Here is a 144,179-nt window from a genome sequence, read left to right as displayed (position 1 = left end):
TCTCTGTCTCAGACCATCCCAGTAGAGAGGCTAGTGAAGGGTTAAATGATCTGTCTCTCTGTCTCAGATCATCCCAGTAGAGAGACTAGTGAAGGGTTAAAGTATCTCTCTGTCTCAGATCATCCCAGTAGAGAGGCTAGTGAAGGGTTAAATGATCTGTCTCTCTGTCTCAGATCATCCCAGTAGAGAGGCTAGTGAAGGGTTAAATGATCTGTCTCTCTCTGTCTCAGATCATCCCAGTAGAGAGGCTGGTGAAGGGTTAAAGTCCCTGTCTGTCTCAGATCATCCCAGTAGAGAGACTAGTGAAGGGTTAAAGTCTGTCTCAGATCATCCCAGTAGAGAGGCTAGTGAAGGGTTAAAGTATCTGTCTCTCTGTCTCAGATCATCCCAGTAGAGGCTAGTGAAGGGTTAAAGTATCTCTCTGTCTCAGATCATCCCAGTAGAGGCTAGTGAAGGGTTAAAGTATCTGTCTCTCTGTCTGTCTCAGATCATCCCAGTAGAGAGACTAGTGAAGGGTTAAAGTCCCTGTCTGTCTCAGATCATCCCAGTAGAGAGACTAGTGAAGGGTTAAAGTCTGTCTCAGATCATCCCAGTAGAGAGGCTAGTGAAGGGTTAAAGTATCTGTCTCTCTGTCTCAGATCATCCCAGTAGAGGCTAGTGAAGGGTTAAAGTATCTCTGTCTCAGATCATCCCAGTAGAGGCTGGTGAAGGGTTAATAAAGTATCTCTCTGTCTCAGACCATCCCAGTAGAGAGGCTAGTGAAGGGTTAAATGATCTGTCTCTCTGTCTCAGATCATCCCAGTAGAGAGACTAGTGAAGGGTTAAAGTATCTCTCTGTCTCAGATCATCCCAGTAGAGAGGCTAGTGAAGGGTTAAATGATCTGTCTCTCTCTGTCTCAGATCATCCCAGTAGAGAGGCTGGTGAAGGGTTAAAGTATCTCTCTGTCTCAGATCATCCCAGTAGAGGCTGGTGAAGGGTTAATAAAGTATCTCTCTGTCTCAGATCATCCCAGTAGAGAGGCTAGTGAAGGGTTAAAGTATCTGTCTCTCTGTCTCAGATCATCCCAGTAGAGGCTGGTGAAGGGTTAATAAAGTATCTCTCTGTCTCAGATCATCCCAGTAGAGGCTGGTGAAGGGTTAATAAAGTATCTCTGTCTCAGATCATCCCAGTAGAGGCTGGTGAAGGGTTAAAGTATCTGTCTCTCTGTCTCAGATCATCCCAGTAGAGGCTGGTGAAGGGTTAAAGTATCTGTCTCTCTGTCTCAGATCATCCCAGTAGAGGCTGGTGAAGGGTTAAAGTATCTGTCTCTCTGTCTCAGATCATCCCAGTAGAGGCTGGTGAAGGGTTAAAGTATCTGTCTCTCTGTCTCAGATCATCCCAGTAGAGAGGCTGGTGAAGGGGAGGTTTCAGGATAACTTTGAGTTCATCCAATGGTTTAAGAAGTTTTTTGATGCCAACTACGATGGGAAGGAGTATGACCCTGTGGCCACACGCCAGGGGCAGGAGGGCGCCCCCTCACCCAACCCAGGTACAAGCACACCCTCTTATCATATCACCTCCCCTGCTACATCATCATGTCCTCACCCAACCCAGGTACACACCTCCTCTGCTACATCATCATCCCCTCACCCAACCCAGGTACACACCTCCCCTGCTACATCATCATGTCCTCACCCAACCCAGGTACACACCTCCTCTGCTACATCATCATGTCCTCACCCAACCCAGGTACACACCTCCTCTGCTACATCATCATGTCCTCACCCAACCCAGGTACACACCTCCTCTGCTACATCATCAACCCCTCACCCAACCCAGGTATACACCTCCCCTGCTACATCATCATGTCCTCACCCAACCCAGGTACACACCTCCTCTGCTACATCATCATGTCCTCACCCAACCCAGGTATACACCTCCTCTGCTACATCATCATCCCCTCACCCAACCCAGGTACACACCTCCCCTGCTACATCATCATCCCCTCACCCAACCCAGGTACACACCTCCTCTGCTACATCATCATGTCCTCACCCAACCCAGGTACACACCTCCCCTGCTACATCATCATCATGTCCTCACCCAACCCAGGTACACACCTCCTCTGCTACATCATCATGTCCTCACCCAACCCAGGTACACACCTCCTCTGCTACATCATCATGTCCTCACCCAACCCAGGTACATACCTCCTCTGCTACATCATCATGTCCTCACCCAACCCAGGTACACACCTCCCCTGCTACATCATCATGTCCTCACCCAACCCAGGTACACACCTCCTCTGCTACATCATCATCATGTCCTCACCCAACCCAGGTACACACCTCCCCTGCTACATCATCATGTCCTCACCCAACCCAGGTACACACCTCCTCTGCTACATCATCATGTCCTCACCCAACCCAGGTACACACCTCCCCTGCTACATCATCATGTCCTCACCCAACCCAGGTACACACCTCCTCTGCTACATCATCATGTCCTCACCCAACCCAGGTACACACCTCCTCTGCTACATCATCATGTCCTCACCCAACCCAGGTACACACCTCCTCTGCTACATCATCATCATGTCCTCACCCAACCCAGGTACACACCTCCCCTGCTACATCATCATGTCCTCACCCAACCCAGGTACACACCTCCTCTGCTACATCATCATGTCCTCACCCAACCCAGGTACACACCTCCTCTACTACATCATAATGTCCTCACCCAACCCAGGTACACACCTCCTCTACTACATCATCATCATGTCCTCACCCAACCCAGGTACACACCTCCTCTACTACATCATCATCATCGTCTTCACCCAACCCAGGTACACACCTCCTCTGCTACATCATCATGTCCTCACCCAACCCAGGTACACACCTCCTCTGCTACATCATCATGTCCTCACCCAACCCAGGTACACACCTCCTCTGCTACATCATCATGTCCTCGCCCAACCCAGGTACACAACCTCCCCTGCTACATCATCATCCCCTCACCCAACCCAGGTACACACCTCCTCTACTACATCATCATCATGTCCTCACCCAACCCAGGTACACACCTCCTCTACTACATCATCATCATGTCCTCACCCAACCCAGGTACACACCTCCCCTGCTACATCATCATGTCCTCACCCAACCCAGGTACACACCTCCTCTGCTACATCATCATGTCCTCACCCAACCCAGGTACACACCTCCTCTACTACATCATTATCATCATGTCCTCACCCAACCCAGGTACACACCTCCTCTGCTACATCATCATGTCCTCACCCAACCCAGGTACACACCTCCTCTGCTACATCATCATGTCCTCACCCAACCCAGGTACACACCTCCTCTGCTACATCATCATGTCCTCACCCAACCCAGGTACACACCTCCCCTGCTACATCATCATCCCCTCACCCAACCCAGGTACACACCTCCTCTACTACATCATGTCCTCACCGCTCCTCACCAGGTCATCTCATTTCCACAAACCCAAATGACCCTCCTCTACCCCATGTAAAAGTGATCCATCCTGCCTGTGTTCATGTACTTTGTTTTCTCCCTCTACGGTATAAATCAGGTGCTTTGTTTTCTCCCTCTACGGTATAAATCAGGTGCTTTGTTTTCTCCCTCTACGGTATAAATCAGGTGCTTTGTTTTCTCCCTCTACGGTATAAATCAGGTGCTTTGTTTTCTCCCTCTACGGTATAAATCAGGTGCTTTGTTTTCTCCCTCTACGGTATAAATCAGGTGCTTTGTTTTCTCCCTCTACGGTATAAATCAGGTGCTTTGTTTTCTCCCTCTACGGTATAAATCAGGTGCTTTGTTTTCTCCCTCTACGGTATAAATCAGGTGCTTTGTTTTCTCCCTCTACGGTATAAATCAGGTGCTTTGTTTTCTCCCTCTACGGTATAAATCAGGTGCTTTGTTTTCTCCCTCTACGGTATAAATCAGGTGCTTTGTTTTCTCCCTCTACGGTATAAATCAGGTGCTTTGTTTTCTCCCTCTACGGTATAAATCAGGTGCTTTGTTTTCTCCCTCTACGGTATAAATCAGGTGCTTTGTTTTCTCCCTCTACGGTATAAATCAGGTGCTTTGTTTTCTCCCTCTACGGTATAAATCAGGTGCTTTGTTTTCTCCCTCTACGGTATAAATCAGGTGCTTTGTTTTCCTGTGTTTGTTTGAACTTTTGGCAAGTCTTTTTTCAGGTTATTATAGTAGAACTGATGTAGGTAGCTGTTGATTGGGTGCTAGTGAGAGTGGTTAAGATTGGTTGTGTGTCCAGGCCCCCAGAGGACGTCTCCCACGGCGACCAAGACATTCCACGCCCCCCTGAGGCAGATACAGTCCGCCCCCATCCGCAGGGCGACGCCCACCAGAGCGTCAGACGCTGAGATACTAGAACTGAACCAGCAGGTACACACACACACAGAGAAATACAAACATGAAAATAAGAATTCTTATCAAAGAAGTACCTAATTTATTCTCTATATATTTTTATTTCTAAATGTTTGATATACAGTGCCTTCGGGAAAGTGTTATGTTACATCCTTATTCTAAAATTTAAAACATTTAAAAATTCCTCAATCTACACACAATACTCCATAATGACAAAGCGAAAACTGTTTTTTAGAAAATGTATTAAAAATACAAAACAGAAATACCTTATTTACATATATATTCAGACCCTTTACTATGAGACTTGAAATTGATCTCAGGTGCATCCTGTTTCCCATTGATCCTTGAGATGTTTCTACAACTTGGTTGGAGTCCACCTCAGGTAAATTTAAATTGATTGGACATGATTTGGAAAGGCACACACCTGTCTTAAATGTGCCTTTTCCTCAGGAAAAGGCACATGACAGCCCGCTTGGAGTTTTCCAAAAGGCACCTAAACGACTCTCAGAAACTAGATTCTCTGGTCTGATGAAACCAAGATTGAACTCTGTGCTGAATGCCAAGTGTCACATCTGGAGGAAACCAGGAACCATCTCTATCTCTGTTGTGGGGATGTTTTTCAGCGGCAGGGACTGGGAGACTAGTCAGGATCGAGGGAAAGATGAACAGAGCGATCCTTGATGACAACCTACTCCAGAGGTCCTCAGACTGGGGCGACGGTTCACCTTCCAACAGGACAACGACCCTATGCACACAGCAAAGACAACACAGGAGTGGCTTCGGGACAAGTCTCTGAATATCCTTGAGTGACCCAGCCATAGCCCGGAGTTGAACCCAATCGAACCTCTCTGGAGAGACCTGAAAATAGCTGTGCAGCAAAGTTCCCCATCCAACCTGACAGTTTGAGAGGATCTGCAGAGAAGAATGGGAGAAACTCCCCAAATACTGAATGAGCGACACCGGTTGAGCGTTCCTACAGCATTTCCTTCCAGAAACCGTGAGAAAGTTGTCCGGCTGCGGGGACTGTGCCAGGGGATTTATACTACTATCTGTACTTACTGGTGGCACAGACGCTGTTTCATCCTTTCCTACACTGAAATTACCCTTGCCTAACGATTGCGTCTGAAGCTGGGCTTGCAGCACAGCTATCCTCGCCGTAAGGCGAGTACAGCGACTGCAATTAGAAGGCATAATGTTAATGTTACTACTTAGCTTCGGCTGTTGGAGGTCCTGACGAACCGTGTCCACATAAAGCGTCCGGAGTGAAAAAGTTGAGGGGAAAAAAACAAAAATATAAACGGTAATTAAAAAGTAAAAACCGTAAAGTTGTCAGGTAGCAAAATAGGTTGGCAACAAAACGCACAGCAACTCGAAAACAAGTCTGCAAGTTGTGACCGGAAATGACGTCGTTGTGACCGGAAACCTACCTCTCTCTCTCTCCACCTACCCCTCTCTCCACCTACCTACCTCTCCCTCCACCTACCTGCTTCTCCCCTCACCTACCTGCCTCTCCCTCCACCTACCTGCCTCTCCCTTTTCCTCATCATATGTGTGTGTGTGTATAGATGTTGGACCTGAAACTGACAGTGGATGGTCTTGAGAAGGAAAGAGATTTCTACTTCAGTAAGCTGAGAGATATCGAGCTGATCTGTCAGGAGAATGAGACCAACACCAGCCCAACACTCTCCAAGATCATGGATATACTGTACGCTACTGAGGTAGGACAGACGCATACAGACTATATGCTGGTGGTAGTGGCATTGGAGGGCCAGTAGAGGGCAGTGTACCTGTGATTGCAGTCTGTCCTGTTCCATCACACAACTATTATTAATCTTCTAATCAATAGAAGTAGAATTAATCATAATTTATTAACTTTAATAGCGATTGTTTGTTATTAAAGGGGAAGATCAGTATATTAGGAACCATCGAACATCAAGTTGCAAAATAGTGAACTTCCCCTTTAAGTGTATGATGCTTGCTAGGTTACCAGCTCGGTACCAGCTGTCCTTCAGCTGAGACTTCCCGTGGTCACCAGACATCGACTAGGTCTTAAGCCTGGGGCTATGGCTAAACTCCCACCCCAAAGCATTACAACCATGGTTGTGGTGGTCAGGACATTTAACCCTGGGGCTATGGCTAAACTCCCACCCCAAAGCATTACAACCATGGCTAGGGCTGTGGTGGTCAGGACATTTAACCCTGGGGCTATGGCTAAACTCCCACCCCAAAGCATTACAACCATGGCTAGGGCTGTGGTGGTCAGGACATTTAACCCTGGGGCTATGGCTAAACTCCCACCCCAAAGCATTACAACCATGGCTAGGGCTGAGGTGGTCAGGCAATTTAACCCTGGGGCTATGGCTAAACTCCCACCCCAAACCATTACAACCATGGCTAGGGCTGTGGTGGTCAGGACATTTAACCCTGGGGCTATGGCTAAACTCCCACCCCAAAGCATTACAACCATGGCTGTGGTGGTCAGGACATTTAACCTTGGGGCTATGGCTAAACTCCCACCCCAAAGCATTACAACCATGGCTGTGGTGGTCAGGACATTTAACCCTGGGGCTATGGCTAAACTCCCACCCCAAAGCATTACAACCATGGCTAGGGCTGTGGTGGTCAGGACATTTAACCCTGGGGCTATGGCTAAACTCCCACCCCAAAGCATTACAACCATGGCTAGGACTGTGGTGGTCAGGACATTTAACCCTGGGGCTATGGCTAAACTCCCACCCCAAAGCATTACAACCATGGCTAGGGCTGTGGTGGTCAGGACATTTAACCCTGGGGCTATGGCTAAACTCCCACCCCAAAGCATTACAACCATGGCTAGGGCTGTGGTGGTCAGGACATTTAACCCTGGGGCTATGGCTAAACTCCCACCCCAAAGCATTACAACCATGGCTAGGGCTGTGGTGGTCAGGACATTTAACCCTGGGGCTATGGCTAAACTCCCACCCCAAAGCATTACAACCATGGCTAGGGCTGTGGTGGTCAGGACATTTAACCCTGGGGCTATGGCTAAACTCCCACCCCAAACCATTACAACCATGGCTAGGGCTGTGGTGGTCAGGACATTTAACCCTGGGGCTATGGCTAAACTCCCACCCCAAACCATTACAACCATGGCTAGGGCTGTGGTGGTCAGGACATTTAACCCTGGGGCTATGGCTAAACTCCCACCCCAAACCATTACAACCATGGCTGTGGTGGTCAGGACATTTAACCCTGGGGCTATGGCTAAACTCCCACCCCAAAGCATTACAACCATGGCTAGGGCTGTGGTGGTCAGGACATTTAACCCTGGGGCTATGGCTAAACTCCCACCCCAAAGCATTACAACCATGGCTGTGGTGGTCAGGACATTTAACCCTGGGGCTATGGCTAAACTCCCACCCCAAAGCATTACAACCATGGCTAGGACTGTGGTGGTCAGGACATTTAACCCTGGGGCTATGGCTAAACTCCCACCCCAAAGCATTACAACCATGGCTAGGGCTGTGGTGGTCAGGACATTTAACCCTGGGGCTATGGCTAAACTCCCACCCCAAAGCATTACAACCATGGCTAGGACTGTGGTGGTCAGGACATTTAACCCTGGGGCTATGGCTAAACTCCCACCCCAAAGCATTACAACCATGGCTAGGGCTGTGGTGGTCAGGACATTTAACCCTGGGGCTATGGCTAAACTCCCACCCCAAAGCATTACAACCATGGCTAGGGCTGTGGTGGTCAGGACATTTAACCCTGGGGCTATGGCTAAACTCCCACCCCAAAGCATTACAACCATGGCTAGGGCTGTGGTGGTCAGGACATTTAACCCTGGGGCTATGGCTAAACTCCCACCCCAAAGCATTACAACCATGGCTAGGGCTGTGGTGGTCAGGACATTTAACCCTGGGGCTATGGCTAAACTCCCACCCCAAACCATTACAACCATGGCTAGGGCTGTGGTGGTCAGGACATTTAACCCTGGGGCTATGGCTAAACTCCCACCCCAAACCATTACAACCATGGCTAGGGCTGTGGTGGTCAGGACATTTAACCCTGGGGCTATGGCTAAACTCCCACCCCAAACCATTACAACCATGGCTGTGGTGGTCAGGACATTTAACCCTGGGGCTATGGCTAAACTCCCACCCCAAAGCATTACAACCATGGCTAGGGCTGTGGTGGTCAGGACATTTAACCCTGGGGCTATGGCTAAACTCCCACCCCAAAGCATTACAACCATGGCTGTGGTGGTCAGGACATTTAACCCTGGGGCTATGGCTAAACTCCCACCCCAAAGCATTACAACCATGGCTAGGACTGTGGTGGTCAGGACATTTAACCCTGGGGCTATGGCTAAACTCCCACCCCAAAGCATTACAACCATGGCTAGGGCTGTGGTGGTCAGGACATTTAACCCTGGGGCTATGGCTAAACTCCCACCCCAAAGCATTACAACCATGGCTGTGGTGGTCAGGACATTTAACCCTGGGGCTATGGCTAAACTCCCACCCCAAAGCATTACAACCATGGCTAGGGCTGTGGTGGTCAGGACATTTAACCCTGGGGCTATGGCTAAACTCCCACCCCAAAGCATTACAACCATGGCTAGGGCTGTGGTGGTCAGGACATTTAACCCTGGGGCTATGGCTGAACTCCCACCCCAAAGCATTACAACCATGGCTGTGGTGGTCAGGACATTTAACCCTGGGGCTATGGCTAAACTCCCACCCCAAAGCATTACAACCATGGCTAGGGCTGTGGTGGTCAGGACATTTAACCCTGGGGCTATGGCTGAACTCCCACCCCAAAGCATTACAACCATGGCTGTGGTGGTCAGGACATTTAACCCTGGGGCTATGGCTAAACTCCCACCCCAAAGCATTACAACCATGGCTGTGGTGGTCAGGACATTTAACCCTGGGGCTATGGCTAAACTCCCACCCCAAAGCATTACAACCATGGCTAGGGCTGTGGTGGTCAGGACATTTAACCCTGGGGCTATGGCTAAACTCCCACCCCAAACCATTACAACCATGGCTAGGGCTGTGGTGGTCAGGACATTTAACCCTGGGGCTATGGCTAAACTCCCACCCCAAACCATTACAACCATGGCTAGGGCTGTGGTTGTCAGGACATTTAACCCTGGGGCTATGGCTAAACTCCCACCCCAAACCATTACAACCATGGCTGTGGTGGTCAGGACATTTAACCCTGGGGCTATGGCTAAACTCCCACCCCAAAGCATTACAACCATGGCTAGGGCTGTGGTGGTCAGGACATTTAACCCTGGGGCTATGGCTAAACTCCCACCCCAAAGCATTACAACCATGGCTAGGGCTGTGGTGGTCAGGACATTTAACCCTGGGGCTATGGCTAAACTCCCACCCCAAACCATTACAACCATGGCTAGGGCTGTGGTGGTCAGGACATTTAACCCTGGGGCTATGGCTAAACTCCCACCCCAAACCATTACAACCATGGCTAGGGCTGTGGTGGTCAGGACATTTAACCCTGGGGCTATGGCTAAACTCCCACCCCAAACCATTACAACCATGGCTGTGGTGGTCAGGACATTTAACCCTGGGGCTATGGCTAAACTCCCACCCCAAAGCATTACAACCATGGCTAGGACTGTGGTGGTCAGGACATTTAACCCTGGGGCTATGGCTAAACTCCCACCCCAAAGCATTACAACCATGGCTAGGGCTGTGGTGGTCAGGACATTTAACCCTGGGGCTATGGCTAAACTCCCACCCCAAAGCATTACAACCATGGCTGTGGTGGTCAGGACATTTAACCCTGGGGCTATGGCTAAACTCCCACCCCAAAGCATTACAACCATGGCTAGGGCTGTGGTGGTCAGGACATTTAACCCTGGGGCTATGGCTAAACTCTCACCCCAAAGCATTACAACCATGGCTAGGGCTGTGGTGGTCAGGACATTTAACCCTGGGGCTATGGCTAAACTCCCACCCCAAAGCATTACAACCATGGCTGTGGTGGTCAGGACATTTAACCCTGGGGCTATGGCTAAACTCCCACCCCAAAGCATTACAACCATGGCTAGGATTGTGGTGGTCAGGACATTTAACCCTGGGGCTATGGCTAAACTCCCACCCCAAAGCATTACAACCATGGCTGTGGTGGTCAGGACATTTAACCCTGGGGCTATGGCTAAACTCCCACCCCAAAGCATTACAACCATGGCTGTGGTGGTCAGGACATTTAACCCTGGGGCTATGGCTAAACTCCCACCCCAAAGCATTACAACCATGGCTAGGGCTGTGGTGGTCAGGACATTTAACCCTGGGGCTATGGCTAAACTCCCACCCCAAAGCATTACAACCATGGCTAGGGCTGTGGTGGTCAGGACATTTAACCCTGGGGCTATGGCTAAACTCCCACCCCAAAGCATTACAACCATGGCTGTGGTGGTCAGGACATTTAACCCTGGGGCTATGGCTAAACTCCCACCCCAAAGCATTACAACCATGGCTAGGGCTGTGGTGGTCAGGACATTTAACCCTGGGGCTATGGCTAAACTCCCAACCCAAAGCATTACAACCATGGCTGTGGTGGTCAGGACATTTGACCCTGGGGCTATGGCTAAACTCCCACCCCAAACCATTACAACCATGGCTAGGGCTGTGGTGGTCAGGACATTTAACCCTGGGGCTATGGCTAAACTCCCACCCCAAAGCATTACAACCATGGCTAGGGCTGTGGTGGTCAGGACATTTAACCCTGGGGCTATGGCTAAACTCCCACCCCAAACCATAACAACCATGGCTAGGGCTGTGGTGGTCAGGACATTTAACCCTGGGGCTATGGCTAAACTCCCACCCCAAACCATTACAACCATGGCTAGGGCTGTGGTGGTCAGGACATTTAACCCTGGGGCTATGGCTAAACTCCCACCCCAAACCATTACAACCATGGCTGTGGTGGTCAGGACATTTAACCCTGGGGCTATGGCTAAACTCCCACCCCAAAGCATTACAACCATGGCTAGGGCTGTGGTGGTCAGGACATTTAACCCTGGGGCTATGGCTAAACTCCCACCCCAAAGCATTACAACCATGGCTGTGGTGGTCAGGACATTTAACCCTGGGGCTATGGCTAAACTCCCACCCCAAAGCATTACAACCATGGCTAGGACTGTGGTGGTCAGGACATTTAACCCTGGGGCTATGGCTAAACTCCCACCCCAAAGCATTACAACCATGGCTAGGGCTGTGGTGGTCAGGACATTTAACCCTGGGGCTATGGCTAAACTCCCACCCCAAAGCATTACAACCAAGGCTGTGGTGGTCAGGACATTTAACCCTGGGGCTATGGCTAAACTCCCACCCCAAAGCATTACAACCATGGCTAGGGCTGTGGTGGTCAGGACATTTAACCCTGGGGCTATGGCTAAACTCCCACCCCAAAGCATTACAACCATGGCTAGGGCTGTGGTGGTCAGGACATTTAACCCTGGGGCTATGGCTAAACTCCCACCCCAAAGCATTACAACCATGGCTGTGGTGGTCAGGACATTTAACCCTGGGGCTATGGCTAAACTCTCACCCCAAAGCATTACAACCATGGCTAGGGCTGTGGTGGTCAGGACATTTAACCCTGGGGCTATGGCTAAACTCCCACCCCAAAGCATTACAACCATGGCTAGGGCTGTGGTGGTCAGGACATTTAACCCTGGGGCTATGGCTAAACTCCCACCCCAAACCATTACAACCATGGCTGTGGTGGTCAGGAAATTTAACCCTGGGGCTATGGCTAAACTCCCACCCCAAAGCATTACAACCATGGCTAGGGCTGTGGTGGTCAGGACATTTAACCCTGGGGCTATGGCTAAACTCCCACCCCAAAGCATTACAACCATGGCTAGGGCTGTGGTGGTCAGGACATTTAACCCTGGGGCTATGGCTAAACTCCCACCCCAAACCATTACAACCATGGCTAGGGCTGTGGTGGTCAGGACATTTAACCCTGGGGCTATGGCTAAACTCCCACCCCAAACCATTACAACCATGGCTAGGGCTGTGGTGGTCAGGACATTTAACCCTGGGGCTATGGCTAAACTCCCACCCCAAACCATTACAACCATGGCTGTGGTGGTCAGGACATTTAACCCTGGGGCTATGGCTAAACTCCCACCCCAAAGCATTACAACCATGGCTAGGACTGTGGTGGTCAGGACATTTAACCCTGGGGCTATGGCTAAACTCCCACCCCAAAGCATTACAACCATGGCTAGGGCTGTGGTGGTCAGGACATTTAACCCTGGGGCTATGGCTAAACTCCCACCCCAAAGCATTACAACCATGGCTGTGGTGGTCAGGACATTTAACCCTGGGGCTATGGCTAAACTCCCACCCCAAAGCATTACAACCATGGCTAGGGCTGTGGTGGTCAGGACATTTAACCCTGGGGCTATGGCTAAACTCTCACCCCAAAGCATTACAACCATGGCTAGGGCTGTGGTGGTCAGGACATTTAACCCTGGGGCTATGGCTAAACTCCCACCCCAAAGCATTACAACCATGGCTGTGGTGGTCAGGACATTTAACCCTGGGGCTATGGCTGAAATCCCACCCCAAAGCATTACAACCATGGCTGTGGTGGTCAGGACATTTAACCCTGGGGCTATGGCTAAACTCCCACCCCAAAGCATTACAACCATGGCTAGGGCTGTGGTGGTCAGGACATTTAACCCTGGGGCTATGGCTAAACTCCCACCCCAAAGCATTACAACCATGGCTAGGGCTGTGGTGGTCAGGACATTTAACCCTGGGGCTATGGCTAAACTCCCACCCCAAAGCATTACAACCATGGCTGTGGTGGTCAGGACATTTAACCCTGGGGCTATGGCTAAACTCCCACCCCAAAGCATTACAACCATGGCTAGGGCTGTGGTGGTCAGGACATTTAACCCTGGGGCTATGGCTAAACTCCCAACCCAAAGCATTACAACCATGGCTGTGGTGGTCAGGACATTTGACCCTGGGGCTATGGCTAAACTCCCACCCCAAACCATTACAACCATGGCTAGGGCTGTGGTGGTCAGGACATTTAACCCTGGGGCTATGGCTAAACTCCCACCCCAAAGCATTACAACCATGGCTAGGGCTGTGGTGGTCAGGACATTTAACCCTGGGGCTATGGCTAAACTCCCACCCCAAACCATAACAACCATGGCTAGGGCTGTGGTGGTCAGGACATTTAACCCTGGGGCTATGGCTAAACTCCCACCCCAAACCATTACAACCATGGCTAGGGCTGTGGTGGTCAGGACATTTAACCCTGGGGCTATGGCTAAACTCCCACCCCAAACCATTACAACCATGGCTGTGGTGGTCAGGACATTTAACCCTGGGGCTATGGCTAAACTCCCACCCCAAAGCATTACAACCATGGCTAGGGCTGTGGTGGTCAGGACATTTAACCCTGGGGCTATGGCTAAACTCCCACCCCAAAGCATTACAACCATGGCTGTGGTGGTCAGGACATTTAACCCTGGGGCTATGGCTAAACTCCCACCCCAAAGCATTACAACCATGGCTAGGACTGTGGTGGTCAGGACATTTAACCCTGGGGCTATGGCTAAACTCCCACCCCAAAGCATTACAACCATGGCTAGGGCTGTGGTGGTCAGGACATTTAACCCTGGGGCTATGGCTAAACTCCCACCCCAAAGCATTACAACCAAGGCTGTGGTGGTCAGGACATTTAACCCTGGGGCTATGGCTAAACTCCCACCCCAAAGCATTACAACCATGGCTAGGGCTGTGGTGGTCAGGACATTTAACCCTGGGGCTATGGCTAAACTCCCACCCCAAAGCATTACAACCATGGCTAGGGCTGTGGTGGTCAGGACATTTAACCCTGGGGCTATGGCTAAACTCCCACCCCAAAGCATTACAACCATGGCTGTGGTGGTCAGGACATTTAACCCTGGGGCTATGGCTAAACTCTCACCCCAAAGCATTACAACCATGGCTAGGGCTGTGGTGGTCAGGACATTTAACCCTGGGGCTATGGCTAAACTCCCACCCCAAAGCATTACAACCATGGCTAGGGCTGTGGTGGTCAGGACATTTAACCCTGGGGCTATGGCTAAACTCCCACCCCAAAGCATTACAACCATGGCTGTGGTGGTCAGGACATTTAACCCTGGGGCTATGGCTAAACTCCCACCCCAAACCATTACAACCATGGCTAGGGCTGTGGTGGTCAGGACATTTAACCCTGGGGCTATGGCTAAACTCCCACCCCAAACCATTACAACCATGGCTAGGGCTGTGGTGGTCAGGACATTTAACCCTGGGGCTATGGCTAAACTCCCACCCCAAACCATTACAACCATGGCTAGGGCTGTGGTGGTCAGGACATTTAACCCTGGGGCTATGGCTAAACTCCCACCCCAAACCATTACAACCATGGCTGTGGTGGTCAGGACATTTAACCCTGGGGCTATGGCTAAACTCCCACCCCAAAGCATTACAACCATGGCTAGGGCTGTGGTGGTCAGGACATTTAACCCTGGGGCTATGGCTAAACTCCCACCCCAAAGCATTACAACCATGGCTGTGGTGGTCAGGACATTTAACCCTGGGGCTATGGCTAAACTCCCACCCCAAAGCATTACAACCATGGCTAGGGCTGTGGTGGTCAGGACATTTAACCCTGGGGCTATGGCTAAACTCCCACCCCAAAGCATTACAACCATGGCTAGGGCTGTGGTGGTCAGGACATTTAACCCTGGGGCTATGGCTAAACTCCCACCCCAAACCATTACAACCATGGCTGTGGTGGTCAGGACATTTAACCCTGGGGCTATGGCTAAACTCCCACCCCAAACCATTACAACCATGGCTAGGGCTGTGGTTGTCAGGACATTTAACCCTGGGGCTATGGCTAAACTCCCACCCCAAACCATTACAACCATGGCTGTGGTGGTCAGGACATTTAACCCTGGGGCTATGGCTAAACTCCCACCCCAAAGCATTACAACCATGGCTAGGGCTGTGGTGGTCAGGACATTTAACCCTGGGGCTATGGCTAAACTCCCACCCCAAAGCATTACAACCATGGCTAGGGCTGTGGTGGTCAGGACATTTAACCCTGGGGCTATGGCTAAACTCCCACCCCAAACCATTACAACCATGGCTAGGGCTGTGGTGGTCAGGACATTTAACCCTGGGGCTATGGCTAAACTCCCACCCCAAACCATTACAACCATAGCTAGGGCTGTGGTGGTCAGGACATTTAACCCTGGGGCTATGGCTAAACTCCCACCCCAAACCATTACAACCATGGCTGTGGTGGTCAGGACATTTAACCCTGGGGCTATGGCTAAACTCCCACCCCAAAGCATTACAACCATGGCTAGGACTGTGGTGGTCAGGACATTTAACCCTGGGGCTATGGCTAAACTCCCACCCCAAAGCATTACAACCATGGCTAGGGCTGTGGTGGTCAGGACATTTAACCCTGGGGCTATGGCTAAACTCCCACCCCAAAGCATTACAACCATGGCTGTGGTGGTCAGGACATTTAACCCTGGGGCTATGGCTAAACTCCCACCCCAAAGCATTACAACCATGGCTAGGGCTGTGGTGGTCAGGACATTTAACCCTGGGGCTATGGCTAAACTCCCACCCCAAACCATTACAACCATGGCTAGGGCTGTGGTGGTCAGGACATTTAACCCTGGGGCTATGGCTAAACTCCCACCCCAAACCATTACAACCATGGCTGTGGTGGTCAGGACATTTAACCCTGGGGCTATGGCTAAACTCCCACCCCAAAGCATTACAACCATGGCTGTGGTGGTCAGGACATTTAACCCTGGGGCTATGGCTAAACTCCCACCCCAAAGCATTACAACCATGGCTAGGGCTGTGGTGGTCAGGACATTTAACCCTGGGGCTATGGCTAAACTCTCACCCCAAAGCATTACAACCATGGCTAGGGCTGTGGTGGTCAGGACATTTAACCCTGGGGCTATGGCTAAACTCCCACCCCAAAGCATTACAACCATGGCTGTGGTGGTCAGGACATTTAACCCTGGGGCTATGGCTGAACTCCCACCCCAAAGCATTACAACCATGGCTGTGGTGGTCAGGACATTTGACCCTGGGGCTATGGCTAAACTCCCACCCCAAACCATTACAACCATGGCTAGGGCTGTGGTGGTCAGGACATTTAACCCTGGGGCTATGGCTAAACTCCCACCCCAAAGCATTACAACCATGGCTAGGGCTGTGGTGGTCAGGACATTTAACCCTGGGGCTATGGCTAAACTCCCACCCCAAACCATTACAACCATGGCTAGGGCTGTGGTGGTCAGGACATTTAACCCTGGGGCTATGGCTAAACTCCCACCCCAAACCATTACAACCATGGCTGTGGTGGTCAGGACATTTAACCCTGGGGCTATGGCTAAACTCCCACCCCAAAGCATTACAACCATGGCTAGGGCTGTGGTGGTCAGGACATTTAACCCTGGGGCTATGGCTAAACTCCCAACCCAAAGCATTACAACCATGGCTGTGGTGGTCAGGACATTTGACCCTGGGGCTATGGCTAAACTCCCACCCCAAACCATTACAACCATGGCTAGGGCTGTGGTGGTCAGGACATTTAACCCTGGGGCTATGGCTAAACTCCCACCCCAAAGCATTACAACCATGGCTAGGGCTGTGGTGGTCAGGACATTTAAACCTGGGGCTATGGCTAAACTCCCACCCCAAACCATTACAACCATGGCTAGGGCTGTGGTGGTCAGGACATTTAACCCTGGGGCTATGGCTATACTCCCACCCCAAACCATTACAACCATGGCTAGGGCTGTGGTGGTCAGGACATTTAACCCTGGGGCTATGACTAAACTCCCACCCCAAACCATTACAACCATGGCTGTGGTGGTCAGGACATTTAACCCTGGGGCTATGGCTAAACTCCCACCCCAAAGCATTACAACCATGGCTAGGGCTGTGGTGGTCAGGACATTTAACCCTGGGGCTATGGCTAAACTCCCACCCCAAAGCATTACAACCATGGCTGTGGTGGTCAGGACATTTAACCCTGGGGCTATGGCTAAACTCCCACCCCAAAGCATTACAACCATGGCTAGGGCTGTGGTGGTCAGGACATTTAACCCTGGGGCTATGGCTAAACTCCCACCCCAAACCATTACAACCATGGCTAGGGCTGTGGTGGTCAGGACATTTAACCCTGGGGCTATGGCTAAACTCCCACCCCAAAGCATTACAACCATGGCTAGGGCTGTGGTGGTCAGGACATTTAACCCTGGGGCTATGGCTAAACTCCCAACCCAAAGCATTACAACCATGGCTGTGGTGGTCAGGACATTTGACCCTGGGGCTATGGCTAAACTCCCACCCCAAACCATTACAACCATGGCTAGGGCTGTGGTGGTCAGGACATTTAACCCTGGGGCTATGGCTAAACTCCCACCCCAAAGCATTACAACCATGGCTAGGGCTGTGGTGGTCAGGACATTTAACCCTGGGGCTATGGCTAAACTCCCACCCCAAACCATTACAACCATGGCTAGGGCTGTGGTGGTCAGGACATTTAACCCTGGGGCTATGGCTAAACTCCCACCCCAAACCATTACAACCATGGCTAGGGCTGTGGTGGTCAGGACATTTAACCCTGGGGCTATGGCTAAACTCCCACCCCAAACCATTACAACCATGGCTGTGGTGGTCAGGACATTTAACCCTGGGGCTATGGCTAAACTCCCACCCCAAAGCATTACAACCATGGCTAGGGCTGTGGTGGTCAGGACATTTAACCCTGGGGCTATGGCTAAACTCCCACCCCAAAGCATTACAACCATGGCTGTGGTGGTCAGGACATTTAACCCTGGGGCTATGGCTAAACTCCCACCCCAAAGCATTACAACCATGGCTAGGACTGTGGTGGTCAGGACATTTAACCCTGGGGCTATGGCTAAACTCCCACCCCAAAGCATTACAACCATGGCTAGGGCTGTGGTGGTCAGGACATTTAACCCTGGGGCTATGGCTAAACTCCCACCCCAAAGCATTACAACCATGGCTGTGGTGGTCAGGACATTTAACCCTGGGGCTATGGCTAAACTCCCACCCCAAAGCATTACAACCATGGCTAGGGCGGTCAGGACATTTAACCCTGGGGCTATGGCTAAACTCCCACCCCAAACCATTACAACCATGGCTAGGGCTGTGGTGGCCAGGACATTTAACCCTGGGGCTATGGCTAAACTCCCACCCCAAACCATTACAACCATGGCTGTGGTGGTCAGGACATTTAACCCTGGGGCTATGGCTAAACTCCCACCCCAAAGCATTACAACCATGGCTAGGGCTGTGGTGGTCAGGACATTTAACCCTGGGGCTATGGCTAAACTCCCACCCCAAAGCATTACAACCATGGCTGTGGTGGTCAGGACATTTAACCCTGGGGCTATGGCTAAACTCACATCCCAAAGCATTACAACCATGGCTAGGACTGTGGTGGTCAGGACATTTAATCCTGGGGCTATGGCTAAACTCCCACCCCAAAGCATTACAACCATGGCTAGGGCTGTGGTGGTCAGGACATTTAACCCTGGGGCTATGGCTAAACTCCCACCCCAAAGCATTACAACCATGGCTAGGGCTGTGGTGGTCAGGACATTTAACCCTGGGGCTATGGCTAAACTCCCACCCCAAAGCATTACAACCATGGCTGTGGTGGTCATGACATTTGGTAAACCGGTGATTGACAAGCAAGTAACTGGCAGTCTTCATGGTAATTGACCGTTAATTAACCAACACATTCAGCTTCTACACATCCTACAAGACACTGATGCAGACTCCTGGCTTCCACATATCCTACAAGACACTGATGCAGACTCCTGGCTTCCACATATCCTACAAGACACTGATGCAGACTCCTGGCTTCCACATATCCTACAAGACACTGATGCAGACTCCTGGCTTCCACATATCCTACAAGACACTGATGCAGACTCCTGGCTTCCACATATCCTACAAGACACTGATGCAGACCTTACCTACACCTCCACAATAAATCCATGTAATATAGTCTACCTACACCACCACAATAAATCCATGTAATATAGTCTACCTACACCATCACAATAAATCCATGTAATATAGTCTACACCATCACAATAAATCCATGTAATATAGTCTACCTACACCTCCACAATAAATCCATGTAATATAGTCTACCTACACCTCCACAATAAATCAATGTAATATAGTCTACCTACACCATCACAATAAATCCATGTAATATAGTCTACACCATCACAATAAATCCATGTAATATAGTCTACCTACACCTCCACAATAAATCCATGTAATATAGTCTACCTACACCATCACAATAAATCCATGTAATATAGTCTACACCACCACAATAAATCCATGTAATATAGTCTACACCATCACAATAAATCCATGTAATATAGTCTACACCACCACAATAAATCCATGTAATATAGTCTACACCATCACAATAAATCCATGTAATATAGTCTACCTACACCATCACAATAAATCCATGTAATATAGTCTACCTACACCTCCACAATAAATCCATGTAATATAGTCTACCTACACCATCACAATAAATCCATGTAATAGTCTACCTACACCATCACAATAAATCCATGTAATATAGTCTACCTACACCATCACAATAAATCCATGTAATATAGTCTACCTACACCATCACAATAAATCCATGTAATATAGTCTACCTACACCATCACAATAAATCCATGTAATATAGTCTACCTACACCACCACAATAAATCCATGTAATATAGTCTACACCATCACAATAAATCCATGTAATATAGTCTACCTACACCATCACAATAAATCCATGTAATATAGTCTACCTACACCTCCACAATAAATCCATGTAATATAGTCTACCTACACCATCACAATAAATCCATGTAATAGTCTACACCATCACAATAAATCCATGTAATATAGTCTACCTACACCATCACAATAAATCCATGTAATATAGTCTACCTACACCATCACAATAAATCCGTGTAATATAGTCTACCTACACCATCACAATAAATCCATGTAATATAGTCTACACACACCATCACAATAAATCCATGTAATATAGTCTACCTACACCATCACAATAAATCCATGTAATATAGTCTACACCATCACAATAAATCCATGTAATATAGTCTACACCATCACAATAAATCCATGTAATATAGTCTACCTACACCATCACAATAAATCCAGGTAATATAGTCTACCTACACCATCACAATAAATCCATGTAATATAGTCTACACCATCACAATAAATCCATGTAATATAGTCTACCTACACCATCACAATAAATCCATGTAATATAGTCTACCTACACCATCACAATAAATCCATGTAATATAGTCTACCTACACCTCCACAATAAATCCATGTAAGATAGTCTACCTACACCATCACAATAAATCCATGTAATAGTCTACCTACACCATCACAATAAATCCATGTAATATAGTCTACCTACACCATCACAATAAATCCATGTAATATAGTCTACCTACACCATCACAATAAATCCATGTAATATAGTCTACCTAGACCATCACAATAAATCCATGTAATATAGTCTACCTACACCACCACAATAAATCCATGTAATATAGTCTACACCATCACAATAAATCCATGTAATATAGTCTACCTACACCATCACAATAAATCCATGTAATATAGTCTACCTACACCTCCACAATAAATCCATGTAATATAGTCTACCTACACCATCACAATAAATCCATGTAATATAGTCTACCTACACCATCACAATAAATCCATGTAATATAGTCTACCTACACCATCACAATAAATCCGTGTAATATAGTCTACCTACACCATCACAATAAATCCATGTAATATAGTCTACCTACACCATCACAATAAATCCATGTAATATAGTCTACCTACACCATCACAATAAATCCATGTAATATAGTCTACCTACACCATCACAATAAATCCATGTAATATAGTCTACACCATCACAATAAATCCATGTAATAGTCTACACCATCACAATAAATCCATGTAATATAGTCTACCTACACCATCACAATAAATCCATGTAATATAGTCTACCTACACCATCACAATAAATCCATGTAATATAGTCTACCTACACCATCACAATAAATCCATGTAATATAGTCTACCTACACCTCCACAATAAATCCATGTATATAGTCTACCTACACATCACAATAATCCATGTAATAGTCTACCTACACCATCACAATAAATCCGTGTAATATAGTCTACCTACACCATCACAATAATCCATGTAATATAGTCTACCTACACCATCACAATAAATCCATGTAATATAGTCTACCTACACCATCACAATAAATCCATGTAATATAGTCTACCTACACCATCACAATAAATCCATGTAATATAGTCTACACCATCACAATAAATCCATGTAATATAGTCTACACCATCACAATAAATCCATGTAATATAGTCTACCTACACCATCACAATAAATCCATGTAATATAGTCTACCTACACCATCACAATAAATCCATGTAATATAGTCTACACCATCACAATAAATCCATGTAATATAGTCTACCTACACCATTACAATAAATCCATGTAATATAGTCTACCTACACCATCACAATAAATCCATGTAATATAGTCTACCTACACCATCACAATTAATCCATGTAATATAGTCTACCTACACCATCACAATAAATCCATGTAATATAGTCTACACCATCACAATAAATCCATGTAATATAGTCTACACCATCACAATAAATCCATGTAATATAGTCTACCTACACCATCACAATAAATCCATGTAATATAGTCTACACCATCACAATAAATCCATGTAATATAGTCTACACCATCACAATAAATCCATGTAATATAGTCTACACCATCACAATAAATCCATGTAATATAGTCTACCTACACCATCACAATACATCCATGTAATATAGTCTACACCATCACAATAAATCCATGTAATATAGTCTACCTACACCATCACAATAAATCCATGTAATATAGTCTACCTACACCACCACAATAAATCCATGTAATATAGTCTACCTACACCTTCACAATAAATCCATGTAATATAGTCTACCTACACCATCACAATAAATCCATGTAATATAGTCTACCTACACCACCACAATAAATCCATGTAATATAGTCTACCTACACCACCACAATAATCCATGTAATATAGTCTACCTACACCATCACAATAAATCCATGTAATATAGTCTACCTACACCATCACAATAAATCCATGTAATATAGTCTATCTACACCACCACAATAAATCCATGTAATATAGTCTACATACACAACCACAATAAATCCATGTAATATAGTCTACACCATCACAATACATCCATGTAATATAGTCTACCTACACCTCCACAATAAATCCATGTATAGTCTACCTACACCATCACAATAAATCCATGTAATATAGTCTACACCATCACAATAAATCCATGTAATATAGTCTACACCTACACCATCACAACAAATCCATGTAATATAGTCTACCTACACCTCCACAATAAATCCATGTAATATAGTCTACCTACACCATCACAATAAATCCATGTAATATAGTCTACCTACACCACCACAATAAATCCATGTAATATAGTCTACACCATCACAATAAATCCATGTAATATAGTCTACCTACACCACCACAATAAATCCATGTAATATAGTCTACCTACACCACCACAATAAATCCATGTAATAGTCTACCTACACCATCACAATAAATCCATGTAATATAGTCTACCTACACCATCACAATAAATCCATGTAATAATCTACACCATCACAATAAATCCATGTAATATAGTCTACCTACCACCATCACCAATAATCCATGTAATATAGTCTACCTCACCATCACAATAATCATGTAATATAGTCCTACACCACCACAATAAATCCATGTAATATAGTCTACACCATCACATAAATCCATGTAATATAGTCTACACCACCACAATAAATCCATGTAATATAGTCTACACCATCACAATAAATCCATGTAATATAGTCTACCTACACCATCACAATAAATCCATGTAATATAGTCTACCTACACCTCCACAATAAATCCATGTAATATAGTCTACCTACCACCATCACAATAAATCCATGTAATAGTCTACCTACACCATCACAATAAATCCATGTAATATAGTCTACCTACACCACCACAATAATCCAGTAACTATAGTCTACACCATCACAATAAATCCATGTAATATAGTCTACCTACACCATCACAATAAATCCATGTAATATAGTCTACCTACACCTCACAATAAATCCATGTAATATAGTCTACCTACACCATCACAATAAATCCATGTAATATAGTCTACACCATCACAATAAATCCATGTAATATAGTCTACCTACACCATCACAATAAATCCATGTAATATAGTCTACCTACACCATCACAATAAATCCATGTAATATAGTCTACCTACACCATCACAATAAATCCATGTAATATAGTCTACCTACACCATCACAATAAATCCATATAATATAGTCTACACATCACAATAAATCCATGTAATATAGTCTACACCCATCACAATAAATCCATGTAATATAGTCTACCTACACCATCACAATAAATCCATGTAATATAGTCTACCTACACCATCACAATAAATCCATGTAATATAGTCTACCTACACCATCACAATAAATCCATGTAATATAGTCTACACCATCACAATAAATCCATGTAATATAGTCTACCTACACCATCACAATAAATCCATGTAATATAGTCTACACCATCACAATAAATCCATGTAATATAGTCTACCTACACCATCACAATAAATCCATGTAATATAGTCTACCTACACCATCACAATAAATCCATGTAATATAGTCTACCTACACCATCACAATAAATCCATGTAATATAGTCTACCTACACCATCACAATAAATCCATGTAATATAGTCTACCTACACCATCACAATAAATCCATGTAATATAGTCTACCACACCATCACAATAAATCCATGTAATATAGTCTACCTACACCATCACAATAAATCCATGTAATATAGTCTACACCATCACAATAAATCCATGTAATATAGTCTACACCCATCACAATAAATCCATGTAATATAGTCTACCTACACCATCACAATAAATCCATGTAATATAGTCTACCTACACCATCACAATAAATCCATGTAATATAGTCTACACCATCACAATAAATCCATGTAATATAGTCTACCTACACCATCACAATAAATCCATGTAATATAGTCTACCTACACCATCACAATAAATCCATGTAATATAGTCTACCTACACCATCACAATAAATCCATGTAATATAGTCTACCTACACCATCACAATAAATCCATGTAATAGTCTACCTACACCATCACAATAAATCCATGTAATATAGTCTACCTACACCATCACAATAAATCCATGTAATATAGTCTACCTACACCATCACAATAAATCCATGTAATATAGTCTACCTACACCATCACAATAAATCCATGTAATATAGTCTACCTACACCATCACAATAAATCCATGTAATATAGTCTACACCATCACAATAAATCCATGTAATATAGTCTACCTACACCATCACAATAAATCCATGTAATATAGTCTACCTACACATCACAATAAATCCATGTAATATAGTCTACCTACACCATCACAATAAATCCATGTAATATAGTCTACACCATCACAATAAATCCATGTAATATAGTCTACCTACACCATCACAATAAATCCATGTAATATAGTCTACCTACACCATCACAATAAATCCATGTAATATAGTCTACCTACACCATCACAATAAATCCATGTAATATAGTCTACCTACACCATCACAATAAATCCATGTAATATAGTCTACCTACACCATCACAATAAATCCATGTAATATAGTCTACCTACACCATCACAATAAATCCATGTAATATAGTCTACACACATCACAATAAATCCATGTAATATAGTCTACACCATCACAATAAATCCATGTAATATAGTCTACCTACACCATCACAATAAATCCATGTAATATAGTCTACACACATCACAATAAATCCATGTAATATAGTCTACACCATCACAATAAATCCATGTAATATAGTCTACCTACACCATCACAATAAATCCATGTAATAGTCTACCTACACCATCACAATAAATCCATGTAATATAGTCTACCTACACATCACAATAAATCCATGTAATATAGTCTACCTACACCATCACAATAAATCCATGTAATATAGTCTACCTACACCATCACAATAAATCCATGTAATAGTCTACCTACACCATCACAATAAATCCATGTAATATAGTCTACCTACACATCACAATAAATCCATGTAATATAGTCTACCTACACCATCACAATAAATCCATGTAATATAGTCTACCTACACCATCACAATAAATCCATGTAATATAGTCTACCTACACCATCACAATAAATCCATGTAATATAGTCTACCTACACCATCACAATAAATCCATGTAATATAGTCTACACACCATCACAATAAATCCATGTAATATAGTCTACCTACACCATCACAATAAATCCATGTAATATAGTCTACCTACACCATCACAATAAATCCATGTAATATAGTCTACACACCATCACAATAAATCCATGTAATATAGTCTACCTACACCATCACAATAAATCCATGTAATATAGTCTACCTACACCATCACAATAAATCCATGTAATATAGTCTACCTACACCATCACAATAAATCCATGTAATATAGTCTACCTACACCATCACAATAAATCCATGTAATATAGTCTACACCATCACAATAAATCCATGTAATATAGTCTACACCATCACAATAAATCCATGTAATATAGTCTACCTACACCATCACAATAAATCCATGTAATATAGTCTACACCATCACAATAAATCCATGTAATATAGTCTACACCATCACAATAAATCCATGTAATATAGTCTACCTACACCATCACAATAAATCCATGTAATATAGTCTACCTACACCATCACAATAAATCCATGTAATATAGTCTACCTACACCATCACAATAAATCCATGTAATATAGTCTACCTACACCATCACAATAAATCCATGTAATATAGTCTACCTACACCATCACAATAAATCCATGTAATAGTCTACCTACACCATCACAATAAATCCATGTAATATAGTCTACCTACACCATCACAATAAATCCATGTAATATAGTCTACCTACACCATCACAATAAATCCATGTAATATAGTCTACCTACACCATCACAATAAATCCATGTAATATAGTCTACCTACACCATCACAATAAATCCATGTAATATAGTCTACCTACCATCACAATAAATCCATGTAATATAGTCTACACCATCACAATAAATCCATGTAATATAGTCTACCTACACCATCACAATAAATCCATGTAATATAGTCTACCTACACCATCACAATAAATCCATGTAATATAGTCTACCTACACCATCACAATAAATCCATGTAATATAGTCTACCTACACCATCACAATAAATCCATGTAATATAGTCTACCTACACCATCACAATAAATCCATGTAATATAGTCTACCTACACCATCACAATAAATCCATGTAATATAGTCTACACCATCACAATAAATCCATGTAATATAGTCTACACCATCACAATAAATCCATGTAATATAGTCTACCTACACCATCACAATAAATCCATGTAATATAGTCTACACCATCACAATAAATCCATGTAATATAGTCTACACCATCACAATAAATCCATGTAATATAGTCTACACCATCACAATAAATCCATGTAATATAGTCTACCTACACCATCACAATAAATCCATGTAATATAGTCTACCTACACCATCACAATAAATCCATGTAATATAGTCTACCTACACCATCACAATAAATCCATGTAATATAGTCTACCTACACCATCACAATAAATCCATGTAATATAGTCTACCTACACCATCACAATAAATCCATGTAATATAGTCTACCTACACCATCACAATAAATCCATGTAATATAGTCTACCTACACCATCACAATAAATCCATGTAATATAGTCTACCTACACCATCACAATAAATCCATGTAATATAGTCTACCTACACCATCACAATAAATCCATGTAATATAGTCTACCTACACCATCACAATAAATCCATGTAATATAGTCTACACCATCACAATAAATCCATGTAATATAGTCTACCTACACCTCACAATAAATCCATGTAATAGTCTACCTACACCATCACAATAAATCCATGTAATATAGTCTACACCATCACAATAAATCCATGTAATATAGTCTACACCTACACCATCACAATAAATCCATGTAATATAGTCTACCTACACCTCCACAATAAATCCATGTAATATAGTCTACCTACACCATCACAATAAATCCATGTAATAGTCTACACCATCACAATAAATCCATGTAATATAGTCTACCTACACCATCACAATAAATCCATGTAATATAGTCTACCTACACCATCACAATAAATCCATGTAATATAGTCTACCTACACCATCACAATAAATCCATGTAATATAGTCTACCTACACCATCACAATAAATCCATGTAATATAGTCTACCTACACCATCACAATAAATCCATGTAATATAGTCTACCTACACCATCACAATAAATCCATGTAATATAGTCTACACCATCACAATAAATCCATGTAATAGTCTACACCATCACAATAAATCCATGTAATATAGTCTACCTACACCATCACAATAAATCCATGTAATATAGTCTACACATCACAATAAATCCATGTAATATAGTCTACACCATCACAATAAATCCATGTAATATAGTCTACCTACACCATCACAATAAATCCATGTAATATAGTCTACCTACACCATCACAATAAATCCATGTAATATAGTCTACCTACACCATCACAATAAATCCATGTAATATAGTCTACCTACACCATCACAATAAATCCATGTAATATAGTCTACCTACACCATCACAATAAATCCATGTAATAGTCTACCTACACCATCACAATAAATCCATGTAATAGTCTACCTACACCATCACAATAAATCCGTGTAATATAGTCTACCTACACCATCACAATAAATCCATGTAATATAGTCTACCTACACCATCACAATAAATCCATGTAATATAGTCTACCTACACCATCACAATAAATCCATGTAATATAGTCTACCTACACCATCACAATAAATCCATGTAATATAGTCTACACCATCACAATAAATCCATGTAATATAGTCTACACCATCACAATAAATCCATGTAATATAGTCTACCTACACCATCACAATAAATCCATGTAATATAGTCTACCTACACCATCACAATAAATCCATGTAATATAGTCTACACCATCACAATAAATCCATGTAATATAGTCTACCTACACCATCACAATAAATCCATGTAATATAGTCTACCTACACCATCACAATAAATCCATGTAATATAGTCTACCTACACCATCACAATAAATCCATGTAATATAGTCTACCTACACCATCACAATAAATCCATGTAATATAGTCTACACCATCACAATAAATCCATGTAATATAGTCTACACCATCACAATAAATCCATGTAATATAGTCTACCTACACCATCACAATAAATCCATGTAATATAGTCTACACCATCACAATAAATCCATGTAATATAGTCTACACCATCACAATAAATCCATGTAATATAGTCTACACCATCACAATAAATCCATGTAATATAGTCTACCTACACCATCACAATAAATCCATGTAATATAGTCTACACCATCACAATAAATCCATGTAATATAGTCTACCTACACCATCACAATAAATCCATGTAATATAGTCTACCTACACCATCACAATACATCCATGTAATATAGTCTACCTACACCATCACAATAAATCCATGTAATATAGTCTACCTACACCATCACAATAAATCCATGTAATATAGTCTACCTACACCATCACAATAAATCCATGTAATATAGTCTACCTACACCATCACAATAAATCCATGTAATATAGTCTACCTACACCATCACAATAAATCCATGTAATATAGTCTACCTACACCATCACAATAAATCCATGTAATATAGTCTACCTACACCATCACAATAAATCCATGTAATATAGTCTACCTACACCATCACAATAAATCCATGTAATATAGTCTACACCATCACAATAAATCCATGTAATATAGTCTACCTACACCATCACAATAAATCCATGTAATAGTCTACCTACACCATCACAATAAATCCATGTAATATAGTCTACACCATCACAATAAATCCATGTAATATAGTCTACCTACACCATCACAATAAATCCATGTAATATAGTCTACCTACACCATCACAATAAATCCATGTAATATAGTCTACCTACACCATCACAATAAATCCATGTAATATAGTCTACCTACACCATCACAATAAATCCATGTAATATAGTCTACACCATCACAATAAATCCATGTAATATAGTCTACCTACACCATCACAATAAATCCATGTAATATAGTCTACCTACACCATCACAATAAATCCATGTAATAGTCTACCTACACCATCACAATAAATCCATGTAATATAGTCTACCTACACCATCACAATAAATCCATGTAATATAGTCTACACCATCACAATAAATCCATGTAATATAGTCTACCTACACCATCACAATAAATCCATGTAATATAGTCTACCTACACCATCACAATAAATCCATGTAATATAGTCTACACCATCACAATAAATCCATGTAATATAGTCTACACCATCACAATAAATCCATGTAATATAGTCTACACCATCACAATAAATCCATGTAATATAGTCTACACCATCACAATAAATCCATGTAATATAGTCTACCTACACCATCACAATAAATCCATGTAATATAGTCTACCTACACCATCACAATAAATCCATGTAATATAGTCTACCTACACCATCACAATAAATCCATGTAATAGTCTACCTACACCATCACAATAAATCCATGTAATATAGTCTACCTACACCATCACAATAAATCCATGTAATATAGTCTACACCATCACAATAAATCCATGTAATATAGTCTACCTACACCATCACAATAAATCCATGTAATATAGTCTACCTACACCTCACAATAAATCCATGTAATATAGTCTACCTACACCATCACAATAAATCCATGTAATAGTCTACACCATCACAATAAATCCATGTAATATAGTCTACCTACACCATCACAATAAATCCATGTAATATAGTCTACCTACACCATCACAATAAATCCATGTAATATAGTCTACCTACACCATCACAATAAATCCATGTAATATAGTCTACCACACCATCACAATAAATCCATGTAATATAGTCTACCTACACCATCACAATAAATCCATGTAATATAGTCTACACCATCACAATAAATCCATGTAATATAGTCTACACCATCACAATAAATCCATGTAATATAGTCTACCTACACCATCACAATAAATCCATGTAATATAGTCTACCTACACCATCACAATAAATCCATGTAATATAGTCTACACCATCACAATAAATCCATGTAATATAGTCTACCTACACCATCACAATAAATCCATGTAATATAGTCTACCTACACCATCACAATAAATCCATGTAATATAGTCTACCTACACCTCACAATAAATCCATGTAATATAGTCTACCTACACCATCACAATAAATCCATGTAATAGTCTACCTACACCATCACAATAAATCCATGTAATATAGTCTACCTACACCATCACAATAAATCCATGTAATATAGTCTACCTACACCATCACAATAAATCCATGTAATATAGTCTACCTACACCATCACAATAAATCCATGTAATATAGTCTACCTACACCATCACAATAAATCCATGTAATATAGTCTACACCATCACAATAAATCCATGTAATATAGTCTACCTACACCATCACAATAAATCCATGTAATATAGTCTACCTACACCATCACAATAAATCCATGTAATATAGTCTACCTACACCATCACAATAAATCCATGTAATATAGTCTACCTACACCATCACAATAAATCCATGTAATATAGTCTACCTACACCATCACAATAAATCCATGTAATATAGTCTACCTACACCATCACAATAAATCCATGTAATATAGTCTACACCATCACAATAAATCCATGTAATAGTCTACACCATCACAATAAATCCATGTAATATAGTCTACCTACACCATCACAATAAATCCATGTAATATAGTCTACACCATCACAATAAATCCATGTAATAGTCTACACCATCACAATAAATCCATGTAATATAGTCTACCTACACCATCACAATAAATCCATGTAATATAGTCTACCTACACCATCACAATAAATCCATGTAATATAGTCTACCTACACCATCACAATAAATCCATGTAATATAGTCTACCTACACCACCACAATAAATCCATGTAATATAGTCTACCTACACCATCACAATAAATCCATGTAATAGTCTACCTACACCATCACAATAAATCCATGTAATATAGTCTACCTACACCATCACAATAAATCCATGTAATATAGTCTACCTACACCATCACAATAAATCCATGTAATATAGTCTACCTACACCATCACAATAAATCCATGTAATATAGTCTACCTACACCATCACAATAAATCCATGTAATATAGTCTACACCATCACAATAAATCCATGTAATATAGTCTACACCATCACAATAAATCCATGTAATATAGTCTACCTACACCATCACAATAAATCCATGTAATATAGTCTACCTACACCATCACAATAAATCCATGTAATATAGTCTACACCATCACAATAAATCCATGTAATATAGTCTACCTACACCATCACAATAAATCCATGTAATATAGTCTACCTACACCATCACAATAAATCCATGTAATATAGTCTACCTACACCATCACAATAAATCCATGTAATATAGTCTACCTACACCATCACAATAAATCCATGTAATATAGTCTACACCATCACAATAAATCCATGTAATATAGTCTACACCATCACAATAAATCCATGTAATATAGTCTACCTACACCATCACAATAAATCCATGTAATATAGTCTACACCATCACAATAAATCCATGTAATATAGTCTACACCATCACAATAAATCCATGTAATATAGTCTACACCATCACAATAAATCCATGTAATATAGTCTACCTACACCATCACAATAAATCCATGTAATATAGTCTACCTACACCATCACAATAAATCCATGTAATATAGTCTACCTACACCATCACAATAAATCCATGTAATATAGTCTACCTACACCATCACAATAAATCCATGTAATATAGTCTACCTACACCATCACAATAAATCCATGTAATATAGTCTACCTACACCATCACAATAAATCCATGTAATATAGTCTACCTACACCATCACAATAAATCCATGTAATATAGTCTACCTACACCATCACAATAAATCCATGTAATATAGTCTACCTACACCATCACAATAAATCCATGTAATATAGTCTACCTACACCATCACAATAAATCCATGTAATATAGTCTACACCATCACAATAAATCCATGTAATATAGTCTACCTACACCTCACAATAAATCCATGTAATAGTCTACCTACACCATCACAATAAATCCATGTAATATAGTCTACACCATCACAATAAATCCATGTAATATAGTCTACACTACACCATCACAATAAATCCATGTAATATAGTCTACCTACACCTCACAATAAATCCATGTAATATAGTCTACCTACACCATCACAATAAATCCATGTAATATAGTCTACCTACACCATCACAATAAATCCATGTAATATAGTCTACACCATCACAATAAATCCATGTAATATAGTCTACCTACACCATCACAATAAATCCATGTAATATAGTCTACCTACACCACCACAATAAATCCATGTAATAGTCTACCTACACCATCACAATAAATCCATGTAATATAGTCTACCTACACCACCACAATAAATCCATGTAATAATCTACACCATCACAATAAATCCATGTAATATAGTCTACCTACACCATCACAATAAATCCATGTAATATAGTCTACCTACACCATCACAATAAATCCATGTAATATAGTCTACCTACACCTCCACAATAACTCCATGTAATATAGTCTACCTACACCATCACAATAAATCCATGTAATAGTCTACCTACACCATCACAATAAATCCATGTAATATAGTCTACCTACACCATCACAATAAATCCATGTAATATAGTCTACCTACACCATCACAATAAATCCATGTAATATAGTCTACCTACACCATCACAATAAATCCATGTAATATAGTCTACCTACACCATCACAATAAATCCATGTAATATAGTCTACACCATCACAATAAATCCATGTAATATAGTCTACACCATCACAATAAATCCATGTAATATAGTCTACCTACACCATCACATAAATCCAGTAATATAGTCTACCTACACCATCACAATAAATCCATGTAAATATAGTCTACACCATCACAATAAATCCATGTAATATAGTCTACCTACACCTCACAATAAATCCATGTAATATCGTCTACCTACACCATCCACAATAAATCCATGTAATATAGTCTACCTACACCATCACAATAAATCCATGTTTGTAATTTGTAATATAGTCTACCTACACCATCACAATAAATCCATGTCATATAGTCTACACCATCACAATAAATCCATGTAATATAGTCTACACCATCACAATAAATCCATGTAATATAGTCTACCTACACACCATCACAATAAATCCCATGTAATATAGTCTACACCATCACAATAAATCCATGTAATATAGTCTACACCATCACAATAAATCCATGTAATATAGTCTACACCATCACAATAAATCCATGTAATATAGTCTACCTACACCATCACAATAAATCCATGTAATCTAGTCTACCTACACCACCACAATAATCCATGTTATATCAGTCTACCCTACACCTTCACACTAAATCCATGTAATATAGTCTACCTACACCATCACAATAAATCCATGTAATATAGTCTACCTACACCACCACAATAAATCCATGTAATATAGTCTACCTACACCACCACAATAAATCCATGTAATATAGTCTACCCTACACCATCACAATAAATCCATGTAATATAGTCTACCTACACCATCACAATAAATCCATGTAATATAGTCTACCTACACCACCACAATAAATCCATGTAATATAGTCTACCTACACCACCACAATAAATCCATGTAATATAGTCTACACCATCACAATACATCCATGTAATATAGTCTACCTACACCTCCACAATAATCCATGTAATAGTCTACCTACAACCATCACAATAATCCATGTAATATAGTCTACACCATCACACTAAATCCATGTAATATAGTCTACACCTACACCATCACAACAAATCCATGTAATATAGTCTACCTACACCTCCACACATAATCCATGTAATATAGTCTACCTACACCATCACAATAAATCCATGTAATAGTCTACACCATCACAATAAATCCATGTAATATAGTCTACCTACACCCATCACAATAAATCCATGTAATATAGTCTACCTACACCATCACAATAAATCCGTGTAATATAGTCTACCTACACCATCACAATAAATCCATGTAATATAGTCTACCTACACCATCACAATAAATCCATGTAATATAGTCTACCTACACCATCACAATAAATCCATGTAATATAGTCTACCTACACCATCACAATAAATCCATGTAATATAGTCTACACCATCACAATAAATCCATGTAATAGTCTACACCATCACAATAAATCCATGTAATATAGTCTACCTACACCATCACACTAAATCCATGTAATATAGTCTACACCATCACAATAAATCCATGTAAGTCTACACCATCACAATAAATCCATGTAATATAGTCTACCTACACCATCACAATAAATCCATGTAATATAGTCTACCTACACCATCACAATAAATCCATGTAATATAGTCTACCTACACCATCACAATAAATCCATGTAATATAGTCTACCTACACCTCCACAATAAATCCATGTAATATAGTCTACCTACACCATCACAATAAATCCATGTAATAGTCTACCTACACCATCACAATAAATCCGTGTAATATAGTCTACCTACACCATCACAATAAATCCATGTAATATAGTCTACCTACACCATCACAATAAATTCCATGTAATATAGTCTACCTACACCATCACAATAAATCCATGTAATATAGTCTACCTACACCATCACAATAAATCCATGTAATATAGTCTACACCATCACAATAAATCCATGTAATATAGTCTACACCATCACAATAAATCCATGTAATATAGTCTACCTACACCATCACAATAAATCCATGTAATATAGTCTACCTACACCATCACAATAAATCCATGTAATATAGTCTACACCATCACAATAAATCCATGTAATATAGTCTACCTACACCATTACAATAAATCCATGTAATATAGTCTACCTACACATCACAATAAATCCATGTAATATAGTCTACCTACACCATCACAATTAATCCATGTAATATAGTCTACCTACACCATCACAATAAATCCATGTAATATAGTCTACACCATCACAATAATCCATGTAATATAGTCTACACCATCACAATAAATCCATGTAATATAGTCTACCTACACCATCACAATAAATCCATGTAATATAGTCTACACCATCACAATAAATCCATGTAATATAGTCTACACCATCACAATAAATCCATGTAATATAGTCTACCCCATCACAATAAATCCATGTAATATAGTCTACCTACACCATCACAATACATCCATGTAATATAGTCTACACCATCACAATAAATCCATGTAATATAGTCTACCTACACCATCACAATAAATCCATGTAATATAGTCTACCTACACCACCACAATAAATCCATGTAATATAGTCTACCTACACCTTCACAATAATCCATGTAATATAGTCTACCTACACCATCACAATAAATCCATGTAATATAGTCTACCTACACCACCACAATAAATCCATGTAATATAGTCTACCTACACCACCACAATAAATCCATGTAATATAGTCTACCTACACCATCACAATAAATCCATGTAATATAGTCTACCTACACCATCACAATAAATCCATGTAATATAGTCTACCTACACCACCACAATAAATCCATGTAATATAGTCTACCTACACCACCACAATAAATCCATGTAATATAGTCTACACCATCACAATACATCCATGTAATATAGTCTACCTACACCTCCACAATAAATCCATGTAATAGTCTACCCTACACCATCACAATAAATCCATGTAATATAGTCTACACCATCACAATAAATCATGTAATATAGTCTACACCTACACCATCACAACAAATCCATGTAATATAGTCTACCTACACCTCCACAATAAATCCATGTAATATAGTCTACCTACACCATCACAATAATCCATGTAATATAGTCTACCTACACCACCACAATAAATCCATGTAATATAGTCTACACCATCACAATAAATCCATGTAATATAGTCTACCTACACCACCACAATAAATCCATGTAATATAGTCTACCTACACCACCACAATAAATCCATGTAATAGTCTACCTACACCATCACAATAAATCCATGTAATATAGTCTACCTACACCATCACAATAAATCCATGTAATAATCTACACCATCACAATAAATCCATGTAATATAGTCTACCTACACCATCACAATAAATCCATGTAATATAGTCTACCTACACCATCACAATAAATCCATGTAATATAGTCTACACCACCACAATAAATCCATGTAATATAGTCTACCCCATCACAATAAATCCATGTAATATAGTCTACACCACCACAATAAATCCATGTAATATAGTCTACACCATCACAATAAATCCATGTAATATAGTCTACCTACACCATCACAATAAATCCATGTAATATAGTCTACCTACACCTCCACAATAATCCATGTAATATAGTCTACCTACACCATCACAATAAATCCATGTAATAGTCTACCTACACCATCACAATAAATCCATGTAATATAGTCTACCTACACCACCACAATAAATCCATGTAATATAGTCTACACCATCACAATAAATCCATGTAATATAGTCTACCTACACCATCACAATAAATCCATGTAATATAGTCTACCTACACCTCCACAATAAATCCATGTAATATAGTCTACCTACACCATCACAATAAATCCATGTAATAGTCTACACCATCACAATAAATCCATGTAATATAGTCTACCTACACCATCACAATAAATCCATGTAATATAGTCTACCTACACCATCACAATAAATCCGTGTAATATAGTCTACCTACACCATCACAATAAATCCATGTAATATAGTCTACACACACCATCACAATAAATCCATGTAATATAGTCTACCTACACCATCACAATAAATCCATGTAATATAGTCTACACCATCACAATAAATCCATGTAATATAGTCTACACCATCACAATAAATCCATGTAATATAGTCTACCTACACCATCACAATAAATCCAGGTAATATAGTCTACCTACACCATCACAATAAATCCATGTAATATAGTCTACACCATCACAATAAATCCATGTAATATAGTCTACCTACACCATCACAATAAATCCATGTAATATAGTCTACCTACACCATCACAATAAATCCATGTAATATAGTCTACCTACACCTCCACAATAAATCCATGTAATATAGTCTACCTACACCATCACAATAAATCCATGTAATAGTCTACCTACACCATCACAATAAATCCATGTAATATAGTCTACCTACACCATCACAATAAATCCATGTAATATAGTCTACCTACACCATCACAATAAATCCATGTAATATAGTCTACCTACACCATCACAATAAATCCATGTAATATAGTCTACCTACACCACCACAATAAATCCATGTAATATAGTCTACACCATCACAATAAATCCATGTAATATAGTCTACCTACACCATCACAATAAATCCATGTAATATAGTCTACCTACACCTCCACAATAAATCCATGTAATATAGTCTACCTACACCATCACAATAAATCCATGTAATAGTCTACACCATCACAATAAATCCATGTAATATAGTCTACCTACACCATCACAATAAATCCATGTAATATAGTCTACCTACACCATCACAATAAATCCGTGTAATATAGTCTACCTACACCATCACAATAAATCCATGTAATATAGTCTACCTACACCATCACAATAAATCCATGTAATATAGTCTACCTACACCATCACAATAAATCCATGTAATATAGTCTACCTACACCATCACAATAAATCCATGTAATATAGTCTACACCATCACAATAAATCCATGTAATAGTCTACACCATCACAATAAATCCCATGTAATATAGTCTACCTACACCATCACAATAAATCCATGTAATATAGTCTACACCATCACAATAAATCCATGTAATAGTCTACACCATCACAATAAATCCATGTAATATAGTCTACCTACACCATCACAATAAATCCATGTAATATAGTCTACCTACACCATCACAATAAATCCATGTAATATAGTCTACCTACACCATCACAATAAATCCATGTAATATAGTCTACCTACACCTCCACAATAAATCCATGTAATATAGTCTACCTACACCATCACAATAAATCCATGTAATAGTCTACCTACACCATCACAATAAATCCGTGTAATATAGTCTACCTACACCATCACAATAAATCCATGTAATATAGTCTACCTACACCATCACAATAAATCCATGTAATATAGTCTACCTACACCATCACAATAAATCCATTGTAATATAGTCTACCTACACCATCACAATAAATCCATGTAATATAGTCTACACCATCACAATAAATCCATGTAATATAGTCTACACCATCACAATAAATCCATGTAATATAGTCTACCTACACCATCACAATAAATCCATGTAATATAGTCTACCTACACCATCACAATAAATCCATGTAATATAGTCTACACCATCACAATAAATCCATGTAATATAGTCTACCTACACCATCACAATAAATCCATGTAATATAGTCTACCTACACCATCACAATAAATCCATGTAATATAGTCTACCTACACCATCACAATAAATCCATGTAATATAGTCTACCTACACCATCACAATAAATCCATGTAATATAGTCTACACCATCACAATAAATCCATGTAATATAGTCTACACCATCACAATAAATCCATGTAATATAGTCTACACCATCACAATAAATCCATGTAATATAGTCTACCTACACCATCACAATAAATCCATGTAATATAGTCTACCTACACCACCACAATAAATCCATGTAATATAGTCTACCTACACCTTCACAATAAATCCATGTAATATAGTCTACCTACACCATCACAATAAATCCATGTAATATAGTCTACCTACACCACCACAATAAATCCATGTAATATAGTCTACCTACACCACCACAATAAATCCATGTAATATAGTCTACCTACACCATCACAATAAATCCATGTAATATAGTCTACCTACACCATCACAATAAATCCATGTAATATAGTCTACCTACACCACCACAATAAATCCATGTAATATAGTCTACCTACACCACCACAATAAATCCATGTAATATAGTCTACACCATCACAATACATCCATGTAATATAGTCTACCTACACCTCCACAATAAATCCATGTAATAGTCTACCTACACCATCACAATAAATCCATGTAATATAGTCTACACCATCACAATAAATCCATGTAATATAGTCTACACCTACACCATCACAACAAATCCATGTAATATAGTCTACCTACACCTCCACAATAAATCCATGTAATATAGTCTACCTACACCATCACAATAAATCCATGTAATATAGTCTACCTACACCACCACAATAAATCCATGTAATATAGTCTACACCATCACAATAAATCCATGTAATATAGTCTACCTACACCACCACAATAAATCCATGTAATATAGTCTACCTACACCACCACAATAAATCCATGTAATAGTCTACCTACACCATCACAATAAATCCATGTAATATAGTCTACACCATCACAATAAATCCATGTAATATAGTCTACACCATCACAATAAATCCATGTAATATAGTCTACCTACACCACCACAATAAATCCATGTAATAATCTACACCATCACAATAAATCCATGTAATATAGTCTACCTACACCATCACAATAAATCCATGTAATATAGTCTACCTACACCATCACAATAAATCCATGTAATATAGTCTACCTACACCATCACAATAAATCCATGTAATATAGTCTACCTACACCTCCACAATAAATCCATGTAATATAGTCTACCTACACCGTCACAATAAATCCATGTAATATAGTCTACCTACACCATCACAATAAATCCATTTAATAGTCTACACCATCACAATAAATCCATGTAATATAGTCTACCTACACCTCCACAATAAATCCATGTAATATAGTCTACACCATCACAATAAATCCATGTAATATAGTCTACACCACCACAATAAATCCATGTAATATAGTCTACACCACCACAATAAATCCATGTAATATAGTCTACACCGTCACAATAAATCCATGTAATATAGTCTACCTACACCATCACAATAAATCCATGTAATATAGTCTACACCATCACAATAAATCCATGTAATATAGTCTACACCATCACAATTTCTTCATATACGAGCAGTTTGGAACTTGGTAGTGAGTGTTGCAACCGAGAACAGATGATTTTGAATAGCTACGCGCTTCAACACTCAGCAGTCACGTTCTGTGAATTTGTGTGACTTACCACTTCGTGGCTGAGCCATTGTTGCTCCTAGACGTTTCCACTTCACAATAACATGACTTACAGTTGACAAGGGCAGCTAAAGCAGGGCAGACATTTGACAAACTGACTTGTTGCAAAGGTGGCATCCTAATTTAGGTGCCACATTGAAAGTCACTGAGCTCTTCAGAAAGGCCATTCTACTGTCAATGTTTGTCTGTGGTGATTGCATGTAGGTGTGCTCGATTTTATGCAACGGATGTGACTTAAAGCTAAAACTACTAATTAAGTATATATATATGTATGTGTGTGTGTGTATATATATTCTTGATTTAATCTTGTCTTTACATATACTAAATAATGTGATATTAGTTTTGATTTAGAATGGAGCATTATCATGCACCTGTATCGAAACAGGGAAAAAATACATCATGTCATCTATGCACTTAAATCGAGGACACTTTTCCCCTGGTTCATTTTCATGCCAGCCAGGTAGACTATACTCCTGTTGTAAAGATAAGCAATATGCTTAATATTAGGAAAGTTGAGAAATAAATATAGTAGGCCTAGCCTATAGAAAGCTGATGGGATCCTCCTCTTTTTAATAGAGGCCATCACTTGGTTCTCTCACACAATTGCATATAGAAATGTTGTGCAACATGAGTTCATGAAGTGTGTGATTAGATGGACAATAGAGTGCTGAGTACCAGGCACGTAGCAAGTTTGGTAGACTATTAATGACCAGCAGAGCTTGGAGGAGCCTAATTACTGTGACTAAATGATCTCGTGGAATTTGACTGTCCACCGGTGTGTTGGTAATACTGTCACAGCCCTAACCATGGCTCACTTTCCAAATCTCCTCTCCCCCTTTCCTCTACCTGTAACTCTTCCCCAGGGCGAGGTTGACCTTCTCAGCCAACTTACCTGATAAATAAAGGTGAATAGAATGAATAACTACACACACCAGTCACACTTCTACATCCCCAGCTATCCCCTGACCTCTGTCTGACCTCTGTTTTAGGAGGCGTTATATCGCTTTGTGGCGGCAGCGGATGAGGCGGCGCCACGTGGAACATTCCTCCGCTCTCTCCCCGGATCAGCGCTTCAAGATCCTACCTCTATTTTATTACTCTCAGCCTCTTCCCTCTTCCTCCTACCCCCTCCTCGCTCCCCTCCAACCCCCCAGACATGTCAGGCTAACGCAGTACACTGAATCGGTATGGTTGGTGTTAGCAGGATGCTAGGCTAATGGCTAATGTAAATTAGATAACAGGGTAGCACAGAGCAAGAATCTATAGCGCCCTCTACAGATCGAGGCAGGTAACACAAACTCACTAATCTCTGAACCCATAAAATTCTGTCATGATTGTCTCGGATGAGGGGAGTCGAAACTCCCTCCACAGACTCACTGGTCCAGTTCAGTACCTACCATGTACATATGACCAGCGAGATCGTTGAAGAATCACTGCGGAATTGGATGTTGGGAAATGCCTTCAGAACCGTCCACTGGGGCAACAGTGAGCGCTATTACCATCCAGTAGACTTGGTTTTACCTTGAGGACAGGGGTGGTTAAATAACTAAGTGTAAGCCTTCATTTAAACATGTTGACGTTTGGAGCAATGGGACACCACAGCAGTGTCAGAAACACTGAACTTTGACATTTGGATAAACGTAGATGAATGACTAGTTCTGCAGTGAGACAGAGCTTGTTGCATATGACATATCAATCCCTGCATTAACAATATGGACCAGTTGACCAGAACCATCCGAGTCCATTCTGGAGCAAAAACAACAATCAGAATGATCCAGAAGCCAACAATGCAGTGTGATTAGCTGAGGCCAGTAAGAAGCAGAGAACTGCTTCTGTTCAGGTCTGTTCGGTAGGGAGCAACATCCCAGGACATTCAGATAGAACCATACATTCTGCAGGTTTTAACCTCAATTTCCATTTTTGTTTTGAATGAGTTATTTAACGTTAGCTTGGAGTGGCTAACAGGTTAGCGTGAAACTATTACCCTGAGAAAGTTTAATAAAATGTAAATGAACAACACTACTACACTGTATATACAAATGGGTGAATATGAATTAATTTATTTGAAGTGGGTTTTTTTTAGCAGCTGTTTATGATTGAGTTTCTTCTTGTTAGAGGCGGGGCTTAAATGGCTATCAGGGTCAGCCTCCGGTTGTCATGGCAGACCTGTGACGGACATGCATCGTTAAGAGTTTTATTACAGAGGCTGAATAAACAGTGGGTTCAAAACCAGAAGGAACACGACTGGTCGACTCTTACTGTAGGAGTGCACACACACACCTTACATCTGACACACATAGGCCTAGGCATTGATTCAATTCGTATCACTTATAGCGTGATTGAAATTTAAAGACAAAGACAAACTACATTTCACAGTATAACCCTGTGTTGGCTCAATCAGACACCACATTCACAGTATAACCCTGTGTTGGCTCAATCAGACACCACATTCACATTATAACCCTGTGTTGGCTCAATCAGACACCACATTCACAGTATAACCCTGTGTTGGCTCAATCAGACACCACATTCACAGTATAACCCTGTGTTGGCTCAATCAGACACCACATTCACAGTATAACCCTGTGTTGGCTCAATCAGACACCACATTCACAGTAAAACCCTGTGTTGGCTCAATCGGACACCACATTCACAATATAACCCTGTGTTGGCTCAATCGGACACCACATTCACAGTATAACCCTGTGTTGGCTCAATCAGACACCACATTCACAGTATAACCCTGTGTTGGCTCAATCAGACACCACATTCACAATATAACCCTGTGTTGGCTCAATCGGACACCACATTCACAGTATAACCCTGTGTTGGCTCAATCGGACATCACATTCACAGTAAAACCCTGTGTTGGCTCAATCAGACACCACATTCACAATATAACCCTGTGTTGGCTCAATCAGACACCACATTCACAGTAAAACCCTGAGTTGGCTCAATCGGACACCACATTCACAATATAACCCTGTGTTGGCTCAATCGGACACCACATTCACAGTATAACCCTGTGTTGGCTCAATCGGACACCACATTCACAGTAAAACCCTGTGTTGGCTCAATCGGACACCACATTCACAGTAAAACCCTGTGTTGGCTCAATCGGACACCACAGTATAACCTCTGCCCTTTAAACAGAGGGGTTGGGGAACGCTGTCAGCATGGCCCTTTAAACAGAGAGGTTGGGGAACGCTGTCAGCATGGCTCTTTAAACAGAGAGGTTGGGGAACGCTGTCAGCATGGCCCTTTAAACAGAGAGGTTGGGGAACGCTGTCAGCACGGCCACTGCCCTTTAAACAGAGAGGTTGGGGAACGCTGTCAGCATGGCCCTTTAAACAGAGGGGTTGGGGAACGCTGTCAGCATGGCCACTGCCCTTTAAACAGAGGGGTTGGGGAACGCTGTCAGCATGGCCCTTTAAACAGAGAGGTTGGGGAACGCTGTCAGCATGGCCCTTTAAACAGAGGGGTTGGGGAACGCTGTCAGCATGGCCCTTTAAACAGAGGGGTTGGGGAACGCTGTCAGCATGGCCCTTTAAACAGAGAGGTTGGGGAACGCTGTCAGCATGGCCACTGCCCTTTAAACAGAGAGGTTGGGGAACGCTGTCAGCATGGCCCTTTAAACAGAGAGGTTGGGGAACGCTGTCAGCATGGCCCTTTAAACAGAGGGGTTGGGGAACGCTGTCAGCATGGCCCTTTAAACAGAGAGGTTGGGGAACGCTGTCAGCATGGCCCTTTAAACAGAGAGGTTGGGGAACGCTGTCAGCATGGCCCTTTAAACAGAGGGGTTGGGGAACGCTGTCAGCATGGCCCTTTAAACAGAGGGGTTGGGGAACGCTGTCAGCATGGCTCTTTAAACAGAGAGGTTGGGGAATGCTGTCAGCATGGCCCTTTAAACAGAGGGGTTGGGGAACGCTGTCAGCATGGCCACTGCCCTTTAAACAGAGAGGTTGGGGAACGCTGTCAGCATGGCCCTTTAAACAGAGGGGTTGGGAAACGCTGTCAGCATGGCCACTGCCCTTTAAACAGAGGGGTTGGGGAAGGCTGTCAGCATGGCCCTTTAAACAGAGAGGTTGGGGAACGCTGTCAGCATGGCCACTGCCCTTTAAACAGAGGGGTTGGGGAACGCTGTCAGCATGGCCCTTTAAACAGAGAGGTTGGGGAATGCTGTCAGCATGGCCCTTTAAACAGAGGGGTTGGGGAACGCTGTCAGCATGGCCCTTTAAACAGAGGGGTTGGGGAACGCTGTCAGCATGGCCCTTTAAACAGAGAGGTTGGGGAACGCTGTCAGCATGGCCCTTTAAACAGAGAGGTTGGGGAACGCTGTCAGCATGGACCTTTAAACAGAGTGGTTGTGGAACGCTGTCAGCATGGCCACTGCCCTTTAAACAGAGAGGTTGGGGAACGCTGTCAGCATGGCCCTTTAAACAGAGTGGTTGGGGAACGCTGTCAGCATGGCCCTTTAAACAGAGAGGTTGGGGAACGCTGTCAGCATGGACCTTTAAACAGAGAGGTTGGGGAACGCTGTCAGCATGGCCCTTTAAACAGAGAGGTTGGGGAACGCTGTCAGCATGGACCTTTAAACAGAGTGGTTGTGGAACGCTGTCAGCATGGCCACTGCCCTTTAAACAGAGAGGTTGGGGAACGCTGTCAGCATGGCCCTTTAAACAGAGAGGTTGGGGAACGCTGTCAGCATGGACCTTTAAACAGAGAGGTTGGGGAACGCTGTCAGCATGGCCACTGCCCTTTAAACAGAGAGGTTGGGGAACGCTGTCAGCATGGCCCTTTAAACAGAGAGGTTGGGGAACGCTGTCAGCATGGCCATTTAAACAGAGAGGTTGGGGAACGCTGTCAGCATGGCCCTTTAAACAGAGGGGTTGGGGAACGCTGTCAGCATGGCCCTTTAAACAGAGGGGTTGGGGAACGCTGTCAGCATGGCTCTTTAAACAGAGAGGTTGGGGAACGCTGTCAGCATGGCCCTTTAAACAGAGGGGTTGGGGAACGCTGTCAGCATGGCCCTTTAAACAGAGAGGTTGGGGAACGCTGTCAGCATGGCCCTTTAAACAGAGGGGTTGGGGAACGCTGTCAGCATGGCCCTTTAAACAGAGAGGTTGGGGAACGCTGTCAGCATGGACCTTTAAACAGAGGTTGGGGAACGCTGTCAGCATGGCTCTTTAAACAGAGGGGTTGGGGAATGCTGTCAGCATGGCCCTTTAAACAGAGGGGTTGGGGAACGCTGTCAGCATGGCCCTTTAAACAGAGTGGTTGGGGAACGCTGTCAGCATGGCCACTGCCCTTTAAACAGAGAGGTTGGGGAACGCTGTCAGCATGGCCCTTTAAACAGAGTGGTTGGGGAACGCTGTCAGCATGGCCCTTTAAACAGAGTGGCTGGGGAACGCTGTCAGCATGGCCCTTTAAACAGAGTGGTTGGGGAACGCTGTCAGCATGGACCTTTAAACAGAGGGGTTGGGGAACGCTGTCAGCATGGCCCTTTAAACAGAGGGGTTGGGGAACGCTGTCAGCATGGACCTTTAAACAGAGGGGTTGGGGAACGCTGTCAGCATGGCCCTTTAAACAGAGGGGTTGGGGAACGCTGTCAGCATGGCCACTGCCCTTTAAACAGAGAGGTTGGGGAACGCTGTCAGCATGGCCCTTTAAACAGAGGGGTTGGGGAACGCCGTCAGCATGGCTCTTTAAACAGAGTGGTTGGGGAACGCTGTCAGCATGGCCCTTTAAACAGAGAGGTTAGGGAATGCTGTCAGCATGGACCTTTAAACAGAGGGGTTGGGGAACGCTGTCAGCATGGCCCTTTAAACAGAGGGGTTGGGGAACGCTGTCAGCATGGCCCTTTAAACAGAGAGGTTGGGGAACGCTGTCAGCATGGACCTTTCAACAGAGGGGTTGGGGAACGCTGTCAGCATGGCCCTTTAAACAGAGGGGTTGGGGAACGCTGTCAGCATGGCCCTTTAAACAGAGGGGTTGGGGAACGCTGTCAGCATGGCCCTTTAAACAGAGGGGTTGGGGAACGCTGTCAGCATGGCCCTTTAAACAGAGGGGTTGGGGAACACTGTCAGCATGGACCTTTAAACAGAGGGGTTGGGTAACGCTGTCAGCATGGCCCTTTAAACAGAGGGGTTGGGGAACGCTGTCAGCATGGCCCTTTAAACAGAGGGGTTGGGGAACGCTGTCAGCATGGCCACTGCCCTTTAAACAGAGGGGTTGGGGAACGCTGTCAGCATGGCCCTTTAAACAGAGGGGTTGGGGAACGCTGTCAGCATGGCCCTTTAAACAGAGGGGTTGGGGAACGCTGTCAGCATGGCCCTTTAAACAGAGAGGTTGGGGAACGCTGTCAGCATGGCCCTTTAAACAGAGAGGTTGGGGAACGCTGTCAGCATGGCCCTTTAAACAGAGGGGTTGGGGAACGCTGTCAGCATGGCCCTTTAAACAGAGGGGTTGGGGAACGCTGTCAGCATGGCCCTTTAAACAGAGGGGTTGGGGAACGCTGTCAGCATGGCTCTTTAAACAGAGGGGTTGGGGAACGCTGTCAGCATGGCTCTTTAAACAGAGAGGTTGGGGAATGCTGTCAGCATGGCCACTGCCCTTTAAACAGAGAGGTTGGGGAACGCTGTCAGCATGGCCCTTTAAACAGAGTGGTTGTGGAACGCTGTCAGCATGGCCACTGCCCTTTAAACAGAGAGGTTGGGGAACGCTGTCAGCATGGCCCTTTAAACAGAGTGGTTGGGGAACGCTGTCAGCATGGCCCTTTAAACAGAGGGGTTGGGGAACGCTGTCAGCATGGCCCTTTAAACAGAGAGGTTGGGGAACGCTGTCAGCATGGACCTTTAAACAGAGAGGTTGGGGAACGCTGTCAGCATGGCCACTGCCCTTTAAACAGAGAGGTTGGGGAACGCTGTCAGCATGGCCCTTTAAACAGAGGGGTTGGGGAACGCTGTCAGCATGGCCCTTTAAACAGAGGGGTTGGGGAACGCTGTCAGCATGGCCACTGCCCTTTAAACAGAGAGGTTGGGGAACGCTGTCAGCATGGCCCTTTAAACAGAGTGGTTGGGGAACGCTGTCAGCATGGCCCTTTAAACAGAGGGGTTGGGGAACGCTGTCAGCATGGCCCTTTAAACAGAGGGGTTGTGGAACGCTGTCAGCATGGCCACTGCCCTTTAAACAGAGAGGTTGGGGAACGCTGTCAGCATGGCCCTTTAAACAGAGTGGTTGGGGAACGCTGTCAGCATGGCCCTTTAAACAGAGGGGTTGGGGAACGCTGTCAGCATGGCCCTTTAAACAGAGAGGTTGGGGAATGCTGTCAGCATGGACCTTTAAACAGAGAGGTTGGGGAACGCTGTCAGCATGGCCACTGCCCTTTAAACAGAGAGGTTGGGGAACGCTGTCAGCATGGCCCTTTAAACAGAGAGGTTGGGGAACGCTGTCAGCATGGCCATTTAAACAGAGAGGTTGGGGAACGCTGTCAGCATGGCCCTTTAAACAGAGGGGTTGGGGAACGCTGTCAGCATGGCTCTTTAAACAGAGAGGTTGGGGAACGCTGTCAGCATGGCCCTTTAAACAGAGGGGTTGGGGAACGCTGTCAGCATGGCCCTTTAAACAGAGGGGTTGGGGAACGCTGTCAGCATGGCCCTTTAAACAGAGGGGTTGGGGAACGCTGTCAGCATGGCCCTTTAAACAGAGAGGTTGGGGAACGCTGTCAGCATGGACCTTTAAACAGAGAGGTTGGGGAACGCTGTCAGCATGGCCCTTTAAACAGAGAGGTTGGGGAACGCTGTCAGCATGGCCCTTTAAACAGAGGGGTTGGGGAACGCTGTCAGCATGGCCCTTTAAACAGAGAGGTTGGGGAACGCTGTCAGCATGGCCCTTTAAACAGAGAGGTTGGGGAACGCTGTCAGCATGGCCCTTTAAACAGAGGGGTTGGGGAACGCTGTCAGCATGGCCCTTTAAACAGAGGGGTTGGGGAACGCTGTCAGCATGGCTCTTTAAACAGAGAGGTTGGGGAATGCTGTCAGCATGGCCCTTTAAACAGAGGGGTTGGGGAACGCTGTCAGCATGGCCACTGCCCTTTAAACAGAGAGGTTGGGGAACGCTGTCAGCATGGCCCTTTAAACAGAGGGGTTGGGAAACGCTGTCAGCATGGCCACTGCCCTTTAAACAGAGGGGTTGGGGAACGCTGTCAGCATGGCCACTGCCCTTTAAACAGAGGGGTTGGGGAACGCTGTCAGCATGGCCCTTTAAACAGAGAGGTTGGGGAACGCTGTCAGCATGGACCTTTAAACAGAGGGGTTGGGGAACGCTGTCAGCATGGCCCTTTAAACAGAGGGGTTGGGGAACGCTGTCAGCATGGCCCTTTAAACAGAGAGGTTGGGGAACGCTGTCAGCATGGCCCTTTAAACAGAGAGGTTGGGGAACGCTGTCAGCATGGACCTTTAAACAGAGTGGTTGTGGAACGCTGTCAGCATGGCCACTGCCCTTTAAACAGAGAGGTTGGGGAACGCTGTCAGCATGGCCCTTTAAACAGAGTGGTTGGGGAACGCTGTCAGCATGGCGCTTTAAACAGAGAGGTTGGGGAACGCTGTCAGCATGGACCTTTAAACAGAGAGGTTGGGGAACGCTGTCAGCATGGCCCTTTAAACAGAGAGGTTGGGGAACGCTGTCAGCATGGACCTTTAAACAGAGTGGTTGTGGAACGCTGTCAGCATGGCCACTGCCCTTTAAACAGAGAGGTTGGGGAACGCTGTCAGCATGGCCCTTTAAACAGAGAGGTTGGGGAACGCTGTCAGCATGGACCTTTAAACAGAGAGGTTGGGGAACGCTGTCAGCATGGCCACTGCCCTTTAAACAGAGAGGTTGGGGAACGCTGTCAGCATGGCCCTTTAAACAGAGAGGTTGGGGAACGCTGTCAGCATGGCCATTTAAACAGAGAGGTTGGGGAACGCTGTCAGCATGGCCCTTTAAACAGAGGGGTTGGGGAACGCTGTCAGCATGGCCCTTTAAACAGAGGGGTTGGGGAACGCTGTCAGCATGGCTCTTTAAACAGAGAGGTTGGGGAACGCTGTCAGCATGGCCCTTTAAACAGAGGGGTTGGGGAACGCTGTCAGCATGGCCCTTTAAACAGAGAGGTTGGGGAACGCTGTCAGCATGGCCCTTTAAACAGAGGGGTTGGGGAACGCTGTCAGCATGGCCCTTTAAACAGAGAGGTTGGGGAACGCTGTCAGCATGGACCTTTAAACAGAGGTTGGGGAACGCTGTCAGCATGGCTCTTTAAACAGAGGGGTTGGGGAATGCTGTCAGCATGGCCCTTTAAACAGAGGGGTTGGGGAACGCTGTCAGCATGGCCCTTTAAACAGAGTGGTTGGGGAACGCTGTCAGCATGGCCACTGCCCTTTAAACAGAGAGGTTGGGGAACGCTGTCAGCATGGCCCTTTAAACAGAGTGGTTGGGGAACGCTGTCAGCATGGCCCTTTAAACAGAGTGGCTGGGGAACGCTGTCAGCATGGCCCTTTAAACAGAGTGGTTGGGGAACGCTGTCAGCATGGACCTTTAAACAGAGGGGTTGGGGAACGCTGTCAGCATGGCCCTTTAAACAGAGGGGTTGGGGAACGCTGTCAGCATGGACCTTTAAACAGAGGGGTTGGGGAACGCTGTCAGCATGGCCCTTTAAACAGAGGGGTTGGGGAACGCTGTCAGCATGGCCACTGCCCTTTAAACAGAGAGGTTGGGGAACGCTGTCAGCATGGCCCTTTAAACAGAGGGGTTGGGGAACGCCGTCAGCATGGCTCTTTAAACAGAGTGGTTGGGGAACGCTGTCAGCATGGCCCTTTAAACAGAGAGGTTAGGGAACGCTGTCAGCATGGACCTTTAAACAGAGGGGTTGGGGAACGCTGTCAGCATGGCCCTTTAAACAGAGGGGTTGGGGAACGCTGTCAGCATGGCCCTTTAAACAGAGAGGTTGGGGAACGCTGTCAGCATGGACCTTTCAACAGAGGGGTTGGGGAACGCTGTCAGCATGGCCCTTTAAACAGAGGGGTTGGGGAACGCTGTCAGCATGGCCCTTTAAACAGAGGGGTTGGGGAACGCTGTCAGCATGGCCCTTTAAACAGAGGGGTTGGGGAACACTGTCAGCATGGACCTTTAAACAGAGGGGTTGGGTAACGCTGTCAGCATGGCCCTTTAAACAGAGGGGTTGGGGAACGCTGTCAGCATGGCCCTTTAAACAGAGGGGTTGAGGAACGCTGTCAGCATGGCCACTGCCCTTTAAACAGAGGGGTTGGGGAACGCTGTCAGCATGGCCCTTTAAACAGAGGGGTTGGGGAACGCTGTCAGCATGGCCCTTTAAACAGAGGGGTTGGGGAACGCTGTCAGCATGGCCCTTTAAACAGAGAGGTTGGGGAACGCTGTCAGCATGGCCCTTTAACAGAGAGGTTGGGGAACGCTGTCAGCATGGCCCTTTAAACAGAGGGGTTGGGGAACGCTGTCAGCATGGCCCTTTAAACAGAGGGGTTGGGGAACGCTGTCAGCATGGCCCTTTAAACAGAGGGGTTGGGGAACGCTGTCAGCATGGCTCTTTAAACAGAGGGGTTGGGGAACGCTGTCAGCATGGCTCTTTAAACAGAGAGGTTGGGGAATGCTGTCAGCATGGCCACTGCCCTTTAAACAGAGAGGTTGGGGAACGCTGTCAGCATGGCCCTTTAAACAGAGTGGTTGTGGAACGCTGTCAGCATGGCCACTGCCCTTTAAACAGAGAGGTTGGGGAACGCTGTCAGCATGGCCCTTTAAACAGAGTGGTTGGGGAACGCTGTCAGCATGGCCCTTTAAACAGAGGGGTTGGGGAACGCTGTCAGCATGGCCCTTTAAACAGAGAGGTTGGGGAACGCTGTCAGCATGGACCTTTAAACAGAGAGGTTGGGGAACGCTGTCAGCATGGCCACTGCCCTTTAAACAGAGAGGTTGGGGAACGCTGTCAGCATGGCCCTTTAAACAGAGAGGTTGGGGAACGCTGTCAGCATGGCCATTTAAACAGAGAGGTTGGGGAACGCTGTCAGCATGGCCCTTTAAACAGAGGGGTTGGGGAACGCTGTCAGCATGGCCCTTTAAACAGAGGGGTTGGGGAACGCTGTCAGCATGGCCACTGCCCTTTAAACAGAGAGGTTGGGGAACGCTGTCAGCATGGCCCTTTAAACAGAGTGGTTGGGGAACGCTGTCAGCATGGCCCTTTAAACAGAGGGGTTGGGGAACGCTGTCAGCATGGCCCTTTAAACAGAGAGGTTGGGGAACGCTGTCAGCATGGCCCTTTAAACAGAGGGGTTGTGGAACGCTGTCAGCATGGCCACTGCCCTTTAAACAGAGAGGTTGGGGAACGCTGTCAGCATGGCCCTTTAAACAGAGTGGTTGGGGAACGCTGTCAGCATGGCCCTTTAAACAGAGGGGTTGGGGAACGCTGTCAGCATGGCCCTTTAAACAGAGAGGTTGGGGAACGCTGTCAGCATGGACCTTTAAACAGAGAGGTTGGGGGAACGCTGTCAGCATGGCCACTGCCCTTTAAACAGAGAGGTTGGGGAACGCTGTCAGCATGGCCCTTTAAACAGAGAGGTTGGGGAACGCTGTCAGCATGGCCATTTAAACAGAGAGGTTGGGGAACGCTGTCAGCATGGCCCTTTAAACAGAGGGGTTGGGGAACGCTGTCAGCATGGCCCTTTAAACAGAGGGGTTGGGGAACGCTGTCAGCATGGCTCTTTAAACAGAGAGGTTGGGGAACGCTGTCAGCATGGCCCTTTAAACAGAGGGGTTGGGGAACGCTGTCAGCATGGCCCTTTAAACAGAGGGGTTGGGGAACGCTGTCAGCATGGCCCTTTAAACAGAGGGGTTGGGGAACGCTGTCAGCATGGCCCTTTAAACAGAGAGGTTGGGGGAACGCTGTCAGCATGGACCTTTAAAACAGAGAGGTTGGGGAACGCTGTCAGCATGGCTCTTTAAACAGAGGGGTTGGGGAATGCTGTCAGCATGGCCCTTTAAACAGAGGGGTTGGGGAACGCTGTCAGCATGGCCCTTTAAACAGAGTGGTTGGGGAACGCTGTCAGCATGGCCACTGCCCTTTAAACAGAGAGGTTGGGGAACGCTGTCAGCATGGCCCTTTAAACAGAGTGGTTGGGGAACGCTGTCAGCATGGCCCTTTAAACAGAGGGGTTGGGGAACGCTGTCAGCATGGCCCTTTAAACAGAGGGGTTGGGGAACGCTGTCAGCATGGACCTTTAAACAGAGGGGTTGGGGAACGCTGTCAGCATGGCCCTTTAAACAGAGGGGTTGGGGAACACTGTCAGCATGGCCCTTTAAACAGAGGGGTTGGGGAAAGCTGTCAGCATGGCCACTGCCCTTTAAACAGAGAGGTTGGGGAACGCTGTCAGCATGGACCTTTCAACAGAGGGGTTGGGGAACGCTGTCAGCATGGCCCTTTAAACAGAGGGGTTGGGGAACGCTGTCAGCATGGCCCTTTAAACAGAGGGGTTGGGGAACGCTGTCAGCATGGCCCTTTAAACAGAGGGGTTGGGGAACACTGTCAGCATGGACCTTTAAACAGAGGGTTGGGTAACGCTGTCAGCATGGCCCTTTAAACAGAGGGGTTGGGGAACGCTGTCAGCATGGCCCTTTAAACAGAGGGGTTGAGGAACGCTGTCAGCATGGCCACTGCCCTTTAAACAGAGGGGTTGGGGAACGCTGTCAGCATGGCCCTTTAAACAGAGGGGTTGGGGAACGCTGTCAGCATGGCCCTTTAAACAGAGGGGTTGGGGAACGCTGTCAGCATGGCCCTTTAAACAGAGAGGTTGGGGAACGCTGTCAGCATGGCCCTTTAAACAGAGGGGTTGGGGAACACTGTCAGCATGGACCTTTAAACAGAGGGGTTGGGTAACGCTGTCAGCATGGCCCTTTAAACAGAGGGGTTGGGGAACGCTGTCAGCATGGCCCTTTAAACAGAGGGGTTGAGGAACGCTGTCAGCATGGCCACTGCCCTTTAAACAGAGGGGTTGGGGAACGCTGTCAGCATGGCCCTTTAAACAGAGGGGTTGGGGAACGCTGTCAGCATGGCCCTTTAAACAGAGGGGTTGGGGAACGCTGTCAGCATGGCCCTTTAAACAGAGAGGTTGGGGAACGCTGTCAGCATGGCCCTTTAAACAGAGAGGTTGGGGAACGCTGTCAGCATGGCCCTTTAAACAGAGGGGTTGGGGAACGCTGTCAGCATGGCCCTTTAAACAGAGGGGTTGGGGAACGCTGTCAGCATGGCCCTTTAAACAGAGGGGTTGGGGAACGCTGTCAGCATGGCTCTTTAAACAGAGGGGTTGGGGAACGCTGTCAGCATGGCTCTTTAAACAGAGAGGTTGGGGAATGCTGTCAGCATGGCCACTGCCCTTTAAACAGAGAGGTTGGGGAACGCTGTCAGCATGGCCCTTTAAACAGAGTGGTTGTGGAACGCTGTCAGCATGGCCACTGCCCTTTAAACAGAGAGGTTGGGGAACGCTGTCAGCATGGCCCTTTAAACAGAGTGGTTGGGGAACGCTGTCAGCATGGCCCTTTAAACAGAGGGGTTGGGGAACGCTGTCAGCATGGCCCTTTAAACAGAGAGGTTGGGGAACGCTGTCAGCATGGACCTTTAAACAGAGAGGTTGGGGAACGCTGTCAGCATGGCCACTGCCCTTTAAACAGAGAGGTTGGGGAACGCTGTCAGCATGGCCCTTTAAACAGAGAGGTTGGGGAACGCTGTCAGCATGGCCATTTAAACAGAGAGGTTGGGGAACGCTGTCAGCATGGCCCTTTAAACAGAGGGGTTGGGGAACGCTGTCAGCATGGCCCTTTAAACAGAGGGGTTGGGGAACGCTGTCAGCATGGCCACTGCCCTTTAAACAGAGAGGTTGGGGAACGCTGTCAGCATGGCCCTTTAAACAGAGTGGTTGGGGAACGCTGTCAGCATGGCCCTTTAAACAGAGGGGTTGGGGAACGCTGTCAGCATGGCCCTTTAAACAGAGAGGTTGGGGAACGCTGTCAGCATGGCCCTTTAAACAGAGGGGTTGTGGAACGCTGTCAGCATGGCCACTGCCCTTTAAACAGAGAGGTTGGGGAACGCTGTCAGCATGGCCCTTTAAACAGAGTGGTTGGGGAACGCTGTCAGCATGGCCCTTTAAACAGAGGGGTTGGGGAACGCTGTCAGCATGGCCCTTTAAACAGAGAGGTTGGGGAACGCTGTCAGCATGGACCTTTAAACAGAGAGGTTGGGGAACGCTGTCAGCATGGCCACTGCCCTTTAAACAGAGAGGTTGGGGAACGCTGTCAGCATGGCCCTTTAAACAGAGAGGTTGGGGAACGCTGTCAGCATGGCCATTTAAACAGAGAGGTTGGGGAACGCTGTCAGCATGGCCCTTTAAACAGAGGGGTTGGGGAACGCTGTCAGCATGGCCCTTTAAACAGAGGGGTTGGGGAACGCTGTCAGCATGGCTCTTTAAACAGAGAGGTTGGGGAACGCTGTCAGCATGGCCCTTTAAACAGAGGGGTTGGGGAACGCTGTCAGCATGGCCCTTTAAACAGAGGGGTTGGGGAACGCTGTCAGCATGGCCCTTTAAACAGAGAGGTTGGGGAACGCTGTCAGCATGGACCTTTAAACAGAGAGGTTGGGGAACGCTGTCAGCATGGCTCTTTAAACAGAGGGGTTGGGGAATGCTGTCAGCATGGCCCTTTAAACAGAGGGGTTGGGGAACGCTGTCAGCATGGCCCTTTAAACAGAGTGGTTGGGGAACGCTGTCAGCATGGCCACTGCCCTTTAAACAGAGAGGTTGGGGAACGCTGTCAGCATGGCCCTTTAAACAGAGTGGTTGGGGAACGCTGTCAGCATGGCCCTTTAAACAGAGGGGTTGGGGAACGCTGTCAGCATGGCCCTTTAAACAGAGGGGTTGGGGAACGCTGTCAGCATGGACCTTTAAACAGAGGGGTTGGGGAACGCTGTCAGCATGGCCCTTTAAACAGAGGGGTTGGGGAACACTGTCAGCATGGCCCTTTAAACAGAGGGGTTGGGGAAAGCTGTCAGCATGGCCACTGCCCTTTAAACAGAGAGGTTGGGGAACGCTGTCAGCATGGCCCTTTAAACAGAGGGGTTGGGGAACGCCGTCAGCATGGCTCTTTAAACAGAGAGGTTGGGGAACGCTGTCAGCATGGACCTTTAAACAGAGAGGTTGGGGAACGCTGTCAGCATGGCCCTTTAAACAGAGGGGTTGGGGAACGCTGTCAGCATGGCCCTTTAAACAGAGGGGTTGGGGAACGCTGTCAGCATGGCCCTTTAAACAGAGAGGTTGGGGAACGCTGTCAGCATGGACCTTTAAACAGAGGGGTTGGGGAACGCTGTCAGCATAGCCCTTTAAACAGAGGGGTTGGGGAACGCTGTCAGCATGGCCCTTTAAACAGAGTGGTTGGGGAACGCTGTCAGCATGGCCCTTTAAACAGAGGGGTTGGGGAACGCTGTCAGCATGGCCCTTTAAACAGAGGGGTTGGGGAACGCTGTCAGCATGGCCCTTTAAACAGAGGGGTTGGGGAACGCTGTCAGCATGGACCTTTAAACAGAGAGGTTGGGGAACGCTGTCAGCATGGCCCTTTAAACAGAGGGGTTGGGGAACGCTGTCAGCAAGGCCCTTTAAACAGAGGGGTTGGGGAACGCTGTCAGCATGGACCTTTAAACAGAGAGGTTGGGGAACGCTGTCAGCATGGCCCTTTAAACAGAGGGGTTGGGGAACGCTGTCAGCATGGCCACTGCCCTTTAAACAGAGGGGTTGGGGAACGCTGTCAGCATGGCCCTTTAAACAGAGAGGTTGGGGAACGCTGTCAGCATGGCCCTTTAAACAGAGGGGTTGGGGAACGCTGTCAGCGTGGCCCTTTAAACAGAGGGGTTGGGGAACGCTGTCAGCATGGCCCTTTAAACAGAGGGGTTGGGGAACGCTGTCAGCGTGGCCCTTTAAACAGAGGGGTTGGGGAACGCTGTCAGCATGGCCACTGCCCTTTAAACAGAGGGGTTGGGGAACGCTGTCAGCATGGCCCTTTAAACAGAGAGGTTGCGGAACGCTGTCAGCATGGCCACTGCCCTTTAAACAGAGGGGTTGGGGAACGCTGTCAGCATGGCCCTTTAAACAGAGAGGTTGGGGAACGCTGTCAGCATGGCCCTTTAAACAGAGAGGTTGGGGAACGCTGTCAGCATGGCCTTTAAAGAGAAGGGTTGGGGAACGCTGTCAGCATGGCCCTTTAAACAGAGGGGTTGGGGAACGCTGTCAGCATGGCCCTTTAAACAGAGAGGTTGGGGAACACTGTCAGCATGGCCCTTTAAACAGAGAGGTTGGGGAACGCTGTCAGCATGGACCTTTAAACAGAGAGGTTGGGGAACGCTGTCAGCATGGCCACTGCCCTTTAAACAGAGAGGTTGGGGAACGCTGTCAGCATGGCCCTTTAAACAGAGAGGTTGGGGAACGCTGTCAGCATGGCCCTTTAAACAGAGGGGTTGGGGAACGCTGTCAGCATGGCCCTTTAAACAGAGAGGTTGGGGAACGCTGTCAGCATGGCCCTTTAAACAGAGAGGTTGGGGAACGCTGTCAGCATGGCCCTTTAAACAGAGTGGTTGGGGAACGCTGTCAGCATGGCCCTTTAAACAGAGGGGTTGGGGAACGCTGTCAGCATGGCCCTTTAAACAGAGGGGTTGGGGAACGCTGTCAGCATGGCCCTTTAAACAGAGGGGTTGGGGAACGCTGTCAGCATGGCCCTTTAAACAGAGGGGTTGGGGAACGCTGTCAGCATGGCCCTTTAAACAGAGGGGTTGGGGAACGCTGTCAGCATGGCCCTTTAAACAGAGAGGTTGGGGAACGCTGTCAGCATGGACCTTTAAACAGAGAGGTTGGGGAACGCTGTCAGCATGGCTCTTTAAACAGAGGGGTTGGGGAATGCTGTCAGCATGGCCCTTTAAACAGAGGGGTTGGGGAACGCTGTCAGCATGGCCCTTTAAACAGAGTGGTTGGGGAACGCTGTCAGCATGGCCACTGCCCTTTAAACAGAGAGGTTGGGGAACGCTGTCAGCATGGCCCTTTAAACAGAGTGGTTGGGGAACGCTGTCAGCATGGCCCTTTAAACAGAGGGGTTGGGGAACGCTGTCAGCATGGCCCTTTAAACAGAGGGTTGGGGAACGCTGTCAGCATGGACCTTTAAACAGAGGGGTTGGGGAACGCTGTCAGCATGGCCCTTTAAACAGAGGGGTTGGGGAACACTGTCAGCATGGCCCTTTAAACAGAGGGGTTGGGGAAAGCTGTCAGCATGGCCCACTGCCCTTTAAACAGAGAGGTTGGGGAACGCTGTCAGCATGGCCCTTAAACAGAGAGGGGTTGGGGAACGCCGTCAGCATGGCTCTTAAACAGAGAGGTTGGGGAACGCTGTCAGCCATGGACCTTTAAACAGAGAGGTTGGGGAACGCTGTCAGCATGGCCCTTTAAACAGAGGGGGTTGGGGAACGCTGTCCAGCATGGCCCTTTTAAACAGAGGGGTTGGGGAACGCTGTCAGCATGGCCCTTTAAACAGAGAGGTTGGGGGAACGCTGTCAGCATGGACCTTTAAACAGAGGGGTTGGGGAACGCTGTCAGCATGGCCCTTTAAACAGAGGGGTTGGGGAACGCTGTCAGCATGGCCCTTTAAACAGAGTGGTTGGGGAACGCTGTCAGCATGGCCCTTTAAACAGAGGGGTTGGGGAACGCTGTCAGCATGGCCCTTTAAAACAGAGGGGTTGGGGAACGCTGTCAGCATGGCCCTTTAAACAGAGGGGTTGGGGGAACGCTGTCAGCATGGACCTTTAAACAGAGAGGTTGGGGAACGCTGTCAGCATGGCCCTTTAAACAGAGGGGTTGGGGAACGCTGTCAGCAAGGCCCTTTAAACAGAGGGGTTGGGGAACGCTGTCAGCATGGACCTTTAAACAGAGAGGTTGGGGAACGCTGTCAGCATGGCCCTTTAAACAGAGGGGTTGGGGAACGCTGTCAGCATGGCCACTGCCCTTTAAACAGAGGGGTTGGGGAACGCTGTCAGCATGGCCCTTTAAACAGAGAGGTTGGGGAACGCTGTCAGCATGGCCCTTTAAACAGAGGGGTTGGGGAACGCTGTCAGCGTGGCCCTTTAAACAGAGGGGTTGGGGAACGCTGTCAGCATGGCCCTTTAAAACAGAGGGGTTGGGGAACGCTGTCAGCGTGGCCCTTTAAACAGAGGGGTTGGGGAACGCTGTCAGCATGGCCACTGCCCTTTAAACAGAGGGGTTGGGGAACGCTGTCAGCATGGCCCTTTAAACAGAGAGGTTGGGGAACGCTGTCAGCATGGCCACTGCCCTTTAAACAGAGGGTTGGGGAACGCTGTCAGCATGGCCCTTTAAACAGAGAGGTTGGGGAACGCTGTCAGCATGGCCCTTTAAAGGAGAGGGTTGGGGACGCTGTCAGCATGGCCCTTTTAAACAGAGGGGTTGGGGAACGCTGTCAGCATGGCCCTTTAAACAGAGAGGTTGGGGAACACTGTCAGCATGGCCCTTTAAACAGAGAGGTTGGGGAACGCTGTCAGCATGGACCTTTAAACAGAGAGGTTGGGGAACGCTGTCAGCATGGCCACTGCCCTTTTAAACAGAGAGGTTGGGGAACGCTGTCAGCATGGCCCTTTAAACAGAGAGGTTGGGGAACGCTGTCAGCATGGCCCTTTAAACAGAGGGTTGGGGAACGCTGTCAGCATGGCCCTTTAAACAGAGAGGTTGGGGAACGCTGTCAGCATGGCCCTTTAAACAGAGAGGTTGGGGAACCGCTGTCAGCATGGCCCTTTAAACAGAGTGGTTGGGGAACGCTGTCAGCATGGCCCTTAAACAGAGGGGTTGAGGAACGCTGTCAGCATGGCCACTGCCCTTTAAACAGAGGGGTTGGGGAACGCTTGTCAGCATGGCCCTTTTAAACAGAGGGGTTGGGGAACGCTGTCAGCATGGCCCTTTTTAAACAGAGGGGTTGGGGAACGCTGTCAGCATGGCCCTTTAAACAGAGAGGTTGGGGAACGCTGTCAGCATGGCCCTTTAAACCAGAGAGGTTGGGGAACGCTGTCAGCATGGCCCTTTAAACAGAGGGTTGGGAACGCTTGTCAGCATGGCCCTTTAAACAGAGGGGTTGGGGAACGCTGTCAGCATGGCCCTTTAAACAGAGGGGTTGGGAGAACGCTGTCAGCATGGCTCTTTAAACAGAGGGGTTGGGGAACGCTGTCAGCATGGCTCTTTAAACAGAGAGGTTGGGAATGCTGTCAGCATGCCACTGCCCTTTAAACAGAGAGGTTGGGGAACGCTGTCAGCATGGCCCTTTAAACAGAGTGGTTGTGGAACGCTTGTCAGCATGGCCACTGCCTTTAAACAGAGAGGTTGGGGAACGCTGTCAGCATGGCCCTTTAACAGAGTGGTTGGGGAACGCTGTCAGCATGGCCCTCTTTAAACAGAGGGGTGGGGAACGCTGTCAGCATGGCCCTTTAAACAGAGAGGTTGGGGGGCCAACGCTGTCAGCATGGACCTTTAAACAGAGAGGTTGGGGAACGCTGTCAGCATGGCCACTGCACTTTAAACAGAGAGGTTGGGGAACGCTGTCAGCATGGCCCTTTTAAACAGAGGTGGGGAACGCTGTCAGCATGGCCATTTAAACAGAGAGGTTGGGGAACGCTGTCCGCATGGCCCTTAAACAGAGGGTTGGGGAACGCTGTCAGCATGGCCCTTTAAACAGAGGGGTTGGGGAACGCTGTGTCAGGCATGGCCACTGCCCTTTAAACAGAGAGGTTGGGGAACGCTGTCAGCATGGCCCTTTAAACAGAGTGGTTGGGGAACGCTGTCAGCATGGCCCTTTAAACAGAGGGGTGGTGGGGAACGCTGTCAGCATGGCCCTTTAAACAGAGAGGTTGGGGAACGCTGTCAGCATGGCCCTTTAAACAGAGGGGTTGTGGAACGCTGTCAGCATGGCCACTGCCCCTTTAAACAGAGATGTTGGGGAAACGCTGTCAGCCATGGCCCTTTTAAAACAGAGTGGTTGGGGAACGCTGTCAGCATGGCCCTTTAAACAGAGGGGTTGGGGAAAGCTTGTCAGCATGGCCCTTAAACAGAGAGGTTGGGAACGCTGTCAGCATGGACCTTTAAACAGAGAGGTTGGGGGAACGCTTGTCAGCATGGCCACTGCCCTTTAACAGAGAGGTTGGGAACGCTGTCAGCATGGCCCTTTAAACAGAGAGGTTGGGGAACGCTGTCAGCATGGCCATTTAAACAGAGAGGTGGGGAAACGCTTGTCAGCATGGCCCCTTTAAACAGAGGGGTTGGGAACGCTGTCAGCATGGGCCCTTTAAACAGAGGGGTTGGGGAACGCTGTCGCATGGCTCTTAAACAGAGAGGTTGGGGAACGCTGTCAGCATGGGCCCTTTAAACAGAGGGGTTGGGGAACGCTGTCAGCATGCACTTTGTAACCAGAGGGGTTTGGGAACGCTGCAGATGGCCCTTTAAACAGAGGGGTTGGGGAACGCTGTCAGCATGGCCCTTTAAACAGAGAGGTTGGGGAACGCTGTCAGCATGGCCCTTTAAACAGAGAGGTTGGGGAACGCTGTCAGCATGGCCCTTTAAACAGAGGGGTTGGGGAACGCTGTCAGCATGGCCCTTTAAACAGAGGGGTTGGGGAACGCTGTCAGCATGGCCCTTTAAACAGAGGGGTTGGGGAACGCTGTCAGCATGGCCCTGCCCTTTAAACAGAGAGGTTGGGGAACGCTGTCAGCATGGCCCTTTAAACAGAGGGGTTGGGGAACGCTGTCAGCATGGCCCTTTAAACAGAGGGGTTGGGGAACGCTGTCAGCATGGCCCTTTAAACAGAGGGGTTGGGGAACGCTGTCAGCATGGCCCTTTAAACAGAGGGGTTGGGGAACGCTGTCAGCATGGCCCTTTAAACAGAGGGGTTGGGGAACGCTGTCAGCATGGCCCTTTAAACAGAGGGGTTGGGGAACGCTGTCAGCATGGCCCTTTAAACAGAGAGGTTGGGGAACGCTGTCAGCATGGCCCTTTAAACAGAGGGGTTGGGGAACGCTGTCAGCATGGCCCTTTAAACAGAGAGGTTGGGGAACGCTGTCAGCATGGCCCTTTAAACAGAGAGGTTGGGGAACGCTGTCAGCATGGCCCTTTAAACAGAGGGGTTGGGGAACGCTGTCAGCATGGCCCTTTAAACAGAGGGGTTGGGGAACGCTGTCAGCATGGCCCTTTAAACAGAGAGGTTGGGGAACGCTGTCAGCATGGCCCTTTAAACAGAGGGGTTGGGGAACGCTGTCAGCATGGCCCTTTAAACAGAGGGGTTGGGGAACGCTGTCAGCATGGCCCTTTAAACAGAGGGGTTGGGGAACGCTGTCAGCATGGCCCTTTAAACAGAGGGGTTGGGGAACGCTGTCAGCATGGCCCTTTAAACAGAGGGGTTGGGGAACGCTGTCAGCATGGCCCTTTAAACAGAGGGGTTGGGGAACGCTGTCAGCATGGCCCTTTAAACAGAGAGGTTGGGGAACGCTGTCAGCATGGCCCTTTAAACAGAGGGGTTGGGGAACGCTGTCAGCATGGCCCTTTAAACAGAGGGGTTGGGGAACGCTGTCAGCATGGCCCTTTAAACAGAGAGGTTGGGGAACGCTGTCAGCATGGCCCTTTAAACAGAGGGGTTGGGGAACGCTGTCAGCATGGCCCTTTAAACAGAGGGGTTGGGGAACGCTGTCAGCATGGCCCTTTAAACAGAGAGGTTGGGGAACGCTGTCAGCATGGCCCTTTAAACAGAGGGGTTGGGGAACGCTGTCAGCATGGCCCTTTAAACAGAGGGGTTGGGGAACGCTGTCAGCATGGCCCTTTAAACAGAGGGGTTGGGGAACGCTGTCAGCATGGCCCTTTAAACAGAGGGGTTGGGGAACGCTGTCAGCATGGCCCTTTAAACAGAGGGGTTGGGGAACGCTGTCAGCATGGCCCTTTAAACAGAGGGGTTGGGGAACGCTGTCAGCATGGCCCTTTAAACAGAGGGGTTGGGGAACGCTGTCAGCATGGCCCTTTAAACAGAGAGGTTGGGGAACGCTGTCAGCATGGCCCTTTAAACAGAGAGGTTGGGGAACGCTGTCAGCATGGCCCTTTAAACAGAGGGGTTGGGGAACGCTGTCAGCATGGCCCTTTAAACAGAGGGGTTGGGGAACGCTGTCAGCATGGCCCTTTAAACAGAGGGTTGGGGAACGCTGTCAGCATGGCCCTTTAAACAGAGAGGTTGGGGAACGCTGTCAGCATGGCCCTTTAAACAGAGAGGTTGGGGAACGCTGTCAGCATGGCCCTTTAAACAGAGAGGTTGGGGAACGCTGTCAGCATGGCCCTTTAAACAGAGGGGTTGGGGAACGCTGTCAGCATGGCCCTTTAAACAGAGGGGTTGGGGAACGCTGTCAGCATGGCCCTTTAAACAGAGGGTTGGGGAACGCTGTCAGCATGGCCCTTTAAACAGAGGGGTTGGGGAACGCTGTCAGCATGGCCCTTTAAACAGAGGGGTTGGGGAACGCTGTCAGCATGGCCCTTTAAACAGAGGGGTTGGGGAACGCTGTCAGCATGGCCCTTTAAACAGAGGGGTTGGGGAACGCTGTCAGCATGGCCCTTTAAACAGAGGGGTTGGGGAACGCTGTCAGCATGGCCCTTTAAACAGAGGGGTTGGGGAACGCTGTCAGCATGGCCCTTTAAACAGAGAGGTTGGGGAACGCTGTCAGCATGGCCCTTTAAACAGAGAGGTTGGGGAACGCTGTCAGCATGGCCCTTTAAACAGAGGGGTTGGGGAACGCTGTCAGCATGGCCCTTTAAACAGAGGGGTTGGGGAACGCTGTCAGCATGGCCCTTTAAACAGAGGGGTTGGGGAACGCTGTCAGCATGGCCCTTTAAACAGAGAGGTTGGGGAACGCTGTCAGCATGGCCCTTTAAACAGAGGGTTGGGGAACGCTGTCAGCATGGCCCTTTAAACAGAGGGGTTGGGGAACGCTGTCAGCATGGCCCTTTAAACAGAGGGGTTGGGGAACGCTGTCAGCATGGCCCTTTAAACAGAGGGGTTGGGGAACGCTGTCAGCATGGCCCTTTAAACAGAGGGGTTGGGGAACGCTGTCAGCATGGCCCTTTAAACAGAGGGGTTGGGGAACGCTGTCAGCATGGCCCTTTAAACAGAGAGGTTGGGGAACGCTGTCAGCATGGCCCTTTAAACAGAGGGGTTGGGGAACGCTGTCAGCATGGCCCTTTAAACAGAGAGGTTGGGGAACGCTGTCAGCATGGCCCTTTAAACAGAGGGGTTGGGGAACGCTGTCAGCATGGCCCTTTAAACAGAGGGGTTGGGGAACGCTGTCAGCATGGCCCTTTAAACAGAGGGGTTGGGGAACGCTGTCAGCATGGCCCTTTAAACAGAGAGGTTGGGGAACGCTGTCAGCATGGCCCTTTAAACAGAGGGGTTGGGGAACGCTGTCAGCATGGCCCTTTAAACAGAGGGGTTGGGGAACGCTGTCAGCATGGCCCTTTAAACAGAGGGGTTGGGGAACGCTGTCAGCATGGCCCTTTAAACAGAGGGGTTGGGGAACGCTGTCAGCATGGCCCTTTAAACAGAGGGGTTGGGGAACGCTGTCAGCATGGCCCTTTAAACAGAGGGGTTGGGGAACGCTGTCAGCATGGCCCTTTAAACAGAGAGGTTGGGGAACGCTGTCAGCATGGCCCTTTAAACAGAGGGGTTGGGGAACGCTGTCAGCATGGCCCTTTAAACAGAGGGGTTGGGGAACGCTGTCAGCATGGCCCTTTAAACAGAGAGGTTGGGGAACGCTGTCAGCATGGCCCTTTAAACAGAGGGGTTGGGGAACGCTGTCAGCATGGCCACTGCCCTTTAAACAGAGGGGTTGGGGAACGCTGTCAGCATGGCCCTTTAAACAGAGGGGTTGGGGAACGCTGTCAGCATGGCCCTTTAAACAGAGGGGTTGGGGAACGCTGTCAGCATGGCCCTTTAAACAGAGGGGTTGGGGAACGCTGTCAGCATGGCCCTTTAAACAGAGGGGTTGGGGAACGCTGTCAGCATGGCCCTTTAAACAGAGGGGTTGGGGAACGCTGTCAGCATGGCCCTTTAAACAGAGGGGTTGGGGAACGCTGTCAGCATGGCCCTTTAAACAGAGGGTTGGGGAACGCTGTCAGCATGGCCCTTTAAACAGAGGGTTGGGGAACGCTGTCAGCATGGCCCTTTAAACAGAGGGGTTGGGGAACGCTGTCAGCATGGCCCTTTAAACAGAGAGGTTGGGGAACGCTGTCAGCATGGCCCTTTAAACAGAGGGGTTGGGGAACGCTGTCAGCATGGCCCTTTAAACAGAGAGGTTGGGGAACGCTGTCAGCATGGCCCTTTAAACAGAGGGGTTGGGGAACGCTGTCAGCATGGCCCTTTAAACAGAGAGGTTGGGGAACGCTGTCAGCATGGCCCTTTAAACAGAGAGGTTGGGGAACGCTGTCAGCATGGCCCTTTAAACAGAGAGGTTGGGGAACGCTGTCAGCATGGCCCTTTAAACAGAGGGGTTGGGGAACGCTGTCAGCATGGCCCTTTAAACAGAGGGGTTGGGGAACGCTGTCAGCATGGCCCTTTAAACAGAGAGGTTGGGGAACGCTGTCAGCATGGCCCTTTAAACAGAGGGTTGGGGAACGCTGTCAGCATGGCCCTTTAAACAGAGGGGTTGGGGAACGCTGTCAGCATGGCCCTTTAAACAGAGGGGTTGGGGAACGCTGTCAGCATGGCCCTTTAAACAGAGGGGTTGGGGAACGCTGTCAGCATGGCCCTTTAAACAGAGGGGTTGGGGAACGCTGTCAGCATGGCCCTTTAAACAGAGGGTTGGGGAACGCTGTCAGCATGGCCCTTTAAACAGAGGGGTTGGGGAACGCTGTCAGCATGGCCCTTTAAACAGAGGGGTTGGGGAACGCTGTCAGCATGGCCCTTTAAACAGAGGGGTTGGGGAACGCTGTCAGCATGGCCCTTTAAACAGGGGTTGGGGAACGCTGTCAGCATGGCCCTTTAAACAGAGGGGTTGGGGAACGCTGTCAGCATGGCCCTTTAAACAGAGGGGTTGGGGAACGCTGTCAGCATGGCCCTTTAAACAGAGGGTTGGGGAACGCTGTCAGCATGGCCCTTTAAACAGAGGGGTTGGGGAACGCTGTCAGCATGGCCCTTTAAACAGAGGGGTTGGGGAACGCTGTCAGCATGGCCCTTTAAACAGAGGGGTTGGGGAACGCTGTCAGCATGGCCCTTTAAACAGAGGGGTTGGGGAACGCTGTCAGCATGGCCCTTTAAACAGAGGGGTTGGGGAACGCTGTCAGCATGGCCCTTTAAACAGAGGGTTGGGGAACGCTGTCAGCATGGCCCTTTAAACAGAGGGGTTGGGGAACGCTGTCAGCATGGCCCTTTAAACAGAGGGTTGGGGAACGCTGTCAGCATGGCCCTTTAAACAGAGGGTTGGGGAACGCTGTCAGCATGGCCCTTTAAACAGAGGGGTTGGGGAACGCTGTCAGCATGGCCCTTTAAACAGAGGGGTTGGGGAACGCTGTCAGCATGGCCCTTTAAACAGAGGGGTTGGGGAACGCTGTCAGCATGGCCCTTTAAACAGAGGGGTTGGGGAACGCTGTCAGCATGGCCCTTTAAACAGAGGGGTTGGGGAACGCTGTCAGCATGGCCCTTTAAACAGAGGGGTTGGGGAACGCTGTCAGCATGGCCCTTTAAACAGAGGGGTTGGGGAACGCTGTCAGCATGGCCCTTTAAACAGAGGGGTTGGGGAACGCTGTCAGCATGGCCCTTTAAACAGAGAGGTTGGGGAACGCTGTCAGCATGGCCCTTTAAACAGAGGGTTGGGGAACGCTGTCAGCATGGCCCTTTAAACAGAGGGGTTGGGGAACGCTGTCAGCATGGCCCTTTAAACAGAGGGTTGGGGAACGCTGTCAGCATGGCCCTTTAAACAGAGAGGTTGGGGAACGCTGTCAGCATGGCCCTTTAAACAGAGGGTTGGGGAACGCTGTCAGCATGGCCCTTTAAACAGAGAGGTTGGGGAACGCTGTCAGCATGGCCCTTTAAACAGAGGGGTTGGGGAACGCTGTCAGCATGGCCCTTTAAACAGAGGGGTTGGGGAACGCTGTCAGCATGGCCCTTTAAACAGAGGGGTTGGGGAACGCTGTCAGCATGGCCCTTTAAACAGAGGGTTGGGGAACGCTGTCAGCATGGCCCTTTAAACAGAGGGTTGGGGAACGCTGTCAGCATGGCCCTTTAAACAGAGGGGTTGGGGAACGCTGTCAGCATGGCCCTTTAAACAGAGGGGTTGGGGAACGCTGTCAGCATGGCCCTTTAAACAGAGAGGTTGGGGAACGCTGTCAGCATGGCCCTTTAAACAGAGAGGTTGGGGAACGCTGTCAGCATGGCCCTTTAAACAGAGGGGTTGGGGAACGCTGTCAGCATGGCCCTTTAAACAGAGGGTTGGGGAACGCTGTCAGCATGGCCCTTTAAACAGAGGGGTTGGGGAACGCTGTCAGCATGGCCCTTTAAACAGAGGGGTTGGGGAACGCTGTCAGCATGGCCCTTTAAACAGAGGGGTTGGGGAACGCTGTCAGCATGGCCCTTTAAACAGAGGGGTTGGGGAACGCTGTCAGCATGGCCCTTTAAACAGAGGGTTGGGGAACGCTGTCAGCATGGCCCTTTAAACAGAGAGGTTGGGGAACGCTGTCAGCATGGCCCTTTAAACAGAGAGGTTGGGGAACGCTGTCAGCATGGCCCTTTAAACAGAGAGGTTGGGGAACGCTGTCAGCATGGCCCTTTAAACAGAGGGGTTGGGGAACGCTGTCAGCATGGCCCTTTAAACAGAGGGGTTGGGGAACGCTGTCAGCATGGCCCTTTAAACAGAGAGGTTGGGGAACGCTGTCAGCATGGCCCTTTAAACAGAGGGTTTGGGAACGCTGTCAGCATGGCCCTTTAAACAGAGGGGTTGGGGAACGCTGTCAGCATGGCCCTTTAAACAGAGGGGTTGGGGAACGCTGTCAGCATGGCCCTTTAAACAGAGGGGTTGGGGAACGCTGTCAGCATGGCCCTTTAAACAGAGGGGTTGGGGAACGCTGTCAGCATGGCCCTTTAAACAGAGGGGTTGGGGAACGCTGTCAGCATGGCCCTTTAAACAGAGGGGTTGGGGAACGCTGTCAGCATGGCCCTTTAAACAGAGGGGTTGGGGAACGCTGTCAGCATGGCCCTTTAAACAGAGGGGTTGGGGAACGCTGTCAGCATGGCCCTTTAAACAGAGGGGTTGGGGAACGCTGTCAGCATGGCCCTTTAAACAGAGGGGTTGGGGAACGCTGTCAGCATGGCCCTTTAAACAGAGGGTTGGGGAACGCTGTCAGCATGGCCCTTTAAACAGAGGGTTGGGGAACGCTGTCAGCATGGCCCTTTAAACAGAGGGGTTGGGGAACGCTGTCAGCATGGCCCTTTAAACAGAGGGGTTGGGGAACGCTGTCAGCATGGCCCTTTAAACAGAGAGGTTGGGGAACGCTGTCAGCATGGCCCTTTAAACAGAGGGGTTGGGGAACGCTGTCAGCATGGCCCTTTAAACAGAGGGGTTGGGGAACGCTGTCAGCATGGCCCTTTAAACAGAGGGGTTGGGGAACGCTGTCAGCATGGCCCTTTAAACAGAGGGGTTGGGGAACGCTGTCAGCATGGCCCTTTAAACAGAGGGGTTGGGGAACGCTGTCAGCATGGCCCTTTAAACAGAGGGGTTGGGGAACGCTGTCAGCATGGCCCTTTAAACAGAGGGGTTGGGGAACGCTGTCAGCATGGCCCTTTAAACAGAGGGGTTGGGGAACGCTGTCAGCATGGCCCTTTAAACAGAGGGGTTGGGGAACGCTGTCAGCATGGCCCTTTAAACAGAGGGGTTGGGGAACGCTGTCAGCATGGCCCTTTAAACAGAGAGGTTGGGGAACGCTGTCAGCATGGCCCTTTAAACAGAGGGGTTGGGGAACGCTGTCAGCATGGCCCTTTAAACAGAGGGGTTGGGGAACGCTGTCAGCATGGCCCTTTAAACAGAGAGGTTGGGGAACGCTGTCAGCATGGCCCTTTAAACAGAGAGGTTGGGGAACGCTGTCAGCATGGCCCTTTAAACAGAGAGGTTGGGGAACGCTGTCAGCATGGCCCTTTAAACAGAGGGGTTGGGGAACGCTGTCAGCATGGCCCTTTAAACAGAGGGGTTGGGGAACGCTGTCAGCATGGCCCTTTAAACAGAGAGGTTGGGGAACGCTGTCAGCATGGCCCTTTAAACAGAGGGTTGGGGAACGCTGTCAGCATGGCCCTTTTAAACAGAGGGGTTGGGGAACGCTGTCAGCATGGCCCTTTAAACAGAGGGGTTGGGGAACGCTGTCAGCATGGCCCTTTAAACAGAGGGTTGGGGAACGCTGTCAGCATGGCCCTTTAAACAGAGGGGTTGGGGAACGCTGTCAGCATGGCCCTTTAAACAGAGAGGTTGGGGAACGCTGTCAGCATGGCCCTTTAAACAGAGGGTTGGGGAACGCTGTCAGCATGGCCCTTTAAACAGAGGGGTTGGGGAACGCTGTCAGCATGGCCCTTTAAACAGAGGGGTTGGGGAACGCTGTCAGCATGGCCCTTTAAACAGAGGGGTTGGGGAACGCTGTCAGCATGGCCCTTTAAACAGAGGGGTTGGGGAACGCTGTCAGCATGGCCCTTTAAACAGAGAGGTTGGGGAACGCTGTCAGCATGGCCCTTTAAACAGAGGGGTTGGGGAACGCTGTCAGCATGGCCCTTTAAACAGAGAGGTTGGGGAACGCTGTCAGCATGGCCCTTTAAACAGAGGGGTTGGGGAACGCTGTCAGCATGGCCCTTTAAACAGAGGGGTTGGGGAACGCTGTCAGCATGGCCCTTTAAACAGAGGGGTTGGGGAACGCTGTCAGCATGGCCCTTTAAACAGAGGGGTTGGGGAACGCTGTCAGCATGGCCCTTTTAAACAGAGAGGTTGGGGAACGCTGTCAGCATGGCCCTTTAAACAGAGGGGTTGGGGAACGCTGTCAGCATGGCCCTTTAAACAGAGGGGTTGGGGAACGCTGTCAGCATGGCCCTTTAAACAGAGAGGTTGGGGAACGCTGTCAGCATGGCCCTTTAAACAGAGGGTTGGGGAACGCTGTCAGCATGGCCCTTTAAACAGAGGGGTTGGGGAACGCTGTCAGCATGGCCCTTTAAACAGAGGGGTTGGGGAACGCTGTCAGCATGGCCCTTTAAACAGAGAGGTTGGGGAACGCTGTCAGCATGGCCCTTTAAACAGAGGGGTTGGGGAACGCTGTCAGCATGGCCCTTTAAACAGAGGGGTTGGGGAACGCTGTCAGCATGGCCCTTTAAACAGAGGGGTTGGGGAACGCTGTCAGCATGGCCCTTTAAACAGAGGGGTTGGGGAACGCTGTCAGCATGGCCCTTTAAACAGAGAGGTTGGGGAACGCTGTCAGCATGGCCCTTTAAACAGAGAGGTTGGGGAACGCTGTCAGCATGGCCCTTTAAACAGAGAGGTTGGGGAACGCTGTCAGCATGGCCCTTTAAACAGAGGGTTGGGGAACGCTGTCAGCATGGCCCTTTAAACAGAGAGGTTGGGGAACGCTGTCAGCATGGCCCTTTAAACAGAGAGGTTGGGGAACGCTGTCAGCATGGCCCTTTAAACAGAGGGGTTGGGGAACGCTGTCAGCATGGCCCTTTAAACAGAGGGGTTGGGGAACGCTGTCAGCATGGCCCTTTAAACAGAGAGGTTGGGGAACGCTGTCAGCATGGCCCTTTAAACAGAGGGGTTGGGGAACGCTGTCAGCATGGCCCTTTAAACAGAGGGGTTGGGGAACGCTGTCAGCATGGCCCTTTAAACAGAGGGGTTGGGGAACGCTGTCAGCATGGCCCTTTAAACAGAGAGGTTGGGGAACGCTGTCAGCATGGCCCTTTAAACAGAGGGGTTGGGGAACGCTGTCAGCATGGCCCTTTAAACAGAGGGGTTGGGGAACGCTGTCAGCATGGCCCTTTAAACAGAGGGGTTGGGGAACGCTGTCAGCATGGCCCTTTAAACAGAGGGGTTGGGGAACGCTGTCAGCATGGCCCTTTAAACAGAGAGGTTGGGGAACGCTGTCAGCATGGCCCTTTAAACAGAGGGTTGGGGAACGCTGTCAGCATGGCCCTTTAAACAGAGGGGTTGGGGAACGCTGTCAGCATGGCCCTTTAAACAGAGGGGTTGGGGAACGCTGTCAGCATGGCCCTTTAAACAGAGGGGTTGGGGAACGCTGTCAGCATGGCCCTTTAAACAGAGGGGTTGGGGAACGCTGTCAGCATGGCCCTTTAAACAGAGGGGTTGGGGAACGCTGTCAGCATGGCCCTTTAAACAGAGGGGTTGGGGAACGCTGTCAGCATGGCCCTTTTAAACAGAGGGGTTGGGGAACGCTGTCAGCATGGCCCTTTAAACAGAGAGGTTGGGGAACGCTGTCAGCATGGCCCTTTAAACAGAGGGTTGGGGAACGCTGTCAGCATGGCCCTTTAAACAGAGAGGTTGGGGAACGCTGTCAGCATGGCCCTTTAAACAGAGGGGTTGGGGAACGCTGTCAGCATGGCCCTTTAAACAGAGAGGTTGGGGAACGCTGTCAGCATGGCCCTTTAAACAGAGAGGTTGGGGAACGCTGTCAGCATGGCCCTTTAAACAGAGGGGTTGGGGAACGCTGTCAGCATGGCCCTTTAAACAGAGAGGTTGGGGAACGCTGTCAGCATGGCCCTTTAAACAGAGGGTTGGGGAACGCTGTCAGCATGGCCCTTTAAACAGAGAGGTTGGGGAACGCTGTCAGCATGGCCCTTTAAACAGAGGGGTTGGGGAACGCTGTCAGCATGGCCCTTTTAAACAGAGAGGTTGGGGAACGCTGTCAGCATGGCCCTTTAAACAGAGGGGTTGGGGAACGCTGTCAGCATGGCCCTTTAAACAGAGGGGTTGGGGAACGCTGTCAGCATGGCCCTTTAAACAGAGGGGTTGGGGAACGCTGTCAGCATGGCCCTTTAAACAGAGGGGTTGGGGAACGCTGTCAGCATGGCCCTTTAAACAGAGGGGTTGGGGAACGCTGTCAGCATGGCCCTTTAAACAGAGAGGTTGGGGAACGCTGTCAGCATGGCCCTTTAAACAGAGGGGTTGGGGAACGCTGTCAGCATGGCCCTTTAAACAGAGGGGTTGGGGAACGCTGTCAGCATGGCCCTTTAAACAGAGGGGTTGGGGAACGCTGTCAGCATGGCCCTTTAAACAGAGGGGTTGGGGAACGCTGTCAGCATGGCCCTTTAAACAGAGGGGTTGGGGAACGCTGTCAGCATGGCCCTTTAAACAGAGGGGTTGGGGAACGCTGTCAGCATGGCCCTTTAAACAGAGGGGTTGGGGAACGCTGTCAGCATGGCCCTTTAAACAGAGGGGTTGGGGAACGCTGTCAGCATGGCCCTTTAAACAGAGAGGTTGGGGAACGCTGTCAGCATGGCCCTTTAAACAGAGGGGTTGGGGAACGCTGTCAGCATGGCCCTTTAAACAGAGGGGTTGGGGAACGCTGTCAGCATGGCCCTTTAACAGCGAGGTGGGGAACGCTGTCCGCTGGCCCTAACAGGGGACGCTTCAGCATGGCCCTTTAAACAGAGAGTTGGGGACACGGCTTGTCCAGCATGGCCACTGCCCTCCTTTAAACAGAGAGGTTGGGGAACGCTGTCCAAGCATGGCCCTTTTTAAACAGGAGGGTATGGGGAACGCTGTCAGCATGGCTCTTTAAACAGAGAGGTTGGGGAATGCTTGTCAGCATGGCCCTTTAAAACAGGGGTTGGGGAAACGCTTGTCAGCATGGCCACTGCCCTTTAAACAGAGAGGTTGGGGAACGCTGTCAGCATGGCCCTTTAAACAGCGGGGTTGGGGAACGCTGTCAGCATGGCCACTGCCCTTTAAACAGAGGGGTTGGGGAACGCTGTCAGCATGGCCCTTTAAACAGAGAGGTTGGGGACGCTTCAGCATGGCCCTTTAAACCAGAGGGGTTGGGGAACGCTGTCAGCGTGGCCCCTTTAACAGAGGGGTTGGGGAGGGAACGCTGTCAGCATGGCCCTTTAAACCACGAGGGGTTGGGGAACGCTGTCAGCGTGGCCCTTTAAAAAGAGGGGTTGGGGAACGCTTGTCAGCATGGCCATGCCCTTTAAAACAGAGGGGTTGGGGAAACGCTGTCAGCATGGCCCTTTAAACAGAGAGGTTGGGGATACGCTGTCAGCATGGCCATGCCCTTTAAACAGAGGGTTGGGGAACGCTTGTCAGCATGGCCCCTTTATTAACAGAGGGGTTGGGGAACGCTGTCAGCATGGCCCTTTAAACAGAGAGGTTGGGAACGCTTGTCAGCATGGCCACTGCCCTTTAAACCAGAGAGGTTGGGAACGCTGTCAGCATGGCCCTTTAAACAGAGGGGTTGGGGAACGCTGTCAGCATGGCTCTTTAAAACAGAGAGGTTGGGGAATGCTGTCAGCATGGCCCTTTAAACACAGGGGTTGGGGAACGCTGTCAGCATGGCCACTGCCCTTTAAACAGAGAGGTTGGGGAAACGCTGGTCAGCATGGCCCCTTTAAACAGAGGGGTTGGGGAACGCTGTCAGCATGGCCACTGCCCTTTAAAACCGAGGGGTTGGGGAACGCTGTCAGCATGGCCACTGCCCTTTAAACAGAGGGGTTGGGGAACGCTGTCAGCATGGCCCTTTAAACAGAGAGGTTGGGGAACGCTGTCAGCATGGCCCTTTAAACAGAGGGGTTGGGGAACGCTGTCAGCATGGCCCTTTAAACAGAGAGGTTGGGGAACGCTGTCAGCATGGCCCTTTAAACAGAGGGGTTGGGGAACGCTGTCAGCATGGCCCTTTAAACAGAGTGGTTGGGGAACGCTGTCAGCATGGCCCTTTTAAACAGAGGGGTTGGGGAACGCTGTCAGCATGGCCCTTTAAACAGAGGGGTTGGGGAACGCTGTCAGCATGGCCCTTTAAACAGAGGGGTTGGGGAACGCTGTCAGCATGGCCCTTTAAACAGAGGGGTTGGGGAACGCTGTCAGCATGGCCCTTTAAACAGAGAGGGTGGGGAACCGCTGTCAGCATGGACCTTTAAACAGAGAGGTTGGAGAACGCTGTCAGCATGGCCACTGCCCTTTAAACAGAGAGGTTGGGGAACGCTGTCAGCATGGCCCTTTAAACAGAGTGGTTGGGGAACGCTGTCAGCATGGGACCTTTAAACAGAGGGGTTGGGGAACGCTGTCAGCATGGCCCTTTAAACAGAGGGGTTGGGGAACGCTGTCAGCATGTCCCTTTAAACAGAGAGGTTTGGGAACGCTGTCAGCATGGACCTTTAAACAGAGGGGTTGGGGAACGATGTCAGCATGGCCATTTAAACAGAGGGGTTGGGGAACGCTGTCAGCATGGCCCTTTAAACAGAGGGGTTGGGGAACGCTGTCAGCATGGCCCTTTAACAGAGGGGTTGGGGAACGCTGTCAGCATGGACCTTTAAACAGAGGGGTTGGGGTAACGCTGTCAGCATGGCCCTTAAACAGAGGGGTTGGGGGAACGCTGTCAGCATGGCCCTTTAAACAGAGGGGTTGGGGAACGCTGTCAGCATGGACCTTTAAACAGAGGGGTTGTGGAACGCTGTCAGCATGGCCCTTTAAACAGAGAGGTTGGGGAACGCTGTCAGCATGGACCTTTAAACAGAGAGGTTGGGGAACGCTGTCAGCATGGCCACTGCCCTTTAAACAGAGAGGTTGGGGAACGCTGTCAGCATGGCCCTTTAAACAGAGAGGTTGGGGAACGCTGTCAGCATGGCCCTTTAAACAGAGAGGTTGGGGAACGCTGTCAGCATGGCCCTTTAAACAGAGGGGTTGGGGAACGCTGTCAGCATGGTCCTTTAAACAGAGAGGTTGGGGAACGCTGTCAGCATGGCCCTTTAAACAGAGAGGTTGGGGAACGCTGTCAGCATGGCCCTTTAAACAGAGGGGTTGGGGAACGCTGTCAGCATGGCCCTTTAAACAGAGGGGTTGGGGAACGCTGTCAGCATGGCCCTTTAAACAGAGAGGTTGGGGAACGCTGTCAGAATGGACCTTTAAACAGAGAGGTTGGGGAACGCTGTCAGCATGGCTCTTTAAACAGAGGGGTTGGGGAACGCTGTCAGCATGGCTCTTTAAACAGAGTGGATGGGGAACGCTGTCAGCATGGCCACTGCCCTTTAAACAGAGAGGTTGGGGAACGCTGTCAGCATGGCCCTTTAAACAGAGGGGTTGGGGAACGCTGTCAGCAAGGCCCTTTAAACAGAGGGGTTGGGGAACGCTGTCAGCATGGCCCTTTAAACAGAGGGGTTGGGGAACGCTGTCAGCATGGCCCTTTAAACAGAGGGGTTGGGGAACGCTGTCAGCATGGACCTTTAAACAGAGAGGTTGGGGAACGCTGTCAGCATGGCCCTTTAAACAGAGGGGTTGGGGAACGCTGTCAGCATGGCCACTGCCCTTTAAACAGAGGGGTTGGGGAACGCTGTCAGCATGGCCCTTTAAACAGAGAGGTTGGGGAACGCTTCAGCATGGCCCTTTAAACAGAGGGGTTGGGGAACGCTGTCAGCGTGGCCCTTTAAACAGAGGGGTTGGGGAACGCTGTCAGCATGGCCCTTTAAACAGAGGGGTTGGGGAACGCTGTCAGCGTGGCCCTTTAAACAGAGGGGTTGGGGAACGCTGTCAGCATGGCCACTGCCCTTTAAACAGAGGGGTTGGGGAACGCTGTCAGCATGGCCCTTTAAACAGAGAGGTTGGGGAACGCTGTCAGCATGGCCACTGCCCTTTAAACAGAGGGGTTGGGGAACGCTGTCAGCATGGCCCTTTAAACAGAGGGGTTGGGGAACGCTGTCAGCATGGCCCTTTAAACAGAGAGGTTGGGGAACGCTGTCAGCATGGCCCTTTAAACAGAGAGGTTGGGGAACGCTGTCAGCATGGCCACTGCCCTTTAAACAGAGAGGTTGGGGAACGCTGTCAGCATGGCCCTTTAAACAGAGGGGTTGGGGAACGCTGTCAGCATGGCTCTTTAAACAGAGAGGTTGGGGAATGCTGTCAGCATGGCCCTTTAAACACAGGGGTTGGGGAACGCTGTCAGCATGGCCACTGCCCTTTAAACAGAGAGGTTGGGGAACGCTGTCAGCATGGCCCTTTAAACAGAGGGGTTGGGGAACGCTGTCAGCATGGCCACTGCCCTTTAAACAGAGGGGTTGGGGAACGCTGTCAGCATGGCCCTTTAAACAGAGAGGTTGGGGAACGCTTCAGCATGGCCCTTTAAACAGAGGGGTTGGGGAACGCTGTCAGCGTGGCCCTTTAAACAGAGGGGTTGGGGAACGCTGTCAGCATGGCCCTTTAAACAGAGGGGTTGGGGAACGCTGTCAGCGTGGCCCTTTAAACAGAGGGGTTGGGGAACGCTGTCAGCATGGCCACTGCCCTTTAAACAGAGGGGTTGGGGAACGCTGTCAGCATGGCCCTTTAAACAGAGAGGTTGGGGAACGCTGTCAGCATGGCCACTGCCCTTTAAACAGAGGGGTTGGGGAACGCTGTCAGCATGGCCCTTTAAACAGAGGGGTTGGGGAACGCTGTCAGCATGGCCCTTTAAACAGAGAGGTTGGGGAACGCTGTCAGCATGGCCACTGCCCTTTAAACAGAGAGGTTGGGGAACGCTGTCAGCATGGCCCTTTAAACAGAGGGGTTGGGGAACGCTGTCAGCATGGCTCTTTAAACAGAGAGGTTGGGGAATGCTGTCAGCATGGCCCTTTAAACACAGGGGTTGGGGAACGCTGTCAGCATGGCCACTGCCCTTTAAACAGAGAGGTTGGGGAACGCTGTCAGCATGGCCCTTTAAACAGAGGGGTTGGGGAACGCTGTCAGCATGGCCACTGCCCTTTAAACCGAGGGGTTGGGGAACGCTGTCAGCATGGCCACTGCCCTTTAAACAGAGGGGTTGGGGAACGCTGTCAGCATGGCCCTTTAAACAGAGAGGTTGGGGAACGCTGTCAGCATGGCCCTTTAAACAGAGGGGTTGGGGAACGCTGTCAGCATGGCCCTTTAAACAGAGAGGTTGGGGAACGCTGTCAGCATGGCCCTTTAAACAGAGGGGTTGGGGAACGCTGTCAGCATGGCCCTTTAAACAGAGTGGTTGGGGAACGCTGTCAGCATGGCCCTTTAAACAGAGGGGTTGGGGAACGCTGTCAGCATGGCCCTTTAAACAGAGGGGTTGGGGAACGCTGTCAGCATGGCCCTTTAAACAGAGGGGTTGGGGAACGCTGTCAGCATGGCCCTTTAAACAGAGAGGTTGGGGAACGCTGTCAGCATGGACCTTTAAACAGAGAGGTTGGAGAACGCTGTCAGCATGGCCACTGCCCTTTAAACAGAGAGGTTGGGGAACGCTGTCAGCATGGCCCTTTAAACAGAGGGGTTGGGGAACGCTGTCAGCATGGCCCTTTAAACAGAGGGGTTGGGGAACGCTGTCAGCATGGCCACTGCCCTTTAAACAGAGAGGTTGGGGAACGCTGTCAGCATGGCCCTTTAAACAGAGGGGTTGGGGAACGCTGTCAGCATGGCTCTTTAAACAGAGTGGTTGGGGAACGCTGTCAGCATGGCCCTTTAAACAGAGAGGTTGGGGAACGCTGTCAGCATGGCCCTTTAAACAGAGAGTTTGGGGAACGCTGTCAGCATGGCCCTTTAAACAGAGGGGTTGGGGAACGCTGTCAGCATGGCCCTTTAACAGAGAGGTTGGGGAACGCTGTCAGCATGGCCCTTTAAACAGAGAGTTTGGGGAACGCTGTCAGCATGGCCCTTTAAACAGAGGGGTTGGGGAACGCTGTCAGCATGTCCCTTTAAACAGAGAGGTTGGGGAACGCTGTCAGCATGGCCCTTTAAACAGAGGGGTTGGGGAACGCTGTCAGCATGGCCCTTTAAACAGAGGGGTTGGGGAACGCTGTCAGCATGTCCCTTTAAACAGAGAGGTTTGGGAACGCTGTCAGCATGGACCTTTAAACAGAGGGGTTGGGGAACGATGTCAGCATGGCCATTTAAACAGAGGGGTTGGGGAACGCTGTCAGCATGGCCCTTTAAACAGAGGGGTTGGGGAACGCTGTCAGCATGGCCCTTTAAACAGAGGGGTTGGGGAACGCTGTCAGCATGGACCTTTAAACAGAGGGGTTGGGTAACGCTGTCAGCATGGCCCTTTAAACAGAGGGGTTGGGGAACGCTGTCAGCATGGCCCTTTAAACAGAGGGGTTGGGGAACGCTGTCAGCATGGACCTTTAAACAGAGGGGTTGGGGAACGCTGTCAGCATGGCCCTTTAAACAGAGAGGTTGGGGAACGCTGTCAGCATGGACCTTTAAACAGAGAGGTTGGGGAACGCTGTCAGCATGGCCACTGCCCTTTAAACAGAGAGGTTGGGGAACGCTGTCAGCATGGCCCTTTAAACAGAGAGGTTGGGGAACGCTGTCAGCATGGCCCTTTAAACAGAGAGGTTGGGGAACGCTGTCAGCATGGCCCTTTAAACAGAGGGGTTGGGGAACGCTGTCAGCATGGTCCTTTAAACAGAGAGGTTGGGGAACGCTGTCAGCATGGCCCTTTAAACAGAGAGGTTGGGGAACGCTGTCAGCATGGCCCTTTAAACAGAGGGGTTGGGGAACGCTGTCAGCATGGCCCTTTAAACAGAGGGGTTGGGGAACGCTGTCAGCATGGCCCTTTAAACAGAGAGGTTGGGGAACGCTGTCAGAATGGACCTTTAAACAGAGAGGTTGGGGAACGCTGTCAGCATGGCTCTTTAAACAGAGGGGTTGGGGAACGCTGTCAGCATGGCTCTTTAAACAGAGTGGATGGGGAACGCTGTCAGCATGGCCACTGCCCTTTAAACAGAGAGGTTGGGGAACGCTGTCAGCATGGCCCTTTAAACAGAGTGGTTGGGGAACGCTGTCAGCATGGCCACTGCCCTTTAAACAGAGAGGTTGGGGAATGCTGTCAGCATGGACCTTTAAACAGAGGGGTTGGGGAACGCTGTCAGCATGGCCCTTTAAACAGAGGGGTTGGGGAACGCTGTCAGCATGGCCCTTTAAACAGAGGGGTTGGGGAACGCTGTCAGCATGGCCCTTTAAACAGAGGGGTAGGGGAACGCTGTCAGCATGGACCTTTAAACAGAGGGGTTGGGTAACGCTGTCAGCATGGCCCTTTAAACAGAGGGGTTGGGGAACGCTGTCAGCATGGCCCTTTAAACAGAGGGGTTGGGGAACGCTGTCAGCATGGCCACTGCCCTTTAAACAGAGGGGTTGGGGAACGCTGTCAGCATGGCCCTTTAAACAGAGGGGTTGGGGAACGCTGTCAGCATGGCCCTTTAAACAGAGGGGTTGGGGAACGCTGTCAGCATGGCCACTGCCCTTTAAACAGAGGGGTTGGGGAACGCTGTCAGCATGGCCCTTTAAACAGAGGGGTTGGGGAACGCTGTCAGCATGGCCCTTTAAACAGAGGGGTTGGGGAACGCTGTCAGCATGGCTCTTTAAACAGAGGGGTTGGGGAACGCTGTCAGCATGGCCCTTTAAACAGAGGGGTTGGGGAACGCTGTCAGCATGGCCACTGCCCTTTAAACAGAGGGGTTGGGGAACGCTGTCAGCATGGCCCTTTAAACAGAGGGGTTGGGGAACGCTGTCAGCATGGCCACTGCCCTTTAAATATGAAATACACTCATTGCTTCTAGCCACACCTCACTAGTCTTGTCTATCAACAAGGCAGGTCCTAGAGGCCCTAGTTTCTACCTTCTTAACAATATCAACAAGGCAGGTCCTAGAGACCGTAGTTTCTACCTTCTTAACACTATCAACAAGGCAGGTCCTAGAGGCCCTAGTTTAGTCACACCTGGACTACTGTTCAGTCGTGTGGTCAAGTGCCTCAAAAAGGGAATTAGGAAAATTGCAATTGGCTCAGAACAAGGCAGCACGGCTGGCCCTTGGACAAAGGACTGCTTGAATCAGTCAAGAACAGCATAAAATAAGTAGACTTGGTGACTCATGCCCCTCTTTCACATTGTAAAGGCCCAAATTGTGATTTCTTTGATAAATTATTTTACATCATGAGAGTTTAAGTAAAGCTATAGAATAAATGGAATATAAAAACATTTTGCCTTTCCAATTGAATAAGAATATAGACTGTATATTCATTCACACACCACCTTTTGGTGGTGAAAAAGTTGGCAACCCTTGGATGTACAGAGGTAACAAAATGTCAAATCTCTCAACTATCTATCAACAAGGCAGATCCTAGGCCCTAGTTTCTACCTTCTTAACAACACTATCACTTATCTTATCTTATCTTATCTTAACAACACTAACACTTATCTCCAAGGTGGCATAGCAGTTCAGACGTCTTTTGTCCTCGTCTTGTCGTGTCCTGTATATATATATATATATATTTACAACTTTTTCACATACATTTTATTTTTATTTTCCATCAACTCATCTTCAAAACACTCTCCTGCAACCCGCCTCACCAATGTATATTTATAAAAAAGTACTATTTACCTCAGATCTGTAATCCTCCAAGAAGCTAGCCAGAAACTCCAGGAGGCTGGCCTGAAACTAGCCAGAAGCTAATCCAGAAGCTAGTTCAGAAGCCAGTTGGCTCCTTTACTGGCAAGTCGTTGGTGTTCAGCTAACCACGGTTTGTGGTCATCGGTTATCCTTTGGCTCGAAAGTCTATCGCCAGTTCTGTACGGCGCAGCGCGGCTCGGAGCGGAGCATACCGGACCAATTTTTCTCTCCATGTCCCTGGATTTCGACTGCTCTCTGGACATTCATGCCCGGATCTCACAGCTAGCTAGCTGCTATCCGTGTGACTATCGGCCTTCGTCGATTCCGGAGCAAACATCAATTGTTCCGGAGCTAGCAAGCTCCGTCAATCACTCCTGAGTTCCATCAATCGCACCTGGGCTGCAGTCGCCTATCCGGACCCGTTTTGCTGCCTTCGCGGAGCCCCACCGGGCCTTCACAACTGGACTGCCGACGTTATCTACCCGAAGGAGTTATTCGGCTGGCTCCTCCGTCGCAACGTTACCTGAACGCCCATCTGCGGCCTGCTAACCGTTAGCTGTTTTACCGGCTGCTATCTGAATAGACAATCGGACAATTTTTTAATTTTTTTTTATTATTATTATTATGTTTTCTTCTTGGGCCTCTATAACTATATCTATTGTTTTTATTTTTGTTGTTGTTGTGTGATTTGGATTGATCCCCTCTACCACACGGAACCCCACTAATCTACTGACGGAGCGCAGGAGGTGGCTAACAACAGACCTCCATCCTATGCTAGCTTGCTACCGATGCCCTGGCTAGCTGTCTAAATCACCAACCAACCTCTCCACTCACCGGACCCTTTTGATCACTCGACTAAGCATGCCTCTCCTTAATGTCAATATGTCTTGTCCATTTCTGTTCTGGTTAGTGTTTATTGGCTTATTTCACTGTAGAGCCTCTAGTCCTGCTCACTATACCTTATCCAACCTATTAGTTCCACCACCCACACATGCAATGACATCTCCTGGTTTCAACGATGTTTCTAGAGACAATATCTCTCTCTTCATCACTCAATACCTAGGTTTACCTCCACTGTATTCACATCCTACCATACATTTGTCTGTACATTATACCTTGATGCTATTTTATCGCCCCCAGAAACCTCCTTTTACTCTATGTTCCAGACGTTCTAGACGACCAATTCTCATAGCTTTTAGCCGTACCCTTATTCTACTCCTCCTATGTTCCTCTGGCGATGTAGAGGTGAATCCAGGCCCTGCAGTGCCTAGCTCCACTCCTATTCCCCAGGCGCTCTCTTTTGACGACTTCTGTAACCGTAATAGCCTTGGTTTCATGCATGTTAACATTAGAAGCCTCCTCCCTAAGTTTGTTCTATTCACTGCTTTAGCACACTCTGCCAACCCGGATGTTCTAGCTGTGTCTGAATCCTGGCTTAGGAAGACCACCAAAAACTCAGACATTTTAATTCCAAACTACAACATTTTCAGACAAGATAGAACTGCCAAAGGGGGCGGTGTTGCAATCTACTGCAAAGATAGCCTGCAGAGTTCTGTCCTACTATCCAGGTCTGTACCCAAACAATTTGAACTTCTACTTTTAAAAATCCACCTCTCTAAAAACAAGTCTCTCACCGTTGCCGCCTGCTATAGACCACCCTCTGCCCCCAGCTGTGCTCTGGACACCATATGTGAACTGATTGCCCCCCATCTATCTTCAGAGTTCGTGCTGCTAGGCGACCTAAACTGGAACATGCTTAACACCCCAGCCATCCTACAATCTAAACTTGATGCCCTCAATCTCACACAAATAATCAATGAACCTACCGGGTACCTCCCCAAAACCTTAAACACGGGCACCCTCATAGATATCATCCTAACCAACTTCCCCTCTAAATACACCTCTGCTGTCTTCAACCAAGATCTCAGCGATCACTGCCTCATTGCCTGCATCCGTAATGGGTCAGCGATCAAACGACCTCCACTCATCACTGTAAAACGCTCCCTGAAACACTTCTGCGAGCAGGCCTTTCTAATCGACCTGGCCGGGGTATCCTGGAAGGATATTGATCTCATCCCGTCAGTAGAGGATGCCTGGATATTTTTTTTAAATGCCTTCCTAACCATCTTAAATAAACATGCCCCATTTAAGAAATTTAGAACCAGGAACAGATATAGCCCTTGGTTCTCCCCAGACCTGACTGCCCTTAACCAACACAAAAACATCCTATGGCGTTCTGCATTAGCATCGAACAGCCCCCGTGATATGCAGCTGTTCAGGGAAGCTAGAAATCATTATACACAGGCAGTTAGAAAAGCCAAGGCTAGCTTTTTCAAGCAGAAATTTGCTTCCTGCAACACTAACTCAAAAAAGTTCTGGGACACTGTAAAGTCCATGGAGAATAAGAACACCTCCTCCCAGCTGCCCACTGCACTGAAGATAGGAAACACTGTCACCACTGATAAATCCACCATAATTGAGAATTTCAATAAGCATTTTTCTACGGCTGGCCATGCTTTCCACCTGGCTACTCCTACCCCGGACAACAGCACTGCACCCCCAACAGCAACTCGCCCAAGCCTTCCCCATTTCTCCTTCTCCCAAATCCATTCAGCTGATGTTCTGAAAGAGCTGCAAAATCTGGACCCCTACAAATCAGCCGGGCTAGACAATCTGGACCCTTTCTTTCTAAAATTATCTGCCGAAATTGTTGCCACCCCTATTACTAGCCTGTTCAACCTCTCTTTCGTGTCGTCTGAGATTCCCAAAGATTGGAAAGCAGCTGCGGTCATCCCCCTCTTCAAAGGGGGGGACACTCTTGACCCAAACTGCTACAGACCTATATCTATCCTACCGTGCCTTTCTAAGGTCTTCGAAAGCCAAGTCAACAAACAGATTACCGACCATTTCGAATCTCACCATACCTTCTCTGCTATGCAATCCGGTTTCAGAGCTGGTCATGGGTGCACCTCAGCCACGCTCAAGGTCCTAAACGATATCTTAACCGCCATCGATAAGAAACATTACTGTGCAGCCGTATTCATTGATCTGGCCAAGGCTTTCGACTCTGTCAATCACCATATCCTCATCGGCAGACTCGACAGCCTTGGTTTCTCAAATGATTGCCTCGCCTGGTTCACCAACTACTTCTCGGACAGAGTTCAGTGTGTCAAATCGGAGGGTCTGCTGTCCGGACCTCTGGCAGTCTCTATGGGGGTGCCACAGGGTTCAATTCTTGGACCGACTCTCTTCTCTGTATACATCAATGAGGTCGCTCTTGCTGCTGGTGAGTCCCTGATCCACCTCTACGCAGACGACACCATTCTGTATACTTCCGGCCCTTCTTTGGACACTGTGTTAACAACCCTCCAGGCAAGCTTCAATGCCATACAACTCTCCTTCCGTGGCCTCCAATTGCTCTTAAATACAAGTAAAACTAAATGCATGCTCTTCAACCGATCGCTACCTGCACCTACCCGCCTGTCCAACATCACTACTCTGGACGGCTCTGACTTAGAATACGTGGACAACTACAAATACTTAGGTGTCTGGTTAGACTGTAAACTCTCCTTCCAGACCCATATCAAACATCTCCAATCCAAAGTTAAATCTAGAATTGGCTTCCTATTTCGCAACAAAGCATCCTTCACTCATGCTGCCAAACATACCCTTGTAAAACTGACCATCCTACCAATCCTCGACTTTGGTGATGTCATTTACAAAATAGCCTCCAATACCCTACTCAACAAATTGGATGCAGTCTATCACAGTGCAATCCGTTTTATCACCAAAGCCCCATATACTACCCACCATTGCGACCTGTACGCTCTCGTTGGCTGGCCCTCGCTTCATACTCGTCGCCAAACCCACTGGCTCCATGTCATCTACAAGACCCTGCTAGGTAAAGTCCCCCCTTATCTCAGCTCGCTGGTCACCATAGCATCTCCCACCTGTAGCACACGCTCCAGCAGGTATATCTCTCTAGTCACCCCCAAAACCAATTCTTTCTTTGGCCGCCTCTCATTCCAGTTCTCTGCTGCCAATGACTGGAACGAACTACAAAAATCTCTGAAACTGGAAACACTTATCTCCCTCACTAGCTTTAAGCACCAACTGTCAGAGCAGCTCACAGATTACTGCACCTGTACATAGCCCACCTATAATTTAGCCCAAACAACTACCTCTTTCCCAACTGTATTTAATTTTTATTTATTTATTTATTTTGCTCCTTTGCACCCCATTATTTTTTATTTCTACTTTGCACATTCTTCCATTGCAAAACTACCATTCCAGTATTTTACTTGCTATATTGTATTTACTTTGCCATCATGGCCTTTTTTGCCTTTACCTCCCTTCTCACCTCATTTGCTCACATTGTATATAGACTTGTTTATACTGCATTATTGACTGTATGTTTGTTTTTACTCCATGTGTAACTCTGTGTCGTTTTCTGTCGAACTGCTTTGCTTTATCTTGGCCAGGTCGCAATTGTAAATGAGAACTTGTTCTCAACTTGCCTACCTGGTTAAATAAAGGTAAAATAAAATAAAAATAAATAAACTATCAACAAGGCAGGTCCTAGGCCCTAGTTTCTACCTTCTTAACAACACTATCAACAAGGCAGGTCCTACAGGCCCTAGTTTCTACCTTCTTAACATCACTATCAACAAGGCAGGTCCTACAGGCCCTAGTTTCTACCTTCTTAACATCACTATCAACAAGGCAGGTCCTACAGGCCCTAGTTTCTACCTTCTTAACATCACTATCAACAAGGCAGGTCCTAGGCCCTAGTTTCTACCTTCTTAACATCACTATCAACAAGGCAGGTCCTACAGGTCCTAGTTTCTACCTTCTTAACAGCACTATCAACAAGGCAGGTCCTACAGGCCCTAGTTTTGTCTCACCTGGACTACTGTTCAGTCGTGTGGTCAGGTTCCACAAAAAGTTACAAATGGCTCAGAAAATTACAAATGGCTCAGAACAGGGCAGCACGGCTGGCCCTTGGATGTACACAGATCTAATATTAATAATATGTATGTCAATCTCTCCTGGCTCAAAGTGGAGGAGAGAATGACTTCATCACTACTTTTATTTATGAGAAGTATTGACATGTTGAATGCACCTAGCTGTCTGTCTAAACTACTGGCACACAGCTTGGACACCATGCATACTCCACAAGATATGCCACCAGAGGTCTCTTCACAGTCCCCAAGTCCAGAACAGACTATGGGAGCTACAGTCCTACATGGAACTCTCTTCCACATCAGGTAACTGATGAAAGACAAAAATACACCTTACGGAACAGCAGGGACTGTGAAGCAACAAACAGGCACGTACACATGGATGTTGTATTGTAAATGTGTGATAGTGGAGTAGTGGCCTGAGGGAACACAAATGTATTCGGGAAAGTGTTATTTAATGTAATGTCAAGTAATGTCTATATTGTATATAACTGCTGCCTTGGCAGGAACTAATGGAGATCCATAATAAACCCCAGGAAGAGTAGCTGCTGCCTTGGCAGGAACTAATGGGGATCTATAATAAACCCCAGGAAGAGTAGCTGCTGCCTTGGCAGGAACTAATGGGGATCCATAATAAACCCCAGGAAGAGTAGCTGCTGCCTTGGCAGGAACTAATGGGGATCCATACTAAACCCCAGGAAGAGTAGCTGCTGCCTTGGCAGGAACTAATGGGGATCCATAATAAATACAAATACTACATCCACCAAACGGGAGCGAACGTACCTAAGACGGTTTTGGGATTAATGTTTCATTCAGTACAAGAGAACCTAACGAAACCCCAGACTCATTGCAGAGAATCAACTGATGTCTGTGGGCGTTGCGTAGAGTTTGGCTGGAGCGATGAGTAGCCAGCCAATCATAACCAAGCATGTCAAAAGATAAAGACCACTACAAATTGTCCTCATCTTATATGAGCATTTTCACAAAGGTAATTATACACGATCGTTCTTCATTTCTCACACACTGACACAGAATGGGGCTGGAGTCTTTATTAGAAATCATTTCCATATGTATAAAGTAACAAATTAACAACAAAAACCCTGACATAAATCAGTCGTAACAGGGAGAAAGGGGAGGGGGGATTAGGACAGAGGTCAATCATCACCCCAACGCACAGAACATCATCAGCCTTCAAGTAAACAGAGTGAAGCAGCAGTAGTCCAGTCTCAGTGTTTATTAGCTCAGCAGGTTAGCACTGTCAGGGGAGGAGGAGAGAGACGAGACAAGAGAGAGACCGAGGAGAGAGACGAGACAAGAGAGAGACGAGACAAGAGAGAGACCGAGGAGAGAGAGACAAGAGAGAGACCGAGGAGAGAGAGACAAGAGAGAGACCGAGGAGAGAGACAAGAGAGACCGAGGAGAGAGACGAGGAGAGATAGGAGAGTGACGAGGAGAGATAGAGAGACGACAGAGAGACAGAAAGAGACTGTTTGATTTCAGGAGCAAGACAACCTCCCCCTAACAGAGCTCCTGTATTTATAAACATGAATAACCAGTTTATGACCCTGAATACAGCGCTAATAACCCTCCCTCTAATAAAATAACACGTTTATAAATCAGTTTTTATAGAAAAGAGAGGAATGGGATCTCAGAGAGGGGAGGGGGAGAGAGGGGGGGGAGGGGATCCCAGAGAGAGATTGACGTTTTGGTAGAAATATTTACTACAAGCTAGAGACGGACAGAGAGGATGAGGGGGAGATAGAGAACAGACGGAGGGAGAGGATCTGAGACACGGCTGAGAGAGAGATAGATCTGTTTGTGTCTGTAAAATGTATTATGCAAGAAATGGCGGTGGAAATGACTTACTATGCAAATACTGATATAATAACCATCATATGGAAGTAAAGTTGGAGTCGCGTGATATGGTGTGTGCTCCTTATGAGGCTACACATGAAATAAGTTACGATGAACTTCACAGGGTGGTGAAAGTGCACTGGGATCTTGATGCTCCTTTACAATAGAAGTGGTGACATGATGATCGATGCTTGACTGTTGTTTGACGAATACCTCTCTTGTCCATAATAATGTCCTCGTGTAGACTAGCCTACCAGCGCTCTCTCTTATCCATAATAATGTCCTCGTGTAGACTAGCCTACCAGCGCTCTCTCTTATCCATAATAATGTCCTCGTGTAGACTAGCCTACCAGCGCTCTCTCTTATCCATAATAATGTCCTCGTGTAGACTAGCCTACCAGCGCTCTCTTATCCATAATAATGTCCTCGTGTAGACTAGCCTACCAGCGCTCTCTCTTGTCCATAATAATGTTCTCGTGTAGACTAGCCTACCAGCGCTCTCTCTTATCCATAATAATGTCCTCGTGTAGACTAGCCTACCAGCGCTCTCTCTTATCCATAATAATGTCCTCGTGTAGACTAGCCTACCAGCGCTCTCTCTTATCCATAATAATGTCCTCGTGTAGACTAGCCTACCAGCGCTCTCTCTTATCCATAATAATGTCCTCGTGTAGACTAGCCTACCAGCGCTCTCTCTTATCCATAATAATGTCCTCGTGTAGACTAGCCTACCAGCGCTCTCTCTTATCCATAATAATGTCCTCGTGTAGACTAGCCTACCAGCGCTCTCTCTTATCCATAATAATGTCCTCTAGTAGACTAGCCTACCAGCTCTCTCTCGTCCATAATAATGTCCTCGTGTAGACTAGCCTACCAGCGCTCTCTTATCCATAATAATGTCCTCGTGTAGACTAGCCTACCAGCGCTCTCTCTTGTCCATAATAATGTCCTCGTGTAGACTAGCCTACCAGCGCTCTCTCTTGTCCATAATAATGTCCTCGTGTAGACTAGCCTACCAGCGCTCTCTCTTGTCCATAATAATGTCCTCGTGTAGACTAGCCTACCAGCGCTCTCTCTTATCCATAATAATGTCCTCGTGTAGACTAGCCTACCAGCGCTCTCTCTTATCCATAATAATGTCCTCGTGTAGACTAGCCTACCAGCGCTCTCTCTTATCCATAATAATGTCCTCGTGTAGACTAGCCTACCTGCGCTCTCTGCCAGCTGTTGGACCAGAGTGGACTGGTCTGCTATTTCACCTAGCTGGTGACAGACTGTTGTTTATTTCACCTAGCTAGTGACAGACTGTTGTTTATTTCACCTAGCTAGTGACAGACTGTTGTTTATTTCACCTAGCTAGTGACAGACTGTTGTTTATTTCACCTAGCTAGTGACAGACTGTTGTTTATTTCACCTAGCTAGTGACAGACTGTTGTTTATTTCACCTAGCTAGTGACAGACTGTTGTTTATTTCACCTAGCTAGTGACAGACTGTTGTTTATTTCACCTAGCTAGTGACAGACTGTTGTTTATTTCACCTAGCTAGTGACAGACTGTTGTTTATTTCACCTAGCTAGTGACAGACTGTTGTTTATTTCACCTAGCTAGTGACAGACTGTTGTTTATTTCACCTAGCTAGTGACAGACTGTTGTCTATTTCACCTAGCTAGAGACAGACTGTTGGTTTTAGTAGTTGTTGGTTATTTCACTTGGTAATGTAAACACATTTCCCATGCCAATAAAGCCCATGAGAGTCAGAGAGAGATGGCTAAGGGAGGAGGCCAGAGCAACGCAAGCAAAGAGTCTCAGACTGTGTTTAAAGCGTGTATATGCATGAAGTATGTGTGTGTATCAGTATAAATGTGCGTGTGTGTGTGTGTGTGTGTGTGTGTGTGTGTGTGTGTGTGTGTGTGTGTGTGTGTGTGTGTGTGTGTGTGTGTGTGTGTGTGTGTATCAGGTCTGAAGCAGGTCTTGTATCCAGGTCTTGATGGCGTTGCTGGTGTCTTGTAGCAGGAGCCAGGTAGAGTTGGTCAGAGAGAGGGCGTAGGTCTGGAGACATGATACAGACACCTCCCCACTGGAACACAGACAGACGGAATTAATACAGAATGAATACACAGATACCCAGGAACAATCACACCACTATTAAACACATTTACAGGATAATTAACAGAAGCGATATGGCAATCCTATCGTAACTTTGGTCATTTATACAAATGTATTGATATTAGAGGTCTTCATGGATCCACCTGTACCCGAGACCCGGTGACCCGAGGGGGTCCGGATCCACCTGTACCCGAGACCCGGTGACCCGAGGGGGTCCGGATCCACCTGTACCCGAGACCCGGTGACCCGAGGGGGTCCGGATCCACCTGTACCCGAGACCCGGTGACCCGAGGGGGTCCGGATCCACCTGTACCCGAGACCCGGTGACCCGAGGGGGTCCGGATCCACCTGTACCCGAGACCCGGTGACCCGAGGGGGTCCGGATCCACCTGTACCCGAGACCCGGTGACCCGAGGGGGTCTGGATCCACCTGTACCCGAGACCCGGTGACCCGAGGGGGTCCGGATCCACCTGTACCCGAGACCCGGTGACCCGAGGGGGTCCGGATCCACCTGTACCCGAGACCCGGTGACCCGAGGGGGTCTGGATCCACCTGTACCCGAGACCCGGTGACCCGAGGGGGTCCGGATCCACCTGTACCCGAGACCCGGTGACCCGAGGGGGTCTGGATCCACCTGTACCAGAATTCTAAATAATGTTCTGGGTTGGATCTGATATGATTTTCACGGGTCTTGGTTCTGTGTAATTTTAACTGAGTTGTCTGAAGGGCCCGTACAGATCTGAACCAGACTGCTGTAGTAGACAGAGGGAGAGATTTGTATTTATGCTGCTGCTCTTGCTTTTCACCAGAGCGGAGCGTGTATCTTGTTGTTGGCCAGTCAGAAGTCAAGTGGCAATAGGCTACAGTCATAAAGCCTCCCTCCGTTAGGAGATATCTGATCAATGGAAGATGGAATTAAAAGGAGAAGGCTAGGCCACAACGACCAAGAGCCAACGGGTCGGCTGCAACGTGATATTCTGAATGGAGTTGTTGGAATTGTTAAGTGTAGGATGAGAAAGCACATGCAGCCTCAATTAGCCTAGCTATCTAACGTTAGCTAGCTTAACTCGTTTCTCCCAGGTTAATGCATTCAACACAGGTACTACGTAATCATATATGATAAGTAACCTATTAGACTACTATAGCGCTAGAGAACTGGGTTGGTTGCTGTGTCTCGTGTCTCCCTCCTCACGGTGTCAGTATGGCCCCTCCCCCGCCTTCTAGAGCACCACCCCTCTCACTCCTCACCGTGTCAGTATGGCCCCTCCCCTGCCTTCTAGAGCACCACCCCTCTCCCTCCTCACCTTGTCAGTATGGCCCCTCCCCTGCCTTCTAGAGCACCACCCCTCTCCCTCCTCACTGTGTCAGTACGGCCCCTCCCCCGCCTTCTAGAGCGCCACCCCTCTCCCTCCTCACTGTGTCAGTACGGCCCCTCCCCCGCCTTCTAGAGTGCCACCCCTCTCCCTCCTCTCGCACTTTAATCTACTTAATTAACCGGAGCTGATAAATGACTTTTCTGCTGTTCACCTCACTCAGATCAGACCGGGTATAGATCCTGTACTTTTAGATGGGAGAGGTACCTACCTGCAGGAGTCCTGCAGTGCCGTCCAGGCCTGTACTATTAGATGGGAGGCGTGTGAGAGAGCTGGCAGCAGGTAGTTGGTATGGAGGAACAGTAACAGCTGCTTCAGATAGTCTATCAGCAGGAACACACTGTCCGGAGTGCTGGAACTCAGCTGGAGAACAGACAACACAATGAACATTCCACCCACTCTCTCCATACAGCCAGGCTGCCCCATTCCGCCCACTCTCTCCATACAGCCAGGCTGCCCCATTCCGCCCACTCTCTCCATACAGCCAGGCTGCCCCATTCCGCCCACTCTCTCCATACAGCCAGGCTGCCCCATTCCGCCCACTCTCTCCATACAGCCAGGCTGCCCCATTCCGCCCACTCTCTCCATACAGCCAGGCTGCCCCATTCCGCCCACTCTCTCCATACAGCCAGGCTGCCCCATTCCGCCCACTCTCTCCATACAGCCAGGCTGCCCCATTCCGCCCACTCTCTCCATACAGCCAGGCTGCCCCATTCCGCCCACTCTCTCCATACAGCCAGGCTGCCCCATTCCGCCCACTCTCTCCATACAGCCAGGCTGCCCCATTCCGCCCACTCTCTCCATACAGCCAGGCTGCCCCATTCCGCCCACTCTCTCCATACAGCCAGGCTGCCCCATTCCACCCACTCTCTCCATACAGCCAGGCTGCCCCATTCCGCCCACTCTCTCCATACAGCCAGGCTGCCCCATTCCGCCCACTCTCTCCATACAGCCAGGCTGCCCCATTCCGCCCACTCTCTCCATACAGCCAGGCTGCCCATGTATGGAACCTTTTTTTAAACCAGCCTGCTGTCTGTAGGCAACATACTGGCACCAATGGAGTCAGATGTCCTCCTTGTTATCTCGGTCCCCAGAGTCAGATGTCCTCCTTGTTATCTAGGTCCCCAGAGTCAGATGTCCTCCTTGTTATCTAGGTCCCCAGAGTCAGATGTCCTCCTTGTTATCTAGGTCCCCAGAGTCAGATGTCCTCCTTGTTATCTAGGTCCCCAGAGTCAGATGTCCTCCTTGTTATCTAGGTCCCCAGAGTCAGATGTCCTCCTTGTTATCTAGGTCCCCAGAGTCAGATGTCCTCCTTGTTATCTCGGTCCCCAGAGTCAGATGTCCTCCTTGTTATCTCGGTCCCCAGAGTCAGATGTCCTCCTTGTTATCTCGGTCCCCAGAGTCAGATGTCCTCCTTGTTATCTCGGTCCCCAGAGTCAGATGTCCTCCTTGTTATCTCGGTCCCCAGAGTCAGATGTCCTCCTTGTTATCTCGGTCCCCAGAGTCAGATGTCCTCCTTGTTATCTCGGTCCCCAGAGTCAGATGTCCTCCTTGTTATCTCGGTCCCCAGAGTCAGATGTCCTCCTTGTTATCTCGGTCCCCAGAGTCAGATGTCCTCCTTGTTATCTCGGTCCCCAGAGTCAGATGTCCTCCTTGTTATCTCGGTCCCCAGAGTCAGATGTCCTCCTTGTTATCTCGGTCCCCAGAGTCAGATGTCCTCCTTGTTATCTCGGTCCCCAGAGTCAGATGTCCTCCTTGTTATCTCGGTCCCCAGAGTCAGATGTCCTCCTTGTTATCTCGGTCCCCAGAGTCAGATGTCCTCCTTGTTATCTAGGTCCCCAGAGTCAGATGTCCTCCTTGTTATCTAGGTCCCCAGAGTCAGATGTCCTCCTTGTTATCTAGGTCCCCAGAGTCAGATGTCCTCCTTGTTATCTAGGTCCCCAGAGTCAGATGTCCTCCTTGTTATCTAGGTCCCCAGAGTCAGATGTCCTCCTTGTTATCTAGGTCCCCAGAGTCAGATGTCCTCCTTGTTATCTAGGTCCCCAGAGTCAGATGTCCTCCTTGTTATCTAGGTCCCCAGAGTCAGATGTCCTCCTTGTTATCTAGGTCCCCAGAGTCAGATGTCCTCCTTGTTATCTAGGTCCCCAGAGTCAGATGTCCTCCTTGTTATCTAGGTCCCCAGAGTCAGATGTCCTCCTTGTTATCTAGGTCCCCAGAGTCAGATGTCCTCCTTGTTATCTCGGTCCCCAGAGTCAGATGTCCTCCTTGTTATCTCGGTCCCCAGAGTCAGATGTCCTCCTTGTTATCTCGGTCCCCAGAGTCAGATGTCCTCCTTGTTATCTCGGTCCCCAGAGTCAGATGTCCTCCTTGTTATCTAGGTCCCCAGAGTCAGATGTCCTCCTTGTTATCTAGGTCCCCAGAGTCAGATGTCCTCCTTGTTATCTAGGTCCCCAGAGTCAGATGTCCTCCTTGTTATCTAGGTCCCCAGAGTCAGATGTCCTCCTTGTTATCTAGGTCCCCAGAGTCAGATGTCCTCCTTGTTATCTAGGTCCCCAGAGATTATTTTATTTTATAATTTATATTAGTCACATTGTTTCAGAATCCCACAGCATGTGTTGGTATGACTTAGTTTTTAAACTGAAATGTACTTAGTATACAAATATACAATATTCTGTGTCATGTGAGGTAAGTAGAGGTCAACCGATTAATCGGAATGGCCGATTAATTAGGGCCCATTTTAAGTTTGCATCAGCCAAACCGATTTTTACACCTTTATTTAACCAGGCAAGTCAGTTAAGAACACATTCTTATTTTCAATGACGGCCTGGGAACGGTGGGTTAACTGCCTGTTCAGGGACAGAACAGAACTATCATTGTTTTTTAAATGATAGTTTCCGGATTCGACCATATTAATGACCTAAGTCTCGTATTTGTGTGTTATGTTATAATTAAGTCTGATTTGCTAGAGCAGTCTGACTGAGCAATGGTAGGCACCAGCAGGCTCCTAAGCATTCATTTAAACAGTATTTTCATGCGTTTGCCAGCAGTTCTTCGCAATGCTTCAAGCATTGAGCTGTTAATGACTTCAAGCCTATCAACTCCAGAGAATAGGCTGGTGTAACCGATGTGAAATGGCTAGCTAGTTAGTGGGGTGCGCGCTAATAGCGTTTCAAACGTCACAGTAGTTGTTCCCCTTGCTCTGCATGGGTAACGCTGCTTCGAGGGTTGCTGTGGTCGATGTGTTGCTGGTTCGAGCCCAGGGAGGAGCGAGGAGAGGGACGGAGGCTACACTGTTACACTGGCAATACTAAAGTGCCTATAAGAACATCCAATAGTCAAAGGTTAATGAAATACAAATGGTATAGAGGGAAATAGTCCTATAATTCCTATAATAACTACAACCTAAAACTTCTTAACTGGGAATATTGAAGTCTCATGTCAAAAGGAACCACCAGCTTTTCATATGTTCTCATGTTCTGAGCAAGGAACTGAAACGTTAGCTTTCTTACATGGCACATATTGCACTTTTACTTTCTTCACCAACACTTTGTATTATTATTATCATTTATTTTTTAAATCGTCCGATTAATCGTTATCGGCATTTTTTGGTCCTCCAATAATCGGTATCGGTATTGAAAAATCATAATTGGTCGACCTCTAGAGGGTAGTATGCAATATTCTGTGTCGTGAGGGTAGTATACAAAATTCTGTGTAGTTTAGAAATTGCCACCAGAGGGGGTCAGAGTTTAACAGGTCAGCACAATGACTGGAAGTGTATGGAATGTTCTGGTAGACTACCAGTCATTTGTTAACACTAGTTAACATTAGATCACAAAACTACCTCCAATGTCCTTCATACTGGATGCTGAGACATTCAAATTGGTATCTATGAAATCATCATTGTCAAAATCCTGAAGTATCCCTTTAACATTTTGCGGAGCTGGGACTCATGGCCATCAACACATTCACCACAAACGGAATCAACACCACAAACGGAATCAACACCACAAACGGAATCACCACCACAAACGGAATCACCACCACAAACGGAATCAACACCACAAACGGAATCAACACCACAAACGGAATCAACACCACAAACGGAATCAACACCACAAACGGAATCAACACCACAAACGGAATCAACACCACAAACGGAATCACCACCACAAACGGAATCACCACCACAAACGGAATCAACACCACAAACGGAATCAACACCACAAACGGAATCACCACCACAAACGGAATCACCACCACAAACGGAATCACCACCACAAACGGAATCACCACCACAAACGGAATCACCACCACAAACGGAACAACACCACAAACGGAATCAACACCACAAACGGTATCAACACCACAAACGGTATCAACACCACACGGTATCAACACCACACGGTATCAACACCACACGGTATCAACACCACAAACAATACAACAATGTGTGTGTCTTACCCATTCTACTAGTAGGGGTGTGTTGTGATTGATCCAGTCAATGAGTTGTGTTGTGAGTTGTGAGATGTAGATGGCAGCATCTTTAGTTCTCTCCCAGGTCTGCTCCAGTACCGGACTCAACACACGTACACACTCTGAGTAGTAGTAGGGAGTGTTGGTATCCAGCCAGCTACACACATGGGACAAAACGATTCCAAGTGAATTGTTATTTTGGATACAAAATGACTTCAGTCTACACAGAGAATGTCTAAAGCCTTAAAGAACACAAATGATAATGGACGTATATTTTTAAATAACTGACCAACAAATTAATTAAAGTCATTTATGCTGATGATCAAACATGACTTCCCAGCTCTGGGTTAGTTAGAGGTTACCTGAAGCCCTGTTGTGAGTAGAGGGTGACTTTGCTCCAGGCCTGTTGAGACACTCCCATCACCCCTGAACTGTGGAGATAGCTTGCTGTGGTGGAGTCTACACACACACACAGTCAGATTGGTTAACAGTTGCATAGGAACTGTGTGTGTGGTGTGTGTGTGTGTCTGTGGTGTGTGCTGTGTGTGTGTGTGTCTGTGGTGTGTGTGTGTGTGTGGTGTGTGTGGTGTGTGTGGTGTACCTGTGAAGGAGCCACGGGATCGGATGTCGTGTGTAATGAACCCAGCAGCAAACACCAGTAAAGCCATAAAGAGTCTGGACCAGGGGAAACCTCGTCCTGACATCTTCAACTGGAGACACTACAGGCAGGAGAGAGAGGACAGGCAGGGGGAAATCCAGGTAGGGAGGGGGAAAGCCAGGTAGGGAGGGGGTAGGGGGAAAGCCAGGTAGGGAGGGGGTAGGGGGAAAGCCAGGTAGGGAGGGGGTAGGGGGAAAGCCAGGTAGGGAGGGGGTAGGGGGAAAGCCAGGTAGGGAGGGGGTAGGGGGAAAGCCAGGCAGGAGAATTAGAAGGGGACTGCTAGTGTTATTTAAATGTTTCCTAAAAGCTTTTAGCCCTTTTTAAAGGCATTCTGAAGGTTGCTGCTTTGTCATTTCTGTTTGTAAATGAAGTGTTGTATCTCACGTGACAGAGCTTGTTACAGTCCTGTAGGTCAGTAGAGTTAGCAGTGTCTCTCAGCTCCTCATTGGTCACTCTGAATGACTGGACAGTCTCCTGCAGCCAACCGCGCAACTACCAGAAACACAATAAAGATTTATTAACAAACTATAATACAACACAATTTCAATAAAAACCAAGTCTTATCGCTCCACTTCCAGCAGTGGAGGACAAGCAGCCCTAAACTAGTCTGCATACCAGTCTGTTTAGCTAACGTTCCACTCCTTGTAGCCTACTTCAGGCCTTTTCTTAGCCCTGAACTAAGGTCCTATGGTGTCATTTGCCAAAGAGACTGTTTTATATTTGAAGATTTAAAAAAATACGATTCTGTTATTAATGCCTTAGAGATCAGAGGATTTGGTCCTGATTCGATAAACCCTCACAGCTATCCTCCAAATATTGGGGAAAAAAATTCTCCATAGATCACATTGTTGTCCGGTTGCTAAGCAACCATTTGTTTGTCCAGATGAAACTAGTCCCAGTGGGAATATGATGTGATAAAGACGTCTTTTACTGGTTGAAATTTGGTCGGGACGTCATATAACCAGATCACATCCAGATTAAGAAGTATTCTTCAGGACGTGTTTTTGACTTCATGAAAAACTATATATTTTGGTTTATATCTGATTTATGGTTGAAATCTCATTCTCCTCTGGTCCCCTGAATGCTGTTTATCATTCTCCTCTGGTCCCCTGAATGCTGTTTATCATTCTCCTCTGGTCCCCTGAATGCTGTTTATCATTCTCCTCTGGTCCCCTGAATGCTGTTTATCATTCTCCCCTGAATGTTGTTTATCATTCTCCTCTGGTCCCCTGAATGCTGTTTATCATTCTCCTCTGGTCCCCTGAATGCTGTTTATCATTCTCCTCTGGTCCCCTGAATGCTGTTTATCATTCTCCTCTGGTCCCCTGAATGCTGTTTATCATTCTCCTCTGGTCCCCTGAATGCTGTTTATCATTCTCCTCTGGTCCCCTGAATGCTGTTTATCATTCTCCTCTGGTCCCCTGAATGCTGTTTATCATTCTCCTCTGGTCCCCTGAATGCTGTTTATCATTCTCCTCTGGTCCCCTGAATGCTGTTTATCATTCTCCTCTGGTCCCCTGAATGCTGTTTATCATTCTCCTCTGGTCCCCTGAATGCTGTTTATCATTCTCCTCTGGTCCCCTGAATGCTGTTTATCATTCTCCTCTGGTCCCCTGAATGCTGTTTATCATTCTCCTCTGGTCCCCTGAATGCTGTTTATCATTCTCCTCTGGTCCCCTGAATGCTGTTTATCATTCTCCTCTGGTCCCCTGAATGCTGTTTATCATTCTCCTCTGGTCCCCTGAATGCTGTTTATCATTCTCCTCTGGTCCCCTGAATGCTGTTTATCATTCTCCTCTGGTCCCCTGAATGCTGTTTATCATTCTCCTCTGGTCCCCTGAATGCTGTTTATCATTCACCTCTGGTCCCCTGAATGCTGTTTATCATCTCCTCTGGTCCCCTGAATGCTGTTTATCATTCTCCTCTGGTCCCCTGAATGCTGTTTATCATTCTCCTCTGGTCCCCTGAATGCTGTTTATCATTCTCCTCTGGTCCCCTGAATGCTGTTTATCATTCTCCTCTGGTCCCCTGAATGCTGTTTATCATTCTCCTCTGGTCCCCTGAATGCTGTTTATCATTCTCCTCTGGTCCCCTGAATGCTGTTTATCATTCTCCTCTGGTCCCCTGAATGCTGTTTATCATTCTCCTCTGGTCCCCTGAATGCTGTTTATCATTCTCCTCTGGTCCCCTGAATGCTGTTTATCATTCTCCTCTGGTCCCCTGAATGCTGTTTATCATTCTCCTCTGAATGCTGTTTATCATTCTCCTCTGGTCCCCTGAATGCTGTTTATCATTCTCCTCTGGTCCCCTGAATGCTGTTTATCATTCTCCTCTGGTCCCCTGAATGCTGTTTATCATTCTCCTCTGGTCCCCTGAATGCTGTTTATCATTCTCCCCTGAATGCTGTTTATCCTTCTCCTCTGGTCCCCTGAATGCTGTTTATCATTCACCTCTGGTCCCTGAATGCTGTTTATCATTCTCCTCTGGTCCCCTGAATGCTGTTTATCATTCACCTCTGGTCCCCTGAATGCTGTTTATCATTCTCCTCTGGTCCCCTGAATGCTGTTTATCATTCTCCTCTGGTCCCCTGAATGCTGTTTATCATTCACCTCTGGTCCCCTGAATGCTGTTTATCATTCTCCTCTGGTCCCCTGAATGCTGTTTATCATTCTCCTCTGGTCCCCTGAATGCTGTTTATCATTCTCCTCTGGTCCCCTGAATGCTGTTTATCATTCTCCTCTGGTCCCCTGAATGCTGTTTATCATTCTCCTCTGGTCCCCTGAATGCTGTTTATCATTCTCCTCTGGTCCCCTGAATGCTGTTTATCATTCTCCTCTGGTCCCCTGAATGCTGTTTATCATTCTCCTCTGGTCCCCTGAATGCTGTTTATCATTCTCCTCTGGTCCCCTGAATGCTGTTTATCATTCTCCTCTGGTCCCCTGAATGCTGTTTATCATTCACCTCTGGTCCCCTGAATGCTGTTTATCATTCTCCTCTGGTCCCCTGAATGCTGTTTATCATTCTCCTCTGGTCCCCTGAATGCTGTTTATCATTCTCCTCTGGTCCCCTGAATGCTGTTTATCATTCTCCTCTGGTCCCCTGAATGCTGTTTATCATTCTCCTCTGGTCCCCTGAATGCTGTTTATCATTCTCCTCTGGTCCCCTGAATGCTGTTTATCATTCACCTCTGGTCCCCTGAATGCTGTTTATCATTCACCTCTGGTCCCCTGAATGCTGTTTATCATTCACCTCTGGTCCCCTGAATGCTGTTTATCATTCTCCTCTGGTCCCCTGAATGCTGTTTATCATTCTCCTCTGGTCCCCTGAATGCTGTTTATCATTCTCCTCTGGTCCCCTGAATGCTGTTTATCATTCACCTCTGGTCCCCTGAATGCTGTTTATCATTCTCCTCTGGTCCCCTGAATGCTGTTTATCATTCTCCTCTGAATGCTGTTTATCATTCTCCTCTGGTCCCCTGAATGCTGTTTATCATTCTCCTCTGAATGCTGTTTATCATTCTCCTCTGGTCCCCTGAATGTTGTTTATCATTCACCTCTGGTCCCCTGAATGCTGTTTATCATTCTCCTCTGGTCCCCTGAATGTTGTTTATCATTCTCCTCTGGTCCCCTGAATGCTGTTTATCATTCTCCTCTGGTCCCCTGAATGTTGTTTATCATTCACCTCTGGTCCCCTGAATGTTGTTTATCATTCACCTCTGGTCCCCTGAATGCTGTTTATCATTCTCCTCTGGTCCCCTGAATGCTGTTTATCATTCTCCCCTGAATGTTGTTTATCATTCTCCTCTGGTCCCCTGAATGCTGTTTATCATTCTCCTCTGGTCCCCTGAATGCTGTTTATCATTCACCTCTGGTCCCCTGAATGCTGTTTATCATTCTCCTCTGGTCCCCTGAATGCTGTTTATCATTCACCTCTGGTCCCCTGAATGCTGTTTATCATTCTCCTCTGGTCCCCTGAATGCTGTTTATCATTCTCCTCTGGTCCCCTGAATGTTGTTTATCATTCACCTCTAGTCCCCTGAATGCTGTTTATCATTCTCCTCTGGTCCCCTGAATGCTGTTTATCATTCACCTCTGGTCCCCTGAATGCTGTTTATCATTCTCCTCTGGTCCCCTGAATGCTGTTTATCATTCACCTCTGGTCCCCTGAATGCTGTTTATCATTCACCTCTGGTCCCCTGAATGCTGTTTATCATTCTCCTCTGGTCCCCTGAATGCTGTTTATCATTCTCCTCTGGTCCCCTGAATGCTGTTTATCATTCTCCTCTGAATGCTGTTTATCATTCTCCTCTGGTCCCCTGAATGCTGTTTATCATTCTCCTCTGAATGCTGTTTATCATTCTCCTCTGGTCCCCTGAATGTTGTTTATCATTCACCTCTGGTCCCCTGAATGCTGTTTATCATTCTCCTCTGGTCCCCTGAATGCTGTTTATCATTCTCCTCTGGTCCCCTGAATGCTGTTTATCATTCTCCTCTGGTCCCCTGAATGCTGTTTATCATTCTCCTCTGGTCCCCTGAATGCTGTTTATCATTCTCCCCTGAATGCTGTTTATCATTCACCTCTGGTCCCCTGAATGCTGTTTATCATTCTCCCCTGAATGTTGTTTATCATTCTCCTCTGGTCCCCTGAATGTTGTTTATCATTCTCCCCTGAATGTTGTTTATCATTCTCCCCTGAATGTTGTTTATCATTCTCCTCTGGTCCCCTGAATGTTGTTTATCATTCTCCCCTGAATGTTGTTTATCATTCTCCCCTGAATGTTGTTTATCATTCTCCTCTGGTCCCCTGATTGCTGTTTATCATTCACCTCTGGTCCCCTGAATGCTGTTTATCATTCTCCCCTGAATGCTGTTTATCATCCTCCCCTGGTCCCCTGAATGCTGTTTATCATTCTCCCCTGAATGCTGTTTATCATTCACCTCTGGTCCCCTGAATGCTGTTTATCATTCTCCTCTGGTCCCCTGAATGTTGTTTATCATTCTCCTCTGGTCCCCTGAATGCTGTTTATCATTCACCTCTGGTCCCCTGAATGCTGTTTATCATTCTCCTCTGGTCCCCTGAATGTTGTTTATCATTCTCCTCTGGTCCCCTGAATGTTGTTTATCATTCTCCTCTGGTCCCCTGAATGCTGTTTATCATTCACCTCTGGTCCCCTGAATGCTGTTTATCATTCTCCCCTGAATGCTGTTTATCATTCTCCTCTGGTCCCCTGATTGCTGTTTATCATGCTCCTCACAATGAACGGGCTCTTACTGGCTGGATATATAATATGCTACAGCGTTCACAATGAACTGGCTCTTACTGGATATATAATATGCTACAGTGTTCACAATGAACTGGCTCTTACTGGATATATAATATGCTACAGCGTTCACAATGAACTGGCTGGATATATAATATGCTACAGTGTTCACAATGAACTGGCTCTTACTGGATATATAATATGCTACAGCGTTCACAATGAACTGGCTCTTACTGGCTGGATATATAATATGCTACAGCGTTCACAATGAACTGGCTCTTACTGGATATATAATATGCTACAGTGTTCACAATGAACTGGCTCTTACTGGATATATAATATGCTACAGCGTTCACAATGAACTGGCTCTTACTGGCTGGATATATAATATGCTACAGTGTTCACAATGAACTGGCTCTTACTGGATATATAATATGCTACAGCGTTCACAATGAACTGGCTCTTACTGGCTGGATATATAATATGCTACAGCGTTCACAATGAACTGGCTCTTACTGGCTGGATATATAATATGCTACAGCGTTCACAATGAACTGGCTCTTACTGGATATGTAATATGCTACAGCGTTCACAATGAACTGGCTCTTACTGGATATATAATATGCTACAGCGTTCACAATGAACGGGCTCTTACTGGATATATAATATGCTACAGCGTTCACAATGAACGGGCTCTTACTGGATATATAATATGCTACAGTGTTCACAATGAACTGGCTCTTACTGGATATATAATATGCTACAGCGTTCACAATGAACTGGCTCTTACTGGCTGGATATATAATATGCTACAGCGTTCACAATGAACTGGCTCTTACTGGATATATAATATGCTACAGTGTTCACAATGAACTGGCTCTTACTGGATATATAATATGCTACAGCGTTCACAATGAACTGGCTGGATATATAATATGCTACAGTGTTCACAATGAACTGGCTCTTACTGGATATATAATATGCTACAGCGTTCACAATGAACTGGCTCTTACTGGCTGGATATATAATATGCTACAGCGTTCACAATGAACTGGCTCTTACTGGATATATAATATGCTACAGCGTTCACAATGAACTGGCTCTTACTGGATATATAATATGCTACAGCGTTCACAATGAACTGGCTCTTACTGGATATATAATATGCTACAGCGTTCACAATGAACTGGCTCTTACTGGATATATAATATGCTACAGCGTTCACAATGAACTGGCTCTTACTGGATATATAATATGCTACAGCGTTCACAATGAACTGGCTCTTACTGGCTGGATATATAATATGCTACAGCGTTCACAATGAACTGGCTCTTACTGGATATATAATATGCTACAGCGTTCACAATGAACTGGCTGGATATATAATATGCTACAGTGTTCACAATGAACTGGCTCTTACTGGATATATAATATGCTACAGCGTTCACAATGAACTGGCTCTTACTGGCTGGATATATAATATGCTACAGTGTTCACAATGAACTGGCTCTTACTGGATATATAATATGCTACAGCGTTCACAATGAACTGGCTCTTACTGGCTGGATATATAATATGCTACAGCGTTCACAATGAACTGGCTCTTACTGGCTGGATATATAATATGCTACAGCGTTCACAATGAACTGGCTCTTACTGGATATGTAATATGCTACAGCGTTCACAATGAACTGGCTCTTACTGGATATATAATATGCTACAGCGTTCACAATGAACGGGCTCTTACTGGATATATAATATGCTACAGCGTTCACAATGAACGGGCTCTTACTGGATATATAATATGCTACAGTGTTCACAATGAACTGGCTCTTACTGGATATATAATATGCTACAGCGTTCACAATGAACTGGCTCTTACTGGATATATAATATGCTACAGCGTTCACAATGAACTGGCTCTTACTGGATATATAATATGCTACAGCGTTCACAATGAACTGGCTCTTACTGGCTGGATATATAATATGCTACAGCGTTCACAATGAACTGGCTCTTACTGGATATATAATATGCTACAGTGTTCACAATGAACTGGCTCTTACTGGATATATAATATGCTACAGCGTTCACAATGAACTGGCTGGATATATAATATGCTACAGTGTTCACAATGAACTGGCTCTTACTGGATATATAATATGCTACAGCGTTCACAATGAACTGGCTCTTACTGGCTGGATATATAATATGCTACAGCGTTCACAATGAACTGGCTCTTACTGGATATATAATATGCTACAGCGTTCACAATGAACTGGCTCTTACTGGATATATAATATGCTACAGCGTTCACAATGAACTGGCTCTTACTGGATATATAATATGCTACAGCGTTCACAATGAACTGGCTCTTACTGGATATATAATATGCTACAGCGTTCACAATGAACTGGCTCTTACTGGCTGGATATATAATATGCTACAGCGTTCACAATGAACTGGCTCTTACTGGCTGGATATATAATATGCTACAGCGTTCACAATGAACTGGCTCTTACTGGCTGGATATATAATATGCTACAGCGTTCACAATGAACTGGCTCTTACTGGCTGGATATATAATATGCTACAGCGTTCACAATGAACTGGCTCTTACTGGCTGGATATATAATATGCTACAGCGTTCACAATGAACTGGCTCTTACTGGCTGGATATATAATATGCTACAGCGTTCACAATGAACTGGCTCTTACTGGATATATAATATGCTACAGTGTTCACAATGAACTGGCTCTTACTGGATATATAATATGCTACAGCGTTCACAATGAACTGGCTGGATATATAATATGCTACAGTGTTCACAATGAACTGGCTCTTACTGGATATATAATATGCTACAGCGTTCACAATGAACTGGCTCTTACTGGCTGGATATATAATATGCTACAGCGTTCACAATGAACTGGCTCTTACTGGCTGGATATATAATATGCTACAGCGTTCACAATGAACTGGCTCTTACTGGCTGGATATATAATATGCTACAGCGTTCACAATGAACTGGCTCTTACTGGCTGGATATATAATATGCTACAGCGTTCACAATGAACTGGCTCTTACTGGATATATAATATGCTACAGCGTTCACAATGAACTGGCTCTTACTGGATATATAATATGCTACAGCGTTCACAATGAACTGGCTGGATATATAATATGCTACAGTGTTCACAATGAACTGGCTCTTACTGGATATATAATATGCTACAGCGTTCACAATGAACTGGCTCTTACTGGCTGGATATATAATATGCTACAGCGTTCACAATGAACTGGCTCTTACTGGCTGGATATATAATATGCTACAGCGTTCACAATGAACTGGCTCTTACTGGATATATAATATGCTACAGCGTTCACAATGAACTGGCTCTTACTGGATATATAATATGCTACAGCGTTCACAATGAACTGGCTCTTACTGGATATATAATATGCTACAGCGTTCACAATGAACTGGCTCTTACTGGATATATAATATGCTACAGCGTTCACAATGAACTGGCTCTTACTGGATATATAATATGCTACAGCGTTCACAATGAACTGGCTCTTACTGGCTGGATATATAATATGCTACAGCGTTCACAATGAACTGGCTCTTACTGGCTGGATATATAATATGCTACAGTGTTCACAATGAACTGGCTCTTACTGGATATATAATATGCTACAGCGTTCACAATGAACTGGAGGGAAGTTTGAAAGGTGAGAGCTCCTTGTGTGATGTGATCCCATTGGCTGCTGGTAAAAATGCAATAAAACCATGTTTAGGTGTATAATGACATGTATTCCATAAGACTGCCCAATGTTACAATGTTTCCCATCTTAATGTATAAATTAACTTACGTTTTACTATTACTCTAATGTGATTGGAGGATAGCTCTGAGGGTCATCGAATCTGGATCAAATTCTCTGATCTCCTCTAGTTCGTTAATGATAGAATGTTGACATTTAACCACACAATGACATCACAACAATACCATGTCTGTAGTAGTAGTCAAACTGACCTGATGTAAAGGACGCCGACAGTAAACTGAATGTGGCCTATTGTTCCCCAAGAATTAACTTAATTTCCTCCCAGCCAATCCTGAGCCAGTACACATCATTGAGATGGGACAGAGGCAGAAACCATGGTTATATTGTACCTTGGGTGGCAGGGTGTTCCAGGACTTCAGTAGATGGTTTAACAGCAGACTAGAGACAGAGAGACAGAGATTTATTATAGCACACTACTTCAGACTGGTTGCTTAAAACATGTATTCACCTGGACTGGTGTTATATATCCAGCTGTCTCCACACCCCCAGACTCTGAACGGTGTGTGTGTTGTACCTGGACTGTGGTAAGTGTTTGGTGTAGAGCTGTCTCCACACCCCCAGACTCTGATGGTCCACAGAGAGACACTCCGTCATGGAGCTCAGCAACTAGACAGAGGAGTAAGGTATTGAACATGACAATTCTCTATCCATTAACCATACAAATTCTTTGAATGATTATTTTAAAACATTTGTTGTATGTTATTTGTTGAAGACACTTTTCTAATTCTTATCAGACTGTATATATAATATGTTGCAGCTTTCGCAGTGACCTCTCAAAACATCTGTGGCATTGTGTTGCCCTATTTGGTAGAAGTCCAAGTCCATATTTTGGCAAGAACAGATCAAAAAAGCTGAGAGAAACGACAGTCCATCATTACTTTAAGACATGAAGGTCTGGAATCTGGAAAATTTCAAGAACTAAGTTTCTTCATGTGCAGTCGCAAAAATCCTCAAGTGCTATGATGAAACTGGCTCTCACCGCCACAGGAAAGGAAGACCCAGAGTTACTTCTGCTGCAGAGGATACGTTCAGTAGAGTTACCAGCCTCCGGAATTGCAGCCCAAATAATTGCTACAGAGTTCAAACAACAGACACATCTCAACATCAACTGTTCAGAGGAGACTGAATTGCTGCGAAGAAAACACTACCAAAGGGCACCAATAAGAAGAGACTTGCTTGGGCCAAGAAACACAAGCAATGGACATTAGACCGGTGGAAATCTGTCCTTTAGTCTAATGAGACCAAATGTGAGATTTTTGGCTCCAACTGCTGTGTCTGAGACGCAGAGTAGGTGAACAGATGATCTCCGCATGTGTGGTTCCCACTGAAGCATGGAGGAGGTGGTGTGATTGTGCTTTGCTGGTGACACTGCCAGTGATTTATTTAGAATTCAAGGCACACTTAACCAGCATGGCTACCACAGCATTCTGCAGCGATATGTCATGCCATCTGGTTTGGGCTGAGTGGGACTGTCATTTGTTTTTCAAAAGGACAATGACCCAACACACCTCCAGGTTGTGTAAGGGCTATTTGACCAAGAAGGAGAGTGATGGAGTGCTGCATCAGATGACCTGTCCTCCACAATCACCCAGCCAACAAGTGCTCAGCTTATGTGGGAACTCCTTCAAGACTGTTGGAAAAGCATTCCTCATAAAACTGGTTGACAGAATGCCAAGAGTGTGCAAAGCTGTCATCAAGGCAAAGGGTGGCTAATTTTAAGAATGATGGAGGCCACTGTTCTTCAGGACCTTCAATGCTGCAGAAATGTTTTGGAACCCTTTCCCCGATCTGTGCCTCAGCACAATCCTGTCTCGGAGCTCTACGGATAATTCCTATGACCTCATTTATTTTACCTTTATTTAACTAGGCAAGTCAGTTAACAACAAATTCTTATTTACAATGACGGCCTAGGAACAGTGGGTTAACTGCCTTGTTCAGGGGCAGAACTGATTTTTACCTTGTCAACTCTGGGATTCAATCACTGGCCAAAAACTCTAACCACTAGGCTACCTGCCGCCCCAAAATGACTTGTTTTTTTTCTGACGTGCACTGTCAACTGTGGGACCTTATATGGACAGGTGTGTCTTTCCAAATCATGTCCAATCAATTTAATTTACCACAGGTGGACTCCAATCAAGCTGTAGAAACCTCTCAAAGATGATCAATGGAAACAGGATGCACCTGAGATCCATTTCAAGTCTCATGGTAAAGGGTCTGAATACTGATGGAAACAACGCGTCTTTATTTTTTAATACATTTGCAAAAAATTCTAAAAACCTGGTTTTGCTTTGTCATTATGGGGTATTGTGATGTCATTATGGGGTATTGTGATGTCATTATGGGGTATTGTGATGTCATTATGGGGTATTGTGATGTCATTATGGGGTATTGTGATGTCATTATGGGGTATTGTGATGTCATTATGGGGTATTGTGATGTCATTATGGGGTATTGTGTGTAGATTGATGAGGGAAATTTTTTTATTTAATCCATTTGAGAATAAGGTTGTAACTTAACAAAATGTGGAAAAGGGGTCAGAACACTTCCCAAGTGCCCTGTGTATTACCTCTCTCTTCATATCTTCAGGGCAGTGGGGCGTGGCCCGGGACAGGAAGGAGGGCAGGTAGGTGTGGAGGGTCATCTCGGGCTTTGCCCCAAAAGCCAACACCTTCAGACGAGGGTACAGACGACACAGCTGCTCCTGGAGGCTACGCAGACACACAGTCACAATAAAACTTTTTTTTTTTTTTACAGAGCCCCAACTATCACTAAACATTTGGTTTTATTTCAGTGAAATGTGAAGAGAGGTAAATTGGTATGGCGTTGCCTGGGAGACAGGTGTGAGCATAGGCGCCGGAGTAACGGAGCACACATAGCAGCTGCTCGCCAAAACAAATACTTTTACAAGAAAATCATCATGATCCTTTGGGAAATTTGTCATTACAATTGACAATTAAAACATACAATTGTGTCTTGATAAAACAGCTCTGCTTGGCAAGTAGACCAAATCAACCATCTCTTTCCATCAAATATGTATCCTGCAGAGACAAGTTACCTCTAAACATTTTCATGGTGACTTCAAACAACGGAGCGGAAAAGTGTCCACGTCGAGGAAAAGCATTGCTAGGATCACTATTATTATTCCTCGGATCACTATTATTATTCCTCGGATCACTATTATTATTCCTCGGATCACTATTATTATTCCTCGGATTAACAAATAAATGTTATTGGTGTCGATAATCTACGTAGTTATACTGCTTTAGACTGTCTCCTATTGGTGATGATAATCTACATAGTTATACTGCTGCTTTAGACTGTCTCCTATTGGTGACGATAATCTACATAGTTATTCTGCTTTAGACTGTCTCCTATTGGTGTCGATAATCTACATAGTTATTCTGCTTTAGACTGTCTCCTAGGGGCATTTAGACAGTCAGGCATCTATGTGTGTGTATTACCAGGGTGACAGGGCATCCAGACAGTCAGGCATCTATGTGTGTGTATTACCAGGGTGACAGGGCATTCAGACAGTCAGGCATCTATGTGTGTGTGTTCCCTGGGTGACAGGGCATTCAGACAGTGAGGCATCTACGTGTGTGTGTTCCCTGGGTGACAGGGCATTCAGACAGTCAGGCATCTATGTGTGTGTGTTCCCTGGGTGACAGGGCATTCAGACATTCAGGCGTCTTGTGTGCGTTACCTTGGTGACAGGGCATTCTTTGGCATGTAGGCGAAGTCCAGCAGAGGGAAGAAGTCTTTAGGTCCCATGACCCCAAAACCTTTAGTCAGGTTAACATGGAGCCTGGAGAACACAAAAACAGCATTTTACAAAAACAAAGTACAGTGTAATATTGAAGTTCAACCCAGCCACAACTCCAACTGTCCCCTATCGACCCCTTAACCCCATGACCCCTAAACATTTGTTGAGCTCAGATGATCAATATGGTAACAGCTCCACTCTGCCCTCTGATAGGCTTGGTAGATGGAAGTTTAACCATTACTGCCTCTGCCAATCAAATCCTCTCAGATCTCCACACGTGCATAGGGTGTCGGGTCCATTTGGGATTGGGGCCTTGTCTATACTACAGCAGTAGTCTCTCCAGGTAGGGTAGGGGTTAGAGGTCATGTATTTACAGCAGCAGTCTCTCCGGGTAGCGTAGGGGTTAGAGGTCAGGTACTTACAGCAGCAGTATCCCCGGGTAGGGTAGGGGTTAGAGGTCAGGTATTTACAGCAGCAGTCTCTCCAGGTAGGGTAGGGGTTAGAGGTCAGGTATTTACAGCAGCAGTCTCTCCAGGTAGGGTAGGGGTTAGAGGTCAGGTATTTACAGCAGCAGTCTCTCCAGGTAGGGTAGGGGTTAGAGGTCAGGTATTTACAGCAGCAGTCTCCCCGGGTAAGGTAGGGGTTAGAGGTCAGGTACTTACAGCAGCAGTATCCCCAGGTAGGGTAGGGGTTAGAGGTCAGGTACTTACAGCAGTAGTCTCTCCAAGTATGCAATGGCGTAGGACGACAAGGCCTTCACCCCCAGGACTGGCAGCATGATACCCAGCCATACTGCAACACACACAGTTAATCCTTAAGGTGAGAAGATTGAACGCTGAGCTGTAGGCAACAAACACGATAGTGCCCTTATAGCTCATCATTATGCTAAGGACTCTGGGACTAAACACATCCCTCTGAAACTGGATCCTGGACACCCTGATGGGCCGCCCCCAGGTGGTAAGGGTAGGCAACACCACACCCGCCACACTGATCCTCAACACTGGGGCCCCTCAGGGTGCGTGCTCAGTCCCCTTCTGTACTCCCTGTTCACTCATGACTGCATGGCCACACATGACTCCAACACCATCATTAAGTTTGATGACTACAACAGTGGTAGGCCTGATCACCGACAACGATTTGACAGCCTATAGGGAGGTTGTCACTGCCAGGACAACAACTTCTCCCTCAATGTGAGCAAGACAAAGGAGATGATTGTGGACTAAAGGTAAAGGCCCCCATTAACATCAACGGGGCTGCAGTGGAACAGGATGAGAGCTTCAAGTTCCTTGGTGTCCACATCATAAACAAACTATCATGGTCCAAACACACCAAGACAGTCGTGAAGAGGGCACGACAAAACCTTTTCCCCCTCAGGATCCTCAAAAAGTTCTACAGCTGCACCATCGAGAGCATCCAGTTGCATAGTTTATTGTATTTAACTGTATTAATGGTTCATCGGAGGACATGGCGGGATTTATTATAAACGTCCGGGTTAGTGTCCCGCTCCATGAAAGCGGCTGCTCTAGCCTTTTGCTCGGTGCAGATGTCTGTAATCCATGGCTTCTGGTTGGGAAATGTACGTACGGTCACTGTGGGGACAATGTCATCGATACACTTACTGATGAAACCGGTGACTGAAGTGGTATAGTCAACAACATTGGATGAATCCCGGAACATATTCCAGTCTGTGCTAGCAAAACAGTCCTGCAGCGTAGCATCCGTGTCATCTGACCACTTACGTATTGAGCGCATCACTGGTACTTCCTGCTTTAGTTTTTGCTTGTAAGCAGGAGGATCGAGCTTTATATATGTGTCTTTGTGTGTGGAGTAAAGGTGGTCTAGAGTTTGTCTCCTCTGGTTGCACATGACATGTTGGTAGAAATTAGGTAAAACGGATTTAAGTTTGACTGTATTAAAATCTGGCTTCTGGAAGAGCATTTTCTTGTTTGCTTATGTCCTTATACAGCTGGTTGAGTGCAGTCAGATTGCCAGCATCCGTTTGTGGTTGTAAATAGACTGCTATGAATAATACAGATGAGAACTCTTGGTAGATAGTGCGGTCTGCCGCTTATCATGAGGTACTCTACCTCAGGTGAGCAATACCTCGAGACTTCTTTAATATTAGACATCGCACACCAGCAGTTATTGACAAATAGATACATCCCTCCCTCAACTTACCAGACGTAGCTGCTCTGTCCTACCGATGCACAGAGAAGCCAGCCAGCTCTAGGTTATCCGTGTCGTCGTTCAGCCACGTCTCGGTGAAACATATATTACAGTTTAATGTCCCGTTGGTAGGGAAGTCTTAAATCATAGATCATCCAGTTTATTTTCCAACAATTGCATGTTGTCCAATAATAACCTACTTGTCGGCTAATTCTTACAAGGCACCGCGACCTCCTCCCCCTTTTACGCTGATTTGGGCCTTCTCTTGACAAAGCAGTACATCCTTCGCGTCGGACTCATTAAATTAAAGTCCAGTTTGACGTGAGTAATCCAGAAGCTCTTTTCGGTCATAAGAGACAGTAGCAGCAACATTATGTACAAAATTAGTTCAAAATAATGTGGAAAAAAAACAAGCAAAATGGCACAGTTGGTAAAATGGCAGCCATCCCCCTCCAGCACCATTATTATCATCTAGCAAGGTCTCCACCTGTTGTATTCGCTGCATGAGACAAATAACATTTGATATGAGACACCTTAGATTGAATCCTGGCCTGGGTATGTACATGTGCAGTGTGCGTGTCACCTCGTAGCCCCTGGCTGAGGTCGTAGTAGCCAGCCTGTCCCAGAGACCACATGATTGTCAGACACTTGACCGGACGGTTCTGAACTGACCGCAACAACTCCAGATACTAGAAAAAGAGCGAGAGAGAGAGGGAGGATAGACATTGTATATAACTTAGTGTAACCAAAACAGCAGCAGTAGTAGATTCCAAAACAGCAGCAGTAGTAGTACTGTTGTACCTGTATCCATGGTTCCCCAATACAACAGTAGTAGTAGTGTTGTACCTGTATCCATGGTTCCCCAATACAACAGTAGTAGTAGTGTTGTACCTGTATCCATGGTTCCCCAATACAACAGTAGTAGTAGTGTTGTACCTGTATCCATGGTTCCCCAATACAACAGCAGTAGTACTGTTGTACCTGTATCCATGGTTCCCCAATACAACAGCAGTAGTACTGTTGTACCTGTATCCATGGTTCCCCAATACAACAGCAGTAGTACTGTTGTACCTGTATCCATGGTTCCCCAATACAACAGCAGTAGTACTGTTGTACCTGTATCCATGGTTCCCCAATACAACAGCAGTAGTACTGTTGTACCTGTATCCATGGTTCCCCAATACAACAGCAGTAGTACTGTTGTACCTGTATCCATGGTTCCCCAATACAACAGCAGTAGTACTGTTGTACCTGTATCCATGGTTCCCCAATACAACAGCAGTAGTACTGTTGTACCTGTATCCATGGTTCCCCAATACAACAGCAGTAGTACTGTTGTACCTGTATCCATGGTTCCCCAATACAACAGCAGTAGTACTGTTGTACCTGTATCCATGGTTCCCCAATACAACAGCAGTAGTACTGTTGTACCTGTATCCATGGTTCCCCAATACAACAGCAGTAGTACTGTTGTACCTGTATCCATGGTTCCCCAATACAACAGCAGTAGTGTTGTACCTGTATCCATGGTTCCCCAATACAACAGCAGTAGTGTTGTACCTGTATCCATGGTTCCCCAATACAACAGCAGTAGTGTTGTACCTGTATCCATGGTTCCCCAATACAACAGCAGTAGTGTTGTATCTCTATACATGATTATGTGTACTAATATCACTACCACTGATGTGAACTGGATTTCTATGGTAATATCTACTAATTGTCTACTAATTGTAGTTCATGCCAATAAAGCAATCTGTATTTGAACGAGGGGGGGGGCATTTGATTGGTCAGTATGAGACTAATCAGAGCACACAAAATGTAATATTTTCTTAATATCAGACACACACACAGGGCACTGGGATGGATGGACACTCACGTCAGGAAGGTTCTGTGTAGCCATTCTGGGCTTGTCTTGTAGGATGGCCTGGATACACACCCGGTAACCATGGAGAGGCTCTCCTACAGAGACAGGAGAGTCAGCTTTAAGTTGACTGTATACCCTACTAGAGGTCGACCGATTAATCGGAATGGCCGATTAATTAGCGCCAATTCTTATTTTCAATGACGGCCTAGGAACGTTCTGCCTCAGATTTTTATCCTTGTCAGCTTGGGGGATCCAATCCTGCAACCTTACAGTTCACTAGTCCAACGCTCTAACCACCTGATTACATTGCACTCCACGAGGAGACGGCCTGTTACGCGAATGCAGTAAGCCAAGGTAAGTTGCTAGCTAGCATTAACCTGTTGCGACGAGCAATACCATATCCGGGAGCGTAATTATAGCCTCAAGCTCATTACCATAACGCAACGTTAACTATTCATGAAAATCGCAAATGAAATAAATATATTGGCTCACAAGCTTAGCCTTTTGTTAACAACACTGTCATCTCAGATTTTCAAAATATGCTTTTCAACCATAGCTACACACGCATTTGTGTAAGAGTATTGATAGCTAACATAGCATTAAGCCTAGCATTCAGCAGGCAACATTTTCACAAAAACAAGAAAAGCATTCAAATAAAATCATTTACCTTTGAAGAACTTCGGATGTTTTCAATGAGGAGACTCAGATAGCAAAATGTTCCGTTTTTCCAAAAATATTATTTGTGTAGGAGAAATCGCTCCGTTTTGTTCATCACGTTTGGCTAAGAAAAAAACCTGAAAAATCAGTCATTACAACGCCAAACTTTTTTCCAAATTAACTCCATAATATCGACAGAAACATGGCAAAGGTTGTTTAGAATCAACCCTCAAGGTGTTTTTCACATATCTATTCGATGATAAGTCATTCGTGGCAGTTTGGTTTCTCCTCTGAAGGAAATGGTAAAATACACGCAGCTGGAGATTACGCAATAATTGCAACGGAGGACACCAACCGGAGCACCTGGTAAATGTAGTCTCTTATGGTCAATCTTCCAATGATATGCCTACAAATACGTCACAATGCTGCAGACACCTTGGGGAAACGACAGAAAGTGTAGGCTCATTCCTTGCGCATTCACAGCCATATAAGGAGACATTGGAACAAAGCGCATTCAAAATCTGGGGCATTTCCTGTTTGAAATGTCATCTTGGTTTCGCCTGTAACATCAGTTCTGTGGCACTCACAGATAATATCTTTGCAGATTTGGAAACGTCAGTGTTTTCTTTCCAAAGCTGTCAATTATATGCATAGTCGAGCATCTTTTCGTGACAAAATGTATTTTTATCCATAAATTAAAAGAGCGCCCCCTATATCCAAGAAGTTAAACTTATCTTATAAAAAACAATCAACGACTGTCGTTGCGCCAATGTGTACTTAACCTTAAACATCAATGCCTTTCTTCAAATCAATACACAAGTATTTATTTTTAAACCTGCATATTTAGCTAAAAGAAATCCAGGTTAGCAGGCAATATTAACCAGGTGAAATTGTGTCACTTCTCTTGCATTCATTGCACGCAGAGTCAGTATATATGCAGCAGTTTGGGCCGCCTTGCTCGTTGGGAACTAATTTGCCAGAATTTTACGTAATTATGACATAACATTGAAGGTTGTACAATGTAACAGGAATATTTAGACTCATGGATGCCCTCTGTTAGATAAAATACGGAACGAAATAAACGTTTTGTTTTCGAGGTGATAGGTAAAATCCGGAAACTAAGGCTCGTATTTCTGTGTGTTTATTATAGTTAAGTCTATGATTTGATATTTGATAGAGCAGTCTGACTGAGGGGTGGTAGGCAGCAGCAGGCTCGTAATAGTCAAAGGTATATGGTTTAGAGAGAAATAGTCTACGCGTTATAATTCCTGTAATAACTTGCGGCTGAACTTGAAAGGGGTTCCTTCATTATTTTACCGTTCATGTCTTCCATAGAGAATGTCTTGATCTACTTCAGATAAGGTCTGTGTTTCGTGCAGGCTTAAACCGCCTCTGCGTTTTGATATATATACACACACACACACACACATACATACATACAGTGCCTTGCGAAAGTATTCGGCCCCCTTGAACTTTGCGACCTTTTAGGCTTCAAACAAAGATATACAACTATTTTTTTGTGAAGAATCAACAACAAGTGGGACACAATCATGAAGTGGAAAGACATTTATTGGATATTTCAAACCTTTTTAACAAATCAAAAACAGAAAAATTGGGCGTGCAAAATTATTCAGCCCCTTTACTTTCAGTGCAGCAAACTCTCTCCAGAAGTTCAGTGAGGATCTCTGAATGATCCAATGTTGACCTAAATGACTAATGATGATAAATACAATCCACCTGTGTGTAATCAAGTCTCCGTATAAATGCACCTGCACTGTGATAGTCTCAGAGGTCCGTTAAAAGCGCAGAGAGCATCATGAAGAACAAGGAACACACCAGGCAGGTCCGAGATACTGTTGTGAAGAAGTTTAAAGCCGGATTTGGATACAAAAAGATTTCCCAAGCTTTAAACATCCCAAGGAGCACTGTGCAAGCGATAATATTGAAATGGAAGGAGTATCAGACCACTGCAAATCTACCAAGACCTGGCCGTCCCTCTAAACTTTCAGCTCATGCAAGGAGAAGACTGATCAGAGATGCACCCAAGAGGCCCATGATCACTCTGGATGAACTGCAGAGATCTACAGCTGAGGTGGGAGACTCTGTCCATAGGACAACAATCAGTCGTATATTGCACAAATCTGACCTTTATGGAAGAGTGGCAAGAAGAAAGCCATTTCTTAAAGATATCCATAAAAAGTGTCGTTTAAAGTTTGCCACAAGCCACCTGGGAGACACACCAAACATGTGGAAGAAGGTGCTCTGGTCAGATGAAACCAAAATTGAACTTTTTGGCAACAATGCAAAACGTTATGTTTGGCGTGAAAGCAACACAGCTCATCACCCTGAACACACCATCCCCAGTGTCAAACATGGTAGTCGCAGCATCATGGTTTGGGCCTGCTTTTCTTCAGCAGGGACAGGGAAGATGGTTAAATTTGATGGGAAGATGGATGGAGCCAAATACAGGACCATTCTGGAAGAAAACCTGATGGAGTCTGCAAAAGACCTGAGACTGGGATGGAGATTTGTCTTCCAACAAGACAATGATCCAAAACATAAAGCAAAATCTACAATGGAATGGTTCAAAAATAAACATATCCAGGTGTTAGAATGGCCAAGTCAAAGTCCAGACCTGAATCCAATCGAGAATCTGTGGAAAGAACTGAAAACTGCTATTCACAAATGCTCTCCATCCAACCTCACTGAGCTCGAGCTGTTTTGCAAGGAGGAATGGGAGAAACTTCAGTCTCTCGATGTGCAAAACTGATAGAGACATACCCCAAGCGACTTACAGCTGTAATCGCAGCAAAAGGTGGCGCTACAAAGTATTAACTTAAGGGGGCTGGATAATTGTGCACGCCCAATTTAAGTTTTTGATTTGTTAAAAAAAAAGTTTGAAATATCCAATAAATGTCGTTCCACTTCATGATTGTGTCCCACTTGTTGTTGATTCTTCACAAAAAAATACAGTTTTATATCTTTATGTTTGAAGCCTGAAATATGGCAAAAGGTCGCAAAGTTCAAGGGGGCCGAATACCTTCGCAAGGCACTGTACATACATATATACATACACACACACACACATATATATACCTGTCCGTTTGTCCAGTTCTCCCACCTGTCCGTTTGTCCAGTTCTCCCACCTGTCCGTTTGTCCAGTTCTCCCACCTGTCCGTTTGTCCAGTTCTCCCACCTGTCCGTTTGTCCAGTTCTCTCACCTGTCCGTTTGTCCAGTTCTCTCACCTGTCCGTTTGTCCAGTTCTCTCACCTGTCCGTTTGTCCAGTTCTCTCACCTGTCCGTTTGTCCAGTTCTCTCACCTGTCCGTTTGTCCAGTTCTCCCACCTGTCCGTTTGTCCAGTTCTCCCACCTGTCCGTTTGTCCAGTTCTCTCACCTGTCTGTTTGTCCAGTTCTCTCACCTGTCTGTTTGTCCAGTTCTCTCACCTGTCTGTTTGTCCAGTTCTCTCAGCATGGTGTAAACACAGTGGTCATAGAAGTCCTGTAGACTCTCGTTGCAGCGACCAATCAAAGCTTTGACTACGCCCCTCAGCTCCTTCCCCGCAAGGCAGTATGGGTAATCTAAGACAGAGAGGAGTGACAAGGGTTAGAATGGTACTAAATGGTTAGAACGGGACTGTCGACCACTTAGAGGTTGAGTTGTGGTTGTTGTAAAATCAAAAAGAAAATTGTATGTCACATGCCTTGTCAACAACAGGTGAAATGCTTACTTACAGGCCCAGAGAGAATTACACTCCTGTGTAATTAAACTCCTGTATTACACCCCTGGGGGTAACCACACACACACACACAGGGGGTACCGGGGTAACAACACACACAGGGGGTACCAGTACAGAGTCAATGTACTCATTTCCAAGTTGGCGTAGCAGTCAGACGTCTGTCGTGTCCCCTTGTATATGGCAATTGTAAATGAGAACTTGTTCTCAACTTGCCTACCTGGTTAAATAAAGGTAAAATAAAATAAAAAATAAAAATATTTTTACATCTTTTTCTTCACATATCTTTTAAAAATATTTTCCTAAACCTCAACTTCTAAATCCTCTCCTGCAACCCGCCTCACCCAATGTGGCCCGGATCTGTTTTTTCTAATGTATTTCTATTTACTTCTGATCTGGAATCCCTCAACTGAAGCTTGCCAGCTAACTACCTACCAGCTATCAGTTAGCAAAGTATTGCTAGCGGTCATCAGCTAACCTTTAGCTCTGAAAGCTCTCGCCAGTTCGAACAATGTGACTCAAACCAGAGCATAACGGACCTATTTCTCTCCATATCCCCAGATTCCTACCGCAAACTCTGAACATTCTCATCTGGATCTTCGCAACTAGCTAACCGCAATCCCGGGTGACCACTCCTGGCTAGCGTTTCCATACCGGAGCAAGCACCAATTAGCCTGAAGCTAGCCCGGCCAGGGCTCCTGTGCTACCACCGAAGCCCACTCCTGGGCTACAATATCCAGACCCGAATACTTATTTTCCACCATAATTTGCAAATAAATAAATTTAAAATCCTACAAATGTAATTTTCTGAATTTTTTTTCTCATTTTATCTGTTATAGTTGAAGTGTACCTATGATGAAAATTACAGGCCTCTCATCTTTTTAAGTGGGAGAACTTGCACAATTGGTGGCTGACAAAACTTTTTTGCCCCACTGTATATACTGTACTCTATATCATCTACTGCATCTTTATGTAATACATGTATCACTAGCCACTTTAAACTATGCCACTTCATATGTACACACTGTACTCAATACCATCTACTGCATCTTGCCTATGCCGTTCTGTGCCATCACTCATTCATATATCTTTATGTACATATTCTTTATCCCTTTACACTTGTGTGTATAAGGTAGTAGTTTGGGAATTTTTAAGTTAAATTACTTGTTGGTTATTACTGCATTGTCGGAACTAGAAGCACAAGCATTTCGCTACACTCGCATTAACATCTGCTAACCATGTGTATGTGGCAAATACATTTGATTTGATCTATTTGGCTACTCTTCCTGGGGTCCAGCAAAATTAAGTCAGTTTATACCATTTTAAAAACATTACAACACATTCACAGATATCCCAACACACTGTGTGCCCTCAGGCCCCTACTCCACCTCTACTGTACTAAATCCATGTGTATGTGCGTATGTTACCGTGTGCGTGCACGCGTGCATCTGTGCCAAAGTTTGTGTTGCTTCACAGTCCCAGCTGTTCCAGATCATCTGTTTTTTAAATCTCATTTTACTGCTTGCATCAGTTACCTGATGTGGAGAGTTCCATGTAGGACTGTGCCTCCCATAGTCTGTTCTGGACTTGGGGACTGTGAAGAGACATCTGGTGGCATGTCTTGTGGAGTATGCATGGTGTCCAAGCTGTGTGCCAGTAGTTTAGACAGACAGCTCGGTGCATTCAGCATGTCAACACTTCTCATAAATACAAGTAGTGATGAAGTCATTCTCTCCTCCACTTTGAGCCAGGAGAGATTGACATGCATATTATTAATATTAGCTCTGTGTACATCCAAGGGCCAGCCGTGCTGCCCTGTTCTGAGCCATTTGTAATTTTCTGAGCCATTTGTAACTTTTTGTGGAACCTGACCACACGACTGAACAGTAGTCCAGGTGAGACAAAACTAGGGCCTGTAGGATCTGCCTTGTTGATAGTGTTGTTAAGGTAGAAACTAGTGCTTTATTAGAAAGACAGACGACTTCCAATCTTAGCTACTACTGCATTAATACTTTTTGACCATGACAGTTTACAATCTAGTGTTACTCCAAGCAGTTTAGTCATCTCAACTCACTCAATTTCCACATTTATTACAAGATTTAGTTGAGGTTTAGGGTTTAGTGAGTGTTTTGTTCCAAATACAATGCTTTTACTTTTAGAAATATTTAGGCCTAACGTATTTTTTATTTATTTCACCTTTATTTAACCAGGTAGGCTAGTTGAGAACAAGTTCTCATTTGCAACTGCGATCTGGCCAAGATAAAGCAAAGCAGTGCGACACAGAGTTACACATGGAATAAACAAACATAGTCAATGATAGAAAATCTATAGACAGCCTGTGCAAATGAGCATACAGCATGTGCAAATGTCCCTTCCCACCCACTCTGAAACTAACTGCAGCTCATTGTTGAGTTTCAGTCATTTCAGTCTCTGTAGTAGCTGACGTGTACAGTGTTGAGTCATCAGCATACATGGACAATCTGGCTTTACTCAAAGTTAGTGGCATGTCATTAGTAAAGATTGAAAAAAGGGCCTAAACAGCCTCCCTGGGGAATTCCTGATTTTACCTGGATTATATTTCAGAGTCTTCCATTAAAGAACACTGTCTGTGTTCTGTTAGACAGGTAACTCTATCAGACTATGATCAATAATGTCAAAAGCCGCTCTGAAGTCTAACAAGACAGCCCCCACAATCATTTCATCATCAATTCCTCTCAGCCAATCATCAGTCATTTGTGTAAGTGCTGTGCTTGTTGAATGTCCTTCCCGATCAGCATGCTGCAAGTCTGTTGTCAATTTGTTCACTGTGAAATAGCATTGTATCTGGTCAAAAATCATCTGCTTTTATCCGCAGTCATTTTTCATCCAGATTGTCAGACCCTGGTGGCTTGTCACTTTCTTCACCTCTTCCACACCGACTTTACGGAATTCAAAAGTACATTTCTTTGGCTTTCAAAATTTGGTCCGATATACTTGGCTGTGTCAGCGTTTGTTGTTGGCATGTTATCCCTACGTTTGCTTATCATGCCAAAGAAAGAAATCATTCAAGTAGTTCACAATAGTGGTCTTTGTGATGAGTGAGCCATCTGATTCAACGAATGGAGCCGAGTTGATTTTCTCCCCAAATGTCATTTAAGCCCCAAAGCTTTTCATTCTTTAAATAATTTATTTAGTTTAGTCACATGATTTCTCAATTTGCAGTACGCTTGCCAATCAGTTGGGCTGCCATACCTTTTTCCTCAGTTGTACAGCCAGGCCTATTTGCCATCTCCTTTGCCTCATCTCTATCAACTATTTTTCAATTCCTCATCAATCTACAGGGATTTAACAGTTTTAACAGTTTGTCAATTTCTTAATGTGTGCTTATTAGTAACTGGAATAAGCAATTTCATAAATGTGTTGAGTGCAGCGTCTGGTTTCTCCTCATTACACACCACAGACCAACAAATATTCTTTACATCAACAACATATGAATCACTACCAAACTTATTGTATGACCTCTTATACACTATACTAGGTGTATACATCCTATGGATCTGGATACTGCTTTGAAACAAATTTCTGCAGCATTAGTAAAGATGTGATCAATACATGTTGATTCCTGTGCTGTTTAACTACCCTGGTAGGTTGACTGATAACCTGAACCAGGTTGCAGGCACTGGTTACAGTTTGAAGCTTTCTCTTGAGTGGGCAGGTTGATGAAAGCCAGTCAATCTTTAAGTCACCCAGAAAATAGACCTCTGTTGATATCACATACATTATCAAGCATTCTACACATATTATCCAGATAGTGACTGTTAGCACTTGGTCTGTAGTAGCTTCCCACCAGAATGGGTTTAAGGTGAGGCAGATGAACCTGTAGCCATATTACTTCAACAGTATTTAACATGAGATCGATCCCCTCTAATCGTTACAGGAATGTGGTTCTGAATATATATATATTACACAGCCACACCTCCACCATTGGCATTTCTGTAAATGTTATAACCTTTTATTGCTACCACTGTAGCAAACATATTATCTAGTGAGTTTCAGAGATAGAATATGAATGTCATCTGTTTCAAGCAAGTTATTGACTTCATGGACCTGGTTTCTCAGGCTACATATGTTAATATGGGCTATTTTTAGCACTTCTCTGGGTTGCTTGATTGTTTTTAATGCTTTACTGGGAAGCTTAGATACACTGTTAGCACTGAGGCGGTGTGCAACTCTGGTCCATAGGTTCATGATTACTGCTTACAGAACATGTAGGATAAACAGATGTATTCAGTGCAGTTATGGGTACATAAATTAAATTACTTACATTGCGTTTGCCAATGCCCTTAAGAACATGTACATTTGATGCAGCATTATGACGACTCATTGTCACTATGGTAGAGATTAATATTGGCCATTGATTAGTCTGATAAGTTGTCTCAACGCAGCCTTGAAATGCATGGACAGAGTCCAGGAGCCAAGATGATTTGGATGGACTCCGTCATTCCTGTACAGTATCTTCTGTTTCCAGAAGGTGTCAAAGTCATCAATAAAAGTGACTCCAGCAGAGCTACAGTCTTTTAGCCAGATGGGTAATTCCAGCAGTCTGCTGAATCTTTCACACCCGCGGCCAAAACGATGGTACTGGACCTGAAATTATTGGCCGTCTTTTAATGCTAAAATCTATTTTTCAGATGTTCCGAGCTAGCCCTCCTGATGTCGTTTGACCCCACATGGACTTCAACATTGTCAGCTCCCGGCATCTGTGTTAGAGGTCGACAGACTGATTTTTCAACGCCGATACCGATTATTGGAGGACCAAAAAAGCTGATACCGATTAATCGCCCGATTTTTTACATGTATTTGTAATAATGACAATTACCACAATACTGAATGAACACTTATTTTTAACTTAATATTATAAATCAATAAAATCAATAATGAAACATGTTCAATTTGGTTTAAATAATGCAAAAACAAAGTGTTGGAGAAGAAAGTAAAAGTGCAATATGTGCCATGTAAAAAAGCTAACGTTTCAGTTCCTTGCTCAGAACATGAGAACATATGAAAAGCTGGTGGTTCCTTTTGACATGAGACTTCAATATTCCCAGTTAAGAAGTTTTAGGTTGTAGTTATTATAGGAATTATAGGACTATTTCCCTCTATACCATTTGTATTTCATTAACCTTTGACTATTGGATGTTCTTATAGGCACTTTAGTATTGCCAGTGTAACAGTATAGCCTCCGTCCCTCTCCTCGCTCCTCCCTGGGCTCGAACCAGCAACACATCGACCACAGCAACCCTCGAAGCAGCGTTACCCATAGAGAGCAAAGGGAACAACTACTCAGTCTCAGAGCGAGTGACGTTTGAAACGCTATTCGCGTGCACCCCGCTAACTAGCCAGCCATTTGACATCGGTTACACCAGCCTCATCTCGGGAGTTGATTGGCTTGAAGTCATAAACAGCGCAATGCTGGACGCACAACGAAGAGCTGCTGGCAAAACGCACTAAAGTGCTGTTTGAATGAATGCTTACGAGCCTGCTGGTGCCTACCACCGCTCAGTCATATACATGTATGCTCAGTCAGATTATATGCAACGCAGGACACACTAGATTAATTAGTAATATCATCAACCATGTGTAGTTAGCTAGCATTAAACTTCTTAATCACTAGTTAGCAACTTACCTTGGCTTCTTACTGCATTTGCGTAACAGGCAGGCTCCTCGTGGAGTGCAATGAGAGGCAGGTGGTTAGAGCGTTGGACTAGTTAACTGTAAGGTTGCAAGATTGGATCCCCGAACTGACAAGGTAAAAATCTGTCGTTCTGCCCCCGAACAAGGCAGTTAGCCTAGGAACAATGGGGTTGTCATTGAAAATAAGAATCTGTTCTTAACTGACTTGCCTAGTTAAATAAAGATTAAATAAAAGTGTAAAAAATAATAATAATAATAATAGGCCAAATCGGAGTCCAAAAATACAGATTTCCGATTGTTATGAAAACTTGAAATCGGCCCTAATTAAATCGGTCAACCTCTAGTTAGAACAGTCAGAAGCAGCCTCGTTATGTCCTGTACTCGTGCTCCTGTGTAGCACAGCGTTTTTGCCTTGCGGACCGAGATGTTTCTCACCATAGAGCTGCCTATGATGACAGCTGGTGATGTTGAATGGGCTGGTCTCTCAGGCAGCTTCACGGTCTGATGAGGCTGGGAGCTCTGAGGATCTGAACCCGAGGTAGAAGCCACAAGAGAGGGAGACAGAATCGAGGACGAAGACACCTCTGGATCCAGGGCAGCAAAGCTGTTTCTGTTCTGTGTCAGTTCTGGGCTCAACATCACCAAGGAGACACCCTTTGTCAGAGAACACCTTCTTCGACTTCCACGGCGAGTGACGTACCTCCATGGCTGGTTAGGTCGAGATCAGCTTTGTTCTCCCAGGAAGGGGGAGACGCCTTCAGGGATGGAACCCAGCCCAGCCAATTTGGTCGCATATGCAACAAGATATTTTGCGACCATACATTTTATTTTGGGAGAACTGTGCTCCCAGATTGTAGTAATGATAAGACTTCGCTGTACCGTTGTTTCAGAGAAACACGGCAGTGCAGATTCTTTAGCGTCATGGGTTGGACCATTACTACAGCTTCTAGCCCAACCGGGTCAAGACCCATATTACCAGAGCAGCATTTTTAATCTTCCTACAGCGAATCACCGGCACTGTATTTTACATTCAGAAACCATGTCATGGGCCAGTCTAAACTACTCATGCATCGACGTCATTGACAATTTCTTTACACTTTGTTCCTATATGTTACCTAATTGGCTAGCTAGCTAACAACATGGTAACTTCACCAGTATATTAGGGGGCACGTTAAAAAAAGGGATAACTTTTCAGGAGATCAATGAATGACAGTGTACAATTTTCAATGAAATGCAAGACAATCTCTAAAAACATTTTAGTGATTATGAAATGCATCTCGATAGTAAAATAGTGCTTTTACACAATGTAGAAACCTACTATTCCACAAATGACACATTTTAATGAGAGGTATTCATAACGTTTTAGCTTTTTATAAGAAATAAATGTATTTGTGTTATATATTAGTTTCTAGGGCACAACATGTGTTTCACAAGAGCTCCGGAGTGGCGCAGTGGTCTGAGACACTGCATCCGAGAGGCATCACTACAGACCCTGGTTCCATTCCAGGCTGTATCACAACCAGCCGTGATTGGGAGTCCCATAGGGCGGCGCACAATTGGCCCAGCGTAGTCCGGGTTAGGCCATCATTGTAAATAAGAATTTATCCTTAACTGACTTGCCTAGTTAAATAAATAAATAAATATATAGGCCCAATATAAGGTGCATTTCAATTGATTAAAGAAATTATATTTTCTGGTGCTCTTAGATCTCATGTGGTGCTCCTAATAGACCATTAGTGTTCCAATGAATTTCTTCAAATTTAGAGCCCTGGTTTTGGTGGTGGTTATGTTACTGACCATGTGTGTAGCTGCTGAGGGTGGGATCAGTCTCCGGAGCAGCCAGGGCGTGGTTGAGGTATCCTGCCAGGTCTTTGACCCAGACTGACGGGTTGTCAGGGAACAGAGTCTGGCTCCGGTCCAACTGCTGCTTCAGCTCCCCCACGTCCATCTGGAACAGAACAGGAAGTACCATACATAACACAACCACAACCTAACCCACGTTCATCTGCAACAGAACAGGAAGTACCATACATAACAACCACAACCTAACCCACGTTCATCTGCAACAGAACAGGAATTACCATACATAATACAACCTAACCCATGTCCATCTGGAACAGAACAGGAAGTACCATACATAATACAACCTAACCCACGTCCATCTGCAACAGAACAGGAATTACCATACATAATACAACCTAACCCACGTCCATCTGCAACAGAACAGGAATTACCATACATAATACTACCTAACCCACGTCCATCTGGAACAGTTAAGAAATATGCAGTCAATTGAATGAGGTCTTACGTTCTCTGAAGCTACATTTCGTAATGTACAGTCTACCAAAATAGTAAGGCTAGCAGCTACCACAATAACCATGTAAAATATGCTGTTATATCCAGCATGTTGAAGGATTCAAGTGAGACACTTTCTGGCAACAGTCTCTACTGATGGGGTCCGAGTCAAGTCACAACTGGTGAAAATCCAGACCCGAGTAGGTTTGCAAAAGGGAGGGAATATTACTGGAAAAGTTGACCAATAAATTACCAGAAAGAACATTGGTATCTTTCAAGGACTTTACCAGACATCTAGTGGCCGTGTTTCGGACTTCAGAATATCACAGGCGTCTAATTCTCCAGCCCTCTCTGTAGCCTTAGCTCACGGAAAATATGAAATCATTAAATAAGATGATTTTCAAATAAAAAATAAATATAATGACAAAGATGTAAACGATTACATGAAATATCCTTCACACGGTGAGGAGGGAGAGGGGTGGTGCTCTAGAAGGCAGGGGAGGGGCCATACTGACACGGTGAGGAGGGAGAGGGGTGGTGCTCTAGAAGGCAGGGGAGGGGCCATACTGACACGGTGAGGAGGTAGAGGGGTGGTGCTCTAGAAGGCAGGGGAGGGGCCATACTGACAAGGTGAGGAGGGAGAGGGGTGGTGCTCTAGAAGGCAGGGGAGGGGCCATACTGACAAGGTGAGGAGGGAGAGGGGTGGTGCTCTAGAAGGCAGGGGAGGGGCCATACTGACACGTTGAGGAGGGAGAGGGGTGGTGCTCTAGAAGGCAGGGGAGGGGCCATACTGACACGGTGAGGAGGGAGAGGGGTGGTGCTCTAGAAGGCAGGGGACGGGGCCATACTGACACGGTGAGGAGGGAGAGGGGTGGTGCTCTAGAAGGCAGGGGAGGGGCCATACTGACACGGTGAGGAGGGAGAGGGGTGGTGCTCTAGAAGGCAGGGGAGGGGCCATACTGACACGGTGAGGAGGGAGAGGGGTGGTGCTCTAGAAGGCAGGGGAGGGGCCATACTGACACGGTGAGGAGGGAGAGGGGTGGTGCTCTAGAAGGCAGGGGAGGGGCCATACTGACAGGGTGAGGAGGGAGAGGGGTGGTGCTCTAGAAGGCAGGGGAGGGGCCATACTGACAAGGTGAGGAGGGAGAGGGGTGGTGCTCTAGAAGGCAGGGGAGGGGCCATACTGACACGGTGAGGAGGGAGAGGGGTGGTGCTCTAGAAGGCAGGGGACGGGGCCATACTGACAAGGTGAGGAGGGAGAGGGGTGGTGCTCTAGAAGGCAGGGGACGGGGCCATACTGCCATGGTGAGGAGAGAGAGGGGTGGTGCTCTAGAAGGCAGGGGAGGGGCCATACTGACACGGTGAGGAGGGAGAGGGGTGGTGCTCTAGAAGGCAGGGGAGGGGCCATACTGACTGAGTCCTGGACTGGAGCACCATGACACTGAAACAGTATGGAAACAAGCTTATGATGTGCAAAACAGTGAGATTATTTCATGCGACTTTCGCCCCTAGATTAGTCTAATACAGTCACTCCTCCATGTGTGTGTGTGTGTACCTTGTGTTGCGGACATGTGTGTAAGTTGCTGGTGTGTACGTGTGTGTGTACCTTGTTGCGGACATGTGTGTAAGTTGCTGGTGTGTACGTGTGTGTGTACCTTGTTGCGGACATGTGTGTAAGTTGCTGGTGTGTACGTGTGTGTGTACCTTGTGTTGCGGACATGTGTGTAAGTTGCTGGTGTGTACGTGTGTGTGTGGCTCACAGCTTTGAATGCATCCTCCAGGTTCTTGTGTGTGTTGTGTGTCTGTGTAGAGGCAGGGGGAAGCTTGGCCTTCTGTTTGCCCGCTGAAGGCTTCTTGTTGCTGGGCTCAGCTGGAGGAACCTGCTCCTTGTTATGCTTCTTCCCCATCTTCTCAAAAGCCTCGAACAATGTCCCCGATGTCACCAGGGGAGCTGCAACAACAGGTCAGAGAGAGACAGAAATGGAGAGAAGAGAGAGAGAGACAGAAATGGAGAGGAGAGAGACAGAAATGGAGAGAAGAGAGACAGAAATGGAGAGGAGAGAGAGAGACAGAAATGGAGAGGAGAGAGAGAGACAGAAATGGAGAGGAGAGAGAGAGACAGAAATGGAGAGGAGAGAGAGAGACAGAAATGGAGAGGAGAGAGAGAGACAGAAATGGAGAGGAGAGAGAGACAGAAATGGAGAGGAGAGAAAGAGACAGAAATGGAGAGGAGAGAGAGAGACAGAAATGGAGAGGAGAGAGAGAGACAGAAATGGAGAGGAGAGAGAGAGACAGAAATGGAGAGGAGAGAGAGAGACAGAAATGGAGAGGAGAGAGAGAGACAGAAATGGAGAGAAGAGAGAGAGACAGAAATGGAGAGAAGAGAGAGAGACAGAAATGGAGAGGAGAGAGAGAGACAGAAATGGAGAGGAGAGAGAGAGACAGAAATGGAGAGGAGAGAGAGAGACAGAAATGGAGAGGAGAGAGAGAGACAGAAATGGAGAGGAGAGAGAGAGACAGAAATGGAGAGGAGAGAGAGAGACAGAAATGGAGAGGAGAGAGAGAGACAGAAATGGAGAGGAGAGAGAGAGACAGAAATGGAGAAGAGAGAGAGAGACAGAAATGGAGAGAAGAGAGAGAGAGACAGAAATGGAGAGAAGAGAGAGAGAGACAGAAATGGAGAGAAGAGAGAGAGAGACAGAAATGGAGAGAAGAGAGAGAGACAGAAATGGAGAGAAGAGAGAGAGAGACAGAAATGGAGAGAAGAGAGAGAGAGACAGATGGAGAGAAGAGAGAGAGAGACAGATGGAGAGAAGAGAGAGAGACAGATGGAGAGAAGAGAGAGAGACAGATGGAGAGAAGAGAGAGAGACAGATGGAGAGAAGAGAGAGAGACAGATGGAGAGAAGAGAGAGAGACAGATGGAGAGAAGAGAGAGAGACAGATGGAGAGAAGAGAGAGAGACAGATGGAGAGAAGAGAGAGAGAGACAGATGGAGAGAAGAGAGAGAGACAGATGGAGAGAAGAGAGAGAGACAGATGGAGAGAAGAGAGAGAGACAGATGGAGAGAAGAGAGAGAGACAGATGGAGAGAAGAGAGAGAGACAGATGGAGAGAAGAGAGAGAGACAGATGGAGAGAAGAGAGAGAGACAGATGGAGAGAAGAGAGAGAGGCAGATGGAGAGAAGAGAGGCAGATGGAGAGAAGAGAGAGAGGCAGATGGAGAGAACTTTTATAGCTCAGACCTTCAGCGTTATGTTGCAAAATGAGGCAGAGACTCCTTCGGACTGCCTCTATCTGCCTCCCTCCAGTCAGTCAGTGTAAAGCTTACAAGGCAGAGGTCTCCAGTGCGTCGACCTAATCACATAAACAAGGAATCCCACATCTCCCACCCTTCAAAGCAACCGTGTCTGAGGAGCTGTGCGCTCTGAGTGACGTGCTGAAAGATACATTTTTAGAAACACAGGCATAGAAGTTTTTCTAATTTGAAAGTCGACTAAAAAGTGTGACTGTCCTTATGTTCCTTGGCTATTTACATTATCTTCACACGCCAGGTTGTTTTACACTTGCTCAACTGCTAGTGAAGAGACGCGGAGAATCTCATCCCTCACAGACAGACATGCCAATCCCACCGTTACAATGCTAATAGCCCACCTCTTAAAGGGGCAGCTGAACATTTGTCTCACCTAAATGACTCATATTTAAGGGTACATTGTAATTGATTGAGCATGGAACACAAAATGTTTACCCATAAACCATAAACTTCGTTGTTTCTTATCATAAAAGTACTCTTCTTCAAATAATTTGACTGTGCTCCTAAATTTCTCAACTTAAAGTCCTTGTAAATAAATAAAACACTTCGATAGCAGGTTCAGTATCACGACACTCGATAACATGGCAAAGAAAAAGGTCTGTCACTTGAGTCAGACAAACTCAGCTCTGTTCAATCGTTGGGCATCTTTTGAGTTCAAGATCAATACATTTTAAATGTTTTAGGGTCAATTTTTCTGAAACACTCATGTATGCATTACTGCATCAATTACAAAAGAATACAATTTGACAATGTAGTAAAAACACAGAAAGGTAAGAATTTATTTGAATGGTAAATCTCTTGATAAACCAAAATGTACTGTAAGCCTACTGTCATGACGTTACCTGGGGGTAGGTTTATGACAGTAATAAATACCTCTTCTCCCCTTTTTCCTCTCTCTACCCTACGGATGTTACATTTGCAAACCCTTTGGTTAACATACAGATTCTGGGAACATCAGAAGGTAGGGGGAAATTATATTCTGGTAGTCCGACCACATATGCAGTGGTACTTAATGAATATGATGTCAGTTCGGTTGTCATCTGAGACATTCTCATCAATCATAAGATGACAAACTCGACAGTGGAAAGTCTACACATCAGAGTTATCGGATTCACATGGAATTGTTGTTCAATTTAAATGTTTGAATATGAAATGATTTGAGATGTGGGTTTTCATAAGACAGGGCTCTGCTCAATCAGTGGCCCGGCCCTGTGAAGGGACATGGGCTATAAAACTTTAACACGCCCTCCTATCCCTTCCTATATAAAGCCTTGACGAGGCGGCAGGTAGCCTAATGGGTAGAGCGTTGGACTAGTAACCGAAAGGTTGCAAGTTCAAATCCCCGAGCTGACAAGGTACAAATCTGTCGTTCTGCCCCTGAACAGGCAGTTAACCCACTAGGCCGTCATTGAAAATAAAATAAAAATCTTAACTGACTTGCCTGGTCAAATAAAGGTAAAAAAATATATAACCTCCTGTTTCGAGGAAGACGGTCTGATATCAGAATGGTTCGGTTGCGAATGGTATGAACTTTGAACTCTTACTCACTACAGAAGTGATACCTCCTAGCCACTGAGTTAGCAACAGCCGCTGCAAGCGAGGGTTAGGAAGGAACAGACAGAGTATCCCGTCTATCACACAATGACATTTACTACAACGTATCCAATTGACCACCAGAGACATTCAAAGGACTCGGTTGGGCAACACGGCCTTCCAGCAGTAAATATTTATTGCATTTTCCTTTTCCAAATGGGCGGTAATTTAGAATGCATAAGATACTGTATTTACCATAGCACAGCTTCGCCCTTTGTTCCTCAGTCTTCCCGCTCTTTCACTCAAACCCCGCCCCTTTTCCCTGATGTTCCGCCCACCAGGAACGTTTTCCTTTATGACGTAATTTGTAATCAAGTTATTTAATTATGAGTGTGTGTAATTATGTGTGATTAGTTAGGTATTTAGTAAATAAATCATTAAACCCAATTTTGTATTGCTGATTCAACTTGTGAGCCAGGGTTTGTGCAGATAACCAAGAATTTACAACTTTCAGATGAGACTGAATTAAGATGACGATTAATATTGACTGCTATTGATGTAAAATATTACTAGGTCTTTAAGAGTTTATTCGGAAGATAACAGCTCTATAAATATTATTTTGTGGTGCCCCGACTCTAATTAATTACATTTACATGATTAGCTCAAATCAGGTAATATTAATTACGGATAAATTATTTTATAGAATAGCATGTCATATCACTTAATCCGACATAGCCAAAGACACGACACTATTCACAATTAAGGTGAATGCAAGTGACTCGTTTCAGGAAATTCGGTGTATGTCGCGCGTCACTACTTGACAGGAGATGCATTTGTTGGCAGAAATACTGTCGGGAACTTTCATGTGGCTTAATAAATTGTATACCATCTGTAAATACAAAATAAAGTTGTGAAATTACAAGCCTAGTTGGTTTAGCCACAGAGAAAGACAGGAACGTTCCTGCTCTCCATGATTGGCTGAGAATGGATGGGCTGGACATGAGGAGAGGGGATTGGTCTGCCACGTAGCACGTGTCCGTCTATAACATGAGCTGCTCAATATGTAATTCTATATAATATGTATATGGTAATTCTTTCTAAAGTATATATAAAATATATATATAAAATATATAATAAACTGAAAAGTGTTGCTCTCCACTTTCTGAAGGACCGAGTTTTGAAATTGGTGGAATCCGAGTATGATAGCTAAGGAGATGGAGAAAATTCTGGCGTTTGATTGCAAATATGCGGAGAGAGTCGAAAAGAGAACACAGAAAGCTGTTGTAATCCAGAGATAGGCGTTTTATATATCTTCAAACTAAGGGTAACCATGGCATCCGTGACAGAGGGAGAAGCTTTTACCCATGTACACGGGTAAGAGTCTAGCTAGCTACATTTTCAGATATACGTTCCGAATTTAGTCAGAAAGTAATTTCCATTGCAAGCTAAAGCGTACTGTTAGGTCGCTAGCTAGCCTTACATGTATGATCTGTGTCGTAATATTATTCATGTCTCAGAGCCATGAGTCACTAGTTAAAGCCCAATCTTAGCTAGCTTTACCTACAAATTCATGCAGGGTAGTAACAAATTGGGATTAAGGTAAATTGTTTAGCTAGTTTACTACGCAAGTAACCATTTCAGTGTCCCGTTTACACCTTCTGTATCCTGTGCATGTGACAAAAACATTGATTCTATTTGATATAGTGCGTTTACCAGAGAAGGTAATGTGAAGAACAACATGACCTGCACCAAATTCAAATTTGGATACAACGTTTGTCTCTGTGTCCAAGTTCTACAATTCTCTGGTAGAATGCCCTGCTTTTACTTCGTCACTCACAACCATCAGCTATTTTATGTAATCAGCTCACCATTAACTTGTAAATAAGGATTTGTGTGAGTTTATTTCCCTGTAATAATGAATACAAATGAGTTAAAGTTAAGACGTCAGCTATATATGATGTCATTATTTGAACTGCTGGGCTAGCCAGCTAACTTAACATTAGCTAACTAACAAGCTAGAAACAAACCAAAACATTGTTTAGAAAGTTACTTTTTGTTGCCTGGTTTGCTAGATTGACATATACGGAAATCATTTTTAAAACGGAGGGGTTTATCGGTGTTAAAATCCACCAGTTCTGCTATTTTGGACATCCAGGTTGCTGATGTCATGGAGCCTGTAGTTTGTGTTTCTATTTTTCACAACGAGAAGACGTCGTCACTGCGACAACGAGAAGACGTCGTCACTACAAAGAATGCTGAGTTGCATCCAAAGAACACCATACCTACTGTGAAGCATGGGGGTGGAAACTTCATGCTTTGGGCTGTTTTTCTGCAAAGGGACCAGGACGACTGATCCGTGTAAAGGAAAGAATGAATGGGGCCATGTATTGTGAGATTTTGAGTGAAAACCTCCTTCCATCAGCAAGGGCATTGAAGATGAAACGTGGCTGGGTCTTTCAGCATGACAATGATCCCAAACACACCACACGGGCAACGTAAGAAGCATTTCAAGGTCCTGGAGTGGCCTAGCCAGTCTCCAGATCTCAACCCCATAGAACATCTTTGGAGGGAGTTGAAAGTCTGTTGCCCAGCACAGCCCCAAAACATCACTGCTCTAGAGGAGATCTGCATGGAGGAATGGGCCAAAATACCAGCAACAGTGTGTGAAAACCTTGTGAAGACTTACAGAAAACGTTTGTCATTGCCAACAAAGGGTATATAACAAAGTAGAGAAACTTTTGTTATTGACCAAATACTTATTTTCCACCAAAATTTGCAAATAAATTCATTAAAAATCCTACAATGTGATTTTCTGGATTTTTTTTCCTCATTTTGTCTGTCATAGTTGAAGTGTACCTATGATGAAAATTACAGGCCTCATCTTTTTAAGTGGGAGAACTTGCACAATTTTGGGCTGACTAAATACTTTTTTGCCCCACTGTATATATACTATTTCATACCATCTATTGCATCTTGCCTATGCTGCTCGGGTCATAGCTCATCCATATACTCTTATTCCATCTCTTCACTTAGATTTGTGAGTATTAGGTAGTTGTGGAATTGTTAGCCATTACTGCACTGTTGGAACTAGAAGCACAAGCAATTTGCTACACTGCAATAACATCTGCTAACCATGTGTATGTGACCAATAAAATTTGATGCATTCTGAGAAGCACAAGAGAAGCTATCCAGGTCTGTGCCCAAACAGTTCGAACGTCTACTTTTAAAAATCCACCTTTCCAGAAATAAGTCTCACTGTTGTCGCTTGATATAGCCCCAGCTGTGCCCTGGACACCATATGGGAATTAATTGCCCCCCATTTATCATCAGAGTTCGTTCTGTTAGGTGACCTAAACTGGGATATGCTTAACACCCCGGCCATCCTACAACCTAAGCTTGATGCCCTCAATCTCACCCAAATTATCATGGAACCTACCAGGTACAAACCCAAATTCGTAAACACGGGCACCCTCATAGATATCATCCTGACCAACTTGCCCTCTAAATACACCTCTGCTGTCTTCAACCAGGATCTCAGTGATCACTGCCTCATTGCCTGCATCCACTATGGGCCTGCGGTCAAACGACCACCCCTTATCACTGTCAAAGGCTCCCTAAAACACTTCAGTGGGCAGGCCTTTCTAATCGACCTGGCCAGGATATCCTGGAGGGATATTGACCTCATTCCGTCAGTAGATGATGCCTGGTCTTTCTTTAAAAGTGCCTTCCTCACCATCTTAAATAAGCATGCTCCAGTCAAAAATTTTAGAAGCAGGAATAAATATATCCCTTGGTTCACTCCAGACCTGACCAGCATAAAAACATCCTGTGGCGTTCTGCATTAGCATCGAATAGTCCCCGTGAAATGCAACTGTTCAGGGAAGTTAAGAACCAATTTACACAAGCAGTTAGGAAAGCAAAGGCTAGCTTTTTCAAACAAATGTGGATCCTCCTGTTCGGTACTATGTTATTCTCTAACCTCAGTAATGTCCTGGGAAGTAATACATTTCAATAAGCATTCATCTACAGCTGGCCATGCTTTCCACCTGGCTACCCCTACAAAACAGCTCTGCACCCCCCACAGCAACTTTCCCAAGCCTCCCCCATTTCTCCTTCACCCAAATCCAGATAGCTGATGTTCTGAAATAGCTGCAAAATCTGGACAACTACAAATCAGCTGGGCTAGATAATCTGGACCCCCTCTTTCTAAAATTATCCGCCTCAATTGTTGCAACCCCTATTACGTATCATCTGAGATCCCTAAAGATTGGAAAGCTGCCGTGGTCATCCCCCTCTTCAAAAGGGGGAGACACTAGACCCAAACTGTTATAGATCTATATCCATCCTACCCTGCCTTCCTAAAGTCTTCGAAAGCCAACAAACAGATTACTGGCCCTTTCGAATCCCACCGTACCTCCACCACTTTGCAATCTGGTTTCAGAGCTGGTCAAGAGTGCACCTCAGTCACACTCAAGGTCCTAAACGATATCATAACCGACAATACTGTGCGGCAATCTTCATTGACCTGGCCACGGCTTTCGACTGTCAATCACCACATTCTTATTGGCAGACTCGACAGCCTTGGTTTCTCAAATGATGGCCTCGCCTGGTTTACCAACTACTTCTCTGATAGAGTTCAGTGTGTCAAATCGGAGGGCCTGTTGTCCGGACCTCTGGCAGTCTCTATGGGGGTGCCACAGGGTTCAACCTCAGGCCGACTCTTCTCTGTATACATCAATGATGTTGCTTTTGCCAGTGCCATACAACACTCCTTCCGTGGCCTCCAACTGCTCTTAACGCAAGTAAAACTAAATGCTAAACTAAAGCTCATCAACAGATCGCTGCCCACACCCCGCCCGCGTGTCTTCCAACACTACTCTGGACGGTTTGGAATTAGAATATGTGGACAACTACAAATACCTAGGTGTCTGGTTAGACTGTAAACTCTCCTTCCAGACTCACATTAAGCATCTCCAATCCTAAATTAAATCTAGAATCGGCTTCTTATTTCGCAACAAAGCCTCCTTCACTCATGCTGCTAAACATACCCTCGTAAAACTGACTATTCTACCGATCCTTGACTTTGGTGATGTCATTTACAAAATAACTATACTCAGCAAATTGGATGCAGTCTATCACAGTGCCATCTGTTTTGTCACCAAAGGCCCATACACTACCCATCTGTATGCTCTAGTTGGATGGCCCTCGCTTCATATTTGTCGCCATACCCACTGGCTCCAGGTCATCTATAAGTCTTGGCTACGTAAAGCTCCGCCTTATCTCAGCTCACCGGTCACCATAGCAACACCCACCCATAGCACACGCTCCAGCGGGTATATTTCACTGGTCACCCCCAAAACCAATTCCTGCTTTGGCTGCCTTTCCTTCCAGTTCTCTGCTGCCAATGATTGGAACAAATTGCACAAAAAAAAAATCTACAAAAAAAAAAAATTCGCTGAAGCTGGAGACTGTAGAGAAATGCTAATTCTTATGTAGGTGACCAAACTATTGTTGATAAAGGGCTACAACTCAGAGTTGAGCCTGTGGGGTCCCCTACAGGATAGCTCCCGCATTACACTAATGGCCAAAACCAGCGCACACACACATGATCTCCGTTGTCTCTGAACGTTGAATGCCCGAAGAGGATTCTACGATGACGTACAGACTACTGAGCCAATGGCGGAAGACTACAGACTACACCCCAGCTGAACCAATCCAAAGATCCGATCTTCCAGAATCAACCTACTTTCTTTTCTATATAATAGTGGTGTACTGATTGTAACGGCCTCTTCTTCGTCTGCGCTTCCGTACGAACCAGCGGGAGAGCCGTAATTACGCTGTTCTAGATATCTTCACTCTGAATAAACTGTAGCTTGTCATACAATTTACCACCTTGTCTGAATCGATCCTTGACCGACTCGTCCATCTACATATCCAATTACTAACAAGACTCATTTCTCCCTCACTAACTTTAAGCATCAGCTTTCAGAGCAGCTTACTGATCATTGCACCTGTACATAGCCCATCTGTAAATAGCCCACCCAACTACCACATCCCTATAGTTTTTTTTTGTTGCTCCAATGCACCCCAGTATCTCTACTTGAAAATCTTCTGCACAAACAGTTGAAGTGAGAAGTTAATGACTCCAACCTAAGTGTTCCAAACACTCCAAAAATTTCTTGTTAACTTCTTGCGTCGAGCAATCCCGTATCCGGGAGCGTAATCATAGCTTCAAGCTCATTACCATAACACAACGTTAACTATTCATGAAAATCACAAATGAAATGAAAGAAATATTCACTCACAAGCTTAGCCTTTTGTTAACAACAAATCTCAGATTTTCAAAATATGCTTTTCAACCATAGCTACACAAGCATTTGTGTAAGAGTATTGATAGCTAGCATAGCATTAAGCCTAGCATTTAGCAGGCAACATTTTCACAAAAACAAGAAAAGCATTCAAATAACATAATTTACCTTTGAAAGAACTTCGGATGTTTTCTATGAGGAGACTCAGATAGCAAAATGTTCAGTTTTTCCAAAAAGATTATTTGTGTAGGAGAAATCGCTACGTTTTGTTCATCACGTTTGGCTAAGAAAAAAACCTGAAAATTCAGTCATTACAAAGCCGAACTTTTTTCCAAATTAACTCCATAATATCGACAGAAACATGGCAAAGGTTGTTTAGAATCAACCCTCAAGGTGTTTTTCACATATCTATTCGATGATGAGTCATTCGTGGCAGTTGGTTTCTCCTCTGAAGGAAATGGAAAAAATACACGCAGCTGGAGATGACGCAATAATTTCGACAGAGGACACCAAGTAACCTGGTAAATGTAGTCTCTTATGGTCAATCTTCCAATGACATGCCTACAAATACGTCACAAAGCTGCAGACACCTTGGTGAAACGACAGAAAGTGTAAGCTCATTCCTGGCGCATTCACAGCCATATAAGGAGACATTGGAACACAGCGCCTTCAAAATCTGGGGCATTTCCTGTTTGAAATTTCATCTTGGTTTCGCCTGTAGCATCAGTTCTGTGGCACGCACAGATAATATCTTTGCAGTTTTGGAAACGTCAGTGTTTTCTTTTCAAGGCTGTCAATTATATGCATAGTCGAGCATCTTTTATCCAAAAATTAAAAGAGCGCCCCCTATATCGAAGAAGTCAACAAACTATAGTTTTGGCAAGTCGGTTAGGACATCTACTTTTTGCATGACAAGCAACTTTTCCAACAATTGCTTACAGACAGATTATTTAACTTGTAATTCACTGTCTAATAATTCCAGTGGGTCAGAAGTTTACATACACTAAATTGACTGTGACCTTCAAAACGCTTGAAAATTCCAGAAAATTATGTCATGGCTATAGAAGCTTCTGATAGGCTAATTGACATAATTTGAGTCAATTGGAGGTGTACCTGTGGATGTATTTCAAGGCCTACCTTCAAACCTCTTTGCTTGACATCATGGGGAAAAAAATCTAAAGAAATCTGCCAAAAAATGTAGACCACAAGTCTGGATCATCCTTGGGAGCCATTTCCAAACGCCTGAAGGTACCACGTTCATCTGTACAAACAATATTACGCAAGTATAAACACCGTGGGACAATGCAGCCGTCATACCGCTCAGGAAGGAGACGCGTTCTGTCTCCTAGAGATGAACGTACTTTGATGAGAAAAGTGCAAATCAATCCCAGAACCACAGCAAAGGACCTTGTGATGATGCTGGAGTTAACAGGTACAAAATTATCTATATTCACAGTAAAACGAGTCCAATATCAACACAACCTGAAAGGCGCTCAGCAAGGGAGAAGCCGGACAACAGAAGTTGTGTGTTTTGATCTTCAGAGTAGAGCACCTGTCAAAGGGGTCATCTCAGGGGTGACGACGGATGTTCAGGTTGAAATCCCGGTGTGGTTGGAGCCTGACCTGCTGGGTTAGCGGAGGAAAAAGAGTCTGTCGGTCCGGTTGGTTTCTGATAAAGAGCAAATACCTACGCATGTGAAGCTTGGTTATGTAAAATACGCTGTAAGACTTTTCCTTCCCAAACCATTGCAGTGTGAGAACTGTAAAGGATTTGGCCATGTTTCAAGTGTGTGCAGACAGAGTGTTTATTGAAGAACGGTGTGTTGAAGGACGACGGTGTTGCAGTTGTGGTGGGGATCATGATCCGAGTTCCTGGAGTGCCCTGTATGGGTGAAGGAGATTGAAGTGGCAAAAGTTAGAGCTGTCAATCGAATCTCCTACGCAGAGGTGATTAAAAGAACTGAGAAAACAAGTGACGCTAGTGAAGATATGGTAGTGGACGTTTGCTGCAAGTCAAAAGAAACCGGCGTTTTAAAAACATGGATTTTGTGGCATTCATTGCCACAGTTATAAACGTTCAAAAAAATATATAACAAACTGGACATTACTGTGACTGCAGCAGAAACGCTTTTGGGACTTAATGATTTTACATCTGAAGACTTGCAAGGGGTACTGGCGCCAGAAGACCCGCCCTCCCAGGTTCCCCTTGAGCCTGTGTAAGGATCAGATGTGTTTTATTTTTTTAACAGAAAAGTTGTTTATTTCATTTTTGTAAAATTTTTGGGGAATTCTGTTTCCATCCCGCACAGTAGGTGGCGGATCGATCGGCAATATACCATAAAAGGCTGCAACCCTCAGTCTGAACATTGACACACATTAATAAGGACCGTATCCTTCATATCAGCTAGAAATAAAAAATTCAAAACAAGATATTTTGTCACGAAAAGATGCTCGACTATTGACAGCTTTGGAAAGAAAACAGTGACGTTACCAAAACTGCAAATATATTGTCTGCGAGTGCCACAGAACTCGCAGACAATATTGCGTAATCTCCAGCTGCAGTATTTTTCCATTTGCCTCTGAGAAACCCACTGCCACGAATGATTTATCATCGAAAAGAACTGTGAAAAACACCTTGAGGATTGATTCTAAACAACGTTTGCCATGTTACTGTCGATATTATGGAGCTAATTTGGAAAAAAGTTTGGCGTTGTAAATGACTGCATTTTACGGTCTTTTTCTTAGCCAAACGTGATGAACAAAACGGAGCTATTTTGTCTACACAAATAATCTTTTTGGAAAAAATGAACATTTGCCATCTAACTAAGAGTCTCGTCATTGAAAACATCTGAAGTTCTTCAAAGGTAAATGATTTTATTTGAATGCTTTTCTTGTTTTTGTGAAAATGTTGCCTGCTGAATGCTAGGCTTAATGCTATGCTAGCTATCAATACTCTTACACAAATGCTTGTGTAGCTATGGTTGAAAAGCATATTTTGAAAATCTGAGATGACAGTGTTGTTAACAAAAGGCTAAGCTTGTGAGTGAATATATTTCTTTCATTTCATTTGTGATTTTCATGAATAGGAAACGTTGCGTTATGGTAATGAGCTTGAGGCTATGATTACGCTCAGGGTACGGGTTTGGAGTCGCAAGAAGTTTTAACAAACACATGTTTGTAAACGGAAGACAGACGGGTGATATGAAAGTAGAGGAATTTATGTTTCTTGAACCGTAAGTTCAAGAATCGATTCATGTTTAGATGTAGTACTTGGCTGTTATGGCTTAGGGAGCCAACCCCGGGGAGTATGGTTCCAAGGGGATCTGGAGGGGCTACCTGACAAACCAGTGGGCTGGAGGGGCTACCTGACAAACCAGTGAGCTGGAGGGGCTACCTGACAAACCAGTGAACTGGAGGGGCTACCTGACAAACCAGTGAACTGGAGGGGCTACCTGACAAACCAGTGGGCATGAGGGGCTACCTGACAAACCAGTGGGCATGAGGGGCTACCTGACAAACCAGTGGGCTGGAGGGGCTACCTGACAAACCAGTGGGCTGGAGGGGCTACCTGACAAACCAGTGGGCTGGAGGGGCTACCTGACAAACCAGTTAACTGGAGGGGCTACCTGACAAACCAGTGGGCTGGAGGGGCTACCTGACAAACCAGTGGGCTGGAGGGGCTACCTGACAAACCAGTGGGCTGGAGGGGCTACCTGACAAACCAGTGGGCTGGAGGGGCTACCTGACAAACCAGTGAACTGGAGGGGCTACCTGACAAACCAGTGGGATGGAGGGGCTACCTGACAAACCAGTGGGCTGGAGGGGCTACCTGACAAACCAGTGGGCTGGAGGGGCTACCTGACAAACCAGTGGGCTGGAGGGGCTACCTGACAAACCAGTGAACTGGAGGGGCTACCTGACAAACCAGTGGGATGGAGGGGCTACCTGACAAACCAGTGGGCTGGAGGGGCTACCTGACAAACCAGTGGGCTGGAGGGGCTACCTGACAAACCAGTGAACTGGAGGGGCTACCTGACAAACCAGTGAACTGGAGGGGCTACCTGACAAACCAGTGAACTGGAGGGGCTACCTGACAAACCAGTGAACTGGAGGGGCTACCTGACAAACCAGTGAACTGGAGGGGCTACCTGACAAACCAGTGGGCATGAGGGGCTACCTGACAAACCAGTGGGCATGAGGGGCTACCTGACAAACCAGTGGGCATGAGGGGCTACCTGACAAACCAGTGAGCTGGAGGGGCTACCTGACAAACCAGTGGGATGGAGGGGCTACCTGACAAACCAGTGGGCTGGAGGGGCTACCTGACAAACCAGTGAGCTGGAGGGGCTACCTGACAAACCAGTGGGCTGGAGGGGCTACCTGACAAACCAGTGGGCTGGAGGGGCTACCTGACAAACCAGTGGGCTGGAGGGGCTACCTGACAAACCAGTGGGCTGGAGGGGCTACCTGACAAACCCGTTAAGTTGACTTGGCTAGTCAAGCTAACTAACTAACTTCCAGTTTGGCTAATTAGCAAACTTACGTTAGCTATCTTAAGCCATATGCTGATGCTAGCTAGTGGCTTAGCGAACATCCGGTAGGTTAGCCGCCAACGTGGCAGACACAACCGGACCCCAAAACACACATTATGACATTAGCAGCTTAGTTGTAACGTTAGCTAAGTTGTAGCGACAGTTATAAGTGGTGGTTATGTCGGTAGCTAGTTAGCTGCGGTGGCTAACGTAACCTTCTCTAGCAGCTAGCCATGTAAACTTACGAAACTGGTCGGTCCTCGTCATGTTGGATTCGCTCAGAGCTTTCCGTCCAGTTTTCTTCTCCCCGAGATTTTTCCCTCCGCTGCCGGCGGTGCCCGGTTTCTTGCTTTTTTTCACGACTTCCCACTTTCCAACCTGACTGTTATTTGACGCCATTATCTCGATCGTACAGCCCTGAGGGGAAGAAAGTCGTCTCGAACGGCTCGGTGCTGCCCGGTAAAGAGCGTGCTGCTGAGGAGTAGCTACTAATGTTCCCGGTGCCACGTCACCTAGCCCGTATGACGTCACAAGGCCAACAGCTTTTTGACATCTCAGTACTGTTAGTTCTCTTTATAATGAGGAAGAATAAATAGCAGACTTTCCAATCAGATAGAGATAATGGTATGCGTAACACAGGACACTTTTAAAGTGTTTGATCCCGCATGTTGCTTAGCACAGCCACATTACAATGCAAATCAAATTGTATATATTTAGCCGGTGCAGCGAAATGCTTATGTTTCTATGTCTAACAATACAACACAATACGCACACATCCAAAAAATAAAGGTATTAAGAAATATCCGAACGAGCAATGTCAGAATCTGGAATGTAAATATATACAGTATGTATATGATTGTGTGTATAGACAGTATATGAATAGAAAAAGGTGTACAACACAAGGTATATAGGATGAGCTTTAACTAGAATACAGTACATACACTGAGTGTACAAAACATGAAGAACACCTGCTCTTTCCATGGCAGACTGACCAGGTGAAACCAGGTGAAAACTATGATCCCTTATTGATGTCACTTGTTATATCCACTTCAATCAGTGTAGATGAAGGGGAGGAGACAGGTTAAAGAAAGATGTTTAAGCCTTGAGACATGGATTATGTATGTATGTCATTCAGAGGGTGAATGGGCAAGACAAAAGATTGAAGTAACACACTTAACCAGCATTTGTCCAAACTATTGACTGGTACTGTATATACACTACCACTGAAAGGTTTGAGAACACCTACTCAAATCAAATCAAATCAAATTTTATTTGTCACATACACATGGTTAGCAGATGTTAATGCGAGTGTAGCGAAATGCTTGTGCTTCTAGTTCCGACAATGCAGTAATAACCAACAAGTAATCTAACTAACAATTCCAAAAAAACTACTGTCTTATACACAGTGTAAGGGGATAAGGAATATGTACATAAGGATATATGAATGAGTGATGGTACAGAGCAGCATAGGCAAGATACAGTAGATGATATCGAGTACAGTATAACATATGAGATGAGTATGTAAACAAAGTGGCATAGTTAAAGTGGCTAGTGATACATGTATTACATAAGGATGCAGTCGATGATATAGAGTCCAGTATATACGTATGCATATGAGATGAATAATGTAGGGTAAGTAACATTATATAAGGTAGCATTGTTTAAAGTGGCTAGTGATATATTTACATCATTTCCCATCAATTCCCATTATTAAAGTGGCTGGAGTTGAGTCAGTGTCATTGACAGTGTGTTGGCAGCAGCCACTCAATGTTAGTGGTGGCTGTTTAACAGTCTGATGGCCTTGAGATAGAAGCTGTTTTTCAGTCTCTCGGTCCCAGCTTTGATGCACCTGTACTGACCTCGCCTTCTGGATGACAGCGGGGTGAACAGGCAGTGGCTCGGGTGGTTGATGTCCTTGATGATCTTTATGGCCTTCCTGTAGCATCGGGTGGTGTAGGTGTCCTGGAGGGCAGGTAGTTTGCCCCCGGTGATGCGTTGTGCAGACCTCACTACCCTCTGGAGAGCCTTACGGTTGAGGGCGGTGCAGTTGCCATACCAGGCGGTGATACACCCCGCCAGGATGCTCTCGATTGTGCATCTGTAGAAGTTTGTGAGTGCTTTTGGTGACAAGCCGAATTTCTTCAGCCTCCTGAGGTTGAAGAGGCGCTGCTGCGCCTTCTTCACGATGCTGTCTGTGTGAGTGGACCAATTCAGTTTGTCTGTGATGTGTATGCCAAGGAACTGTGTGAAGGATGTGAAGGAGTACCAGGACTGAGTCAATGTGCAGGAGTACCAGTACTGAGTCAATGTGCAGGAGTACCAGGACTGAGTCAATGTGAAGGAGTACCAGTACTGAGTCAATGTGCAGGAGTACCAGGACTGAGTCAATGTGCAGGGGTAACAGTACTGAGTCAATGTGCAGGGGTAACAGTACTGAGTCAA

At 46.0% G+C, this 144,179-nt stretch overlaps 3 protein-coding genes across 7 annotated transcripts in view; 1 reads left to right on the top strand and 2 right to left on the bottom strand.

Annotated features, from left to right (window-relative positions):
• mapre3b (microtubule-associated protein, RP/EB family, member 3b) overlaps nt 1-43,881 on the top strand; it is an 85,415-nt gene extending 41,534 nt beyond the window's left edge. For 3 of the 5 annotated variants that reach the window (XM_031800680.1, XM_031800681.1, XM_031800685.1), the window contains 4 exons: nt 1,373-1,529; nt 4,283-4,413; nt 5,961-6,113; nt 42,632-43,881. In XM_031800680.1, coding sequence (XP_031656540.1) covers nt 1,373-1,529; nt 4,283-4,413; nt 5,961-6,113; nt 42,632-42,823 — 633 coding nt within the window. In that variant the 3' untranslated portion in view covers nt 42,824-43,881. Of the gene's footprint in view, nt 1-1,372; nt 1,530-4,282; nt 4,414-5,960; nt 6,114-42,505; nt 42,548-42,631 lie in introns of all 5 variants that reach the window. The other 2 variants (XM_031800682.1, XM_031800683.1) reach the window with 1 other exon arrangement.
• Nucleotides 43,882-87,361: 43,480 nt separating this feature from the next.
• tmem214 (transmembrane protein 214) lies at nt 87,362-142,253 on the bottom strand. The gene is made up of 17 exons (XM_031800361.1): nt 141,983-142,253; nt 127,814-128,004; nt 125,556-125,706; nt 117,796-117,930; nt 113,705-113,787; nt 112,412-112,517; nt 110,373-110,454; nt 109,603-109,704; nt 108,466-108,607; nt 106,414-106,505; nt 106,229-106,277; nt 97,177-97,284; nt 96,736-96,853; nt 96,497-96,593; nt 96,123-96,291; nt 91,873-92,024; nt 87,362-90,258 (listed from the first exon to the last, which is right to left on the bottom strand). The coding sequence occupies exons 1-17, from the start codon at nt 142,134-142,136 to the stop codon at nt 90,135-90,137; spliced, it is 2,055 nt and encodes a 684-aa protein (XP_031656221.1). The 5' UTR covers nt 142,137-142,253; the 3' UTR covers nt 87,362-90,134.
• On the bottom strand, nt 90,265-91,866 carry LOC116356180 (uncharacterized). The gene is made up of 2 exons (XM_031800362.1): nt 90,472-91,866; nt 90,265-90,430 (listed from the first exon to the last, which is right to left on the bottom strand). Exons 1-2 carry the CDS (start codon nt 91,156-91,158, stop codon nt 90,419-90,421), a joined length of 699 nt encoding a protein of 232 aa, XP_031656222.1. The 5' UTR covers nt 91,159-91,866; the 3' UTR covers nt 90,265-90,418.
• Nucleotides 142,254-144,179: the final 1,926 nt, after the last annotated feature.

This window comes from Oncorhynchus kisutch, linkage group LG21 (assembly GCF_002021735.2).
Source record: "Oncorhynchus kisutch isolate 150728-3 linkage group LG21, Okis_V2, whole genome shotgun sequence".
NCBI classification, from domain to species: domain Eukaryota; kingdom Metazoa; phylum Chordata; class Actinopteri; order Salmoniformes; family Salmonidae; genus Oncorhynchus; species Oncorhynchus kisutch.
Note: the sequence above shows the minus strand (reverse complement) of the source record. Positions and strands in the feature narration are given on the sequence as shown.

Excerpts from the sequence above, each read along its gene's own strand:
- tmem214 (XM_031800361.1), bottom strand. The coding sequence starts at position 142,136 with ATGGCGTCAAATAACAGTCAGGTTGGAAAGTGGGAAGTCGTGAAAAAA. Across the intron at positions 110,455-112,411 it reads CCTCAGCCAGGGGCTACGAG|TATGGCTGGGTATCATGCTG; the intron begins GTGACACGCACA and ends TGTGTGTTGCAG. Across the intron at positions 106,506-108,465 it reads CTGAAGATATGAAGAGAGAG|TTGCTGAGCTCCATGACGGA; the intron begins GTAATACACAGG and ends TCCTCTGTCTAG.
- LOC116356180 (XM_031800362.1), bottom strand. The coding sequence starts at position 91,158 with ATGACTGTAGCCTATTGCCACTTGACTTCTGACTGGCCAACAACAAGA.